Source organism: Sceloporus undulatus, chromosome 3 (assembly GCF_019175285.1).
Source record: "Sceloporus undulatus isolate JIND9_A2432 ecotype Alabama chromosome 3, SceUnd_v1.1, whole genome shotgun sequence".
Lineage (NCBI taxonomy): Eukaryota > Metazoa > Chordata > Lepidosauria > Squamata > Phrynosomatidae > Sceloporus > Sceloporus undulatus.
Window position 1 is genome coordinate 32,200,316 of NC_056524.1, and position 144,179 is coordinate 32,344,494.

A 144,179-nucleotide genomic window follows, 5' to 3' on the forward strand; every position below is an offset into this window, starting at 1 on the left:
ATGGCGGTATCAACCTAGGAAAACCGTGTACAAAACTGAAATCAAGATTGAAACAGGGAAAAAAGCAATCATGAGTAACATAGCTTATTCTGCCAAGTATGAAGCTAGATCCTAAACAGGGAATAAATACACTGAGCTGAGAAGCCTCTAGATTGAAACAGTTAATGAACCCAGAAAAGATATGGCATAGCAGACAACTATTTCAGATATGACTTTATCACACAATCAATCATTGTTGTTATTGTTGTTTTCTATGACAGTTAAAGGCACAGACCTAACCCACCCACCCATATACCCAGGGGGTTGCTTAACAGGTGGTTTCATCATGCTAATATGGAAATGTGGTGTGACAGGTGGGTGGGTACATGAAGTCACTTAATATGAGTAATCGGTCAATTTTCTGTAAAGTGACGTGAAACTTCAGCCTTTGTTATTACAGCATGGAACATGTGACATTTTCTATACATAGAAATATCAAGAAAAATGCAGCAATTGATGCTGTTTATTTTCAGATTTAGTGAACTATATATCCTTTATTTAAACATTCTACATTTGGTAGAATTGAAAAGCATGGGAATCAAGCAGGTGACAAAAGAAAGATTTCTTGACATGTATTATTTCATAAAATATTATTTAAAATCATATATGTAACTTTTTAGAAGATGTGGTCATGGCTACAAACTTGTTGAAAGGCCCATCCAAAGCAGACTGTGCTCTTTCTTTGGATTGTCTGACAATCAGGCACTAGACTGGGTTCAGGATCTTCTTTCTCTGTCCCAATATGTGACACATTTAAAATATCATTTATACTTAATATGAGTAATCGGTCTTATTGCTTTCTTCACCAGTTTGCTCCAACTTCCTCAGAATCCTGCTTTCTAAAGATTTCCTTCTTATTTCTTGCCAGTGTTGGACTATGAATCTGGAGACCAGGGTTCAAATCCCTGCTTGGCCATGGAAACCTACTGGGTGTCCTTGGGCAAGTCACACACACAGCCTCAGAAAACACAAAGATAAAGTTGCTGTAAGTCAGGAACAACTTGAAGGCACACAACAACAAACTCATCTGGATTTCTGTGTACTCTCATCCACACTGATCAATTATTTCCTGGGTACTTCCTGCTTATTTCCAGATCTTGCCAAGCTGCATCCAGAATATTCAAACACAAGTGAATTGTTTGATCAAATTTTAGAGATCTTTTGATCAATGGTGGCACACCATCTGTGGTCCAGTGAATAAACTGGAAGAAGCAGATATATAGTATTGCTGATCCCATACAGATTCAAAACTAATGAATGCTTGAAAAGGAAAATAGAGGAATTCTACGTAAGCCACCCTAAGCTTTCTAAAGATCAGGATATACATAAATAAAGTCCTCATCCCTTTCTCTGGCAATGAGATTTTTTGGGGGGCTCACATTTATTGCTGTCCATCAGAGATAGATCTAAACCTTTATGAAGTCAACTTGCAGTAGATTCAATATGTTTCTGTTTACTTAAAAATATTTATAACCAATCATGTTCAAAACAGATAAGCTTCCACAGTTCATATATATGCACAGCTTTTTAAATAAAAGATAAGAAAGATCTTTTTCTGAAATTCTTCTGAGGTTACAAAAACTGTTGTCAAACCATCTTGGCTGAACAGGCAGTCTGAAAACTAGGTGTACATACATTAAAACAATGACTGTGGTCACGACAGGCTCAAAGTACACATGCCTGCAAAAGTGAGGGTCCTAAAAACCTTTTTTTAAAAAGTTTGCAGGAATTTGGCATCCTAAATCCAAAACTAACCTCTGATTTGCTCCATGACATACAGTTTTTTCACAACTGGCCTTGATGTTTCATTGTTGTAATACGTGAATGGAATTATTCTGCAAAGAATTATCCTGCAAAGAATAAAGAAAGTGGTTAAAGTCTTCAAATAGACTTTCAAAACACTTTAATTTGCTGATATGAAACAAAAAAAAAAAATCCATTCAAGAGCACCCAAAGAAATAGCACTGGAACATCAGTGTCTGCAGTTAATAAAAGCCAAGTAACAACTGAACTTAAATTTTAAAAAATTGAGTTTGTGAAAGAATTGTATGTGGTATGGCATTTTTATTGTGGTATTTTTTAATTTAGCACCCCAAAATACATTAAAAACCTGTATAATACTTAAAAACGTTTTTTCATCAAAGGTCTGTATGATATGAACTACATTCTGCTAGAAATTCTCCTACTCTGAACAAATATTGCGAAGAAAACCCCACGTTAGGGTCACCTTAGGGTTGCAATAAGTTAGAAACAATTTGAAGGCACACAACAACAACAACAACAACAACAAATAAACATGTCAATTATTATTATTAATCTGAATCTTTATAGGAAAAGCTTTGAAATATATTAACATCATATTTTAAAGAAACCCCAAAATTATCTGTACAATGAAGCAGATAGACTGTGTCCTTTCTGAAAATACTTGTCCTAGTATCCTGCTGTACAAGGCTTCTCAAATCATAGCATACTTTATTCCAGCTGAAACTGAGGACCACCAAATATTTGATCTAGAACTTTTGTTCTCAGGGTGAGGGGATTACTCTACCAATACTTTTCTGATAAGCATAATTACAAAGCCAATTCACCCTTGTTGTCTCAACAAGGTCCTTCTTTTTGCTGATGGGTGAAGACTATTTTAAACACACGCGCGCGCGTATTTGGTGATTAAGTGGTTGTGGGAGCATGTTTTGTACATGTAAGCATTACTGCTGTGTCATGGGGGAAGGAAACATGCATCTGATGTATAAAATGGCATTGAATATAAACTGTTGTTGCTGTTGTGTGCCTTCATGGCAGCCCTAAGGCAATCTACCAGTGGTTTTTCTTTGCAAGATTTATTAGTAGGAGATTTGCCATTGCTTTCTTCTGAGACCAGGGACTTTATCACACATGAGGAATTTCTCTTGATTTTGAATGAAAAGAATTTACTTTTCAGCGAATTTACGTGAATGTGAATTGCGTTTGAACTGGCTTCCCATTGCCCAAAAATAGCATGCCATTGCCCAAATTTGCATGTGGTAGTCTATCATGCAGTAAAGTTAAACCCCATGATTGCGTTCGGATTGCTATTTGGATTATACTTCCAATTTCCGTTGTCTGATAATGTCCAGGGAGATTGTGACTTGCCCAAGGTCACTCAATGGGTTTTGATGGCTAAGTGTGGATTGGAACCAAACTTCCCAAAGCCCTAATGCAATACACTACACTGTGATGACTGTCAATATACACTGTAGTAAATGTTAATCTAGCAAGACAAAGAAACTGCTGAATGCAGTAGATCTAGCTAGAAGAGAAACTGCTAAATGTAGTAGAAAGCTACATCTTGCAAAAGACTAAGATCCAAAACACACAGCAGAAATAATCCAGTTTGAGATCGCTTTAACTGCCCTGGCTCAGTGCTAGGGAATCCAGTGAATTGTAGTTTATTGTGGCCCTAGAGCTCTCTGACAGAGAAGGCTACATATCTCACAAAAAGACAGTTCCCACAATTCCCTAGCATTGAACCAGGATACTTAAAGCGGTTTTAAACCGGATTATTTCTGCAGTGTGTTTTGGACCCAAATTAAACATAAAGGGATCAATTCCACAAGAACAAGAATCTATGAGGAACGAGAAGGGCAGATGTGATTGACTGTCTTCTGTAATCTACTCTGATTATTGCTTGAAGATACTTACTTCCTGTTCAGAATTGAAGTGTTGTTATAATAGGCATGTCTGTTGAAGTTAAACATCGTCCCTTAAAAGCATTAGCTGAGTATCTGTATAGAATTTCCATTTCCTTCTGACTATGTTAGTGAATATGGATGTGGATGGTTAAAACACTCTCTCAGCATGTCTACATTCTCCTTCATTCACACACAAACAATCCTTAAACAAAGATTAGGTCATTTAACATCTTTTCTCACATTGTGACTTTTTTTTTTAAAAGCTCAAATTAGTCAAAACAAAAACATTGACCATATGTGTTCAGGGAAATAAGCAGAGAAATAAGAATAAACAAATCTGCACTCTTGCATATCCTAGCAGTGGTTTGCCTCAGCATGCTCTTTAAGAACAGTAGGGTATCTAGCCTCAGCTTTTATGAAATAACATTTCAAAGATACCCCAAACACTCTTCTAGTAGACCTCAAAGAATCCACAGGGGACTAATAACCAGCCCTTTTATTTTATTTTATTTTTTCAAAATGTTCTGCACTGCCTTGGTAAAAGAGAGGGAGGAATAGCATTACATGGTTTTCTTTGGCTATTTTAGCATGGGAAAGAACAAAAGAGAAATGACCCATGCAAGTTGACGCATGAAAAGTAATCTTTAAACACATATATTTCTAATGAAGAAACATTTATAGCTCTGTCCTATTCCTGGTATTACGTACAGCAAAGTAAGCAGAGTTTTACAAACACTAAAAAGAGCATCCTGTCCTGCAGCAGAGCTGCCCAATCTAACACGATCTTCCTAATTTCCATGTCAATCCAAATATATATATTCTCTGACACATTTGTCACATTCCAGCCATATTAGTCTGTTTCAGGGGGAAATTATATGGCATCTTAAAAACTAAAAAGTTTAATTTGATGAAAGCCATCATGGACAGTAGCCCAATTCATCATGCATACATACCCAATGAAGTGACATGCTGTCCATAAACTCTTATGCCAAATAATACTTGCTGGGCTTTAAGGTACTGCAAGATTCTTTGTTATATCTGTCAATGTAAAATAGGGCCTTCCCTACATAATGTTCTAAGTCATAAATTAAGAGAATAGAAAAACTGCTGTTCGAACAGGATTGAGAATGCATTTCCTCGCATTTAAAAAAATGGACAGTGTTTGACCTAAGGGAGAGCCAGCATGGTGAAATGGTTTGAGTGTTAGATTAAGATTCTGAAATATCAAGGTTCGAACCTCCACTCAGTGATGGAAACCCATTTTGGACAAGTCATACTCTCCCAGCCTTAGAGAAAGGCGATGCCAAACCCACTTTGAAGAAATGTGGACAAAACCAACCAACCAACCAGGGGTTGCCAAAAGTCCAAGTCAACGTGAAGACATGTAGCAACACTTTGCTTGCAGGAATGCCTCCTCCCATATAATCCTTCCCACACACTCAGGTCCTCTGGGAAGAACTTACTACAGTCAAGAAAAACTAGATTGGTGGTGACTTCCCAGAGGACCTTCTCAGTTTGGAGAAAATTTGGAATGACCAGCCTGAGGAGACTCATCAGATAACAACCCTCAATGCTTTTTAAAAAGGTGATAAAAACGATCCTCTTCCGGCGGGCCTTCCTAGGCTGACCTCCGCCCAGAACAGAATTAATTGCCCATCTGATCTGGCCTCCTAGGTATTGCCACTACTGTTAAACTGTTTTTAATAGTTCTGTAGTTATATGGATTTTATTGTTTCATTCTGTATTGAAGGGAGGGTGGGTCGAAGGAGTGGGGAGGTTGGGGGATTGTTTTTCTTGTCATTATTTTTTGTATTTGTTTTAATTCTTACTGTTACCCACCTCGATCCTCAAAAGGGAGAGGCTTATTATTATTATTATTATTATTATTATTATTATTATTATTATTACAACAAATTTGACTTAAAGGTTTCTCCCTTCTACTCATCCACTGTCAGTTTTACCCTTTCCAGAGTTTTACCACTGGATCTTAGCTCTTTGGAAATCACAAAAAGAAACTAGAGAAATTACTAAATATACTCATTTTTTGTAGCAGTTTACAATCAAAATGATTATAAAAATATTTTTGTCAAGCAAATACGTAAATGGAATAAATTCTGATTCGAAAAATATTACATCTAAACCAGTGTGTGCATATTAATGGGATTTTACATAGAAAAGAATACACACACATATACACAAACACAAAATGGTAAGTGACAAAAATACGTAACCAAACCAAATGTAAGGCAAAGGTCTAGAGAGAACAGAAGATTATTGCACTAGCCCTTCATATTTAGCACAGTATGATCCTGGCTTGGATTAAGAAAAAGAAGGAGCCAGTGGTCTCCAAGTAATGAAGAATGAATGTCTAAAATGAACAATGAATGTCTATCTCACAAGCAGTGTGTAGTTGTCAGCATGCTTTGAAGGGGATCCAAGACTGAAAGCCAGTGTTGGCTGTGGGTATAGATTAAGAGGCATTGGCAGGGATGAATGGGAACCTGAGAAAAGACCCACCACCAAAGGAGATTTTATGTATTTTGTTTAGAACAGTATCAGATATTTAGAATTTTATACAAGTCTTAGAAAGCAATGGAAAAATTCTTAATAACATTTCCAGACATGTAGCAAATTCTGTTTCCATGTATTATGTTGTAGTAAGAGTTTCTGGATTTCAGGCATCATCCAAGCCAAGAGAATGTTTTTGTATCTCTCTTGAACATTTTTATGAATACTATTGTTGCCAATAAATGTAGTGCTTGAGTTACAGCTTAAGTACAATAGCTGAAATTTTGAAGAAGCAAAACTGAATTATTTTTATTGACAAATTATTTTTTAATTTAAAGTGATCTGAATGTAAGTACAGGACAAAAAATGTGTGCTTATTTTTACTCTTAACCTCTTCCCCATTCTTAAATATCGCAGTGACAGAGATATTTTTGACAAACAGAGTATCATTACCACATTACCACAATGGCATCTTATGTGTTTGATTGGTTGATCTGATATATAACCTGACGTTCAGGAAAATTTCATCAGAGTGTCTTGCAGAGAATTAACAATATAACAATGGCTTTCAAAACAAAATCGTGAAAATAATACAATACAAAAAAGTACAAAACCTGGGGGCTATGTAGAGAATGTATATTCATAAAATATCACTATTTGCCATGTAGAGTTCAACCAATGTAAATGGCTCTGAAACAGGACTGTATGTAGGTAGGTTAGCAAAAAAAGAAACACGGGTTTGCGCTGTTGTTGTGTGCCTTCAAGTTGTTTCTGAGTTATGGCCGCCCCCGGGAAAATCTATCATGGGGTCTTCTTGGCAAGAATTGTTCAGAAAGGGTTTGTCATTGTTTTCCTTTGAGGCTGAGAGTATGACTTGCCCAGGCTCATCCACTGGTTTTCTGTGGCTGAGGGGCAGTTCAAACCTTGGTCTCCAGAGTCATAGTTCAATGCTCAAACAACTGCACCACACTGGCTCTCATACAGAGAACTAAATCCAATCTTAGTCCCATCTAGAGCAGACTCATTGAAATCAATGGGATTTAAGTGAGTTGTATTAATACATTGCATTCATTTCAATGGCTGTATTCTGAGTGGGATTAATGTTGATTTGGCTCAAAAAGTCCAATATTTAATTCCTTGTATCTCTAATAAAAGGGTTTCAGGTGGGAGCAATGGAAAGGACCATTGCCTGAGAATCTGGCCAGAAGATAACACTGGACTAGACAAAGAAATGGTTTGACTCAGTGTACAGCAACTTTTTATGTTCACCATGCTATCCTTGCACAAATTCATTCTCTCTGCCCATGTCTTTGACACACAACAAATGGATACAGTGGCCCAATAATACATTGTGTGACTTCACAAAGGGGCACTAAAATAGCCTAGTGTGGCAAAATAACACAAAATCACCCACGAATTATCAACCTCAAATTACAGAAGTGATCACAACAGTAAAAATGTAATAGTTTGTATAAAATTATACAAACTTTTATAAAATACAAACTGCACTGGTGAAGCATTGAATTGGAAGGGACTGCAAGAGGCATCTTGTCCAACCTCCTGACATACAGAAATACAGAAGTAAAGCACTCCCAAAAGATGACTATCCAACCTTTGTTGAAAGACCTTCAAAGAAGGAACGTCCAAAGAATGGAGTTTATTCCCTTGCTGAAGAACTGTTACTCTCAGGAAGTTCTTCCTATGGAATCTCTTTTCTTGTCATTTGTATCTACTAGTTTGAGTCCTATCAGAAGAACAGCAGAAAACATGCTTGCTCCATTTTCAACATGGCATCCCTTCGAATATTTAAAGATTGCTATCGTATCATTTCTCAGTCATTTCCAAGCCAAACATACCCAGCTCCTTAAGCCATTCAATGCAAAGGTTAGCATATTTCACGTCCCTGCAGGGCCACACCAAATTTGATTTTTCACTTCCACAAAGCTTATAGGGTCAGGAAGGGGGAAAGTTATTTGGATCAAGGTTGTGGTGCAAGAGGAAGGGGTATATCAGAAAGAGCTATTTCCCTTCCTCCTGTGTTACAACCATGACCCAAATAGCAATCAACTGGTAAAAAATAGAATAGTAAAAAAAATTACCACACACTCTCCTCTCTCGGGAAGGAAATTTGGGTGAGAGTATGATGTGCTATTGGGGGGGGGGGTATAGATATTCTGGTGGAGTCTGGAGGTCTTTAAACAGATCTTTGGGAGATGCTTTGATTGAGAGTTCCTGCATGGCAGGGGGTGGACTGGATGGCTCTTGTGGTCTCTTCCAACTCTACAATTCTATGATTGTACCCCAGTCATAGTACCCAGGGTGACCAGATATCCTCCTTTTCCAGGGCATGCCCTACATTTCAACCTTCTATCCAGGAAGAATTCCAAAATATCCTCCGTTCTGAGCACAATTAAGAGGCCCATTGAATAGCCCCAGGTTTGCTGTTCCACTTCTACTGGGCTGTCCTTGCTGCAAATAGGGGGATAGGTTGGATCCTTTCAAACTTCTTTTTCCCTAGGAACAGCATATGGAAGGAATTTAATTTATATTAGTGTTTTTAGCTTTTATTTTGTAATGTTCTACATTTGTCTTGAATGTCCTACATTATACGGTGCCTTGTCCTCCTTTGCGGTTATGACATCTGGTCACCCTGCATGGCACCAATCTTAATCCATGCCCTCACAGTTCCTTTAAGCAAAAGAAAAAAGAACATTGGAAGATGTACTAATGCTTCTGCCATGTCATATTTAATTTGGCCCTAAATGCTTCCTGTACTTTTTGGTTTATATACTCTCGAATTAAATTTCTAGATCTATACCATTTTCACCTTGACGAAATATTGCTGTCATGCAGGCTCAAAAAACGAAGGACAAGTATCTAACCTGCACATAAATTATGCCGAAACAGTGCTGGCAATTCAAGCAACCATTTACTGCACCACCATTTTAGCATGCTTAGCTACTGAGCAGCCTCTAGTGATCATTTACAAATGTTACACCCTTAGGATTTTGCTTTTGCGGTAGTCAAACAGGTACCTTAGCACATTAAGCCTTCTTTATTCCTGCTCACTCTATGAGTTCTCTGGTTCTCATGGATCAATCATTTGTAGGAATTCTGTCTTAGAATGAAAACATTAATTTTGGAAACCCCTTAGATATGATTCTGGGAGGTGGAAAAACTGAATTTTTATTATCATTTAAAATACATATATTAAATGTATTGGTACACTGGCCAGAGAAAACTGATTAGCTGTGTGATCTAGATGTTTGATAAATAAAAGCAAAAAGAAAGAAAAAAACTATGCAAGTGTATACACCGTAAGGTACAAGATGTAGAATGTGGTGGAAATGCCAGAGTTGCATTTAGTGATGTTATGGGCAATATCAGTCAGTGTTAAAGAAGCGACTGAATAATCATTCATATATTGAAATATTATAGATAGCTCCTGTACAATTAGAGTTTCCAGATCTCAAGGCCTAGACTCTAGTCTCCATTTCTCAGGCAAGGGGGAAAGTATCTGAGTGACACCAGTGCCATGAAAGTAGGTGCGTGTATATATACTTAATTACTATTTATCCATGGATAAAGATTCTTTATCCATGGATTTAACCATCCACAGCTTGATAATATATATATTTTTTTTAAAATTGAAAATTCCAAAAAGCAGTCCTTGATGTTACCATTTTAATGTGTCTTGAGCATCCACGGATTTTGGTATGCATGGGAGGTCTGGAACCAAACCCCAGCAGATACCAAGGGCCCACTATACATAGTTTTGGTGGGTTTTTAAAAAAATTGACTGATGTACTGTATAACTGTGATTGATGTTTAATATCATGTTTAATGACATCACTAGGGTATGCCCTTATACTATCACCAGGGCCCACGTCCTGTAACTTCACAAAGGGTCAACCTTATGTTTCAGGTTCTGGTCGTTAAATAGCTGGACCTGGAAGAGTTCTGATCTGACAACCTTACATATAATAACTTGTTTGAATGAAACTGCTCAGGTTTCTGTTTTAGAATCACATATGTGCAGTTTATATACTGGTCTTTCTGTTTTCAAGCTTGTACAGTAGCAAAATATTTTTTAAAACAGAAGTTTGTAGAATGTTCAACTAAATCATGTTATCTCATAGTTGCCCTAGTTTCTAATCTAACTAGGACATCTTTATATTCCTCATTACACTTATTCTGTTGTTATTAGCGTATCATTGGACATTATTATTAGCAACTGTGGCATTATCAATATACTGAAAGTTGAAATAATTAGCAATAGTAACACACACAAAATCTGTTTTAGCAGTAAGTTTGCCGTAACCTTTTTCACTGCAGTCTTTAAAAAAATACTTTCACCAGTTTCAGGAAAGGGTGGGTTTGAGTAGGGGTTTCCTGAGGCTTTCAGAACACGATTTTAACGTAGCCGTGTGTTAAAAGGGGCCCCCAGAGAGTCTTGTTTTGGAACACACTGACGCCTACACATTATTATCTTTGCTACATTTTGCAGCGTTGTGTGAAATTTATTTTTATTCGTTAGCAAAACATGCCTGTGTTTATCTAAAATTCAGAAAAAACTAAATAATTTAAAACAAGATCACTTTTCAAATAATTATATGTACAATGAACACCGAAACATAAAAGTCTTGTGCACATTAACAAGAAAGAGTTGGTTAACGATCAAAGAGAATGTGTTTATTTTATTTCATGAATGCAAATAAAAAGGACTTTCGCTTTAAGAAGTTCATGAATGGCTGTTGACAAAGTCTTGGTAGAAGAAATCTTTCCCCAACAGGATAAAGCTTTTCCCCTTAGAGCTCTATATACGTGGGACAGAGTGTTCACTGACATAGCAAAGTTATCACATTAATCACAAGGAAGGTTTTATTATTCTTCTTAAGTTACAATACCATGTAGAAGATGATCTCCTTTTACTGGATTCTAACTATTCATAGGCTGAGAACTTAAATCCACTTGAGTGTTTATAGCCCTCTTGAATTCAAAATACAAAAGTGGTTTTGTAAAACCAGATTTGTTGAAAATATGCACAGTACTGAGTTTCTTAAATGACTGACTTGACTTCTACATTCCAGCACTCACTTTCCTGGGAGTAGGCTCCTTTCAGTACACACTGAAAATTCTGAATAACAGCATGATTAGACAATTTGTAGATGCAAATTCTACAAAATTCTATTCTTTAATACACCTTTGACAAATTGATCTCCTCTCATACTAAAGTACTATTAAAAACAGAATTTTTTTTGGCTAGTTGCCATTGTTTCCTTGAGACCATATTGTGATCATCAGTGGAACAGAAAAGTGGGTGGGGGAAAGGCAAGTTTTTATCCTGAGTTATAACTGAAAAAAGATTTTAAAATATACAGGTTTTGCCTACTGAAAATGCAGAAAAGTTTTCAAATTTCAAATAGTACTTTAGCTGCCACCAATTGCCTTCCCTTTGTCACTTTTCCCAACTGTTTTTCATAATCATCAGTCCTTAGAAAAGTATTCAAACCCCACACTGTGCACACACTTTAATCACATGGTTTCAACTAGCACACATGAAACATTCTAAAGAGCAAAATTGCAGGCCCTTAAATGCAGTTATTAGATGTGTTCACTGCATATGTCTATGCAGATTAGAAAGAAAATCTTCTGTTTCTGAAAAGAAAAGTTATTTTGATACCTAAAAAAGGATAACTTTCCAGAAATCAAGTGAATGTAGAGGGCATGAAGGGATTCTCCACTCTTGATTGGTGAACTGGAATTATTGTAACACACCTTCCATAAGAACTAGAAAGTGACAGTAAGAAGAAATACACCAGTAACAAGGTAGCAAATCTCTTGACAGTAACAGTCAATTAAAAGTTTTTGCTTTATTGGAATGATAGAGACAAGAAAACTTCAAAAAATTACAGAGCTTTAATGAGAACAAGGTTATTATTTTCACTGAAGATGTCGAGTCTTTATAATAGAATGAGATCATTCCTTGTTATTAAGATGACACAATCCTTTCAAATCAATACACAGTCTCTGTAACAATATTCTTGAAAAGGGCATATTTATTCTGACATCGATAAAATGAAAATTGATGATTTATAGAGTATGTCTTTTGCAACTCAGTAGTAATGGCTACGAATTTCAATATGAGTTGTTCCAAGTCAAGTGTGTGCACAACTGCAGCTCTAAAAGACTGATAACCTTCTTTTCCATCAGCAGATGTAGATGTTTTTGAAAATGTTTTTAAAAACATACAAAAATTTAAGCTGAAAAACATAAACATGGTTTAGAAGGAACAACTTTGGAATGGATAACATCCAAAAAGCCACCTATAAATAAAACGTCTATAGTATTTGGTAAATAAATATTGAAAGATTACTGAAGAATATACCAAATAAGGAACATATCTGGGTAGGATTTTCAATAATGAAGATGAATACCAAAAAACAAAAACAAAAACCATAGCCATGCACCTTGCATTTCAGTATAAGTCACCTTGAAGCAAAGATTTTTGCCTGATGCAGAGAGTTCACACTGTAGATCCTCCAAATGATGCTTATTAATAATACTAATTACAGTATTGATAGTTACAGTCCCCCCTCTGTTTTCCCAGACTTGGGATCTGCGCCCCTCTCATTATGTGTGAGCAGCAAATGGAGGGGGCCAAAAATGTGGTGCACGCCTGTGGCATGCACCCACAGGCACCAGGGTGTGCATCGCCATTCAAGCCAATGGGGCTTGAATACTGGCGATTTTCGTTTTTGCAGGAGGGGGGTCCAGAAAAGGTCCCCCGCAAAAATGGAGAGGCAACTGTAGTACTATTAATATTAATAAACACTAATATATGCTTATTTGTGACTGATAAGGAGTTTGTTTTAGTACACTAGCATTTTAGTACTTTAGCATTTTATAGTGTTATCCATTTTAAAATTATATATGTTTCATGTGCTTCCCTTTGATGGAAAGGGCGTTAGAAATAAACATTGTTGTTGTTGTTGTTCAACATTAAAAACAACTGAAAAGCATTATTATTTCCAAATGAATCAATAGGATTTACTTAAGTGTTGACTCATCATTCAACAGTTGATTCAATGGGTTAAGATTACCAAAAGGACATAGACCATAGTCTTCAAATTGTAATGTAGAGTCAACCTATTTAATGACCATAGAACAACCCAGCACACTGTTCCTAGGTCCATGTATTGCAGTCAGTTTGTCGATGTTGATGCATGTGGCTGGGAAGTCATCATCAAGGAGTCTAAACTATCTTCAAAGTAAGCAAAGGGCTCTCGTAGCACCTTTGAGACTAACTGAGCGAAGGACATTGTACCATAAACTCTCAAAGACTTTGACAACTTCCTGAGAAGAAAGTCTAAGAAAACTTATGCTACAGTGTCTTTCACTCAGTCACAAAGGTGCTACAAGATCAGTGTGACTCCTTTTCCAGGACATGTCCTACATTTCAACCTTCTGTTCAGGAGGAATTTCAAAATGTCTTCCGTTTCTGAGCATGATTAAGGAGCACGAATTTTCAATTATATTGATGTTTTTAGCTTTTATTTTGTAATGTTTTGCATTTTTTCTTGAAGGTACTTCATTTTGTGGCGCCTTGTCCGTCTTGGAGGTTAGGGCATCTAGCCAGCTTGTACAAGATTGCATACTGATATTCAAGACTAACGTGGAATTCCAGACTAACGGACTCCATCTGCATTGTACAAATAATGAAGTTTAATGTCATTTTAACTGCCATACAGAATCCTGGGATGTGTAGTTTTTTGGGGCACCAGCAATCTTTGGCAGAAAAGAGTAAAAACCTTGTAAAACTACAGAACCCAGGATGCCATAGGATGGGGCTGGAACACTGAAAGTGGTGTTGAAATGCATTTATTTCTACAGTGTAGAAGCTCTCTATGGCCTGAAACAGAGAGGCAGATGGGGATGGCTTCCGGATGCTCCAGGGATGTGGTGTGTATACATCACACACCCACAGCTGGAGCACCCAGAAGATCCACTCTTTTTGGGACTGGGGGTGCATGTTCCCATTGACTCTCTACCTCACCCGATTGATTGATTGAATGATTGTTTTTAGATTGTATATTGTATTTAGTGCTCTTGGTTTTATCTGTTTTATGATGTTTTTGTAATTGGTTTTAAACTCTATGTAAACCGCTTTGATCTTTTTGGAAAAGCGGTATATAAATAAAATGTATTATTATTATTATTATTATTATTATTATTAGGCAGCCCAAAACCTTGTTCTTCCATTGCTTCTTTCATCTTTTTTCCCTATCCTTACTGCAGGAAACCCATTCTGTATTAAATGACCAAAAAGTGGCATAGTGCCTTCTAATTGTCAGCATGAGGAGACCTCCATTTGGAAATGTCATTATTTATGTGTATTGCAGATGGAATTTAGTAGAATTTACTTTAGAAAATGTATTGGGCTCTATACACCACTTCTATGATTTCTCTCTGCTTTGTTCTTGTATGCAATCCCATATATGTTGAGTTGGAAAAGAGAGGCATAGAGTTTAGTGGGACTTACTTCCAACTGAGTATGATAGGACTGCAACTTAAATTACAAATGCAGCTGAATCAAAGGAGCAAGCTCTGGTGTTGGCGGAGGAAGAAATTTATTGTCAAAACATCTTATTCTATTTATGTCTAAAAGTTTAACGTGGAAGTCTGCCTTTAAAGGCAAACCAAATCTTTACCACAACAGTAAATTCCTTTATGTTATGCAGCCTAAACATGAAGATGACGTCAATAAATGTACGTGGAGTGGTGGTGTCCTGTCTATATCCTACAACTACAAGGATGACTTTGAAATGTAAATGTTTCATATCCTGATCAACAAACTCAAATATTTTGTAAATAAATATATTCAATCCTGATTTTTTTCTCTAGATATTGCAGCTAACAGGAACTTAGCAGTTGTTGTTTGAAAATTTATCCCATATTATTTTGCTTTTAAAGAAAAAAAAACATATATCATTGCAAACACAACAAAATACAATAGAATACAAGACAGCAAAATGTCTGTTCATATAACTACAACCATAAATGGCAAAAGATTACAAAAACATCTTAAAGCACAATTTAAATACACACTGTATCTAAAAACATAAAAGCTGAGTGATTCAATAAAGCTTTGGTGTGATCTGAGATCCAGATTTTCTTTGCTCATATTGCAAAAATTGCAGCATGGTAGGACACATACCCTACTCCTCAGATAACAGGTAGGATACTATAATTGACCATCCACTATATTGCATCACAGTATGAAATGAGAGATGAGATGCTCTCAAGAATAGGCATACAGTGGACAACACACTGAACCTTCTATGCAGGATGTGAAAGGTAGCTATCAAATCATTGCAAACTCTCAAAGGCGGGTTACAGACCGCCCGTTTGGGGCGGCGTGCACCCGCCCCTTTCCCCGCTGTATCGGGGCCTCAGCTGCCAGACCGGCAGCCTCTGAGGCCCCGATCCGCCGCTTTCCAGGCTGCGGGAAAGCTGCAAAAGGCCACTTCCCCGTGGCCTGGAAAGGGGTGTCCTTGGGGCTTCAAGCCCCAAGGACACCCGGCGACAGCAGGGAGGAGGAGAAAGGGGCCGCTTGGCCCCTTTCTCCTCTGCGTCACTGGCGCAGCCATCTGAAGGCTGCGCCCAGCGACACAAACCCAGAAGGAGCTTCGAAACGGAGCTCCTTCCGGGGTCACAAAAAGGGCGCCCTAGGCGCCCTGGTGTGGCCCCAATACGTCACAACCATGCCGCCTCGTTTGGAGGCGACACAGTCGTGACGTAGTGATGGCGGCGGCCGTGTGGAACGGCCGCTGCTATTTTCTACGCGCAGAGCGCGTACTAGGGTTAGGGGGGTGCGCCCTTTCCTAACCCTAATACGTGCTCCGCGCGTACTTTAAGGCCCGTTTGTAACGGGCCAAACTTATCTTCTCCAGGCTAAACATACTCAGATCCTCAATTCTTCCTCATGAAGCTTGGTTACTAGAGTACAAACTTGGTTGCCATCCTCTGGACATCTTGAAGTCTGGTGTCCAAAACTGGACACAATACTCCACATGAGCTCTGGGCAAAGCAAAACAGGGTACTGTACTACTACTTCTGGACATTGCCATTCTGTTGATATCACCTATGATTGCATAGGCTTCTATTTGCTGCAACATCACATTGTTGACTTATATTTAGGTTTTCATCTAAGACCCTTTGGCATAGCTATGAAGCCAGGTGTTATCCAACCTATGTTGTGAATTTAATTTTTTCCCCTGCCGAAATGGCTCACAACAAGCCACTAAAGTTTCACATGCCCCCAGAACCAGATAAACCGTACCCGAGGATATCAAAGGGACCAGCAGATGTAATTTCAGAGCATTTTGCTATAATCTTTAAGACTGCCTGGAAAAAAATGTGAGCCCCTTGCAGAATTAAGACAGGCAATCAAAGAGGAGAGGAGAGGACATTTAGAGGTACACAGACTGGTCAGCTTGATGCGAAGACCAGAAAAACACTTGGCCTTGACTGGTACCCCAACACTCCTTTTAGATACTGTCCCTTCTTTGGTGACCCCAAAGAAGAAAGAAGAGGCATGTCCCCAAATAGTCATAACAAGGTCTGTTTATTAGTTAAAAAAAAAAGGCCCAATGTGTTTAGGACCTTATCACACAAACTCAGAAACAGGATTTAAATTAGATTTAAAGTAGAACAAACCTGCAAATGCGGGAGGTTTATCACATGACATTTCTACAAATCTGAAATAATGAGAAAATAAAGTGAACGTGAAGGGGACAAAAACAACACCTTTTTACTTTCGGGAAGCCCTCATCCTTAGCCACGATTTTTTTATCCATGGATTCAAGCATCCACAGCTTGAAAATATTTTTTAAAAAGTATAAATTCCAAAGAGCAAACCTTGATTTTCCATTTTATTTAAGGGAATTTGTATAAAATGTGTGTGTGTATATATATTTTTAATAGCTGGCCTTTTTGTGAAGGAACTGAAGATATATATGTTTATGGGATGGCTATTAAAAATTAAATGAATATATATATATAATTGTATTTATAATTTTTTAAATCACTGTCCCTTTTGCTGAAGGAACTGAAGATATATAGTGTGTGGGGGGGTGGCTATTAAAATAATTATATACTGTGTGTATAAACTTTAATAGCCAGTGTTTTGCTGATGAAACTATGGAGACGCGATATATGACTGTTGTTTTTGTGAGGGAGAGAGCGCTTTTCCCCTATACAGTACATCGTGCTTCACATCTGAGAAAGAGAATGAAACTACTTCTCTCTCTCTTTTTTTTCGCCTCAGGCTCGACCGTTGCAAAATTCAAATAACCGTCCGAAGCCCCGCCCCCTTCTCGCGCCTCAAGTCAAGAGTGAGCCGGGAGGGGCTCTTTTATGCTCCCGCGAGACTTTCGTCCGCCGCGAGAAACAGACGTAACTTGCTCGCCCTTTCCGGGTCGTTCTGCGCATGCGCAAGTGGGGTCGCTGCGGGTGACGGTGCAAAGATGGTAAGCGGCGAGGCTTGAAGGGAGGAAGTCCCCCAAAAGGAGGGCGCGAAATGGCGGCTCAGGGAAGAGAAAAGGGCGGGGGAAGAGGGACGAAGGTGGGGGAGCTCTCCTTCGCTTTAGAGTCACGGCCGGCCTGGGTTCACTTCATAACGCCTTCCCCTTTGGTTGGCCTTTACGTTTCCAAAACCGAGTCCCTCTCCCCTTGGCTTCTTTCCTCTTGGCTGAGCTCAAAGATACAGCCCCGTCAGTCTGTGGAATCGGAATGGAGAGAGGCCCCGTGGCTCCTCTGAGACTGGAGGAAGTTGGCACCTGAGGAAGGAGGCTTAAGCCTAGGGAAGCTCAGGCTGCCAACTTCTCGCTTTCAGGGAGCCTCAAAGGTGCCACAAGATCTCTGTATTATTATTATCATTATCTTCATTATTATTATTACTGTATTTATTATATCCTACAGCATCTGAGGAAGTAGACTTAAATCTGGGAAAGGTCAGGCTGCCAACTTCTCTTTCAGGGAGTTTCAAAGGTGCTACAAGGGCTCTCATAGAATCATAGAGACCACTAGGGCCATCCAGTCCAACCCCCTGCCATGCAGGAAATCCAAATCAAAGCATCCCTGACAGATGGCCATCCAGCCTCTGTTTAAAGACCTCCAAGGAAGGAGACTCTATCACCCTCCGAGGGAGTGCATTCCATTGTCGAACAGCCCTTACTGTCAGGAAGTTCCTCCTAATGTCCAGGTGGAATCTCTTTTCCTTTGGAATGCATCCATTGTTCTGGATCCTGTTCTCTGGAGCAGCAGAAAACAAGCTTGCTCCCTCTTCAATATGACATCCTTTCAAATATTTAAACAGGGCTATCATATCAACTCTTAACCTTCTTCTCTGCATACTTCCTTTTGGCTGTTCAGTCATTTGAAGTCATAGGATCATAGAGTTGGAAGAGGGACATGCAGGAACTCACAATCAAAGCGCACACCCAACAGGTGGCCAGTAAGAGATGAGCATGTCCTGAGCATTTTGGACTCTGACTTGGGAGACCAGAGTTCGATTCCCAGCTCGGCCATAATAATAATAATAATAATAATAATAATAATAATAATATTTTATTTATATGCCGCCTCTCTTGTAGCATTGAGGCGGCTTACAGCATCAGGTAAACACAGTATAAAATACAACATACTGTTAAAATACATCCCATTAATTCCCTCTCCCCCTCCTTAATACAATAAAATATCTATTAAATGATCAAAGTAATTCAAAGTAAAAAGAATTACTGCTCTCATACCTTTGAGAGCAGTATAATGTACTTTGGACACATCATGAGAAGTAATGACTGTTCTCTTTGAGTCCGTCCATCTGGCGTCTGGTCTTCCTCTTTTTCTGCCACCTTCTACCTTTCCTGGCATTATTGTCTTTTCTATGGAGTCATGTCTTCTCAAAGTATAGACTTTATCACACAAGGGAAAAGCAAGGGTTTAAACGGACATTATCCCAGGAATAACAATGTCGTGATTAAAGAGGACTTCTTCTGGTAATAATCAGCAACAAATCATTCACAGGGAAATCCCATGAATGATTTGTTGCTGCTTATTACCTGGTAATTCCTGGGATAAGGCCTCTTTAATCGCGATGTGTGTGAAAATTTTCACCGCCATCACGTGATTTTCATGAGACAATGTCAGTTTAAGCCCCTGCTTTTTCCCTGATTTCCCCCCATGTGATAAATTCCTATGACAGTCTTAGCTTAGTCATCTTAGGGGCAAAACAGAAAGCAGGTAAGAGGTGGCTCTGCATCACCCCTTTGCTCCCACTGGATCAGAGTCATGGCAACCACACACCGCGGCCCCGATCCAGCATTTTTCTGGGGCAAAAAGAAGCCCAGGAAAAGGGTGCCTTTGCCACCGCCATGCGCCTCTTCCACGTTTCTTCAGCGCAGCATGTCTAAGCGCTGCGCCAAAGAAATGTCATGACTCTCTGCCATCTGGTTAGGTGAGTAGCATGACACTGCTTTGGGGGTGGAATTGGGGTGCGTGGTGGGCATTCACCACACACCCCACTCCACCCCGACACCAGCCCTTTTGGCTATTCTGTGCAGTCCCTTAGTTTCCAGGGAGAGTTCAGGCTTGATCTGTTCCAAAAATGTCTTTCTGGCTGTCCACGGTTTCCTCAGCACTCTTCTCCAGCACCACATTGCAAAAGATTTGATTTTCTTTCTGTCAGTTTTCTTCACTGCCCAACTCTCACACCCGTACTTTGTGGTGGGGAATACAGTGGCATGGACAATTCTGACTTTAATGTTCAGAGTTATGTCTTCACACTTTAGTTCTTTCGTAGCTGCCCTTCCCAATCCTGGTCTTCTTATTTCTTAGAATCATAGAATTGGAAGAGCCCACAAGGGCCATCCAGTTGAACTCTTGTGCAGTCTCCATTTTGATTATTTGATCCAAGGTTTGGGTCTGTAATAACTTGAGTATCTCAGTTTTCTTCTTATCTAGGATGAATTCTTGTAGATCTTCCATCATTATTTTTGTTTTCTTGATGTTCAGCATTAAGCCTACCTTTGCACTTTCCTCCTTGATCTTCTTCAGTAATAGCTTTAGGTCTTCTTCATTGGTTTCTTCTAGTAACATTGTGTCATCTGCATATCTTAGGTTGTTGACTTTCCTTCCTCCTATCTTCTCTCCTGTATCTGAGTTTAAGACTGCTCTTTGTACTATATATTCTGCATACAGGCTGAATAAATAGCGTGATAGAATGCAGCCTTTTGCCTCATCTTTTTGCCAATTGGAAACCATTCTGTTTCTCCATATTTCTACTTGCTGCTACAAAAATCCTTCGTTGTCATCCTTTTCAAGGAGAAGGAAGAGAACAGTGATGACACTGAAAGATTTTTGCAGCACCTGGCACCTTGTCCTCCTCCCCATCTTCTTTTCCACCTACAGTCCTGACTTGTTACTCCCTTTGCTACTTTAACATCATGACAGTGATGCCTCGCACTGAAATTGCTTCTGTCACCTCTATCGGTTTTCAAGGCTTCTGCCCTCCGTCTCCTAGGATGACAATGTTGAAGCAGATTTTTGCAGCACCTGTAGCACCTCCCTTTCTGCTGTCTGAATTCCAGGGAAGAGGTATAGAGTTGAAGGCTGGGAAACCAGCAAAGGTGATGTAGGTCCGATGGAGGCAACTTTGGAGCAGGACTGGGTCATTATGGTTCCAAAGTGTCAAAGGGCATAAAGGGCCAAGGCTGTTGGAAGGAAAGAAGGCAGAGGGGAGGAGGAGAGGGAGAAGAGTGAGGAGGACAGGTTGGTGGTCAAGCCCTATCACATTTTTCATATCAGGGCCCTATACAGATGGGCCAAAAAGCACGTACTCAGTATGTGCTAGGGTTGCCTGGGAGCGTCCTTTTCAGACGGTCCCTAACCCTAGTATGTACTCAGTACGTCAAAATGACGGTGCCCTGTCTACATGGATGCTGCCATTTTGACGTAATGGTTGCGTCCAAGCGGCGCGTCCGTTACATACTGGCACCACTGAAGGGTGCTTGTGGCGCCCTTTCAGCGGTGCTGAAAGGAGCTCCAAAACGGAGCTTCTTTCGCGCCGTGTATTGCTGGCATGGCCTTTACATGGCCGCGCCAGCAATACTGAAGAGAAAGGGGCCAAGCGGCCCCTTTCTCTGTCTCCCCGCTGCTGTCGCGGTGTCCTTGGGGCATGAAGCCCCAAGGACACCCCTTTCCAGGCAGCAGGGAAGCAGCGTTTTGCCGCTGGATCTACCTCTGGCAATGATAGCAGCTCATCCTTCTCTTTGTCCTCCAGACAGGCTGGATCAGGGCTGCCCTAACTTCTTCCTTCACCCACTGCTTGCAAAACCTTGGCACTCTCTACCCCCAGTGAAAAGAATGGAGTAACAGGAGGAGGAGAAGGGAGTCAGGTGGAGCAAGTAATCCCTGGGAGCACCTCCTGCCATCAATTCCTATCATTCCTATCACCACCACTTCTATTACTACCTGGGACACAGGAAGTGGAAGAACAAGGCCAGCACATATGTCATACCTGTCATGAAAGATGTGGTGCTAAGTACAGACTAGTTAAGCAGAAGCTACAAACTCACAGATACTCATATTTGTGGATGTTAAACCTGTAGAAGTTGATGGCCAGCTGTGTGCTCTTTTTGTACATACTGACTCTTCTAGCACTAGGCTTTTCAACAAGATGCCATGAGGAACATAAGCATAAAATGCAGAAGAAAAGCAATGATCAATGGAACTATTGGGCCAGGGAGCACACAGAAATATAGGAATGAAATTCTCCATAAATATTTAAAGCTAGCTATTTTATACACAGCTTGGATTCACCATGGGTATTGTGACTAGAAATGGTTAGTGAGAATCATGTAGAAAGCGGTGCAGGTAGAGAAAAGGGCTCTGCCTAGCTATTTATATCTAGCAGCTTCATCATACCTTTGAGAGCAGTATAACCCTTGGATAACAAATGTTATTTCCTCTGCCCCTGGGCCTGACCTTTCATCTTCCAGTTTTGCTAGGTCACCATCTACTGACCATTCCCAAGGCTTCTGCTTGGTTTACTGTACTTTGTAAACGTCTTGCTTCCACAGGGAAGCAATAGCATAGTTGTGTCAGTGTCACTGTCGGAGGGATTTCCTGTGGTTCACTCTCTTATTTACTTTATCCAATTTCAGGCCTTGTTCTGTAATAATTCAGTTTGCTTTAAATTTATGCACTCCAAATATTTGCAAAATGAAGGAGGGTGTTTGTGTAAAGGAAGCGCCTGGAGAATCCAGTCAGGATTGTGTGTGGTGCAAAAAGCTATACAAACTGGTTAGAAGGGATACAAACAATGCAACTAAAATAAACAAGAAAAGCTGATGGTGGGAAAGGAAACAGAAATGCTGCTTATAGATGTTGGAATCCTGACTCCTAGTCCAGTCTCCTGTACGTAGCCTGTATTACGTCAGCTTGCATCTATATTCATGAATTAGTCTGTTCTATATCCCCTCACCATTTTTGTGATGTTTTCTAAATTTTCATCTTCTATGTTGCTATTTATAGTAATCAGATACTTTGAGTTCTAAATGTGCCTATGTACTGTATTTGATGCCTTTCATGAAGAAAAAAGTATAGGATAGCTAAATGAATATGACGCAACTGTATTCTGAATCTGGCTCAATTATAATTTCTTTTAAAAGTTTCAAGCTCTTGTTTCTGTCCAGACTATCTAGCTCTGACATAAAATTCTAATCTAGTTCTGTTTTAAGCAAGTCCTTGAAATCAAGAATCATGGTGGGAAGACAGGTGTATTTAAGACACAGTCAACTATGACTGTTCATTTTTCTGTTTCGGATAAAGGCTAGAAGATGAAAGAATTTGATAAGTATAAGGGGTTAAAAACCATTTTCTTCTGCTGGAACATCTGAAATTTTCCAGTCCCCTGTACTGCAGAAAATTACTCTGGAGACTTAACTAGCCCTCTGGTGATGGCCTTGGGAATGCATGGGGTTGTCCGTCTTCTTGCTGTCATATAGAAGCATGATTAGAAATTAGGAAGGTTGTAATCCTCAAAGACATTTGTCATTAATGCATATGTTTAGGTAGCCATATTTATGCTTTTTATTGACTTTGCACCTCTTTGCAGGAGAGGGGAGAACCCTTGTTTATAATGTGGTAAGCAGTGAAGGCACTCGAAAACAGCAGCAGTTGACACATTCTTGACTTCTTATGAAACTATTGGCTAATGGCAAGTGGATTTGTGGAGGTTATGACCTGATTTGTATGAGTGGTAGAAGACTGTCTTCCAGTATACAGATGGTACTAAACAGGCTTCAGAAGGATCAGGAAAATGTGTATTCTGCTTAACTGTTTGTGGTTTTAAGGAAGTGGGCAGTACACATTCTGCATCACAAGAAGTCATTGAGGTCAAACTTGATAGGAAGCTTGCCTTGTTAGAACTACACTAGAGATGTTGGCTGCAGGAGTTCTTTCACAGCAGCCAAACAAGTTTTGTAACACAGAATAAAGCAATAGGTTTAGTGTGCAAGGAAGCTCCAAGACCTGGGACAATAAGGCATGTTAGGATTATCTTGGGAGAGTATAAATTTCTTGTTACCGCAAGACAGAATAAATCAGAGAAATCGTAACTTGAATTTGCTATTATAGTTCATAATTAATAAGTTATCCCCAGGGCAGCATAATTGCATTTCTTTTAAACTTTGTCTAATCTTGCTGGAAAAGAGGAAGACTGCATTACAGGTAGATACACTCAGTCATGGAAACCACAACCCTGAATTTACAGGACCTCAGGAGAGCTGATGATGCCAGAATCTTTTGGAGGTCTTCCATGAATTAATTAAAGCTAATTTGATGGCAGTTAGCAACAGGAATATTTTTAGGAGATCAAATATTATGGTAAATGTATTTGCTATATTTCTGTATTTTGTTTTACTCATCAGCCATTTAAGGAAGCCTTAACTTTGAGTAGTATGTTTTCTAAGAATGAGTTATAACAAAACCTTAAGGTCAGGAGTGACCCTCTGGATGGTTTTGAATTGCAGCTCCCCTAATCCTTTACAATTGGCTCTGCTAGCTAAAGTTAATGGGATTTGTAGGCAAAAAAGATCTGGAGGGCTATAGCTGATCACCTTTGGCCTGACGACAAACTACATAGAACTTAGTTTAACTTATTTATATGTTGGTGTGACAGTGTTCTAAGTGGTTTCATCCTAATAATAACTTTCTTTGTTGTAGAATACCAGAGGACTTGGATCCCAGCTGAAGGATAGTATTGCAGTTCCTGATTTTTCAGCGAGTGGAGCATTTGAAAGCCATGGTGTGATACACAGAGGGTAAGCAATAGAAAACCATGTAAGCATAGATGCACAGATGACAGATGGAGACTGCTCCTATTACTCTCTTTCTCTTGGAAGTCCTTTCCCCCTTTGCTTCTTGACTAATATGTGCTCATGATACAATTTTCTTCAGATCAAATCTTCAAGTGGGCAGAATACGTGTGACTTTTGATTAACTTGGAATGAGTAGAAAATGATCCCAGAGCAGGTTCATCTACACCACCTCACATCACCCTTACGCAGCATAGCCTATAATGACAACTAATATCCAGTGACAAATGGAAGACCACAAATTATCCACCCCTAGCCTGATATAAAAAACTGAGATAGTGAAGAAGCCTTTCCTTGCCCATCATCTATGACTTCAAAAGGGAAGGAACTCATCTGTTCCTCATGGGCTGGGCACTTCCCTAGTTACAAAACGTTACTTTACAGAATATTTGTGTTAAAAGGATGAGACTGTCTTTGAATGTTACACCCAGTGACTTTGTCTTGATAAATCAGATATCACTAAAAGTTTAAATATAGATATTTTCCACAGAATTATGATGCTAATATTGGATCCCTCCAAGGTTCTTTAGCGTGCTTCCTGCTTGCCTGAAGTAGAAAAGGCAGTTCAGCCTCTTGAACTGGGTGGAAGACTCTGCTTTCCTTCCACCAGCAGCAGACAGATCTGCAATTTCCCAGTAGCCTGCCTCATGGAGTGAAGGGGCTGTGCAGGTGTCAACACTTCTGCATAATAATAAATAAGTTTTATTTATGTTTTCGCCCCTCTCCCGACGGATTGAAGTGGGATTACAGTCAGAAAATACAATGCAACAATAGTTCTGATAACAATTATTTGAAATCTGTGTATAAAACAATGTACTATCTAAAAATATTTAATACAATGCGCAAATTTCATTAACATCCTGAAGTAGACTTCTGTTCTAGAGATGTAATTCTTTATAGAAAATCTGGGGGGTATGCTTGCCGGAAGGGGTGAGTTTTCGGTGCCTTCTTAAAGGCATCCAAAGTAGAAATAGTGGGAACAGGCTGGACATGGTTCGGTCTAGCTTCTCCTAAGCTTGTTTTTAAACTTGGCCATTTTTGCCTAGCCAGAATAGTGACATCATTGGCTTCATGCAGTGTTTTTTTCTTGTATGTAGTTGACAACATTACTAACTATGGATGTTGAAGAAAGAATTAGATTGTTCCGTCTCTGTGGACTTGAATTTTAAAACACCAGCTGAAGACTAGTTGAGTAAACCATAGCTGTCTCTTTGGAGTCCTTTGTCAAATAACAGCCAACAAATCTAACATTGGCTTAGGATGATAGAAACTGTAGCCAAATTCAGGTTGGGGAAGCCCAGTTCAGCTGTTGGTTGGCTGTGAAGTTGATTTTATAGTGTGACCAGCAGTATCTGCAATAATGAAAAGTTCAGCATGTTGGAATTTGCATATTTTATTTTTGAGCGCTTCTTCCATATCTTTAGTAGTAACAAATACATATCTTAGACAGTGGGAACAACTCTGCAAAAGATTTGTTTCAGTTTTATCTCATCTATGTAATAGATTATAGAATCATAGATTTGGAAGAGACCACAAGGGCCATCCAGTCCAGCCCCTGTCATTCAGGAACACAGAATCAAAGCAGTAATTTCAACCAAGGAAGGGATGTAGTAAATCAGTAAATTTAGCCTATCTACCTGCAGTAGAGTGCATTGCTTTGGAAAAGGGGACGGCAACCTATGGCCCGCGGGCCACATGCGGTCTGCCGAGCCATTGGGACCAGCCCCAGCTCGGTCCTGCCGCCGATTGCCGCCCCCAAAGGCCCCCCGGGGCCTTTGGCCTGTCTTGGAAGCGTGTGGGGCCTCTAGCGCAGGCGCGCGGGGCCATTAGCCTCTAGTGCAGGTCCGCGGGGAGGAGGAGGAGGGAGGAAGGAGCAGGAGGGGGAGGAAGGAGGAGGAGGACGAGGGAGGAGGAGGAGGAGGAGGATTTCCATGCCATTTTTACAGGTCTGCTTTGTTTTAACAACGACGACGATGATGATGATGATATGAGTCAGCTTCAGAGGCAAGGCCAATGTAAATTGCTGTGATTTTTACAAACTCATGCGCATTGAAGAAAAATCACAGTCCCTTGACCAAGTACACACTTCTGAGAAGTACACTTGGTGTAAGAACTGTGAAACCACCTGGACATGTTCAATATGCATAGCCATGTGAACCCATGTTCCGTGTGAAACTCAAAGAGTTTGGTTATGCAATAAGCCTCTGAAATATGCAAGAGGCCATCTTAAGTAAAGCCATGTTCAATGCCCAAATGTGCTGTTTGGAATGGGGGGGGGGGGGTTGGCCAGAAAGGGAAGTCCATTTCTGCCATCTGTCTAGGAATAATGCCCAAATGTCCTCCATTTTGATCATGCCTAAGAAACATGCATTTATATTAACATTTTTTAAAAATCATCAATTTTTTGGCATGTCCTCCATTTTTAAAAAAGATGTCCTACATTTGAAAATGTTATCCTATATTATTTATTTTTTGGCTTCCCCCCCCCCCCCCCGGTTGTCTAGGGGACACCAACCCGGCCCCCGGCTCAAAAAGGTTGCCTACCCTGCTCTTGAATAATTATATGAGAGCCTTATCACATTACATTACAAAAGTAGGTTGACTGACAGCAAGAGAGAAGCAGCTTTCTGCTGTCCTCTCCACATGCCTTTAAAGCACTTCCATTCTCTTTTCAGAGGGAGATGGTAATAAAAGTGTGCCTTTTGACAAATAGATTTTCCCAGTACAACAGAAGACATGCTTTTATGACTGTCTCCTGGAAGGAAAGTGGAAGTGTTTGGGGGGTATGCAGAGAGGTAAGCAGAAAGCTGCTTCTGTCTTGCTGCCTGTTGGCTTTCTTTTGTCATGTGATAAGGCTGTGAAGTTTCCAAGAAAATGAAATTGTTATATGACTCAGAGCATTTGATTTAAATATTACATTCAAACACAGTTGAAGCTTTATTGAAGTATTTGTAATTTATATTTAACAGAAATCACTGCACCTGAAAGCACCTAAAGAAAACTGTATCTGACACATTCATCAACCATTTAACTTTTTGGCTGAGGCATGGATTTACTTGCTGTACTACTTATCAATTCCATTTAATGTTGAGGAGACAAAACACTTTAGGAACTTGGTGGATGAAACAAGATCTTATGACAGTGTTTTATGTGCTATTTCTTTATGTTTATAGCTTTGCAAATGTGAAGAATGAACTGTTTCCTGTTCATCCTTTGGAACTATCAGAGAAAAATGTAAGTATAGTCTTCAGACCAATTACACTTCATCCTTTCAGACATTGCAGCTGTAGAAGAAATCTTGGTATAAACTCTAAGTTGACAAATGAAAGAAGTGAATCTAAATAACTGAAACTTATGAAACTGTTACACTGATTAATTAGCTATGCATTAGGAACAAGAGAAAAGACCTCATTCTGCAATCCTAAATCATCTTACACAGGAGTAAGCCCCTTGACAGATTAATGATTGCACTGTGATAAGACATATGTAGGATTGCACTGTGATGGTAATCCCTTACCCAGACTTTTGGATTCTCAACAGGGTGACTGGAGGGGACATGGTTTAGAAGTTGGAACATAAGTTATTAAACAGTATGTGGATGTAGCATATAAAATGAGCGACTGTGGGTTGGTGAGCTTGTAAGTGGCACACTAGTTGCAGTTCCAAAAATGCCTTGTTGATTAAGATTTGAAAGAGCTATTTGAGGAATGGAGGGGAGGGGAATTCTTTTCTTAGCATGAAGAACAGCATAGTAATAAGAACAATAGTGAGAATAGGATGTCAGGGATGATGGGAGTTGTAGCTCTTCACCTCTGGCTCTAACTCACCACCTTGTTATGCAGCGGAGCTGACCTGCTTTGGTCAGTGGTTAATGCTTTTCTTCCAAAGCAGCAGAGTTTCAGAGAATAGGCTGAAGACCCTGACAAACTCTCCAAGCCTTCTCACTCTTCTTCCTCAGAAGTCTCCAAACTTCTCCAGGATCCTGCTGGCTCTTGTATCTTCACTCAAGACACCAGACAACTCAGTAGTCTTATATAAAAGATCTACTTTATTCTATTATATGCAAAAACTAATGCCCTCACAATCTCCAATACTGTACTCCACAAAATACATTGGCAATCATAGCAATTATTATAGCCATTGTTAAACACCACCCACTTAGTCAGTTTCCACCCAGTGGGCATGTACATTCATTTGATTGGTTCACATAGTTCAACCCATACTTAAGAATTTCATCATTTCACCTTGTACACTTAATGAATCTCAGGTGTTTCCAATTGTACACTCTATAATTCTGTCCTTGGCATTCAAGACTACTAAATTACATTAGCTTTTTACACCTTTGTGGCTTCTTAATTGCTTTTGCTTAGTCACTGTGACTTTCACATACATGTTTTATTTTTTCTACTGTATATCCCATGTTGCATTTTCCTTAACATAGGAGAAAGGTGAATTGATATGGTAAACAATAAAGAATTTAGAGGATAGATACAGTAGAACAGTGAACTTTTTACTTTAAAAAACTAGAAATTTGACATGAATGCAAGATCGGGCTTTTGTGGAGATTTGGGGCCTAGTTGATTTTATCCAGGTTATGGAGATGCTATAATTTCTCTATTTTAAATTGTTGTAACCAGTTTTAAACTGTCTGGGTTTCAACTGATAATTGATTTAATGTATTTTTACTGTTTTTATCCTGAGATCTTGAGATGTAGGGTGGGGTATAAATGTTTTAATAAAAAATAATTTTAACATGGTTCTTTAGCCTAAAAGACACATGTGGCTCACAAATTGCTTCACTATAGAAGTGAGATGAGTCACCCAGCCTTAACAAAATGGCAGATCAAGTTATCTCTTCTCCTTTCCCTACTTTCCCAGTTAATCAAATGAATGTAGCTCTGTGTTGCAACTGAACAGAAAAGGTTCTCTTGATTTCCATACCAGTTATGAAATAACCAGCTGGAATGAAAAAAAAATGTGATTAACTTTACACATATGGTTCTTGGGTTTCAGTAATTATTACAACAATAATTTTTTCCGACAGTAATTATGACAACAATAATTCTTCCTTCCAGTAAGGAAGATACCATGGAGAAATTCCTCCCTTATTGCTTACCTATAAATGTCATTTATTACTGTCTCACAGGATAGTGAAGTTGAGCACATGTGTAGGTATTCTTTCAGTGCAATAATAATAATAATAATAATAATAATAATAATAATAATAATAATAATAATAATAAATGTTATTTATATTTCTCACCAAGGTGGGATTACAACAAAAAAATCAACAATACAAAATACAATATTATCTCAAAGTACAAGCAATAAAGATTAGATTAGATGTGAGAGTTGGGTTAAGTAGAGTTTGGATTGCTTGGCACACTTACTTTCACCACTAGGTGGAGTCAGATGTATTCAGCTTGCAAACAACAACAAAGCCACATGTTGTGGGATCTTGAAATAAGTATTTTAAATTCCAGAAGAGCAGTGTTGCCAATTTCGCGACTTTCACGCAAAAACGGGGACTTTTCAGAGCTTTCCGTGTGATTTTCGCGCCTGGCTCTTTTTCAGTGCCTTTTCGGCGACTTTGGCCCTTTCAGCTCCAGCCTGAGAAGGCTGCAGAGCAACCAACCCTGGGCTGGAGAAAAAACTCTCTCTCTCTCTCTCTCTCTCTGACTCCCTCTGAGAGCCAGGAGGGAGCAAGCCCAACCAACCCCAACTGTTTGGAGGAATAGTTCAGCCAATCAGAGAGAGGACAGTGATTGCCCCCCCCCCCCTCAGGCATTCTCAGGTTCCAGGGGCAAAGCACAGTGGCTGCAGTGCTGGAGAGAGGCAGAGAGTGAGGGATCTTGGCTGGCTTAATCCCAATTGCCTTGGATTTCCAAGTAAGACATAAGTTTTAAGGCACACAAAGGCAATTCCTGATAATGGTATCATGGCTTGATGTTGTGGACTTCTGTGTGTGCCTGAGAGTGACATTTGCATTTCTGAATTCCTGAGCTTGGGCAGAGTGCCCCAAGCCTACCTCTCAGGGTCGTTGTTGTACTGTGAGGAGGACCATTTGGGTTGTGTGATGTGACTGTGATGTCCCTGAGTGTGTGTGTGTGTGTGTGTTAGTGATTAAATATGCCTCTGAGCATGGGCAGAGCACCTGGTAAGTTGGCATCCCTGCCCTGTCTTCCCAGAATTTTGTTTTGTGGCTCTCTTTTTCGTTCTCTTTTCCATTGCCATCCATACTGCAGAAATAATCCAGTTTGGCACTGCTTCTAACTGCAAGGCTCCCTGCAACGATGGGATTCTGGGCACAACAAACCACCAAGCCCAGAATTTCATGCATGGAGCCCTGGCTGGTAAAAGCAGTGTCTCAACATGTCACAACAAACTACAATTCCCAGGATTCTCTGGTTTGACAAGGGAATTGCCTCCACGCTTCCAGATCACAGCCCTAGAGAATGAGTCTACAGGATATCAGTGTTGCCAGTTTAAGACCACTTCTTCAGCTGCATTTGGATTTAATAATGATAATAATAATGGTGATGATGATAGAGAGATCTTGTACCACCTTTGAGTCTCACTGAAAGAAAAGTTGGCAGCATGAGCTTTCCTAGACTTAAGCGTATTTCCTCAGATGCATGGGAATTGTAGTTCATTGTGGCACCAGAGCTCTTTCTCACAAAACTACAGTTCCCAGGGTTCCCTAGCACTGAGCCAGGGCAGTTAAAGCGGCCTCAAACTGGATTATTTCTGCAGTATGGATTGGACCTTGAGCATTTTTAATAACGAAGGTCCAAAACACTGCAGAAATAATCCAGTTTGTGACCGCTTTAACTCTCCTGGCTCAGTGCTAGGGAATCATGGGAATTGTAGTTCATTGTAGCACCAGAGCTCTTTCTCACAAAACTGCACTTCCCAGGGTTCCCTAGCACTGAGCCAGGGCAGTTAAAGCAGTCTCAAACTGGATTACTTCTGCAGGGTGTCTTGGACCCAACTCAGACTGCATCTTCACTCCAGACTCCAGAGACAATCCAGTTTCATACTGTTTTTACTGCCATGGCCCAGTGCTATGAAATCCTGGGAATTGTAGTTTGTTGTCACACCAGAGTTTGCTGAGAGAGAAGGTTAAATGTCTCCGAAAACTAGAATTCCCAGGATTCCCTAGCACTGAGCCATGGCAATTAAAAGGGTGTCAAACTGGATTTATTTCTGCAGTGCGGTTGCAGCCGAACACATTTCTGTTTGGCACAAAGCTTCCTGAACCCCCTTCATGTCAAAATAAATATCTTAAAAGGACTGAAAGATTCTTTGTTTGGTTCAATGGTGATTTTGAGGGTTGAAATAAGTTACAATTATTTTTATTCAATTATGTTTACGTTTATTTGCAAAACATCCGCCATTTTAACATTATGGGAATTTTCTGGGAATTGTGACTGAATATTTTGTGTGATCTGGGGGGATTCAGCAGGTTTTGGACAAACATTTCCGGGAATTATCTCCGAGGCTTGTTGGCAACACTGCAGAAGAGTGATATCTTGTTTTATTTTATTTCATCTTAAATAGAAAAAAACAAGCTAGAAATATCTGGAATAAGCAAGTAAAATCTTCTTATGTGGATTAGTACTGTACAACTATTTTTAACAAGGAAAAACTTATTCCCCCAATTATTTTAGAAAATAATCATATTTTTAAATAATCTTTTTAGTTTTCATTAAGTCAAGATAAAATGAATTTTTCTACCCTGAGAAATATTCAAGGACTGCATGCACCACTCAAGTTGCAAATGGAATTCAAAGCTGTGAAACAGGTATGCCTTTTCAGTTCATTTTCTCTAACTCAGCTTAATTTTTGAAAAGTATTGCTTGAATAACAGTGACTACTTAAAACTGGTTTTCAGTAATCAAGACTTAAATTTACTATGAAGAGGTTGAACACTGACTGTATCCAGGCAGAGGTAATAAAGAAAATCTTACTGTAGTATTTTATCAGAAGTAGGTCTGTCATTGACAGAAAAAATCTTGCAGTAAAATCCTATGTATGTTTACTGGTAAGTTTTCCATGAGAATTCATCTAAGGCAATGTACAAGGGATTTTTCCTAGTTAAGTGTATCAGCTTTTGTCAGTTCCACATATAAAGCAATAGTTTTAAAGAAGATAATGCTTAGTTTTTATGTGATGAATATGTGTAATATATGGTGAACCGGTGAACCTTCTAGGTGATAAGCTCCCATCAATCCTTACCATTATCATATTGGCCGGGCATGAAGGGAACTGAAATCAATCATCTGAAGAGCCAGTGTTTATCATTACAGCAGGCACCATTATAGAAAAAAATCTTTTCCACAATGGTACCTTCCTTTTTGCTTTTTAAAGTTACCGTATATACTCGTCCATATGTCTAAATCCGTCTACTTACATCCTTAGATGAGATCCGTCTACTTACATCCTTAGACAGCTTTAAAAAGGCTGCTAAGATGGATCTCTTTCAGCAGGCCTTCCCAGAATAGAGAACCCAGCCTTAGAAAAATGTCTGGGAAAGATACCGCTGCTCCCACTGATTGTTTGCTGGTGTGATGTATTGACCTTCTGGTCAGTTTTTAACTTGTATGTTTGTTTTTTTGTTGTTGTTGTTTGTTCTGTTTTTTTAAATATTGCATTGGATTTAATACTTTTTTAAGGAGGGGAGGGTACCAGGGATTTTATATGTTTTGTATTTTTAACTTTGTTAGCCGCCCCAATTGTTCTCAGAGGGGCGGGATACAAATTATTATTATTATTATTATTATTATTATTATTAAAACCTATGCCCAAAAACTGACCCCAAAATCCCAGGTCGACATTTACGAGTCAGTATGGTAATGTGATAGCAACTCTTTCAAATTTCCCCAGAGACAGAAAGAGTCCTGGGTGATTGATTACTGTTAAATAAAAAAAACAGTCCCTCTCCCGCTCATGCTGACTGCTACTGTCTAGGGAGTCAAGGGTGAAACCAGAGTTGAAACGCTGGAGCAAAAAGATTCACTTATGGTGTCTCTTGCTGTGCGCACACATGCACACACTGAAAGAGCCAAGTTTTACCTTCGACTTATCCACAAGTCATTGTAAAATCCCTAATTTTGGCCCCCAAACCTGCTCACGACTTATCCATGAGGTCGACTTATAGTCAAGTGTATACGATGATAATTACATTAACTGCACTTAATGTTTTACATTATAAAAATGTATAGACATATCTCAGGCAGGGTACAGACCGCCAAAAAGAGGCGCCTCCTTGGTGCCTCTCTCTGCTGCGCAGGAGCACCGCAGCATACAAATTGTGCAGCGCTGCTCTGCAGCAAAGGAGTTCCCAAAGGTGGCTCCTGTTTGCGGTGCCGCAAAGCGCCCAAGACGGCGTGGTTACATCACAGCTGCGCAGCGCCGTTTAGAGGCGGTGCAGCTGCAACGTAATTGTTGCACGCGCCATATGTATGGCGCTGCGCAACTGTGGCGCATGCATGACGTGCTAAGGTTGCGGGGCGTATGCATGCGCCGCCCCGAGGCAACCCTAGCATGTCATGGACACACCACAAAGGGCCCATCTGGACAGGGTCTCAGTTAACAAAATCTGTGATGATGAAACTTCTTTTTACCAAGTGTTTTTATGTCCTACTAACCTCCCTTTTCTCCTCATCCTTTGTCTAGTTGGAAGATTTTTTTAGCAGCGTTGGCAATTGGGAGTATGGTGAAAGAGGGCTGGAGAAACAAACTTTGTTAGTAAAGCTTTTACTGGGAAAGAACAGGATTTCTATTGTAGCCGATCCTACTGGAGCTGTGTCTGCTTGCCTACAACAGGCAAGATAAATAGCACCTGCCTCCAGAATCCCTTATTGAGCATACATGAGCAAAAAAAACAGAGGGAAAAGGTGAGAGCAGATAAGCCTGACTCACCAGCTACCCCCAGCATATTAAAAAATCATAGATTTGAGCATCAAAATGGAAAACAGAACAGTAGAAGCTGGTGAAAGAAAAACACAGCCCTGGATTTATTTTCATGTGATTATCTTCATGTGATTATCTTCGTGTGATCACCAAAAAATTCAGAATGTTTTTGTTTACATATGCAGTTTCATATGGGCTAGCAATTTCATTTTACATGTGCAGGTTGTTTTGAAGAAAAAGTGTCCTGAAACATGTTGAATTGGTATTCTTTTTTGTGGTGTAGAAACCTATCCCTGTTCTTTCTGTTGTTTCTGCCTCTGGCACCAAATTTAGTGCCTAAGAACACACTTTCTTTGTTAACTGAGGTATACTTGTACTATACAATAAACTGTTTAGCTATATACAAGCTTCTATCCTGTATTAATTTCTAAAAGTAAATCCCATTTAAATGAATAGGACTCATAGTATTGTAACATCATAGGGTTGGAAGAGACCACAGGGGCCATCCAGTCCAACCTCTTGCCATCAGAAACTCACAATCAAAGCACCCCGGACAGATGGTCATCCAGCCTCTGTTTAAAGATCTCCAAAGAAGGAGACTCCACCACACTCCGAGGGAGTGTCTTCCACTGCTGACAGCTCTTACTGTCAGAAGTTCAGTGATAAGCCTGATTATGCAAACAGTTATTAACTGGTTGATCAGTTTCATGTTGCAGTCTGAATAGCCTATGCAATAAAATTATCTTCAGTCTTTGTTACTCTCCATCATGTGGGATATTGTGGCAGTGCTTCTATTCTGGCTGCTGCACAAGGTTGACCGAGTGCTAATAATTTGTAAAGGGTAGCTTTGTCACATACAGTTGTACAGCTACTCAAAATATACAGTGAATATTCATGTAGAATTTGAAAAATGAAGTTCAAGCTTCATACAATGCAATTAGAAGTTCTTCTGATTGTCCTTCTAATTTATCCTTATATTAATTAAATATTAGATTTGTTAATGACAGACTTCCTGTGGTACTTTTCAGGTCCAGCGTCTCCCTTTCCTTCATAGCTCTAACCTGTCACTGGATATTTTGAAAGGCAACTATGACTGCATTGGTTTTGAGGATATTCTGAATGGTAAGAATCCTTCCAGACTTTAGAGAGAAAAATGTTTTCAAGTTGCAGGGAATATCTTACTTCCAAATACAGATGGTACTCCAAATAACTAAATGTGGGGCGCACTCACATCCTGGATCATTCAGTGCCTTTGAAAGCCATATGAAAACTGCAACTGATGTAAACAGCAAGGTTGTTCACTTGGACTTGCTGTTTTGCTCATGTCATCCCAGTGTTGTCAATTAGTTTGCAGACCTTAGTCAAAGTACTAGTGTTGAATATAAAACTCTGAGTAGCTTTACCTAAATGTTCTTGTCCAGATTGTGCTGTGGATGCCAGCATCCACAATAGTGGTGTGGTCATTGGGGACAAAGACTTTTTTGTGATGTCCTTTTCTGTGTAGAGTACCCACCTTAGAGAGGTCTGCTTGGTGTCTCCATGGTATGGACTTAGATGCCTGGCATCAACTGTATTCTGTTAGAGGTTTAATCTTAAATTTGTTACTTTTACTATTAGTTCTAATGCTTTCATTGTAGTATTTTAGAGTTTTAATAGTTAAGGCAGCCATATTATTGTTTTTGTTGTAGTGCTGATTACTTGGGTTTTGATTATTTTAAATTGATCTGAGAACCTTTGCTAATTGGACAGTAAATTTAATAAACAAATCTAGCTTTAGGGATATGAAAGCCATTTCTTCTATGTGTTGTTCATGAGTCATGCTGCCATGTTGCTGGGAACAAAAAGTGGAGTATTTCCTTCATGTTCTGCTTATGGGCTCCACATACTGTAATGTGGGGAAACAAGATGCCCCGTAGGCCAAGGAGAGCGAAGTGTTTTTTATCAGGGTACCAGATTGCCTGTCTAAAGAAATGGTCATAATTATGCAGTTTAGGTAGCAGAAGATTAACTAGTGGTCAAATCCATCAAATGACAAAACTTCTGCTACAGCCATTTCATTGTTGTTATTGTTTTTAAATTGCATTGTTTTCTCAAATTCATATTGAATTAATATAATACTTAACTTCTTTTCCAGACCCAGAACAAAGTGAAGTAATGGGAGATCCTCATTTGACGGTTGAACACAGGCTTGGTTTATTATAAATGTACACAGTCCAGCATTCTGTTCACAAGTATATTCTGTTGCCATAACATTCCCTATTCCCCTTCAGATTAAAGTAAACCATATGAAATGGTAGACATGCTTACCTGCCTTCATGAAAATGGCACATTAAATGCTTGAAGTATATGACATTTGTTCTGTGTTTACTGTCAATATAAGTGTCTTGTAATTGGATGTTTAAAAATATATCAGGAGATGCATTTCTATATTCAGGGCTATAGCTGTTTTATGTTTGCATCTGTAGAAGTCTGCACATTAAAATGTCAATAGCAACAAGATTTTTTTTTTAAAAAAATGGTTTTAAGATATTAGGTTGAATCTTTTTAAACCTTTTGCAATTGATATGCCAGGTATTTGCTGTTGAATTTTCCTCTCTTCTGCATGACACCACATGACATCTTTTAAAAAAAAACAAATAAAATTTTCTGTAAATGATGTGACTTTTCAAAATACTTAGTAATCTCTCTGAAATTACCTGCTTCAGTTACTAGGACATTCTGTTTCAGAATGCTCTACTTTGTTCACAATCTGGAATGAACATTGATATGAGTAACTAGAATTTTTTACTTCATCAGCCTGTGGCAACTGAAATGCTTTTGCATAAATATATTGTTCACAGATGGCACTTTTCCATCACATGTTAACACAATACACTGTTGAACATTCATTGTGTTGAACATTGTGAGGTGCTGTCATTGAGTCCAGGAATGAGTAGTGTCTGCACTTGGCAGTCTTAAGGCAGGGGTGTGTGTGTGTGTGGTCTTCAAGCCCACTAGGTTCTTTAAAGGTAGAGGCTTCCCCTTTGATGTGATTGTCTAGTTGTGTCCAATTGTAGGGGGCAGCGTTCATCTCCATTACCAAGCTGAGTGAGCGAGCGTTGTCAAATATAACTCCGTAGTCATGTGGCCAACATGACTAAACTCCAAGGTGCATAGGATGTTATTATATTCCCATCAAAGTGGTACCTATTTATCTACTTGCACCTTTACATGCTTTCAATCTGTGATGTGTGCTCACTCTATCACTTGGTGCTTGGGTGCCAATCTGCCAACCTTATGGTTACCAGAGTCAAAGTCTTAAGCCACTGCGTCCTCACTAGGTTCTATAGGCTGTCCATTTTCTGGCAAAAAAGATGAATTGACTCTCCTGGAGAGGCTATTCATATTTAAGTAGACTGCAGCCCCTCTTGCACTGTTTAACATTAAAGAGCTTTTTCTAACCCAATTTTTTACTGGTTTTGCCTGATTTGTTTCATTTGTTGACAGTCTATGCAACCCACCAAAGCTCCAAGGACATAAAACTCTGCTGGACTACAATTTTCCACTGCTGGTTTTATTCATTTCATTCTTTCTCCCGCACAAAATATACAACTGGTGCACAAGGCATAGACCACATTAGGTATAGCTGCTTGTTCTGAGAGTAGTGTGTAGAATGAGTAGGCACACATCTCAGCCTTGGAGAAAGTTGAAATCCTGCCTGCCAGTATAGACATGGAACTATTGAATCAACAATGGACAGCGAAGGAGCATAATAGAGGGAGAACCAGAGCCACTGCAAGACCAAGTCAAAACATATTTGGCTTATTTTTACACTACCTTATTGAGTATGCAGATCATCTAGAAGGGGAAGAGAAAGATATCGGTCACATCCTTTCCTTTGGAGATAAGTTATGAGGCCAAAGTGACAGGGTGGTTTGGCCTTCAATGCAGGTCCCCTGCTTCAGACTGCAGCTTCCTAGCCAGATAGCAAAAGTAAAAGCATTATTGCAGAACCTTTGCAGTCTCCATGCTGCTTTTTGGCACTCTTAACTCCTGTCTCCCTTTACTACCCCTTACTTTTAGTTATTGCAGTGCTGATTGCCAGGGGTAACAGTAGGAAAATCCCCTTTTGATCCAAACTTAGTCATGAAGCTCCGAGTTGTAGCCACACTACAGTTCTAGGAAAAGAGATTCCACCTCAACATTAGGAGGAACTTCCTGACAGTAAGGGCTGTTTGATAGTGGAACAAACTCCCTTGGAGCGTAGTGGAGTCTCCTTCCTTGGAGGTCTTTAAGCAGAAGCTGGATGGCCATCTGTCAGGGATGCTCTGATGTGGATTTCCTGCTGGCAGGGGGTTGGACTGGATGACCCTTGTGGTCTCTTCCAACTCTGTGATTCTATGATATGTCTCCATCGTATGGGGTTGTAGCATTTACATTTGTGATGCTTAAAAGTAGACTGAAATTTTCTAGCAGATTCCAGGATTCTGTATGATGCAGCCTCAAGAAGAACCCTCCCTCCATGGCAACTGTCATCTTCTGGCCTGGGAGGGAGTGAAAAGGCTGGCCCATCTCCATCAGGGTTAGCTCAAGAAGAAGGGTGTACTGTACTTTTATTTTTATGTATTTTATATTTATGTATTTTTATTGCTGTAACCTGCCCGGATTCCTTGTGATTGGGCGGGCTATAATTAAATTGTTTATTATTATTATTTATTATGTAGTCAAACTGCTATATAATCAGGCAGTATGGATATTCTCAAGGACTTAAGCTAGTGATTTATATAAAATGAACTCTTATAAAATCTCTTGTATTCCCAAGTTCATTGCTGAGTTTCAGTTCTGTGAGCACAGAGATGCAGTCTCATTCTATGTGGGAGTTGTGGCCTGTTACAGACAGGCCAAAATAAAGCTGCTTCGAGTCACTTTGGAGGTATGGTATTTCAATGATGCATGAGTCCTAAGAGTCTGGAAGCTGCACCAAAGCTGCACTCCAGTCCTTAGGACTGGAGCGTGGCTTTGGTGTGGCTTTTGGACTCTTAGGATGCATGCATCATTGAAATACCATACCTCCAAAGTGACTCGAAGCAGCTTTATTTTGGCCTGTCTGTAACAGGCCAGTGTTTTCTTTCTTGCATACCTGCTGGACATATGACACACTTTATTGGCTGATTTCCCACCCTCCAGGGAGGAAGAAGGCTCACATTTGATTACAGAGGAAGCACATTTAGTGATAATGCCTATTTTTGCCATGGCATGGTAGTGCTAGAGAGATTGGAACAAACCCCAAGGGATGGTTGTGAATTTTTAGCAAGATTCTCATAAAATTGCCCACTCTTCTGATTCTCCCATACCATTGCCCTTTTTATCTTATAATGCTGTAGTGCTTTAACTAATTCAATCATTTAGTGGTTTGAAGTGCATCTCTGTCATGACCTCCCTAGGTGGTATAAAGCAAATCAGTCTTCTTCCATCTGCAATCAGGTTAATGTGCTGCCTTGCATCACAGATTTGTAGCGTGTATAGCAGCAAGACAACATATGGCAAATGCTTTGAACATCTGGAAGTGGTATGTAAATGCTTTGTATTTTGGTTTCCACAAACCTGCTTGTATAGTGTGCCTGTTTCACAACAGGGGAGCACATTATCAGGATTCATGAATTACAGTTAGTGTGAGGAACAGCAGTGTGGCTGCTGATGGAAAGGCTCCTGAATATATTTTATGGGTTTCATACTGAGGAGATATCTGGTCATTTGTTCAATTTGTGTGGCTACAATAATGGTCAAATGTGTGCATATATATGGCAATCATCCATAATAACGAGGACTTATTATCTTGTTCCCTTCAAATACTCAAAAACATCATAATTTGGCCTCTTAAAATCATAGAAAGGATTTAAGACATCGTTGAATTAAATGTGTGTTATGTCACTGAGTTGTTTTTCAGTATATTGAAGATACCCAGCTTGTTGTTAGGCTTTTCTCTTAAATTTTAGTGGTTTGGGGGGGGAGGGGGAGAGTAATAAGCCAATGGAAGACTATTCAGAATAAGGTGGGGTTGTCTACAGTTTATAAATTAATCCTTGCCATAGACAGTAAAATAATATTGTTTACTAAGAAGCCATCATTTTAAGTGTTGGTGCTATATTACATGATGTGCTTCTTCCCTCTTTGTCACTGAAATAGAAATACTGGTTCCACAGAAAGAAATATTAGTCATGGAGGTGACTGTTTTATATTAGCGCTGTCATGCAGTATCTTCAAGGCAACCAATGTGTGTTTTCCCACACTGTATCTATACTCGGCACTCCCACACTCTGTAACTATAGCTTATTAAACTTCAGCTAACAATGTTTTTTAAAACAGTGGCTTCAGGCTCTTCCTTGAATTTTATAGGTGCTTCATCTCACTGGAATTCCTCTTGCTTTTTCATATATATATTTTTAATAAACCATGTTAAGAAGAAAAAAGACAAAATAAGATGCACAGTATACTCTGGTTGTTAGTGTGACACACCTTCTGTCTAGAAATGCCCAAGAATCCCTCTGGCTCTACTTCATAACTGTATAAGGAAAGCATAGAGGAGGTGGACTTAATTGCTGGAGAATAATGTTAGACCCTTATAATTTTAAGGCAAATCTTTTTGTTAGTTGCTTATTGATTACATAGAAATATGAGCTCCTGTATTCTGAAGATCTGTCCATCCAAATTTGTCCAGAATGCAATGAGAGAACTTGCTGCTGAGAAAATACTTTATAGTGCTCTGGGATACATGGTTTTTGGTTTCTCACACAGCCATTACCTCGGAAAATTCTGTATACTTTGAGTGATACTTCAGTGAATGGAAAGCATTTACAGGATCCTGACATTATGACCTCCCGCTTAATGATAAAGGGAAAACATTTTTAAAATGGTTCCAGAAGGACAACTGTGTAGCAGTAAAAATAATATTAAAAACACTAAAGGTAAAAACTAGCAATTATGACACAAGATTCCTGTACCAGGGTGAGCCCACAAAATGAGATGAACCTATAATAAAGTACCTCTCAGACAATTGGTGAAATCATTACACAGATCACCTGGGAAGTGTTTTACCATAATGTGCCAGCTAATGAAGAGTAAGGCATAAATCTAGCATTTTGCTGGTGCTAGGGTTTCTAAGTCAGGACTATCCAAGGCCCGTTACAAACAGGCACCCTAGTACATGACGAGCGCGTACTAGGGTTAGAAAGGGGCGTCTGTACAAAATGGTGGTGCCCTATACAGATGGGTGCCGCCATGACTACATCACCACTGTGCTGCCTCCAAATGTGGCATGGTTGTGATGTCGTGCTGCGTGAGGACGCCTAGAGTGCCCTTTCCGCGGCGTGAGAAGCAGCTCCGAAATGGAGCTTCTGCGGTTTGCGTCGCTGGCGCAGCCTTTAGACAGCTGCGCCAGGGACGCAAGGGAGAAAGGGGCCAAGCAGCCCCTTTCTCCTCCTCCCCAACGCCATCGGGTGTCCTTGGGGAATGAAGCCCCAAGGACACCCCTTTCCAGGCTGCGGGGAAGCGTCCTTTTGCCACTTCCCCACGGCCTGGAAAGTGGCAGATCGGGGCCTCAGAGGCTGCCATTGTGGCAGCTGAGGCCCCGATACAGCGGGGAAAAGGCCGGTTACAGGCCGCCCCAAAAGGGCGGTCTGTAACATGCCCAAGATTTCATTACCAAAACCTGTGACTTGGGGATGATGTATTTGCAATTTTTTCTCAACTTTCCTCAGAACAGCACTTCTTAATACAGAACTATTAGAATGCTTGGTTGTCATATAAATGCATCTTGGTGTACATTAGTTTTTTTTTAAATATCTGAACCAATTCAAATACAGTGCAGTTCAAAGACTTAGCATTGTGTTACCAAAGCAAGACACAACTTTTGTTCATTGAATCAGTGGGAAATCACTGAGAAATAGCACTAGAGTGGGTCGCCATAAATCAGAAACGACTTGAAGGCACACAACAACAACCAATAGTGTAGATCAACTCTTGCCAAGGACAATAAAATAACCTCAGCTGGGAAAGAAAAATAAGACAATTTAATTCTCTGTCAGTGAATTTGTACTGTTGTTATTTTTCCTAGGCAGCTTCTAGCTTTGACAAAGCAGCTTTGCTCCAAGTAATTACTGCCAAAATATATTACCTGCCTTGTCTTATGCACAACAGTCAACTCAGGCTTGGTTGAAGTATATTTCCAGCAAGCATACAGCCTTACTACTGCGGTTTGGGCGTGAGGAGTGAGTGGGTAGATCTCCCTGTTGTTTAAAACCAGAATGCCTGAAGGTTATTCTAGTCTTTTCTATGAAAGAGTTTCTTACAAGAAAAAGAACACATTTGCATTTTAGTAATGCATGGGCTAATAATTCCATGTTTTGCTTCTACTAAAAAGAAAACAGCCTTATTATGAAGAGTAACATATATTTCCACTTACAATGGTGGTTATATTTTTTAATGCTTGGCTGGTTCCAGAAATGGAGCCATTGCCAGTCCTGGGGTGAGAAGAAGGCTAAGAGGACAAGTTCAATGAATTAATGTGCATCTAATACTATGTTCATATTTACAGATAAAACAGCAGTATAAAAAGTATATACAAAAGCCACTGCCCTTTACACTCAAAGGACACACACATGCCTCTTGTAAATAGCCCTGGCTACTTAAAAGAGGATGTTTGCCCAGGGAGGGCTAGCCTCATAAAAAAAAACCAGAGAGGATGGAGGATCAGTTAACTGATCTCAACTCACTGGTGAAAATCGGGCACTGCCAGTTGCCATAACAAAGTGCAGTGGCATCACTATGGTGTCACCCAGTGTGGGAACGGTGTACATTCACCCTTCCTGCTCTCCCACCCCCAGGCTTTCTTCCTTGGGAGGAAGCCCAGGGAAGGAGCAGCTGGCAAGGGCACACATGAACCTCTCCTGCTCCACCGGCCCTGGACTTTCTCCATGGAGAGGAAGGCTAGGGATGGAGCAGCTGCCAAGGATGCAAATGCACCTCTCCTGTTCCTCTGGTCCTGGAATTTCTCCCTGGTGAGGAAGCCTAGGATGGAACAGCTGGGGAAGGAAGGTCCAGAGGACTGGTAAGGTGTGCAGCCCTCGCACTCCCCCAATGACGCCACTGACAAAGTGAAATATTTTTCTCTTTCCCTTGTTACATTGGATAAAAAATCTGAAATACGAAAAGTATACTCATCTCTTGCATTTTAAAGATGAGAGACAAGACATGATGGGCCAAGCAATAGCAGGCTATGGTCAAGATGACAAAAGGTATTAATAAACACACAAAAGCTGGGAAAATGTGCAGTGGTTTGCTTTTGCCAGAGGCTACTGGGAAGGGCAAGATTTTGTCCCTTCCACTCCTCTCCTCCTTGCTGAGCTAATCTGTGTAAACTGCTTCTGAATATTGAACTCAGTTTGCATCAGCTAGTAAGCTGAAGACTAAGGTGTCTAGAATACAAGGCACAATCACTGTAGGATAATAGCATCTTTGGCCAGTAATTATCACATAATTTGGTGTCTCTTCTACTTTGCATTTCAAGAGTTGGTGGATTGCACCTTTCATTAATGGGGGGGGGGGGGCATATCCTACCAAGCCAAGACCAGCTTTTTCATCATCTGAATTGCCTTCTTCCTCCTCCTCTCCCAATTGATCAGAAGCAGCAGCAGCAGCAGCAAGAGCACTCCTCCTGATAGCTGCTGGGGTGTGTGTGTGTGGGAGGGGGGAGGACATGAAACTGTGTGCATGTAGTGTTATGCTTATGCAGTGCGTGCATGTAGTGTTCATCATGCCAACTGCGTGTCTTCTCAAAATCTCAAGATCAAAAAAGGAAGGAACAGATAGGGTAAACATTGTTGGTTAGGTTAGACCAGTGTTAATTTCTCACCCTTCCAAAATGCCTCAAATGCTATTGAAAGAGTGGTGATTTAATTATCCAAACAATCAGCAAGCACAAAAATCCTAGAGTCAAACTGGATGTTACATAGGAGAACCAATGATTAGTCTCATTTTTTAAAAAAATATATTTATTAAATATATTAAATTTAACACAAAAGAGTTTAATTCACAGCCAAAATCATTAGCATAAAAAGGGGGGAGGGAGGAGAGAAAAGAAGAAAGAGTAAAGAGAAAAAAACCCATGACAAGCAAATTATATATAGAGAAACTTCCCATATTTCAAACAGTAAAACATTTTATACCTGACACTTATTATAGTAAAGACAAAAAGACTAATTAAAACACAAGCATAATATATATAAAAGAGGAAAAAACCAAGACAATAGATTGTTCATCTAATGCTAACTTTGCCTCATTTACATTAATCTCTAAAATCTTGTCCAGGCAAGTAAAATTTATACAAAATTATGCAGCATGAGAAAAGTTCTTGTTCCTTCTTTGTTAAATTAGAAATGGCGATATAAATACTATTCATAAATCAGTTTATTCTAGATTATGTTACATTTTCTAGCTATAAGAATATTATATATTTGTTGTTCTCATGTTTTAATGGATCATTCTTATCTGGCAAGTGTTTTTTTTTAATTCAGAAGGAATGCTTTATTCATTTTTATTTAATCTGATTTTTAATGAAAAGCAGCCATGTAAGCCATATATGGCTGCTTTTAATAAAAGAAGAATGCAGACAGACATTTACAATAAATAAGAAGAAAGAGAAAAAACCATGGATGACAGAAAAAACACTACAAGCAATAGAGAAGAAAAACAAAATGGAGACAGAAACAAACTAAGAATTATGAATGCAACAGTACAATGTCTTGTGTGTAAAGATAAAGAAAATTACTAAAATGACCAATGCAGAGAAACAGAAGACAGCAAGAAAAAGGGAAGAACAAGAGATTTATTTCACAAGGTCTGGGAAATCAAAGGAAAATTCAAACCAAGGACTGGGACAAGCTCTATGACAATAAAAATAACATAATTCAAGACCAGGAGGGAATAAAAAGACGATGGATGCAATACACAGAATAGTTATACAAAAGCAATGACAAAATGAAGGACACATGGAACGAAGAGCCACAGGAAGATGAGCCCCATATTCTAAAAAGTGAGGTGGAAACTGCAATAAGAGAAATAGCAAAAAACAAACAAACAAAACCAAATCACTAGGAACAGATGATATTTCAACTGAACTGCTGCAATCCTCATTGACAGAGTCAACTCTAGTGCTAACCAACATATGTCAACAGATATGGAAAGCAAAATGATGGCCAACAGATTGGAAGTGATCCATATATATTCCCATCCACAAAAAGGGAGACACAAGAGATTGCAGCAACTATAGGATCATAGCACTGATCTCCCATGCAAGCAAAATCATGCTAAAAAATTTGCAACAGACTCCATCCATACATGGAGAAGGAAATTGCAGAGATTCAAGGGATTCAGGAAAGGAAGAGACACTAGGGAATTTAAAAAAAAAAACCCAGCATGTGCTTTATAGGCTATTACAAAGCCTTTGATTGCATAGATCATGAAAGTCTATGGAATGCCCTTAAAGTCATGGGAGTGCCAACACATTTGATAGTCTTGATGAGGAATCTATACTCAGGAAAAGAAGCTACTGTTAGAACTGAACAGAGAGAAACAGAATGGTTCCCAACTGGCAAAGGGGTCAGACAAGGCTATATCCTTTCACCCTATCTGTTCAATTTGTATGCAGAACACAGTATAAGAAAAGCAGGCTTGGACGCTGAAGGAGGAGTGAAAATGGAAGGAATAGCAACAATCTAAGATATGCAGATGACACTACAGTACTAGCAGAAAACCTCAAAGAACACCTACTAAGTAAGATCAAAGAAGAAAGTGTAAAGGCAGGCTTAATGTTGAACATAAAGAAAACAAAAATAATGACCACCATGGACCTTTACAAGTTCAACCTAGACAATGAAGAAATAAAAATAGTAAAAGAATCCCCATAACTGGGATCAAACAGTGATAAAAATGGGGACTGCAGTCAGGGAATCAGAAGATTAAGAATGGGGAGGGTGACTATAAAAAACTAGAAAAGATTCTAAAATCCAGATATACACAACTGAGTACAAAAGTAAGACTCATACAAGCCATTGTATTCCCTATTACCATGTATGGATGTGAGAGCTGGACAGTTAAGAAAGAAGATAGGAAGAAAATCTTCATTTGAGATGTGGTGCTGGAGAAGAGTGCTGAGAATTCCAAAGACAGCCAAAAAGAGAAACAAATGCGTTCTAGTTCAGATCAAGCCAGAAACCTCCCTGGAAGCCAAGATGACCAAACTGAGGCTGTTGTATTTTGGACCCATCATGAGAAGGAAGGGCTCATTGGAAAAGACAATGATGCTGGGAAATGTGGAGGGAAGTAGGAAGAGGGGAAGGCCACATGCTAGATGGATGGACTCTATTAAGGAGGTTGTGGGTTTTATGGGGTTGCAGGAATTAAGCAGAGCAGTGAAGAACAGAGGATCATGGAGATGTCTCAGCCATAGGGTCACCATGACTTGAGAATGACTCGAAGGTAGTTACCAATTTAAGTGAAGGAAGAACCAGGGAAGGAAGGGAAAATAAACCACCTGCACAGATGAGTCCCTGTATCTTTTTCATCTTGGAGAGAGTAGCAGCAGGGAAAAGACACACCAAGCAGAAAAAACTGCAAGAAGTCAAAAGAGCCACCCTCCTTACTGAAGTTAGCTTCATTAATCAAAATGTTCCTCATCTCCTGTGAACATCTATTTTATTGTACAGAAGGTACATGAACTAGGGATACTGGGAGGCAACATGGAAATTAATCAAGGCGATCTCATAAAAACAGCTGCATGAATATATCTCAAGCCTTGTTGAGAATGCAAAGAAATATAACCAGTGTGAGAGAAAATAATTTTGTAAAAATCAGCTATGGATATGAAAATCCCATCAGGGGTTGCATGTGAACACTATTTAATGGTATCCCCTGACCTATGCTATACATGATAACATTATACAGCCTAAACTGACAGAAACCTTTTTTATAATCTCAGTACCCAAGATTAATTTGATCTATGGCTTTGGGACAAGTCAGATATTTAAGACCACTTACGTAGATGTGGAAAGTCAGTAAGCTATGAGTACCTAACTCACAGCAGCACTGAAAATTCTAATAACTTGCATATTTGAAAAGTGCCTAGACAATTAAAAGTGCAGTCTGAGTACAAAAGTTGCCCTTTGCAGCACATTAACTGTAAACTAATTAATCATAGAATCATAGAATCATAGAGTTGGAAGAGACCACTAGGGCCATCCAGTCCAACCCCCTGCCATGCATAATTAGATGCATAGCTTTGGCTTAGTCACACAGGAACAAGAGAGTTGTAAAAAAAAAATTAGGAGGATTTTCCATACCAGATTGAAAAAGTATTACAGTACATACTAAATGATTATGTAAAAGCTTAATTTTGAAAAAGTACGTAAGGGTGTTTTTTGTGGGTTTTTTTTTTTTTTGGTAAAATGTAAAATACATTTTTTCTCTTATATAAATGAAAGGGAACAATCATATGGCAATTCAATACAAAATACATTAAGAGACACCATGTATCAGAGAATGCTTCCAAAATCACTGATTGTGATCTTCTCGTGGCATGACTGTAATGGCAAACTGAATTTTCCCTTTGTCTTTATATAGCTTCCCTTCTGCATAAACTGATTTGATTAAAATATCAATTAAATATTCCTCAGTAATTTAGTTTGTAAACAAAATACACAATTTACCTAGTTCATTGTTACATTTTTATTTTATTATTATTATTTTTAAAAATCTACTTTTTGTGTTATAAGAACTACCAACTGTTCACATGACCAACTATAATGTGCCAAACATATTAAATGCAGAGTTTGAAAAAGTTACCAGGCTGGCAAGGGAGTTGAAGTCCAAAAAGTAACTTTTCCAAGCTCTGAAAATGCTACAGATTCATCACCTCATTTGGATGTATCAGGTCAACCTATCAAGCCCAAGAGAGCAATTTAAGAAGCAGCTGAATATGAATTGTATCAGTGTTGCATATAATGATTGTCAAGTGCTAATAAAACACGATGCCAAATGCCAGATGCTTCACCTGCCTGTCCTCCAGGCAAAACAGGATTAGGTTTGCTGCTCATAATTATTCTGAAAATAGTGATAGGACCCCCTCCCTTTTTTCTCCCTTAAGTCTTTTTATCATCATGATTGCTGAGACAAGCTTGGAGATAATGGTGACACAAAAATCAAAAGGAGCCTACATAGGATTTCCAGATATGAGTAAAGAGAGACATGATAGAAAATTATGCATAGTATCGTCTATAAAATTATGCATAGTATTATATATTATGTATAAAACGATGCACAGTGTGGAGAAAACTGGATGAGGGAAAGCTTTTTTCTGTCTGTTATAATACCACAAGTGGAGTCTTCAACTGAAACTTAATGGTAGGAAATCAAGTATCAATAAAAGGACATACATTTTACATAGCACTTAGTTAAACTGTGGAATTCACTGCTACAGAATAGAGCGATAGCTGTCATCTTGGATGACTTTAAAAGGGGACTAGTCAGATTCACGGAGGATAGAACTATTAGTGGTTGTAAGTCATGATGAAAAGATATTTCCCTGCAGTATCAGAGGTATATATGCTGGGAAGCATCGGCAGGAAAGTGCATTTGCTTGTGTGCTTCCTATAGCCATCTCGTTGGGTACTTTTTAAACAAAATACCAGGCTAGTTAGGCCTTTGGTCCTATATGTTATGTTCACAGCTTATTCACACAATTATCAAAAATGGTTTGTCAACTGTGCTCAGCCAATACAGTCGGTCCTCTTGTCTCTACAGATTCTTTCTCCATGGATTCAAAATATTTTCAAAACCTATATTCAAAAGACAACAAATAAACAAACCTTTTTGCCATTCTATATAAGGGACACAATTTCACTATGCCATTGTAAATGGGACTTGAGCATCCACGAATTTTTGTACCCATGGGGGATCCTAAGATTTTTTTTTCACCTTGGCAACTTACATAGAAGCAACTTTTGATTACAATGATAACACATTGTTGTGTCTAAGGCTGCCGCCACACTGCAGAAATAAAGCAGGAGTTGGTTATTTTGTTGGTGAGAGGAAAGTCTAACTACTGTTCACCACTCTAATTTTGCTTAGCAAGCTATGCAAGGAGTATGCATTTCTGAACTGTATGATACACAGAGAAAGGCTGGCGTTGTTGTTGTTAGCTGTCTCTGAGTCTACCTCAACTCATGCTGACCCTGTGAATTCAGGCCTGTGACCTCCCTGATTGAATCTAGCCATCTGTCATGCATGCTTCCTCTCTTTCTACTGCCCTTTTCCATCCCCAGCATCATTTTTTCTAATGAGTCGTGCCTTCCCATTATGTGGCCAAATTATGACAGCCTCAATTTGGTCATCTTGGCTTCCAGGGAACATTCAGGCTTGATTTGTTCTATGACCCAATTGTTTTGTCTTTTTGGCTGTCCACAGTAGCCTTAGCACTTTTCTCCAGCACCACATCTCAAATGAAATTTTTGTTCCTATTTGCTTGTTAGTGACATATGCAAACTTAAGTCCATCTATCTATGCCTATGTATGCCTTTTTTTGGTCACTGCAGGGGCTGGTATTATCTTGTATCCTCCACAATGACATCCCCCACACTCTGCCAATTCACCACTGCAGTGCTGTAACTCTCCAGAGGGAATCAGAGAAGTACCTGGCTATGTTCTGAGAGGACCCCAGCAGATCTCAGTGGAAGATGTCCTCCGACATCTTATATCCAGATGCCTCTTTGATCACATCCCCTGTTCTCCAACAACCATGGAATGGTTATGTGTGTGTGTATGTGCACAGCTATGACAGTCCTGGTGGTGGTGACAGAGTAGTCATAGCAGAGTCCTGCATGCAGAGCCCTTGCACTAAGCTTGGACAGAGACTGGGATATATAGTAGAAAATTTTAAAAAATGAAATAAAAACAAAATGGGAGAAGAGGAGGTAGGTGTTTTAAAATGTACATTAATAATAGAAAACCATATATTTCAAGTTATCTGATGTGGAAGACTGAGACTTTTTTGTAGGGTATCAGTAGTACCATATTCACGTCCATTAACTACAACTGTTTCTTGTTTTCCTGGAAGCATGCTACAGGCTGGCAACAGTATATGGGCAAGCACTTTGAGTAGTACTGCCCTAAACAATGAAATCATGGGAATGTATCCTAGAAATGCCTTTCATACATGTCTGAAACTTTGTGTACAGTCCATGAACACAACAACAACTGTAAATCATGTTCTGTGCTATGAAGGAAAAGAATTTTACAACCTATTATGCTGTTAAGTAATTTGGGTTAGGCATCCTGATCTTAGGGAATTTGAACAGAAATAGGCTGAGAGGGAATTTGAAAATTTACATGGCAATCTGCATCAAAGAATATCAGCTTCATAACTGTGAGCGTATTTGTTTTTACAAAAGAAGGTCAGCAGAAAAATCTTTCATCAGCAATAGTCTGAAATGCTTAGTCGCACAATATATTTAGTTTGGAATTATGTCACTGCAAATAGATTTTTCCCCAACAGTTTCGTAAACTGATCTTGCCAATCGTCCAAAATGTGCCCAGATTAGAACATGGAAAAATTATGGTTTGGGACTGTAAATCTCAGAATCTGGTTGACGAGGGAGGGGGGGATTCTAATTGAAAAAAGTTAACTTTTCCAAGCTTCAGTGCAGTACAGTACTTTGGAGGCAGGGGCGGGGAGAAGAACTTTCATAGAAGGGTCAGAATTAGGGATGAGCCCAATCATAATTTCAATTTGTGTCAAGCCATAAGGATACATAAGGTTACCTTGCATGGACATTATTGTGTTAAAATTATTGTGAAAATCCACACTCATTCTAAAGTGGCTATCCTTTCAAACAACAAAAACTTTTTTAAAAAAAAAAACCACTTATTTTACAAAAAAGTGTATTTTCCCTTCTTATAAAATGAGATAAATCCATCACACCACTGCATTTTCAGTTGTTAATATACAGGCTTCCATTATTCTAGTTTCAAACAGAAAGACTTAGAGACACTATCAGTTCTGTGAAACAAAGAAGGGGGGGGGTATCGTCTTTCCAAAGTTCTTTTAGATTTGTTACTTTCTTTGTCTTTTCAATCATTTGTATGTTCCAGATATATTACAACCCAACATTAATGATTACTGTCTGTGATGATTACTCTATGTGCTGCTGCAACAATACAGTTGGGATCCGATTCCAAGCTTAACATCACTGCTGTGTGGCACTGGTAACTTCCTACTATACCCAGGAAAGCACAATATAGAAGGTTTTGTGACTCTTTACTCTTCTTTTGCAAGCATCCTATATAGGCAATCTGGGACTGCCCCAAACCCAGGCAAGTTGATTCTTGTAGAGATCTAGCAATGGAGACACCACACTCCACTTTAGCTGTGGCACTACAATTAACAAGGTAAGCCATTCCAAGGAAGAGGAGGACAGCCATAATGTGAATTCTCTATTCAGCTGTCAGCATTCTCCTCAAGAGAGTCTTCTTCATTTACAAGTTGCACAAGGTCCTCTTCACGCCAGCTAGTAAACATAAGACAGCTGGGAGAGAGAGATAAGATATTTTAAAGTGGAAACAGAGAGTCCATAATATACTAAGTCAACTGAAAAATACAGAAGCCATAAAATTCTTGTACACTGCAATGGAAGGGGCATAACTAATATAGAAGGGCAGTAATACCTGCCTTATACAACTTGAAATAGATAATCTAGACACTGATATTGGGGGAGAAGGGAGCCACCATGCTAGCTTTAGTTTAAAAGCAAACAAGGTGAAGCATACTAGAAACAGCTGGGGTAGTTTGAAATCATGACAGTATCATCAGATGAAACCATTAGACAGAGAAAGGCAAGCTCAGGCAAAGGATGCTGGGCAACACCAATGACAGTTCCCCTTACTGTTTCCATGAAGTCCCATGGGCTTTTCCTTCTCTTGGAGGAATATACTATGAATGCCACATAGCCTGTCCTGTACTTCATAAGCTGGCCTGATATACCCAAGTGTAATGGAGGACCATAACCCATGAGTGCTAATCATATAGGAAAATGTCTCGGGATAGCTCTGCAAACAGACTTTTTATAAAATTATAACTTGTTTATAAAATAAAATAAAATGCTAGTTCAGCTGCCATTTATGTAAGAATAATTTGGACTCATATGCGGAGATAGAGGAGCAGGGATGATAATCAGGCAGTCTTCCTGATGTTGGGAATACTTTTTCCAGTATTCTTTACCATAGGCTATGCTGGCTACAGCTACTGTGACCTGAAACCCAATTACATCTGAAGCAATATGAAATAGCACCATACATTATGTTTACCAGAAGAATGATCTGTACTTACCTCAGAAAGCTCAGTGGCACTATACAAAAAACACCTGAAAAAAGGAAACTAAAGCCTGGAAACCAAGCTACAGTTTTTGCGTAGAGAGAATTAAAAACAATAATTGCACTCATCCCCGTCAAGATTTCTAAGCAGGCAATGCAAGCAAATATGGATCCTGTCAAAACAAGAAAAGATGCAGGTAGTCACAAAGTTCTTATACTTCAACCTTACACTCAGGTATGTTGTATGCCTGTGTTGCTGTAATACTAGGTTAACAATGGCCTCAGTCCACTTGTTAGTCCTCATTAGAATTAATGCACTGAATCACTTGCTTAGTGGTAAGTAAACACTTAGCATATATAGAATGGGGCTCATTCTCGCGGCAGTGCAGCATGCACCATTCAATGGGTTGCAGCGTGGCTTCTGCGTAAACCAGAAGCTGCATATGGCATGCCCGTGTATGGAGAGGGCATGCTGTGTTTGTGTATATAAGGTGACCTCATGTATACATCAAGAGTAAGTTTTAGGGTCAAAATGATAGATTTTGGTATCAATTGTGGATAAGTCAAGGATAAAACTTAGGGGCATGTAATAAAGGACATAAAGGATGATGCAAAGGATAACAATGCCAAAGAATTTATAAAATTCAGGCAGCCATAACTGTTTGTGCTTGCCCTAAGGGGCTGATGGATGAGGAGGCTGCTTGTAAATGGCAGCTGTGTGATGCATGTGGGAGGCGATCAGGCACAGGTGGGGCTAAGAAAACCCATATATGTCAAAAAGGATGTAAAGCTGATTTGCCCAGTGGGTTTCCATGGCTGAGCAAGGAATTGAACGCTGATCTCCAGAGTCGCAGTCCGATCAGGTTACTACTGTAAAAGCGATAATAAATCAAAATATCCCAGGTATCCATGTCCCATGGAGAAGGTTTTTAGAAAGTGAGCCTGGTGTACTGGTATTAAGTAATTGAAAGAGCCAGTACAGTATAGAGTGATTTAAGAGATCTAGGTTCAAGTCTCCATTAAGCCATGAAGCTTAGCTTGGGCAAATCATAGGGTTGGTGTAAGCATGGAATAGAAATAGCTAATTACAAACAACAGGTCAGATGTATTTAATCATAATAGAATAGCATTGGAAGGAAACACAAGGGCCATGCAGCAACTCACAACTAAACTATCTTGGGTTTTTTCAGTTATAGGGACTTTGGTTGATTTGGAACACACAACTAAAGCATCACTGAATAATGACCATCCAACTTCTGTTTAAAAACTCTCAAAGAAGAATAAATATAGCTTAGGTGGTTTCAAGCAATTCTGACAAATATCACATCTTGTAATTTGCCATGTGACAACCATGAACAATTCTGTGGCAACATGAACTCACCTTGCTCTTGAGGAAGAACTATTTTGGACAACATGGATCGAAGAACTGGAATGGGTACAAAAAGTAGCATCGACGGCACTCTGACTGTAAAACATTTGAAAAGAAAAGAGGAATGTGATAAACTACAGCTTTAGCTATAGGCAACCAAGATAATCAAACAAAACAAAACAATGACAATTCCTCTCATGTATTCAGTAAAGGAAAGAGGCGAGAGCAGGATCATTCCTGTCACCCACATTGCCAGGAACCCTCTTGGTCATAATTTCCAGGCAGCCAAATCTTCAACTGTAATTAAATGAGGCAAGTGAGGTAAGAAGCAGTGTAATACAGTGGTTAGGGTTACAGAACCACAACAGGTCTGGAGGCTAATTTTGTGCCCTGGAACTTTCCTTGCATGGAATGTCAAAAATGCCAAAGAAAAACCAAAAGCTAAAAATCTACTGGTTTGGAAAAACAGGCATTTTAAAAATATTTAATTGTGTGGGGCTTACCCAAGCCCACTGTTAAAAAGATGAACTGTGCTTCCTGAGGGTTTGTGGGAAAGAAATTACACTTTTTCCTCTCCTTTTTGGCTAGCCTCTGAAAAAGGTTAGTGTGAAGAATTTGGAGGGTTGATCTACATATGGCCTGGGACCACACTTCGTCCATCCCTGGGTAAGTGCATTGATGGGAAATCTAGATCCCCTATTTGTTGAACATGTGACTGCCTGGCCAAGGATAGGGTTTTTTAGATTGCAACTTTCAGCACTTCTCACCACTGGCTGTGTGATCTAGAACTGCTGGGACTTGCAGTCCAATAAGAGCTGGAAGGCCCATGCTAGCCTAGGAGCATGGCTAAGAGATCAAGGTCTGAACAGACACAAATTTATTGTGACATTAGACTAAGTTGATGACAACAGTGTCACCCAGTTAGGAAAGTGGCATGATGTATTATTAGTGTGCATCACTGGATTACAATATTATTTTATATTGTACTTCTTTCAGGTAATAGATAACTTGCAATATGACTGCATGTGTGTTTGAAATTTGCTGCATGCATCTACCAGACTGCAATGTTATTCTTTATGCACAGAAATATTAAAATTAGGTATTCCTAAACACAACAATTACATCCATTTTCTTGTACTTATATTTTGAAGGCAATGCTCATGGAATCATAGATTTTTACAAGAGCTTTCCTCTCTCAATTTGAACTTACTGTTAGCCTCATTAAAAACTCCCATACATGCTATAGACAGGGTGAGGTACGGCAGTAAAAGCACCACACCTTGGTACAATCTAGGTAAGGGTGCAAAATGAGCAGCTGTCTGGAAAAAATCTACAACAGTTCTTGCCTTGTGGCGGTTCTGGGGACAAGGTATGAGAACAGTAACAATGGGAACCTAAGTAGGAGAACCCAAGAACTGCATGTAGAAGATTCAGGTTCAGCCTTACCACATCTACACCCAGTAGTTGCTAATTTAAATGATTCTCTAAGAGTATAGGCATTATATGTCTTCATGTCATATCCTGTTTGCTGGACTTAGCCTACCCTCTCTCCTCCTGCATCAGTCTACGGTTAATCTGACTTTGTTCTTCCATTTTATAGGCGACAATGCTCTCTCTTCTCCATGTTTGACAAGCATGTCACAGAGCCTCTCACCCTAAGATGTTATGAAATGTTCAGTACCTGTAAATAAAGCTACCTCCTATGTAATCTTCTTCATAAAGATGACTTCGGCTGCATCTACACTACAGAATTAATGCAGTTTGACAGTGCTTTACTGCCATGCCTCAATGCTATGGAATTCTGACAGTTGAGGATAATTGAGAACCACTGTTGGTTGGAGTAGACAATACTGTTCTAGCAAGACAGATTAGGAATGTGAAGATCTCTCAATTTTATACTTGTTCTATTTCTCCCAATCCAACCTGCATTTCCCCCCCATCATTTTCCTATCATGTTGAAAACTTTCTCTTTTTATTCCTGAACAGAAATGTGTATTCTGGTACACATTTTTTTATGTATGCAATTTTTATAACATGCTTTTTGTATGCTATTTTATGTACATTTCCTTCACTGACCAAAGCCAGTTCACTCATTTTCCAAGTACTGTATATACCTTTTTAAAATGCACATATTTACTTATCTAGTTTGGGGAGAAAATAAAACAAATAAAATAATGTAATCCTCAGCTTCCTCCTAAAGGCAGGAAATTGAAAAATGAAATTAAAAGATATATATCCACTTTTGTTAATTGTCTCACAAATATATATATATATATGTGTGTGTGTGTGTGTGTGAGAGAGAGAGAGAGAGAGAGAGAGTTAACGAAAGTGGATATGTGCTCAGGATGTACAATCCTGAGTACTGTGAATATCTTTCCATCAGTATAAGATAGCTTTCTATATTGTTCTAAGGTGCAAAACTGAAACAACTCAGAAATTACTAGTTATACCAGTAGGTAATCACCTAGTTTTAAAACCATTCACATCATTAATATTTTCACCTTCTTTCTCAAATTTATCTTGGTCTGGTACTGAACTTACCTAAAAACATCAACAATGTTGTTGTGGCAAAAGCAGCCAAGACTGTTCCAACAACGTATGAAAGTATTCCACTATAAACGATATAAATATCTTTCAGGTACCGAGCAATTAAAACTAGTCCTAGAAAACCAGTCAGAGAGAATAAAGTGGATACTGCTGAGCCGTATCCAATGTAGATTGCATTCCAGCAGAGTGGAGAGTTCAGTTCATAGAGTGTATAAAGAGAAGTCCCACCAAACATTGTGAACAAATAAGTCATGAATGTACAAAGCAACAATATGATGGAAATTCGCTTCTTGCATGGAGAAGATTTAAAGAGCATGTATACTCCGGAAAAGGTTTCTTTAAGGCCTTCTTTCAGAGACTGTGGGTGGTACTCTGGTACTTGTATTGTATCACCCAAGCAACATGAAACATAGAGAATGTTTACCACCTGAAGAAGTGAAAGTGCTGCAAATGTCCAAGTAAAACCAATTCCTTTTAAAATGTAGCCTGAGGTCAATCCTCCTAGTCCTGATGTAAGTCCAAAGATTAAGTCAACGACAGCTATTCGGATCATCTTTTGCTTCTGAGTCTTACAGAGATCAACTGTATAGGAAAATGCACCTCCAAGAAAGGTTGCCATGCTTCCAAACAAACCATCCAGGAAGGTCAGCGGATATAGTAGAACAAGAGGCAGAGAGTAAGATGACATAATGCTGTAGAAGATGTTGTAAATGAGATTCCCCACCAAAGGCAGAAACAAGGATATTTTGCGTCCACAGCGTTCCCCATTAGCTACTAGGACAAAAGCCATCAAAATGCTAGGAACAGCCCCACTTAACCCCATTTTCATGGCCAAAAGAGAAGCATTTTCTTGGATTTCCTGAAAGAAGAAAACAAACATATCTGGGGAAGAAGAATCAATCAGTGAATATAGCTCTATGTGGTCCCTTCCCTCTCTCCCCATAAGATTTGTAATTCTCCTTTATGCATAGGCCTCTAGACATGTAAGAAGAAGTATACAAAAGATAACTCAACAAATTCCACAGAGACCATTTTGTTAGTTCACTGGTACTCAAATAAGAGCCTTATGGCATATTTAAGATTTAACAAATTTATTGTGGCATACATTGTGATAGATTGGAGCCCAACTCTATGAGTGGCAGTTGACATTATATCAGTGCATATATTTACATTTTGGCACAGAGAAAGATAAAAATAAAGCATGGGGCCAAAATTCCATAAAAGTGTGTAAGAGGCACACCCTGTGACATTTCCTTGCAAAGCTTAAAGTTTAAAGATAAACTACTGATAAGTAAGGTAAGCACAGAAGTTATCTTTATATGCATTAAAACTCTACAAAGGCATGCACACAGACTGCGCATCTTGTAGGCTTTCTGATTTTACTCTGTAAATTTTTTCTGCTATGTCTGTGTTTGTGAGCACTCCCCTATATGTTGAGGGAGGGATACAATACAATCTGGATATAATACCAGATACAATAACAGATTACTATATTTCAGAGGAAGGAACTGCTAAAACCACTTCTGAGCATTCCTTGCCTAAGAAAATCCTAAAAAATTCACGGGGCTACCATAAGTTGACATTTTGACCAATTTGTAGCTGGTGTGAGGCTTTTAGTCACCTGAAAGCTTTAATTCGCAAGAAAAAAGAATCTCAATTTTCTCTGGATTTTCCTGGAAATTTGGATGAACGTCTGACTGGTGGATTTAAATTGGTGATGGGGTGAGGAACTTGTGATGGTTGGGGCAAGACAGACAGGAAATGATTATTCTCAAGAGACAAGATGTTCTAGCAGCTTGTTCACAATTTTAAAAGGGTACTGGATTTGTGCATATAACCAGGCATAAGTATATCTGCTTGATAGGTATTTATACAGTGTGGTCACGTTATACGCAGCTTTGAGCATATGCTCAAAGCTGCATGGGAGCGCATGGGCCGCAAGGGTTAGTTTGTCCCATTCACATGAATGGGGCACACCCCACGTGCCGCCGCGGGCACGAGCCCCATTCGTTTGAATGGGGCTTGAGCATCCGCATATTTTCTCTTACGCTGGGGGGGTCCAGAATGGATCCCCTGCATAAGAGAAGGGCGAACTGTACAGTGAGCCCGCGTCATACACGGCTCGCTATACGTGGCTTTAACCATATGTGGGAAGCCGCGCAGGAGCGCGCGGGACAAAAGGGGCAGCGCGTCCCATTGGAATGAATGGGGTGTGCGTCCATGGCGCACGTGTGCCGCCATGCCACTGCATGCACGAACCTCATTCATTCCAATGGGGCTTGAGCATGCAAGGAATTCGGCTTACACGGGGGGCGGAACGGATCCCCCGCGTAAGCCGAGGGCGCGCTGTACCTGTATCTATGGTATAGTGGTTTGACTGTTAGTCTCTTGAATCTGGGGACCAGGGTTTGAAATGACTTCAAGACACACAACAACAATTTGTGCTTGGCTTAGCTTTAGCAATGCCCGAAGGCCAGTCCTCCCGTCTTTAAAATAATAATAATAATAATAATAATAATAATAATAATATCGTAGAATCATAGAGTGGGGAGAGACTACAAGGACCATCCAGTCCAACCTACTGTCATGCAGGAACTCTCAATCAAAGCAACTTATGGTCTATGTAGACTCCTGGATCCCTTCAAATGTAGTCTCCTTAAGCGAAGTATCCCCCATCCCATATCTATGCATTTCGTTTTTCTGCCCTAACTGCAGTATCTTACATTTTTCTGTGTTGAATATCATTTTGTTAGCTTTGGCCGTGCTTTCCAGTTTATTCAGGTCATTTTGAATTTTGATCATGTCCTCTGGGGTGTTAGCTACTCCTCCTAATTTTGTGTCATCTGCAAATTTGATATGTATGCCCTAATTCTGTCATTCAAGTCATTGATAAAGATGTTGAATAGCACTGGGCCCAGGACAGAGCCCTGTGGGACCCCACTGGTCACTTCTCTCCAGGATGAAAAGGAGGCATTGTTGAGCACCCTTTGGGTTCGGCTGGTCAACCAGTTACAAATCCATGTAACAGTTACCTTGTCTAGCGCACCTTTTACCAGCTTGTTTGCAACAATGTCACAGGAAACCTTGTCAAAGGCCTTACTAAAATCAAGATATACTATATCCACGGCATTCCTTTCATCTACCAAGCTGGTAATTTTATCAAAAAAAGAGATTAGATTTGTCTGGCATGACTTGTTTCTCTGAAACGCATGTTAACTTTTTGTGATTATGGCATTGCCTTCTAGATGTTCACAGACTCTCTGTTTAATGATCTGCTCTAGAATCTTTCCTGGTATTGATGTCAGACTAACTGGACGATAACTGTTGGGATCCTCCTTTTTCCCCTTTTTGAAGATGGGGACAACGTTTGCCCTTCTCCAGTCTGCTGGGACTTCTCTTGTTCTCCAGGACTTTTAAAAGATTATTGCCAATGGCTCGGATATTACATTTGCCAATTCTTTTAATACCCTTGGATGTAGTTCATCTGGTCCTGGAGACTTAAATTCATTTAGATTAACAAAATATTCCTGTACTCTTTACTTATTCTGTGCTGAAATTCCCCTATTCTGTCCCCTGCTCCATTATCCTCAGGTTGAGCACCCTTTTCCTTTTCTGAGAAGACTGAGGCAAAGAAGGTGTTGAGTAATTCTGCCTTTTTTCTGTCCCCTGTTAGCATTTTGCCATCTTCTCCACGCAGTGGCCCTACCATTTCCTTCTTCTTCCTTTTGCTGTGGACAGATCCAAAAAATCCCTTTTTATTGTTCTTAACCTCTCTAGCAAGCCTGAGTTCATTCTGCGCTTTAGCTTTTCTGACTTTACCCGTAGCTATTGATTGAATTCCTTTTCGGTGATTTCCCCCTTTTTCCATTTCTTATACATGTTCCGTTTAAAAGTTAGCTCAGTTGAAAGTTCCTTAGTCATCCATCCTGGTTTCTTGAGACACCTCCCATTTTTCTTCCTCACTGAAACTGTTAGAAATTATGTCTTCAGTATCTCCCTTTTGAGAAACTCCCATCCGTCCTGAACTCCCATCTCTTTTAGTATTCCTGACCACGGGATCACCCTCAGTACTTCTCTAAGTTTACTGAAATCCGCTCTCCTAAAGTCTAGAATGCGTGTCTGACTATGCCTGGCTTCTCCTTTCCATTGTATAACAACCTCCAGGAGAACATGGTCACTTCCACCTAAGGATCCCACCACTTGCACCCCATTAACTAAGTCATCCCTGTTGGTTAGGATCAGCTCTAAAATAGCTGACCCCCTTGTTGCCTCTTCCACTTTTTGGACAATGAAATTGTCTTTGAGGCAAGTGAGGAATTTGCTAGACCTTGAGGATTTGACTGAGTTTGAGTTCCAGCAAATATCAGGATAGTTGAAGTCATCCATCACTACTACAGCTCTCCTTTCTGAGTGTGTAGTCATCTATTCTAGAAAAGCATCATCCAATTCCTCCATCTGACTGGGGAGTCTGTAGTAGACTCCCACCATAATATCCTTGTTGTTTCCCACCCCTTAATTTTCATCCAGATGCTCTCCACCTGGCTGCCAGTATTGATGTCCTGGATCTCTTCACTGGTGTAAATATCTCTGACATATAGTGCTATTCCTCCTCCTTTCTTGTTTGGCCTATTTCTCTTAAAAAGGTTATACCGTCTAACTAAAAAGATTGCATGTACAGCGCTGTGTAAATTTACAGCGCTTCATAAATAAAGGTTAATAATAATAATAATATTTCTACATTCCAATTATGGGACTCATATCACCAGGCCTCAGTGATGCCTATTATATCATATTTGCTTTGTTGTACTAGGAGTTGAAGGTTATCTTGTTTATTTCCCATGCTCTGTGCATTAGTGTAGAGACATCAAAGTCCATGTGTCCCCTTTATCTGCTGCCTCTGCAAGTTTTTTTGCCTCCCACTGTTGGGTCCTTGCACTATTTGCCTTTTCCCCTCTATGTCAGTTTGGCTATTTTCTCCAGCCCTTTTGCCTTCCATAATACTGTCTCCCTGTGCCACATAACTCAGTTTAAAGCCCTCCTGATCAAATTCTTGAGACTGTTGGCAAAAACATTTCTGCCAATTATTATATAATAATTAATCATAATAAGGCAAAGGAGTCTCCTGGATCCAGGAGGAAATGTGTGTGTTTGCACGCCTGACAGATTGGATTGCGAGAGGCAGAACAACTATGGGCATGTGGCTGAGAATGATTCAGGGAAACTAGATTGTCGTGTCCCATTTTACAATGAGGGGGAAATGTGTTGCCACTTAAGCTGAATTTGTGTGATCTGCCTCAATGCCCATAGTAACAGTGTAGATGAGCTGAGGTTCACTGCAAATCTGGAAAACCCAGGGCCCACCTGGATTTTACAGTATGTATGCCTGAAGACACATACATACACTACATGTATCTTTTGGGGGAGACAGCATGCACTGATGTCATCAAAGCAGGACTTGGAGGCCCTGCTCAGTTGAATGGGCAAGAAGGTCTGTTATTATAGCAAGATGGGCTCATCACATTTCAAAGTAAATGGGGGGAGGCCCCATTTAAAGAAGAGATAGGAAACTCTTGGCCCTCCAGACGTTTTGGACTGCAATACTCATCATCACTTACTATTGGCCATGCTGGCTGGGGTTTCTTAAAACTGAAGTTCAAGACTGGAGGGCTAAAGGTTCTTCACCTTGATCTAAACAAGCACATTCTCTGGGGCCATAAATGCAGCAAGTCCAAAGTCCAAAATTACCTAACTATTATCACTGGCTGAATACCATAGATCATCTAATGCTTGTCTCCTGCTTGCTAATCCTTATCCTACAACATATCTAATCAGGAATCGTTGAATTTCAGATGGCACCTTTCCTGTGACCAGCAGCAGGCACGGGCAAGGCATTAAGCTTACCAACATAATGGAGTTTCTGCAACTTTCCTACACACTAAGGCGGGCTACAGACGGGCAGGGGAGGACGTCTTGGAGGTGTATTCAGCTGAATGCGGAGCCTCCAGATGGCCCGCCCCGGGGGCGTGCTTCAGGTGTTGGAGCTTCCACACGGGGGGCAGTGAAGACGCCTCACCTGGGTCCGTTTCGGACCCGGAGCTTCCATACGGCCGCCTCGGAGGACGCTGCAAAAAGAGAGGCAGCTTCCGCACGGGCGGCCCAAACCGCGGCTTTTTTTTTCTTTTGCCGGCAGGCGGATGCGAAGCTGCGCAGCTGCAGCGCTAAGCAGCGGCAGAAAGCCTATGTGCGCATTTAAAGCGCCCAAGCCCCTTTAAACTTTTCCCCCCGCTCTGCCCAAAAACAATGGTGGTCTCCTGCCAGCTGGTGATCAGCTGGTGTTGGCATCCTTGTCCGCTTGCACTTTGCCAGTATCAGCAGCATCATAGATGCCTCCTCTCCTTTGGTCCCCACGCTCCTGCTGAATCTGCAATGCGCAGCCACAGCTGTCTCCGCTGCCACCGCTGTCCCCCTGCCATCTCCCCTCACCTCCTTTGTACATATGTCAATATTTACAGTTTTAGCGTTTTTTATTGTTAGGTGAAAATGGCAGAGGAATGTGTGTAGGGGTGCACTTTAAAGTCCAAACTTTCCAAGCAGCGCATGCGTACATGTTGCTCTAGGGTTAGGGTTAGGGTTACGAGGCTTAAAATGCGCCGCAGCTGTGCCTCAGCTTCCACAGCTGCATGGCAGCGGACGTTGCAATTAAAGCCTGACTGCAAACTGCTCATGTTCCAAGACCCCAACTCACTATGCGACGGAGCTTTTAAATGGGCAACTTAAAGTAGCGGCGTAGCAATTCTGGTGTACCGGTGCAGCAGCTCTCATGGCTTCTTCCCCTTCTCGATATGTGTCAGCATTCAGGTAGGACTGCTCCAGTTTCTGCAGTTACTCCAGTTTCTGGGACCATATAGCTATGAGGTCAGCCGTCTCGGTATGAGACCAAGACGTCCCCCTGCCTTTTTTCGGGGTGCTGGTGGATGGCTGTGCCATCCTGCCTGGTGGCAAAGGGGAGCCGCCACACAGCTGTGCCAGGAGCAGCCGAACTGTGCCCGTTCCCAGGTGAAAATGGGGCAAGAATGTGTGTAGGGGGTCACTTTAAATCCCAAACTTTCCCTTTTCACTTTCTATAACCAAAACATCCGCCGGCAAAAGTTACAACTTCCCGCGGTTCTAGCAACGCATGCGCACCACTGGCTCTAGGGTTAGGGTTACGAGGCTTAAAATGCGCCGCTGCTGTGCCTCAGCTTCCACAGCTCCATGGCAGCGGACGTTGCAATTAAAGCTTGACTGCAAACCACGCATGTCCTGGGAACCCGACCCATTATGCGACGCAGCTGACACGGAGCTTTTAAACCGGCAACTTATATTTGCGGCGTAGCAATTCTGACGTATCGGTGCAGCAGCTTACAGACGGAGCTGCGCAGGTACGCCGCAAATCAAAAAGAAGCGGAAAAAAGCAGCACCTTTTTAAAGCCGCTTCTTCCCGCTTGAGGCGTGCAGGGGGCGTGTTCATGACGGCATTCAGGGAAAGCCCGTCTGAAGGCTCTACCTTCATGACGTCATGAGTACATCCCTTTTTGCCCGTCTGTAGCCCGCCTAAGAGAAAGAAAAAAGTCACAGGAACTGGAAGGAGAATAAGGAAGTTGGAGACAAAAAAAATGTGCCTGCACTACAATAGGAAATGTGCAACTGGGTTTAGGCCCATAATATTAAATGTCCTATTCCCATTGCGGGAGAAAGGTGGGATATCAAACTTGGAAATAAATAAATATGCAAGTAAATAAATAAATAAATAGTAGAACTCCACATTAGATTTTTCATTCAGTTCAGGGATGATGGATGTGTGGCCCTTTAGATATTGTTGGTCTAAATGTCTTATCATATCTAGCCAACATAGCCAATTCGAAGGATGACAGGAGTTGCAATAAAAAATATCCTGAATGCCACATGTTCCTCACTGATTTAGAAGTCACAGATATTTTGGCTACACTGGTTGATCGGATCTTCACCTTTGAATACTTCAGCAGAATCCTTTCAGACTCCAGTATTAACATTATGATGATGATGGAAGTAGCACTTTATCTGTATAGATGGACTTTTAGTAGAAAAACAGGATTCTTTAAAATAAAAAATTCTGCCAAAGGCACAGTTGTTCAAGATTCTACAGTGGGTAGAGTAGGGTCACCCAGCTCCTGGCAACTGCCCACCCTTAGTGTACACAAAGTTAGCTGGGACAGCAACAGGTAGGTCTGAAGCTTGTAGGATCTACTTTGTGTTTTCATCACGTTTTTAAAACCAGAACCCTAAGATTGTGAAAGGGATCTGAGAGTCCAAGTAGACCACAACCTGAACATTAGTCAACAGTGCGACGCAGCAGCTAAAAAGGCCAATGTAATGTTAGGCTGCATCAATAAAAGTGTAGTGGGTACAAGGGAAGTAATAGTGCCACTATATTCTGCTCTGGTCAGGCCCCACCTGGAATATTGTGTCCAGTTCTGGGCACCACAATTTAAAAAGGATGTGGAGAAACTGGAGTATGTCCAAAGGAGAGCGACTAAAATGGTGAAGGGTCTGGAAGCCACGCCCTACGAGGAACGACTTAGGGGGCTGAGGATGTTTAGCCTGGAGAAGAGAAGGTCAAGAGATGATATGATAGCCTTGTTTAAATATTTAAAGGGATGTCATATTGAGGAGGGAGCAAGCTTGTTTTCTGCTGCTCCAGAGACTAGGACCTGGAACAATGAATGCAAGCTACAGCAAAAGAGATTCCACCTCAACATTAGGAAGAACTTCCTGACAGTAAGGGCTGTCCGACAGTGGAACAAACTCCCTCGGAGTGTAGTGGAATCTCCCTCCTTGGAGGTCTTTAAACAGAGGCTGGATGGCCATCTGTTGGGGATGCTTTGATTTGGATTTCCTGCATGACAAGGGGTTGGACTGGATGGCCCTTGCGGTCTCTTCCAACTCTATTATTCTATGATTCTATGACTCTCTTATTCACTAGCCAGAATCACGGGCAGGTCAACTCTAAATTATAGGGCCCCTATCATAGGGTATTCTTGGCAAGATTTATTCAGAAGAGGTTTGCCACCAATTTCATCCAAGGGCTGAGGGAAGGAAGACAAGGTCACTCAGAGGGCTTCCATTTCTGAGCAGAGATTTGAACCCTGAGCTCTTAGAGCCTGACTCCAACACTCAAACCACTACACTGCACTGATTCCCATATAACAAACCCTACTACTCCAATCCCTTACACTTAAAATTAAAGCATTTTGAAGCTAGGGATTTAATGTGACATGATATTGCTTTTTAGTACCAGAACCAAGTGGCAGTTATTATTCTTTCATACAAAACTCCACTCCAGGATTCTCTTCTTTCCAAGCTTTCTTCGTTTAGGCCAGGAGTAGGCAACTGTGAGTGGCTAGGGAGCCATTTTATCCCTCTATGAGACCTTGGAGGGCTCTGAACCCACCACAAAAAAGAACCCCCCAAAATTCCCACAAATGTCTCCCTAAGGCTAGGAGACATTTTCACCATGTTTTAAAGCCTCCAAGACCATTTTTGGTCCAGCAAGTGCCTTTTTTTCCAAACCAGTGATCAGAGTTAACGTCTGGCTTGCTCCTGCACTTCCTAGGCCTAACAGGGTCTGATGGGTCTTAAAACATTATTATTATTATTATTATTATTATTATTATTATTATTATTATTACTATTATTTATATAGCGCTGTAGATGCACACACCCACCCCATGCTCCCTATTTTTTTTTTACTCCTGGTGGGTCCTGAGGGCCACAAAACGGGCCGGGGGGGGGGGGGGGGGCTACAGCTATTTACAGGCTGCCCATCCCTGTTTGAGGAATATTTGGCTGGGGGGGGGGGGGGGGTTGTTGCTGTGATTTTAAAAACCTGACAGTACCAATCATGCCAACTGTAGATAGTCCAGAGATTATGTAGATGCCAACGTGCATTTCTCCAGTCTAATGTAGGAGACTAATACTAACCAGGAGTGAGTTTCATTGGTTCTAATAAACAGGTATGTAGAATCCCCACATACCCAGACATAAATGTCACATAATTAAATAGGACAGTTTACATCTGAGGCAACACACATTGCATTACACTGTTACTTTGTCTGGATTGCATCTGATGCACAATTCGACTTTACCTTTTGCTTCAAGTAAATTGGATCACTTTGGTTCACTCCACAATGGGAAATGTTGTCACCATCTGTGAAAGTAGAGTTGGTGCTCTCTTCCCAGAGCCTCCTGTACAAATACTGTTGTGCCAAGGGTGAGCTCAGAGAATATGCAAGCGTGTAGATGAAAATAACAGGTTCCACTACCAATATTTTCTTCATGTCTAAAATTTTAATTCTGATTCAAAGACAAAAGAATGTGTTAGTTCTAGTGTATCACTAAAGGCTCACATTATAGCCAATATACTAGATTGCTCAGCATGACATAAGAGTTACATGTGTGGGAACTCAGCTATGACTCCCCTGTCCCCACTCCCAGCTCCTGAACTCACCACGGTATTGCATTATGTCCTCCAGATATTCCATTGCTAGTGAAGATCAGAAGAACTGGTGAACCATCTGGCTTTCTATCCCTAGCCAAATGAAGACTGAGGATCCACTGGAGACCCACCAGGGCTGCTAAATGAAATAAGCTAAAAATTTACAAACTCAACACTCATCAGGCTGTCTTGCATGGGCATTCCACATGTGGAAGACAACTTCCACATCAAATAAGAATGTAGAAAAGCCATCTATAGCTTAATTCAGAAAAAGTGGTTGTATGTTGATGTGTGTGGAAGGTTCATAATCATTTTGGGACAAAAATCACACTCCTGCTGAAAAGACCACAAAAAAGGACACCAGGTACATAGTCTGGTGTAACTGTAGTGTGAAAGAGCCCTAACAGTTTAGAAATCTAGGACCTAGACTCACTGTTATCTACAGAAGCACAGATGGCTACAAGTGCTTTTATCAATTTGGGTCGGTTTGCCAGCTGTGACACTGGCTAGGGATGCTGGGAGATGCAGTCCAACAACATCCGGAAGGCTGCACAATTCCCACTCCTGTAAAAAGGTAGCAGTTGTCCTTTGTCTCCAGACAACTGCTGCTGCAGATACAGTCAGCTGGATGCTTATGATGAGCAAGCATTCTGACCATATCACACCTATTTTGTGTCCAGGGCTGACCCTACTCAAGGCCCCAAGAATGGCAGTGACATGTAGGAGGACAGAGTTGTGTCTGTGTCCAGGGTGACAAGATGTCATAACTGCAAGGGAGGACAAAGCATGGCAAAACGTAGGACATTACAAAATAAAAGCTAAGAACACTAATATAAATATTAATTGATTTATTTACAACTGTATTACATATACTGCATTTCACTATGTTCTCAACCATATTTTTCTTCATTAAAATGCCTTGTTGGTTTGCAATATATTTATAGAACTCTGAGCAAGACAAATGCTTAAACTTGTTCTTTACTAAAAACAAGCCCTTATCTGAATAGACATTTAAATCATTCTTTTCATTTTTCCATTATGCTGAAATTAAGGGAAAAGCCCTTTAAACATTTGCACTGTGTCCTCAAGCACCCCATTGCCTAATACGTTTGCTGTCCTTTTCCTCTCCAAAAAACAAATATGCCCTGAGCTCTGAGGACAAGTCTTCTCTTCTGCTGCTCCTAGGAAAAAAGAACTCTAGAAGGATCCATCCTCTCTCCCTTTTTGCAGCAAAGACAGGCTGCCAAGTAAACAAATTGCTCAGAGGGGAACAGCAAAGGTTGTGTTACTCAATGAGCTTCTTAGTAATGCTCAAAATATAGAATATTTTGGAATTCCTCCTGTACAGAAAGTTGAAATGTAGGACATGTCCTGGAAAAGGAGGCCATCTGGTCACCCTACTGTGTCAGTCATATGCTTCAGCCTGCAAGCCCAAGTTAACTTTGCTGCCTTCAAGATATAGTGGAAGATGCCAGCCTGCCCCAGTCTGAGTAACATTCAGCTGCTTCTGTACGTGGAATGTGGGCAGGCACTGTCTTGTCCTTCTCTTTAGGCAGAAAAATGTCTTGTGCTGGCCCTGTCTGTGCAAGATGCACACTTTCCTTGCATCAGGCAAATACATACCACTGTCGCATTGCTGGCTTTAAAATCTATTTTGTCTCATGCAGCACGCTATTGAATGTCGACACAGATTACATTTAACTACTGGTTTCGTTAGCTTAGTTTTGCCTAGTTTTAACTGCATTTAAGTTAAGGTGGTTTCCAAATGGTAAAATCCACACAGAAGGGCTTTATGCAAGGCAGAGTATACATTTATTGATGTATGGGTATATACCACAATGTGTTTGTTGTTGTTGTTGTGTGCCTTCATGTTGTTTCTGATTTATGGCGACCCTAAGGCAAACCTATCCTAGAGTTTTTTTTGGCAAGTTTCTTCAGAGAGAGTTTGCCACTGCCACCCTCTGAGGCTCAGGGAGTGTGGCTTGCCCAAAGTGACCTACTGGGTTTACATGGCCCAACTGGGATTTGAATCCTGGTCTCCAGAGACTTGGTCCAACATTCAAATCACTAGGCCATGCTGGCTCTCTACCACAATGTGTATCACATATTTTAGTACATATACTAATAATTAAGTAAAACAAGTGCTTGCAGATAGATTGTTGTCATACAGGTTTCTGTAATAGATGGAGCAATAACAGCAGGTATACTTTCAACATAATGAAATCCAAATGATTATATGCTAACAACATAATGAAGGTGGATATTATTTTAATAATAACCTCTGTGGGGTTAACAGAAGGTTTACCAGCCTATTTGAAAGACTGCATTCTCCAATATGAATCATTCTGTGTTTTCGGATCTCTAAAAGAAGCTTTTTCTGTCATTCCAATTTCAAAGGAACATCTAGTTGTGATACAAATAAAGGGCTTTCTTGGTGGTTGTTCACAAATTCTGGAATTCCCTGTCAAAGGAGGCTAGGTTTCCTTTTCTGTTGTCCTTCCAGGCAGCTAAAAAGTTTACTCAGGTAAGTCCTGAGCCTGGTCAGTGGTTGCAGGAGCTCTGAACAGTTGGATACTGGGTATATCTTTTTATTGTGTTTTTAAAGTTGTTTTTTTTTTAATGTTAAAGCTGATCAACAGTGGAACACACTCCCTTGGAGTGTGGTGGGGTCTCCTTCCTTGTAGGTCTTTAAATAGAGGCTGGATGTCCATCTGTCAGGGATGCTTTGATTGTGATTTCCTGCATGGCAAGGGGTTGGACTGGATGGCCCTGGGGTCTCTTCCAACTCGATGATTCTATGTGTTTTATTTATTTATTAATTTTGGAAGAAATTACAAATCAAACAAATAAACAAAAAAGCCCAAACAACTAATATATAAATGTAAAAACAACAACAACAGGATTTTAAATTTGCTAAAAAAAACCAAAAACCCAAAACTAGAGAGATCGGGAAGAAGCGGCCATCCAGACATCACTGCATTACAGTCCTTGTCAGGTCTAGCCAGCATAACCAATGACGAAGGATGATAGGCGTGGAAGTCCTATAACCAGTCCTACTGATTCATATTCAGCACAATGGAGAGAAGGTACTTGATCTCTCTTGCTGTTATTTCCCATGATCTCTCTTGCTGTTCTCTCTTGCTGTTATTCTAGCTGGCATCCAATAGCAATTTTCTCTCTGAACACAGAGGCTACCCATTATGACTAGCAGCTGTTCAGACAACATACATATTTGTTTGACTCTCCTTGTCAAGTGACATAGCAGCAAAAAAAACTATGATGGGTATGTATTGTCCACATTCTAATTCCTTTCCTGTTATCGCTAAATTAGAAGATCTAATTCCTGAGTATCACAAGTATTATGGGATCCTTATTGATATGCATTAGTGATAGGTAAGAACATAAGAAAAAACCTGAATCTTCTGGGATGACATGGTGCTTGGCCATTTCAAAGGAATCAGTCTCTTAATGGCAGGGATTTGTCATTTGCTATGTCTCCAAGGCTTATTTCAGGGTGAAACACCTCAGTTGCTCTATATCAAATGCAACAGGGGGACCTTGTTCACTTGGGAGGTTAACCCTCCAACTGCTAGCTCCATTTGAAGCACACAAATTCTGAAAATGATAGAGGAGAGGCTTTATTTATTGAAAGAGACACTCACAAAATTGAAACTATGGGTCAGAAGACATGATGCCAAGGCATTTCCAAGGGGGCAGAATGTGATTTTTGACCAAAGGCTCCCCTCCATGCCAGTGCAAAATCTACTTCCTTCTCAACATGTGTTAAAGTGTGTTGCACAAATATCTAAGCAGATGTTGCATCTACCAGAGTTTGAAAAGCTTACACTTTGGACTACTGTAATCCCACACTCCCCAGAGGATTATGGGAGCTGTAGTCCAATGGAAAAGTTTCTTAAGCTCTTCTTGTTGTTGTTGTGTAGCTTCAAGTCATTTCCGATTTATGGCGACCCTAAGGTGAACCCCTCATGGAGTTTTCTTGGCCAAATTTGTTCAGAGGAGGTTTGCCATTGCCTTCCCCTAAGCTCTAACATTTTCAAAAAGTACTTTCTCAAACAGGAATGTGGCAAATGTACAGAAATACTTAAGGCCAACTTCTTTCAGTTTTAAGGCCCAGACTTCCTCCTCAGCAAACAGACAAACCAACACCAAGCCAGAGACTGTTGTTTTAAAAAAAGCTTGCTCATCTTTCTGAAGGCAACTTTGCCCAGGAAAATGGGAAGAAGAGCTATAAATATTAACTGCTTCTTAGAAACAACTGTTACACAACCACCTGTTTTAGGGCTCATAAATGTCTCTTTTTAGCCCAGGTCACAAAACATTCAGCAGCACCTGTTTACCTGGATCAACCTTGGAAATGTCCAATTGCAGCTCCAGTGACTGTTGACTAGAGAACTATTGACCAGATGTCTTGGATTGTGTCTTTCCTAAATTGCCCTTATTTAAGTTCACAGTGGGTGATCTGAAACTAAAGTCAACAAAGCCAACTATAGATAGATAGTGCAATAAGTTTGTGTATGTATTGGACTGTCGTCGTAGTCTGCTGCAAGCAAAAGCAAGGGAGAGATTGTGGAGAAGGAAACTGCGGTCCAAAACACACTGCAGAAACAATCCAGTTTGAGACTGTTTTAACTGCCTTGGATCAGTGTTAGAGAATCCTGGGAATTGTAGTTTATTGTGGAACCAGAGCTCTCTGACAGAGAAGGCTAAATGTCTCACAAAACTACAGTTCTCAGAATTCCCTAGCATTGAGCCAGGGCAGTTAATGCAGTCTTAAACCGGATTATTTTTGTAGTGTGTTTTGGACCTGCGTCCCACATCATCCCTCCACCTGAAGAACATATGAAAACTATGTTTTGACCTGGCACAAGTTTTCCTGGACTTCTGCTACAGGTCATGAAACCTTATGCCAAATACAAAGAGTGAAACTTTAAAGTGTCACAACTCTTTTTGCTCTCTCTCGCTCTACTGCAATATGTAATACAGTGGGCCCTTGGTATCTGCTAAGGTTTGGTTCCAGCATTCCCCGCCTCCTCGGATACCAAAATCTGTGGATGCTCAAGTCGCATTAAATCCAGTGGCACAGTGATGGTGTCCCTTATATAAAATAGGAATAAACAAGGTTTGCGTCTTCCCCTCTTTCTAGTTCCCTCTACCTTTCCCAGAATCATTTTATGGTCTTTTCTAATGAGTCATGCATTCTCATGATGTGGCCAAAGCATGCATCTGAGGAAGTAGGCTCAAGTCTCTGAAAGCTCATGCTATTAACGTCTCTCTTTCAGTTAAGTATCAAAGGTGCAAAAATATACCTTTGCAGACTGATACATTTATGTGTTGCCCTATGCAATTGCAGAGACAGAGTGGTGCAGTGGTTTGAATACTAGACTATGCCTCTGGAGACCAGTGTTTGAATCCTGGCTTGGCTGTGTAAACCCCCTGGGTGACCTTGGGCAAATCACACTCTCTCAGCTTCAGAGGGTGGCAATGGTAAACTCCCCTCTGAGGAAACTTGCCAAGAAAACAACATGATAGGGTTGCCATAAGTTTTTAAAAAAACAACAACCTGGAAGCACACAACAACAACAACAAAAAGATGGTGCAGTGGTTTGAAAACTGGACTCTGGAGATTTGGCAAGTCATACTCTCTCAGCCTCAGAGAAAGGTGGTCCCAAGACCCCCTCTGAAGAAAATTACCAACAAAACCCCATGACAGGTTCACCGTAAGTCTCTATCGACTTGAAGGCACACAACAAGAACATGCAATATTGCAATAGTATCTCTCTTTCTCTCTGTATAGCACATATATGAATATGTATGCTGCATTTTGAGAGCCAGTGTGTGGTGCTGAGTGTTGGACTAGGACTCAGGGGACCTGGGTTCGAATCCCATCTCGGCCATGCAAACCCCACTGAGTGACCCTGGGGCAAGTCACATTCTCTCAGCCTCAGAGGATGGCAATGGCAAAAACCCCTCTGAAGAAGCCTGCCAAGGAGACCCCATGGCAGGCTCACCATAAGTGTTTCTTTTAATACCTTTTTATTGTTATCAAGTATAATCGGCAAATCTATACATGCCTTTGTACAAATATACAATAGAAAACATCTACAAAAAATAAAATAAAACATGCATCTCCAGTTCTATTAGTTGTCATCTCATAATAGCTGACACTTCCCTTAGTCTGCTAATAGTAAATGCACTTTATTTCACTCTTATACTGCTTCCCATTTTTAATTTATACAGCAAATGCAGGCTCTTACTTTAAGTGCTGCCTTCTTAGGGGTCCCTCTTCCACTTACCTCCCAGAACAAAGCGCTGTCTCAGGTCTTAAACCTTCATTGCCTCTATTTCCTGGCCAAAGAGAAAGAGAGAGTCCCTGCAGAGGAAGGAAGAGAGCTACACTGCCTTCTACTCTAAGCTCTTGGCTCAATTTCTACCTGGTTCCTTCTCAAGCATTCCCATTGGGCGCCCGGTTGGAGAAGGAGAGTGGCGATTGCTCCGATGAGGTGTCACTCAACGCGCACAAGCCCCGCCTCTCCGTGGCCCGGCATTTTTATTGTTGTTGTTCCTCGTCGTGAAGCCTGGTTCTCTGTGCGCATGCGCTGCTGTGTCTGTGGCCCTCTTCAGCAATGGTCCCCTCAAACTGTGCCCTTTAAGGGTTTTGGACTTCAACTCCCAGAATCCCAAACTATAGGCCAACATGGCTGAGGCTTCTGGGAACTGAAGTCCAAAATTCTCTTAAAGGGCACAGTTAAGGGTTGATGATTTATTTCTATCCCCCTCTCCATTAGGATCGAGGCGGGGCTTACAACAATAATAAAATTTATACAATATTAAATGCATACAATTCATACAATATAAAATAAATTCCATTATCCCCTCCTTCCTTACACAAGCAACAATAATTTCCACATAATAATAAAAATCACTTTAAATCATTAAAGCAATTATTATTATCAAAACAATCATTATTATTAAAACAAATAATTAAAACAATAATTAAAACAATCATTTGTTGTTGTGTGCCTTCAAGTCACTTCCAACTTATGGCAACCCCGAGGAGAACCCTATTACAGGGTTTTCTTGGCCGGTTTCTTCAGAGTGAGTTTGCCATGGCCATCCTTTGAAGCTGAGAGAGTGTGACTTGTCCCAGGGTCACACAGTGGGGTTTTATAAGGCCGAGTCAGGATTCGAATCCTGGTCTCCAGAGTCCTAGTCTGATGCCCAAACCACTAGGCCATGCTGGCAGCTGTGACCAGCTATCATAACTATCAAAGAGGACAAAGACACCATAAAATGCAGGGCCTTCAATTAAAAAAAGGAGGACATGACCAAAGGAAAGCTATAAAAAGCACTCATAGAAATGCAAGTTCATTTTTCTCAATCATGCTCCAAGTGGAGGATAAGATCAAATAAAAGCTATAAAAACACTCATAGAAATGTAAATTCATTCTTCTCAGCCATGCTCCAAATGGAGGACATTTTGCAATGCCTCCTGGACAGAAAGTTTGAAATGTAGGACAGGACTTGGAAAAGGAGGCCATCTAGCCACCCTGAGGGCATTCAAAAATTTAGGACATCCCCAAATAAAAGCTAAAATCACCAATAGCAATAGGAACGCATGCTTCTTAGTCATGCCCAAAATGGGCATGACTCCTAGACAGAAAGACTGAAATGCAAGACATGTTTTGGAAAAGGAAGATGCCTTATCACCATAAGGATGATAAAATGTAGGACATTGAAGAAAAATGTATAAAAGCTATACTGGATGTAGTTTGTAGTTTGACAAGGCACTAGAACGTTATGGCTGAGAATTCTAAAATGTTCTAAATTGCCCCTCCCAGGACTCCATAGGAAGTACAGTAATTGAGGCTGTAAGTGGAACTGTAGGCTATACAGGCACATCTCTGTTAACAAAGCCTCTGACAAAGAAGCTCCTTTTTACAAAGTCTTTTTAGGGATCCCAATCCAGTCTTGCATTTTGGAATTGGAGTTGAGACTGCCTTGGAGTTGAGATTTCTACGGTCGCCTTAGTTGAGGATCTCTGTCTGGGCATCAACAGGGAAAGTGTGACCTTGTTGGTACTCTTGGACCTCTCAGCAGCCTTCAATACCATCGTCCATGGTATCCTTCTGGAATGCTTGGGGGAGTTGGGAATTGGGGGCACTGCACTGAAGTGGTTTTGTTCCTGTCTCTCAGGCAGATTCCAGATGGTGATGCTTGGGGACAGTTGCTCCTTTAAGAGGGAGCTTAAATCTGGTGTCCTGCAGAGCGCTATCCTGTCCCCAGTGCTGTTCAATATTTACATGAAGTCGCTGGGAGAGATCATCTGGAGACATGGGGTGGGGTGTTATCAGTATGCTGATGACATCAAGATATATTCCTCCATGCCTCGGACCACTGCAGTGACTAAGGATGGCATCTCTCCTCTAAATGCATGGCTTAAGGTGGCAATGGACTGGATGAGGAAAAACAGACTAAAACTGAATCCAGATAAAACAGATGTACTCGCTATAGGGACTCCTAATCCAGTTATGGAGACATGTCAACCAGTCCTAGATGGGGTCACATTTCCCCTAAAGGACTGTTGTGTTTGCAGCTTGGGAGTGCTCTTGGACTCATCCCTTCAGATGTCAGCCCAGATAGATGCGAAGGCCAGGAGTGCCATATTTGAAAGTAAAGAGAAATATATTGTGCATGATGTTGAAACAAAGACTGCTTTGTGGCAGCTCTTAGGCAGTTTCTCTAATAGGATCCATTCTATATCCAATCAACCCATTTCCAGAACATGATCCAAGAACGTTATAGAATAAAAATCATTGTAGTAGGCTCAAGCTTTTGATAACACTGGTCTGCTGATTTTGGAATGTGATCTCTCCTGATTTGATTCATTTTATATCATGCTTTTCTCCCAATATGAGACCTAAGGTGGCTCACAATATAAGTTAAAACAAAATATAATTAATACATTTGATAACACATTATTTAAAAAAAAGTTTAAAATGTTGATATAAAACAGTTTTATGGCTGTTAAAATGATATAAATGCAACAGTTAAAAGATCTCCTTAATCAAAGGCCTGAATAAACAAAAAGCTCTTCGCCTGCTGGCAGAGAGGGAGCCACCCTATTTTTCTGTGGGATGGAATTCTAGTTTGGGAAAAGCCCCAAGAAGGCTCTGTCTTGTGTCCTCACCAAAAGTGCATGTGATAGAGGTACCAAAATAAAGCCCTCCTGTGAGGATCTTAAAATTCAGGCAGACCCATATTGACAGGAGATATTTCAGATAGTCTAGATCCATTCTTTTAAAAAGATTCCTTACTCCCATACACAAGATTTTGATGCTTTCTTTTGCAGGTAAAAAATAGCAACACAGGCCTGCTATATTCTTTTACATTTAAGTAAAACAAAGCAAGGGTTTGGGGCTGCTAAAGTCTACCCAGATACTGTTTCCTTAACCACTGCTGCAAAGTCAGCCCATGTTGTCACATTCACAGTCCCCACACAGCCAAGGGACATGATCCTCAGAGAGGAAGAAATGGCCATGGTGGCAATACTTTCCCCTTCCACTATAATCTGACTCCTCTGTTTTTCTCCATCTTTCCCGCCGACTCTCCCAGCTTTGCTTCTGCCAGAGCAGCACTGCTATGCCACCAACTCTCCCACCAGGTCCAGAACCACTGCTGTAATCTCCTCCAGCCTGTTTGGTGGCCATGCAGGGGATTGGTGCCACTCTCTTGGCCTGAGACAGTGGCCAGTGTAGCCAGCCCCAGACTCCACAAAATAATTTATATGGTCATTTTGATGTCAGCCCATCTGATGGTGTCATCCAGTGTGGCAAGCATCCCCTGCAGCCCCTAATGATGTCACTGTCTGTAACTGCAGTCTGTCATTCTTGTAATTTAATATGGCAGTGGTGACTAGTGGCTTCCATATCAGAGCAGTGGTTTATTGCCTCCAGATTTCAATCTGGTCCTTAAAGGAGCTATCCAAGGTGCTGGACCTATTTGGGGGCCATGGTTTTGCATTTTGAATAGCTCCTTTTAAGTTGAGACTAACACTTGATATGGATTCATTGCTCCACTGAAATGGAAGCTGTCAGTTGCTAGTGCTTCACAAGAGCCTGAACGAGATTTGATATGAAAACCTTTGAATCTCAGCTTGGCCATGTAAACCCTCTGGGTGACCTTGGGCAGGTCATACTCTCTCAGCCTCAGAGCATGGCAATGGCAAAAGATAACCCCTCTGAAGAAACTTGCCAAGAAAACCCCACAATAGGTTTGCCTTAGAGTTGCCATGTGCCATAAATTGGAAACAACTTGAAGACACACACCAACAGCAACAAGAATAATGAAAACCATCTGTGGATTTGGGAGGAACTGAAAGATTTACATTCAGTATAATCCTTTACATGTGTCTTCAAAATTAAGTCTTATTAGGCTTGCTCCCACTATGAAATAGAGTGAATTGCCGATCAGTGTAAATGACCGTCATTCCCACTAGAAATCGGTTCCTGTCGCAATGTGATCGACTCCTGTCATGATAAAACGAGGCAAAGGCAAAAAAAACCGGGTTTTTTCCAGAGAGTACTTTCAAAGTTGTTATTTTTAGACGAATCGATCCTGAAGCGAGTTCAATAAGTGGGAACGACAGATCAGAATCGATTCATTCTAGAGGGGAGGGACTATGGCAGAGGGGTGTTTACCATCCCTCTTCAGTTTTTGATAGCTCCACCATTTCCCCCTTCTCAGTGCTGCTTTTGTATTTGTGGTTTGTTTGTTTTTTAAATAAAAAAGATAGTTCTTAAAAAAACACACCATTGTCCTTCCATTCGTCCTCCTGCCTCATTCCCCGGCACTGTCCGACTTCCCTGGCCTGCCTGCTCCGTCCTCCCTGGATTCCTCCAACCTCCCCAGCCTGCCTCCTCTGTCCTCCTCAGCTTGCTCTGTCCCCAGCTTGAAGTGGCGCAAAATAATGGGGGTGATAAATATGCCCCAAAAAATCTCATTACACTGGCATAACAAAAAAAGTCCTATTTTGTAGAGGGAATGAGGGACCTTTTGGAATCAATTACAGACAAGGAGTGAAGTGCTATACTGCCAGTGGGAATGAGCCCCTAGAGTTCATCTGATCTCATTTTTAAAAGTTTTTCCAAGCTACACAATGTTCAAAGGGCACATTGGTTCAAGAAATTGTGGCTGATTATGTGTGGGCAAACCTAGTGGCATGTTTAGTCTTGTTTTTGCTAGTAGAAGGAGATAGTAATAGATCCAGTATTTGGATTTTCATTGCAGTAGCCATTATAATGTCTTTATTTTATTTGCACTTCTTGTTCTACTAGTGCTTGTGCAAATTGCTAACTAAACAAAACTGCCCCCTTATGCCAACTAGCTCTTTACATTAGCTTAAGGTTAAATGTAGTTCATTTGATCATTAGGTTTTTTGTGGGTTTTTTGGGCTATGTGGCCATGTTCTGGAAGAGTTTATATGTTCCAGAACATGGCCACATAGCTTTAAAAAACCACAAAAAACTATGGATGCTGGGTATGAAAGCCTTCGACTTCACATTTGATCGCTCTTTGTGACACAAGACAAAGCAGCAAAATACATATTTATGTTCACAATGAATCTTCTCGCTGGTTTTATACCCTTTAATTGCATCTATATGAATACCTTTTCATGACTTGAAGTAAAAAATTTATTTGAGTTTCTCAAAATAGCTGCCAAACTTCAAAGATTTTAGTAGGTGTTCAGTAGGTTTGTTTATTGTAAGTAGAAGCAAAGGTTATAGAAAGAGAGCAAGCAGAAAAGCAACATTTGAATGGCAGAGTGCAGAGCAACTGTATGTCTTCACTGCACATGAAAGAAAAGCATTAGGGATGTAATCTAGAACAATGTTTTGTTTTCCGGAATTATTTGTAGAATTAGAAATGGTCAGCTCAATTTTATGCGTATTTACTCAAGAATAAATCCCATTGTGCTAAGGGTGAAATCTCGTTGTTGATAAACTTAAAGTCACATTTAGCACAATGGGATCTTGAGCATATCAACAATGAGATTTCATCCATGGACTTTGCTGAATATCTAGTGGAAGCATGAGATAAACTGGTGGTTGTTTATCAATTAAATATTAGCAAGGTTAGCGATAAAGGCATGCCAGATCTCTTTGCCAAACTTCCTCCTCCTTTGATACTTTTCAAATTAATCTAAAAGTGTGTTGGGGTGTGTGTGTGTGGTGGAATCCGTACAGTTGCCTTGGTGAGTCCCACTTCACTTGCCTCTGAGGTCTCTTTTATTTCATTTTTTATTAAGTTTTGAGATTTCAAGGCAGTTGCTTTATTACAATTGCTTATTATTCTGCTGCTAAAGCTTTTCCTCTGTCATCTGAAATTGGTTATTTGTATGTCCCCCCCCCCCCCACTGCAAACCATGTAATGTCTGTGTTTACTTTAAACTACAGCAGTCTTCAGATTGTCCTCAATGGGGGTGTTCCCACTTAGGATTTGATACGAATTAAAATAAAACGTTTTTAATAAAATCGAATTAAAATAACACTGTTGTTATCCCGCTTTCAGAATCGCTTTATTCATCGTTCCCATCTGCTTATTTAAATCGAATTTTTTACTTGCAAGCGTTCATTAAGCGTTCTCACTTGGCATGAAATCGGTGTTAAAATAAAGCGACTCTTCTCCTCCATACCTTATTTGGAGTTGTCAATCAATAGTACGTCAGAATGACGTAACGTTAACCCGGATTATTTGGAAGCGATTTATCTATCGACATCGTTTCCATTTCATTGACCCTTTGTGAAATGATGTATTTTTGGCGGTTTTTTTTTTAAATGAACCAATCAAGGCGCTTAAACAATCAAACGTCATAAGCGCTGTCAGCCTTATATACATTTTCCCTCCGAATTTAGTAGGAAACCCAAGCTCTTTCCAGAGGAACTATGGGATAGGTTTTGCATGACAGCATCCTATGTCTCCCAAGACAGCCAGGCAGAATCCCTTCACAGAGCCCAGAGATCAATGGGGGAAGCTTCTGGCAAAGCGAATTTATTAGTAGGAAACCCAAGCTCTTGCCAGAGGAACTATGGGATAGGTTTTCTTCATGTCTCCCAAGACAGCCAGGGAGAATCCCTTGACAGAGCCCAGAGATCAATGGGGGAATCTTCTGGCAAAGCGAATTTATTAGTAGGAAACCCAAGCTCTTGCCAGAGGAACTATGGGATAGGTTTTCTTCATGTCTCCCAAGACAGCCAGGGAGAATCCCTTGACAGAGCCCAGAGATCAATGGGGGAAGCTTCTGGCAAAGCAGGGAGGGAGCACTCTTCCCAAAGATTCTCTTTCCAGGGTTGGAGGAGAAGGCAGATTCCGTTTGAGAAAGAGAGGGAGAAAGGCTCTATCCTCCCCCCCCATTGATCAGAGCCCTTCCCTGTCTGGGCGAGATCAGATGCCTCCTCGCGAGGAGCCTTCCCTTCCCTGCCTGGGCGAGATCAGAGCCCAAGCGGGCAGGGAATGTCTCTTTGAGAGGAGCCTTCCCTTCCTGCCTCTCCTCCGTTAGAAATGGGCTCTCCCCACACAGAGGGGAGGTTGCAATCCACCGGGAAAAGCCTTGTAGTCCTTTGCAGATGCAGGCGCTTGAGCAGCCGAGACTTCAGGCGCTTAAATCGCTGAAGAGATTAAGCGCCTGTAAACCATTAAAATAAAAAATAAAAATAATCCTTATCTCTTATTGAAAGACCACAGCGGACAAAGGGGTGAGGGAAGCAAAAATGGCGACAGCCACGACGGAAGGGGACAGAAAGGGCAACTCCCCCAATGACAGCCCCCATCGCAGTCAGCTCCTCCCATCCTTCTAGCCTGATTCAAATGATATCGTTCTCATCTAAATACTCCGGTTCCTAACTCGAATCATGGGAAAATCGTAGGACGGACCCTAGTGTTTTTTTAACACGCGTTAAATGAGGAAAACACGGATTTAATTTTTATCCCGTTTCAGGATTCGATTTCTAGTGGGAACGATTCCGGGGTGCTCTAGAACCGTTCTAGATTTAAACCGGATCCTAATGGGAACGCTACCTAAAGGATTCGATTCAGAACGCGGGGTTTCCCCTAGTGGGAACACCCTCAGTGTAACATAAATTACAAGTAGTACAAACCATAATCCAGAACTCTAATACTGTATTATTGCTCTATACACAACAAGGTATTTATTTGTGATTGTTGTTGTTTTTCCAAAAGGTAGGCTTCTTCCCATTTTCCCACGGCTCTGAAAAAAAATCTACTAAAATTCAGTAGAATGACTGCTAGCACACAGAGAAATTTCCTGGCATACACTAAGGCATATCAAAAGCAGTCCTTTTTGAGTATCCAAGGATGTTTTATTGTCCTGTATATTTTTGCACCTTAGTTGTTTTTTTTTAAAATACTGCTGAATTCCAAAGTTGTCTACAAACAAGGTATGTTGGTCTCCATATGTGCAAGCATCACAGCTCACAGATTTTACAAACATTCCTAATTTGGATGACAAGGCAGGTTTTGAGGAGTATTTCAGAGGGTACCCCTTGACAGGGATCTGTGGGCAGTGGCATCACTAGGGTTGGTGTCACCCAGTGTGGCAACTTATGCCGTCACACACCCCCCCCATTGCCCTCCTCCCATACCACGCCATACCAAATCTTTATGTTACCGAGTATGGATTTATATTAAATTTTGGGTGCTATGCAGTCTGAAGCCATGACCCCTGACTCACCCCATTGCCAGCCGCCATTAACCGAAAGGTGAGCAGACCATGTGGAGTGGAGCTTCTGTGAGTCACATCTGTGAGTCACAAGGGGGCGGAGCTAGCAGACTAGCTTTATATACCAACTTCCAGAGCCTTTCAGAGCAGTCCGGCCAGAGAGAGGAGAAGGAGAGGAGCTGCTTGGCAGCCATTTTGAGACCGTGTGCTTGAGACCGTGTGCTCATTGCTGAAGGGGTTTTAGTTTTAGTTTTCTTTAACTCAACAACTCTACTCAAGTGGCATCAGGTTAGAATCAGATATTGAAATAGAACCTTGCCTTTAAGTATCAGATAGCAGCCAGTACATTCCTTTAAAGAAGTATTCCCAGTAGATTGACTGTTATAGTCATTACTAAAGACTTTGCAGTATGGACAACGAGGGATCTGCTGCAGTCACCTGCAACTCTTGTGGGATGTTTCTCTTCTTGCCCACAGAAGTCGAGAACTTCACATGCACCAAGTGCAAGTTGGTAGCACTCTTGGAGGAGAAAGTGCAGCAGCTGGAGTCAAGAGTAGCTACACTTCAGCATATTAGGGAACAAGAGGATTTCCTGGACACAATAGAACTAACCATCTTGGATGAGTACCATGCAGAGGAAGATGCTAGGGTGGAAGAGGTCACTTGCCATACACAGGAGGCAGACAGCTGGAGGAATGTCACAAAGAGAAGTAAGCCAAGAAGGAATTGTTCTGGGAGCTTGCAGCTAGAGAATCAATTCGAAGCTCTTTCCCTTATCAAGGAGGATGAAGAAGATCAGCATGGACAGACTTCAGGGACAGAGCAGGGGAGCCTGAGAGTCCCACCCGAGGGAACAGTCGCTGCTAAGCCTCGGAGGAGGCGTGTGGTCGTAGTGGGGGACTCCTTGCTGAGGGGTACAGAAGCAGTGATATGTAGGCCTGACAAGATGTCTCGAGAGGTGTGTTGTCTTCCAGGTGCAAAGATCCGTGATGTGACAGAGAGGCTGACAAGACTGGTCAAGCCTACTGACAAATACCCCTTCCTTTTGGTCCACGTGGGAACGAATGATACTGCAAGACACAGCCTTCAGAACATCAAAAGGGATTACGAGGCGCTTGGTAGGAAGCTGAAAGGAATGGATGTACAGGTTGTCATCTCGTCTCTTCTGCCAGTTGAAGGGCATGGTCCAGGAAGGGAGAGGAAAATAGCGGATGTGAACAACTGGCTTCACAGATGGTGCCGCCGAGAAGGATTTGGATTCTTCGATCATGGGCTGCGGTTCCACGAGGAGGGACTTCTTGCAACAGACGGGTTGCATCTCACGCCAGTTGGAAGAAATGTTTTTGCCAACAGTCTCAAGAACTTGATCAGGAGGGCTTTAAACTGAGTTCCGAGGGGAAGGGAGGCAATATTAAGGAAGGGGAAAGGGATGGCGAAAATAGTCAAACTGACATAGAGGAAACAAGAAAAAAACTGCAAGGACCCAACAGTGGGAGGCAAAAAAACTTGCGCAGGCAGCAAGTAAAAGGGAACTATGGTCTGCGATGTCTCTACACTAATGCACAGTGCATGGGAAATAAGCAAGATGAACTCGAACTCCTAGTACAACAAAGCAAATATGATATAATAGGCATCACTGAAACCTGGTGGGATGAGTCTCATGATTGGAATGTGGAAATAGAGGGGTATAACCTTTTAAAGAGAAATAGGCCAAACAAGAAAGGAGGAGGAATAGCACTATATGTCAGAGATATTTACAACAGTGAAGAGATCCAGGACATCAATCATGGAAGCCAGGTGGAGAGCATCTGGGTAAAAATTAAAGGGGAGGGAAACAACAAGGATGTTACGGTGGGAGTCTACTACAGACCCCCAAGTCACACTGAGGAATTGGATGATATCTTTCTAGAACAGATGACCATACGGTCAGAAAAGAGAGATGTAGTAGTGATGGGCGACTTCAACTATCCTGATATTTGTTGGAAGTCAAACTCAGCAAAATCCTCAAGGCCTAGCAAATTCCTCACTTGCCTGGAAGACAATTTCATGGTCCAAAAGGTGGAAGAGGCAACAAGGGAGTCAGCTATTTTAGATCTGATCCTAACCAACAAGGATGACTTGGTTAATGGGGTGCAAGTGGTGAGATCATTAGGTGGAAGTGACCATGTTCTCCTGGAGTTTGTAATACAGTGGAAAGGAGAAGCCAGGCCTAGTCAGACACGCATCCTAGACTTTAGGAGAGCGGATTTCAGTAAACTTAGAGAAGTATTGAGGGCAATTCCATGGTCAGAAATACTAAAAGATAAAGGAGTTCAGGACGGATGGGACTTTCTCAAAAGGGAGATACTGAAGGCACAATTTCAAACAGTTCCAGTGAGAAAGAAAAACGGGAGGTGTCTCAAGAAACCAGGATGGATGACTAAGGAACTTTCAACCGAGCTAAGTTTGAAACGGAACATGTATAAGAAATGGAAAAAGGGGGAAATCACAAAAAAGGAATTCAAAGAAATAGCAGGCATGTGTAGGGGTAAAGTCAGAAAAGCTAAGGCACAGAATGAACTCAGGCTTGCTAGAGAGGTTAAGAACAACAAAAAGGGATTTTTTGGATATGTCCACAGCAAAAGGAAGAAGAAGGAAACAGTAGGGCCACTTCGTGGAGAAGATGGCAAAATGCTAACAGAAGACAGAGAAAAGGCAGAATTACTCAACACCTTCTTTGCCTCAGTCTTCTCAGAAAAGGCAAAGGGTGCTCAACCTGAGGATAATGGAGCAGAGGACAGGATAGGGGCATTTCAGTACAGAATAAGTAAAGAGGTAGTAGAGGAACACCTTATTAATCTAAATGAATTTAAGTCTCCGGGACCAGATGAACTCCATCCAAGGGTATTAAAAGAACTGGCAAATGTAATATCGGAGCCATTGGCAATAATCTTTGAAAACTCCTGGAAAACAGGAGAGATCCCAGCAGACTGGAGGAGGGCAAACGTTGCCCCCATCTTCAAAAAGGGGAAAAAAGAGGATCCCAACAAGTCTGACATCAGTACTAGGAAAGATTCTGGAGCAGATCATTAAACAGAGAGTCTGTGAACATCTAGAAGGCAATGCCATAATCACAAAAACTCAACATGGGTTTCAGAGAAACAAGTCATGCCAGACAAACCTGATCTCTTTCTTTGATAAAATTACCAGCTTGGTAGATGAAGGGAATGCTGTGGATAGAGTATATCTTGATTTCAGTAAGGCCTTTGACAAAGTTTCCCATGACATTCTTGCAAACAAGCTTGTAAAATGTGGGCTAGACAAAGGAACTGTTAAATGGATTTGTAATTGGTTGACAGGCCGAACCCAAAGGGTGCTCAACAATGGCTCCTTTTCATCCTGGAGAAAAGTGACCAGTGGGGTCCCACAGGGCTCCGTCCTGGGCCCAGTGTTATTCAACATCTTTATCAATGACCTGGATGACAGAATTGGAAGCATACTTATCAAATTTGCAGATGATACCAAATTAGGGGGGATAGCTAATACCCCAGAGGACAGGATCAAGATTCAAAATGACCTGAATAGACTAGAAAGCTGGGCCAAAGCTAACAAAATGAAATTCAACACGGAGAAATGTAAGGTATTGCACTTAGGGCGGAAAAATAAAATGCACAGATATAGGATGGGTGACACCTGGCTGAATGAAACTACGTGTGAATGGGATCTAGGAGTCCAAGTAGACCACAAGTTGAACATGAGTGAACAGTGTGATGCGGCAGCTAAAAAGGCCAATGCTATTTTAGGCTGCATCAATAGAAGTATAGTGTCTAGATCAAGGGAAGTAATAGTGCCACTATATTCTGCTCTGGTCAGGCCCCACCTGGAATATTGTGTCCAGTTCTGGGTGCCACAATTCAGAAAGGACATTGAGAAACTGGAGCGTGTCCAAAGGAGGGCGACAAAAATGGTGAAAGGTCTGGAAACCATGCCCTATGAGGAATGACTTAGGGAGCTGGGGATGTTTAGCCTGGAGAAAAGAAGGTTAAGAGGTGATATGATCGCCCTGTTTAAATATTTGAAGGGATGTCATATTGAAGAGAGAGAAAGCTTGTTTTCTGCTGCTCCAGAGAACAGGACCCGGAACAATGGATGCAAGCTGCAGGAAAAGAGATTCCACCTGAACATTAGGAGGAACTTCCTGACAGTTAGGGCTGTTCAACAATGGAATGCACTCCCTCAGAGGGTGATAGAGTCTCCTTCCTTGGAGGTCTTTAAACAGAGGCTGGATGGCCATCTGTCAGGGATGCTTTGATTTGGATTTCCTGCATGGCAGGGGGTTGGACTGGATGGCCCTAGTGGTCTCTTCCAACTCTATGATTCTATGATTCTATGTAGCCAGCTGCCTGGCCGAGGCATGGTCTCAGGAATAAGATAGAATTAAAACCTTTCAGAGGAAGTCTTTGGAAGTTGCAAAACTAGACTCGCAGAAACCTACATACGAAGACAATAGATGTGGCTCCCTTCTTAAATGAGCCAGTGATTAACTTAACGGCTTAGCCATCAAGGTATCAGCTCTCCTGAAAAGTGTCAGACCTCTTGCATTGTACAGCCATTGTTTAACTTTAGGCTTAGACAAAGATAAGTCATCAAAGCCTTTGTCCAGCCGGCAGCCATTGCCTGAGGATACGTTTAGCAGTATATAAGGACCCCACTTTCACCCTTCAGTGGGCTTGTTGAGCAGTTGTTCCTTGCCTGAGTTCCTTGCTTGTAGAGCATTTCGCTCCGAGCTTGCGTGCCTTGAGCTACACTGAAATCACTCGAGCTAAGCCAAAGCTCACTGTCTCTCGGGCCTCTAGTTAGCTTTGCCCGCTGGAACTCTGCTCATAGCCACCGTGGTCGCCGCTTTCTCTCCTGTTCCACGGCTGTGTTTCACCATCCACCACCCCTCACATCCGTCGCTTTGGAGAAGACTCCTAAGGTAAATATCCCAACGGTGCCTCTGTCCTTTTCTTTACTCCCGAACTCACCCCTCCCTTGTTATAGTATTGAATGTGTGTGTGTGTGTGTGTGTGTGTGTGTGTGTATGTGTGTGTGTGTGTGTGTGTGATCCCTATTGTTGTGTGGCTTTAATAAATGTTCATATTTTAATTGCATCTCATTGGCATCCAAGTCTCTGTCTCTTGGGGTTGGACTAGATGACCTCTGGTATATACATAGGGACCTGACCCTGCTGTGTGCGTTGTTAGGACACGCCTCTCGTAATATTTGAGCTAATTAAATTCCCCTGATTTGGTCCTTCCTAATATTTGGTAATGTTTTTGTACTAATGTTGCTTGTAAATCATAATTCCCATGTCACTGAATGTAATTGTAATAGTTGTGACATAAACAACTAGCAAAATGAAAATCATACCTTTAAATTACAATGTCACATGTACAGATACATAGTCTCCTGTGGTTATAGTGAAAATTTGGTAAAATGTAATGTTTTAAAAGAAAATAAACAAGTAAACATTAAATATTTACATTTTAAGGCGGAGGCTGAGAGTATGTGGCTTGCCCAGGGTCACCCAATGGGTTTCACGGCCAAGTGGGGATTTGAACCCTATTGTTCAGAGTCATAGTCCAATGCCCAAACCACTACACCATGCTGTCTCTCAGAATAATATGTATATGCCTATATATACATGTGCAAATAGACAAAACAGTTTTCTCTCTCTGCCTTCTTTTTCTAGAGTAATTTGCCTGAGAGTCTTTTTACTTTGAAAGCATAGTTTTCTCTGTTATGAGCATGGTTTCATTTCTCTTTTTCAGTCACTTGTTTTCCTACTACATTTTCTGACATGTCAGTTTCTTGTGGTGCAGAGGAATGTTTTGCAGAATAGCAATGTGTTTCTCAATGTAAGTTTTGGTCCCTTTACCTAACGTGGTCTGTTCTCATTTGGATGAGTAGGTGGAGGAAAATTGTAGAGAAAAGTTGTGCAGTCTAGTGAGGCTTTATTCACTCTGATTTAGCATTTATCCTGGGCTAGGAAGGTCACTTTTAATTAGCTACAATACTTAGTTTCTCTTATGTGTGCCATATTAAAGTGGTTCTTTACTTTGTCTTTACTTAAAAGGAATTAAATGCTAATGTGATCACATAGAAAATGCTGCTGGTGTGTTAGAGTCCATAGTTTCGTGAAGCAGTAGAGCTCTCTGCTAGAGTATTCAAACTACACCTCCCTAAACTGCAAATTTCAAGATTTCATAGGAAGGAACCATGGCAGTTAAAGTGGAATCACAGAGCTATAAGTGTGTAATGTGAATGGGCTCCAATGCATATTTGCATATACTCAGTAGCCCTGCATGCCCACCTCTGGTTGCACAATGCACAACTTTTAACTGAATGTAAACATTCCACATTGGACATTTTTGTTCAAAGAGTTCCATAGAGAAACTTATGCAAAGATAACATACCAATGTGAGGAATGGATGGTTGTATCAGTGAAAAGTGGCACTAGAAGATTGAACAAAATGGAGATTCGCAATGCATGATATGGGAATTACCTGGCAAGCGAAGCGAGGATTTCTGAACCTGCTGGTGAGGTGATGGCACATCTATGAAAACCAAGATGTAGCTGCCAAGTGTTATCTATAAGGAAAGGACATTCCATCCAAGGGTTGGTATGAATTGCAAGGAGTTACAGAATGTTTGGACATGGACTGATATGTAGAGAACTCATCAATCAAGGAAATTTCTGTCCGAAGTGTTGTGGCTCGTGTGCTGCGCCCATAACCCTTGTTGGGACCTATGGAAATGACGTGCAGTGTCCACCACGACCACCTGCAGAGTTCAGCCACGTCAACATGACGTCAAGAAAAAGGAATCTGTGAAGATGTCTTCAACTAATAATGACTCTTACAAGTCTTCACTCTAAACGAGGGCTTTAATCTTCCTTTGCAGTATTTACAACATAGATATACACAGTGTATTGGACATTCGTCTCTAATACACACTATTTACACCAACCAACAATAACACAACCTCTGAGGCAGCCACATTAACACACAACCATCTCACTGCCTCTCAGTAACAGACACAGCCCACTCATAGGCACCAACTGTCTCTCAGTTGAGAACTGACAGTTGACAGTTGCATCAACATTCCGATGATGCCCTGTTTGAATGCTGACACATTAGCTGCCACTGGAGCTGTAAATTATCTGCACAACAGCTCCCCCTAGTGGCCACATCAATATCATTTCCTGACACGAAGGCCAAAGGGCGGTGGACATTAGAAGTGGAGAAGCAGAAAGCCTTAAAAGAGAGAGCTTTCCAAACCAGAGGTGTGCTCCTGAATCCACGGCAACAGGACTCCCACGGTCTTCATGAAGGGCGACTGATCAACAACTTCAGTGAAGTGCCACCGTGTGAGTATTGTATGACTGGTGTGTGTGAGAGTTGTCTTGGTACTTGTATTTGTTATGTCTATGTATCTCAATAAATGTTACATGCATAGTGTCTACAACCAAATTTGGTGTCTCTTTGTCTATATCAGCCCTACTCTGAATAAGTCCACTGGGAGGGAGATTTCCACTACACGCTCTCAGGTTAAACAGGTCACCCTTAAGATCTGGGCATAACACCAACAGGATTCTAACCAATGTAAGCTTTGTTGTCAACCTTTGTTACTGGAAAGAGAGTTACAAGTTAACTAGCATTGATATTAAATGCTTGCAAATTTTGCATAAATGTTAAGGACAGCATTCACATGAGGAAGAGTTGATTTAGGAAACATTTCCGCCTGTTTTATTGCAGAAGCAGACAAACACTTCCCCTCTATGAACACATTTCTGCAGTAGACCAAAACTGCTAGCTGCTTTTGCATTAACCAATGCTCCATGCAAAAAGAGACAAAGACAACAGAATAAAATATATTATCCTGTGGATGAGACAATGGGGAACTGATATCATCATCATCATCATCATCATCATCATCATCATCATCATCATCATCATCATCATCATCATCGCTAAATATTTACTACATACAAAGGTTGAAATATACCTGTAATTAAACTACCAACTGTAGTTTTAAACTACCATTTAAAAGTTTTTGGTGGGTTTTTCGGGCTATGTGGCCATGTTCTAGCAGAACATGGCCACATAGCCCGAAAAACCCACAAAAAACTATGGATGCTGGCCATGAAAGCTTTCGAACTTACCATTTAAAATCTCTTGAATACATAAACCATTATAAAGAATGCAGCAAACAGAAAATCCAGTACATTATGCAATGCCTTTTCTCCTTGAGCAATCAGACTTTGAAAGCCTGCCAAAACAAAAAAAGTCTTTACCTACCTATGGACCTTTAGCAAGAAAGGTACATTCTAACCTCTCTTTCATAATTAGAATAATTAAAAATTGCAAAGCAGATGACTGGGTTTAGACTGCCACTCAAGACAGTCTGGTTTTGGAAGAACATGATCTTTTAAATATGATCTCTATGGTCTCTTGATGGACTCATGTAGACTATGCATTGGGGATGGATAGTCCTATCGCTGGAGCAGATGTGGTATCTCCAACCTAACTTCCTGCATTCCTTCCAACAGCAGAGAAGTACAAGAGGTATTTAAATCTTGCAATGGTATAAGTTGGATAGTGAACACATTTGGCACCATCTCTTGACTTTGCTTTTGGGGAGCTGATTATCCATCTTCACAACTCCTGGTTGTACACTGTGTGCCATAAAACCTACAGGCATGCATTGAATGAATCAGTGACCTACAAAATTAATGTCGATTTTAACCTGGAATTAGCATCAGGAAAATTTTTTGCAAAGAATTCCAAAGAAAAAGAAAAACCTGTTAGTCTTTAAGGTGCTGTAGGGATTATACAGGGAATTTGATCCAAGGATGTTCATCCCTGAATAACTTGAGCAGCAGCTCATGATGTGCATGTGTGAGAATTAATGTGACATGTAAAGCTTTATCACAAAGGTGGGAATCCTTATGTTCTGCCTTATGTCCTAGTATCTTAAGGATGCTTAAGGATTAATTTAAACAGTTCAAAACAATTTTAAAGAATAAGAGTACTTTTAAACAATATTAAACAATTAAAAAACTTTTTAAAAGATAGGTTAAATAGTCAAGACAATTTAAAGCATGTATATGTGCAGATATAGATAAAATCAGACCATAGAGGCTTTATTATTATTATTATTATTAGCTTTATTTATAAAGCGCCGTAAATGTACACGGCGCTCTACAAAGCCAGGTAAAATAAAAAATATATAAAAGCCTGCCTATGGCGTACAATCTAGAAGTTAAAACAACAAATTAAAAACATCATAAGAAACAAGTAAAACAACAAATATCCAGTATTGAATCAAGCATCAGAACAACCAGGGCACAATCACAGACTCCCTGGGAACGCTTCTCTAAACAATATGGTCTTTAACTCGGCTTTAAAGCTGGTTAGAGACGTGTTGAGTCATGTTTGTAAGGGGAGGAGGTTCCAGGAGTGAGAGGCAGCAAGCAAGAAGGGACAAATCCGGGATGGGGCCATGGAAATCCTGGGCTGGGACAGGAGACCTTGGCTACCAGAACGGAGGGAATGAGTGCGGATGTAGGGAGAAAGAAGTTCAGAGAGATAGGGAGGGGCCAGCCCATGCAGGGCTTTAAAGGTAAGCAGGAGAAGCTTATTCCGAATGCAGAAGGGAAAGGGGAGCCAGTGAAGGGATGACAACAGAGGGGAGACATGGTCATACCGACGAGCGAGTGAGATAATAAGAGCAGCTGAATGCTGAACAGAAATCAATGGGTGGAGGTGAGAGAGAGGAAGCCCTGCCAAGAGAAGGTTGCAGTAGTCAAGTCGAGAGACCACTAGGGCATGGACCAAAGTCTTTGCAGTAGGAGCAGAGAGATATGGACAGATTTTGGAAATATTATAGAGAAAAAAATCTACAGACCTTGGCTGTGGCCTGAATCTGAGGGATAAATGACAGAGAGGAGTCGAAAATGAAACCAAGACTGCGGGCTTCCTGAACCGGCTGAATACAGATGTTGTCGACAGAGATAGAAAAGGAATATTGAAGAGTGGGCTTAGGAGGGAAAACAAGAAGCTCCGTCTTGGACATGTTGAGCTTCAAGCGCCGATGGCACATCCAGTGGGAGACAGCTGTCAGACAAGATGAAACTTGCTGCTCAAGTCCTGGCGAAAGGTCAGGGGTGGACAGATACAGCTGGGTATCATTGGCGTACAGGTGATAAGAGAAACCGAAGGAACTGATAAGTTTACCAAGAGACAGTGTGTAGAGAGAGAACAAGAGGGGACCCAAAACAGAACCCCGAGGAACTCCAACAGGCAGGGGAACATAGGATGAAGTCTGGCCACCCGAGATCACTGCAAAAGATCTATCTGACAGATAAGATGTAAACCAATTGAGAACGGAGCCCGAGAAGTCGAGGTCAGAAAGTAAGTCAACTAAAAGACAGTGGTCCATGGTATCAAAAGCCGCAGAGAGATCAAGGAGGACAAGGATAAAGGCCGTTCGCCTTTGTCCGCAGGAGATCATTTGAGATCTTGGTGAGGGTCGTCTCTGTGAAGTGCCGTGGGCGGAAGCCAGACTGGAAGGGGTCCAAAATGGAGTTGGTTTCGAGAAACTCAAGACAGCGAGAATAGATGACTTGTTCCAGAACCTTAGAAAGAAAAGGAAGAAGAGAAATCGGGCGATAGCTAGACAAGGGTCGAGAGAAGGTTTTTTCAGAATGGGGGAGACTAGCGCGTGTTTAAAGACCGAGGGGAAGAAGCCAGTAGAAAGAGAGAGGTTAAAGATGTAGAGGAGGGAGGGCAAAAAAGAAGGTGCTATGGAGGTTAGAAGACGAGAAGGAATTGGGTCAAGAGAGCAGGTTGTGGGTTTGGAAGAGTTCAGCAGCGTAGAAAATTCATCCAGAGAAATGGGAGAAAATGAGGAGAATTTGTTAGTAGGAGGAGTCAGGAGATTAATGGTGGGAACACAATCAGAAAGAGTCAACTCTGACCGAATGGTAGTGATCTTTGTAATGAAGTAATTGGCAAAATCGGAAGGAGAAAATAAAGAAGAAACAGGGGGAGCAGAAGGAGGCTAAAGTGAAAAGCTGTGTTTTTACTTGGTGCTGGAATGACATCAATCTTTTTGTCAATCTTGCCTCTGAAAGAAGACTATTCCACAACAGGACTGCCGCAACAGAAGGCCTTCTCTCACAGCCCTTCCTCACCGTGTTGCCACTGTCTCTATGGGACAGAGAGAAAGGCTCCTTTAGCATCAGGGGAAAAAATTGCAAAGAATTCCAAACAAAAAGTAAAACCTGTTAGTCTTTAAGGTGCCATAGGGATTATACAGGGAATTTGATACAAGGATGTTCATCCCTGAATAACTTGAGCAGCAGCTCATGATGTGCATGGACAGGTGTGGGCGGGGCTGGCGTGGCAGGCTGCATTTTATGTTAATGAAAAGGGAAGTCCTGGTCCACGTGAGAAACAAACTTGCCGGACTCACGTTTTGCTGCAACAGTGTTTAATCCAACAACAAAACTATATATTCTTCCCTTCTTCCCCAGTACTCAACAAAACAAGGCCAACGGGCCAAACAGTTTCGGTTTAAGTCCCAAGGTTTAAGTTTTTAGCTTCTGGACTCCTCAGCCGTGGTGCTTCCCACGGAGCCGCTTCTCTGCCCACCGGAGTCCTTCTCCAATGGCTCCCTGTCAGGATGAGGGCCAAACTCCCACCTTTCCCCTTTAGGGTCCCACCACTCGTCCTCTAGGTCTCTCCGGGGCGGCCCTCCCCACTCCTCCTCATCGGAGTAAGCAAAATCTCCTTCCGTTCGAGGGTTTCTTAACTCCACCTCCTGGTGCGGTCCCCGCTTTCGGAAACCAGGTCGGACTTTTAAGGATACTGGGACCCCGTCTCTCCCAGGGCTCCTCTTTACCTGCACTGCCCCTTTCTCGTCTGCAACTCCCCGACCTCCTCTTCCACGGCGTCTCCCTCCTCCCGAGCGCCACTCTCCCTTCTCTTTTATCTCTCCCCATGGGACCCTTGGCTCCTCCTTTTCTAGCCCCACCTCTTGGTTGGTTCCTCCCTCCTTCCCCACCTGGCTCACTTCCGCCCTCTCAGCTCTCCCTGTCTCAGGGCTCCCCTCACTACAACAGGTGTATACAAGAAGATGCACTCCTTCAAGTATTGAGGTGCTAATCAGTTTAGGACTTTAAATAGTAGCACCAGCACCTTGAATTCAGATGGGAAGCAGCTTAAGTATGTAACCATCAGCCACCAGTGGTGGCTTGTGCTTCCCATACTAGTGTCACTGGAAATCCATTCTGGATTTTAGTCTAAACTTTAAAGGAGCTACCCAATGTGCTTATCCCCTCAAATAGGTTCAGCAACTTGGATCACTTCTTTAAAATCTGGACTAAATAAAACACAGAGCAGATCCACTGCCCACTGACAGCAGCTACCAGTACAAACACAGTAAAATAAACTGAATACAGTACACTTCATGTAGAAACCATGATGCAGAGAACTGAAATGTGCACCCAGTTGTGATGGACAGAATATGTTATCAGAAAACAAAACAACTGAGTGGTGCCAAAGGAGTTGACTTAGCTCACAACCCATTACACATTCTCTTTTAATGTAGAAAGCATTTTTGGCTCCCAGCAGGGAGTATAGGTTGCTGCTGGAGAGAGAAACCCCTTGTTTCAGCAAGGTGAAGACTAATGGATGCTTTAAAATCCCCCAGGAGCGCATCAAGTACCAATTAGGTAATGCATGTGACAACAATATTGTCTCCATTCTAGTTTCAATTTACTTGTCACAAGTTCTCTCAACAGCTGCTGTCTATTAGGGAGCTACCCCTGTATCCTCAAAAGAGGTGGAAGGTGGGGAATCACAGTGATATATTTGTTGGAGATTGTCAGCAGATGAGTGCCAGCTTGTGTCAGCAGTTTCGATCCTGCTGTTGAGCAATCAAGAAAAAGCAAGCAACCAAATCAATGCATGAAGAGACGCCTCAGCCACTAAACTCCTCTGTTATGTGCATTTCTGCTTTTTTCAGTATTGCCTCATAAGCACAGCCATATTTTTTTTAAAAAAAGAAAAGAAACTAGATCCTATAATTTCTTTAAAATTAATATGTTTACTCCAAATTGCACATTTTAAAATTGGGTGCATACTAAAATGTTCCTATCCTAGCTATGTTAATAGCAAACCCATTATATGAAAATCATTCTAAAGGGAGATCCTATCTGATCTTGGAAGCTAAGCAGTGTCAACCCTAGTTAGTACTTGGATGGGAGATGGCCAACAAATACCAGGTGATGTAGGTTATATTTCAGAGGAAGGAACTGACAAAACCACCTCTGAGTATTTCTTACGCAAGAAAACCTTATGAAATTCATGGCATTTGTAAAGTGGCTTTTGCACTTTCTTCCTTGATTTTCTTCAGTAATCATTCCGTGCCTTTGCTTGGAATCTACTAGTAGTATGGTGTCATCTGCATATATTAAATTGTAGATGTTCCTTCTAATTTGCATGCTTCTTTCTTCCAAGTCTAATCTTTCTTTATGTATGATTCACACTACAGTATAAGAGATTCCACCTAAACATTAGGAAGAACATCCTGACATTAAGAGCTGTTTGACAGTGGAATAAGCTGCCTCCGAGGGTGGTGGAGCCTCCTTCAGAGGTTTTTAAGCAGAGGCTGGATGGCCTTCTGTCGGAGGTGCTTTGATTGTGTGTTCCTGCATAGCAGCGGGTTGGAATGGAAGGTCCTTGAGGTCTCTTCCAACTCTGTGATTCTATGACTCTTACCATGAGTCAAAGGTGATGTGAAGGTAAGCTCTCACGCGTGCACACACTCACTCACACACACACACACACACACACACACACACACACACAGAGAGAGAGAGAACAGCACAACCTACACACAAAGGAAAGGCAGCAGAAAGCTTGCAAAAATAAAAAAAGAATATTTGTAGGGTTGGGGACAAGAACTCCCCCCTCTTCATGCTGACGTACTGTTGAGAAAGGACTGGGAAAATGGGATTGAGTAATCTGGAGGAAGACATAGTAATACACATATGGTTCCTGCTAATTTGGAGTAATAGCTAACTTATATGGTGTGGTAAACATAGTATCTGCTTTCAAATCAAGGAAATGAATCTCTAGCCATATCAGATACACATATTTTAAAAACTAGCTTACACTTCTGACTAAACATACTTTAACTTGTTTTCTTTGATCTATATCTGGTTACCCACTGATTAACAATTAAGGGCAGGTTACATATTACTCTTTTAATATGCAAAATCTACAAGACCTGTCTCTTTAATTCTGGGTGGAAACCGTGTATACCTCCAGATAGTATTGGATGACACTAGCTAGCCACTAGTCCAAAAACATTGAGGGGGTGGCAAGATTACTCAGGCACTATAAAGCCAAAAAGGAAAGAAAAAGAAAGGGGGAGATACCCTAAAAACACTAGAACCCATCTTATTTTAGAATCTAAGCAGGTTCTAGGCATGTTTAGTACTTGGATGGGAAATTACAGGTGCTATAGGCTATGGGCCCGAACAGACAGGCTAAAATAAAGCTGCTTTGAGTCACTTTGGAGTATGCTGTTTAAATGACACACACATCTTAAGAGGCCAGAAGCTGTGCCAAAGCTGCACTCCAGTCCTTAGGACTGCGTGGCTTTGGCACAGCTTCCAGGCTCTTAGGATGCATGCATCATTTAAACAACATACCTTCAAAGTGACCCAAAGCAGCTTTATTTTGGCCTGTCTGTTCAGGCCCTATGTTTTAGAGGTAGGAACTGGCAAAACAACTTCTGACTATGCCTTGCCTAAAAAAAACCTATGAGATTCATGGGGTCACTATAAGTTGACAGACAACTGGAAGGTGCACGTGCGCGTGCGCGTGCACGCGCACACACACACACACACGCAATGAAGAATATATTACAGGGGTTGAGAAATATATTGTTTCACTACTATGCTTATTTGTAAATTCTTCAAAAGTGATATGGTGATAAATGCTTACACATTATGTGTGCTATGACCACATTAGGACCATTGTATTGTCAAACCATATAGAACAGTCCTATATATTTACTTAGAAGTAAGTCCCACTGCATTCATTGAGACATTTTTCAGAAAATGTGCATATCATGAAAACCTGAAGAGTTTTTACCCATCTCTCTTTGATTTTTCCTTCATATCTTTAGGCTTTCTTGTTTAACCAAGGGAAGAACATGTACATGTTTTGATTTGAATGTCATCTGTTTTCCTGCAGTGATCTGAACAGAACCAATGGAACTGTGAGCATTTGAAGCATGGCTAAGTAGCTGAATTAGATTTCTATTAAATGCACTCTTTCCCCCACCTCGCCCTTCAAGCACAGATGGGATGCTGCATCGAATCTCACGGCATGTGGAACTGTCATTTGGGATGCAACGGTTATCATTAATGGCCATGCCACTTGAACATCTTTAGTTTTTTTAAAAAAGGGAACCGGGAACATTGATTTATATATAATGCCTCACACATCACCTTCTCCTTTCAAGGTGATTATACCTTTCTCCAGTAATCTGCAGGCAAACCTGGGCAGGAAGGAAATGTTTCTCACAATCCCCTGCCTGCTCTTGCTTTGAAGTTTTTGCTCATAATAGCTCTACTTTTATGCCAACTCTTCTTGGTGCTGTTGTCAGCTGTCACTTGCACACACAATCTTGACAGGCCAGTGGGATTCACTCCCCCACTCTCCATTTCTTTTCAAAAAGAATGATCTGTCAGACTGCCCCCTTAGCAACAGATTCCTATTAGGATGTCATTATAATCACTTATGTCTTTCTTGTGTGTGTATGCTGTGTGCCTTCAGGTTGTTTCCAACTTATGGCAACCCTAAGGTGAGCTTATCATGGGGTTTTCCTCTGTTTGTTCAGAAGAAGTTTGCCATTGCCTTCTACTGAGGCTGATAGCATGTGACTTGCCCAAGGTCATCCAGTGGTTTTCATGGCTGAGTGGGAATCGAACTCTGATCTCCAGAGTCGTAGTCCAACATACAAACCACATGCCATTTTTGTACTACATTATCTGCCTAAAGAGGACCAGTCATAGGGTCAACTACAGACTTCAGTAGGTCTCCCCACTATAATGTGGTTGCACCTTGTTAGTATACCCTACACCACCCATGTTGAATATGGGTGTTTATATTTTTGTGTTTGATATCTTATCTCAGGCATGTTTTTAAGATATCATGATGACCTTTGGAGCACTAAGAAGTTTCACTTGGGAAAGGCATCCTAACCTGAAGACATAAATAAATAAATGACATTTGAGAAATAGAAAAAGCAAGATTTGTTTTTATTTATCACTATAACAGTGGCTATATTTATATTTATTTGTATCCCACTCTTTTCTTAGAACTGGGACTCAGAGCAGCTTCACAACATTAAAAACAGTACAGTGGTACCCCGGGTTACGAATTTAATTCGTTCCGCTGCGCCGTTCGTAACCCGAAAGATTTCGCAACCCGAAACCGCTAGCGCTGGAAAGCCGTGGCTTTTAAATTTCGTGCCAAAAAGCGCCGAAACACACCGAAAAAAATTTCGTAACCCGAAAAAACCTTCGTATCCCGGAACAGTTTTTTCCAATGGAACTTTTTCGTATCCCGGAAATTTCGTAACGCGATCAATTCGTATCCCGGGGTACCACTGTACAGTACAGTACAATTAAAAACATAGAAACAATACATTAAAAAAGAATTAATGTACTTAGTCTTTGAGTTACTTTTTAAAATAATTTTTTATTTTTATTTTTATTAACTTTGTTTATATGTCACTTTTCTCTCAGAGTGGGATCTAAGGTTGCTGAATTCTACAAGTTGCTGACCTCTCATACAAAACACACTATTTTCTTTTCAGTAGTATGAGGCAGCATCACAAGGCAACATTTGAACCATTTGATATTCCTCCTGCACCATTTAGTATGGCTGCCCCCACAAACTATAAAACTAACTGAAATGTTAGAGTTACGCTGGATTGAGATAGTGTCTAATTTATAATCTTTGTGCAATTTAGTTATATCTTTACTGTGAAAAGAACAAAACTAGAAATATTTTTTTCAAGTAATGCCTTGAGCATAATTAATTTTCAATTCAATATAATAATAAGAAGAATAAGAATAAAAATAAGAATAAATTTTATTTCTTTCCCACCTCTCCTCAAGGCTCAAGGCTTTTGAGTTTTTAATATGTTTTTAAATTACAAAAATAGCCAAAACTTCAAAAAAAAAAAATGACACCCTGTAAATAGTGATTACATGTTGCACCCAAAAAGTAGCAACATCCTTAGTCACTGCATTGCATAACTACTTGTTACTTGTTACATCTTACTTCAAAGTTAAAAAAAAAGTATTCATTACAAAGTATCATGTTGTTTGCTGTGGATTAGTTTCAGGCTTTAAGCCCAGAATCAGGCTGGTATTCATGATTACCTCTTTCATGCTGCCCTGTCTGCAGCTCCCCAGTCTCAATCACTCACCAAAGGAATATAGTTCTTCCAGTCTACGGATTTTTTTATCCACTGATTCAATCATCCATGGCTTGAAAATATTAGAAAAATATATTAATTTCAAAAAGCAAACACTGATTTTGTCATTTTATATGAGGGACACCAGTTTATTATGCCATTGCATATAATGGAACTTGAGCATCCATGGATTTTGATATCCATGAGGGGATCTGGAACAACACTACAACATGAGTGAGCAATCTCTCTTGCTCCTGGCACAACTGAAAATGACATCATGGATAGCCTCCAACATTTTAAAGATGAAAGCCAGGACACATGTGGTCAAGCATCATCAGAGTATGGTCAAGATGAGAAATGTTATTAATGAGGAAGCCCTCATGGCGCAGTGATTAAATGGTGTACTGCAATTCAGAACAAGCCAGAGTTCTGGGATCCTTCTGTGGCGGGGTACAGACCGCCGCTTTGCGGCGGTCTGCTGCCGCCGCCAGTAGGTCCGCGGGGGAGCCGGAGCCTTCAGACGGCCCGACTCCCGCGCGGACCGAAAAAAGAAGCTCCAAAATGGAGCTTCTTTTTTCGTCGCGTTTGCGACGTAGCGAGGCGCCAGGGGCGCGCTCGCTACGTCAGCAGCAGCGCGACGCGTACGGACGCTAAGCGTCCGATACGCAAAGATGGTGCCGGCCGTGTAGAAGGGCCGGCGCCATCTTGTACGGACGGAGTCCGTACTAGGCCATGGGGCGTCTAAAAGAGACACCCCTTTTTTAAAATGGGACGTCCTCCGGACGTCCCAAAGGGCTGTTTAGAAAGCCCCTGTAGGTCTCTAACATGAGTACCCACTTTGTTGGGGGCAATTAGCTTACACATTGTAAACTGCTTAGGGAGTGTTTAAGTGCACTGATAAACAGTATAGAAATATACTTGCTATAAGCTAAGAAAAGTTGCAGCAATTTGCTTTTGTGTGGGTCAACTGGGAAGGCAAATTTTTTGCCTCTCCTCTCCTCTTCTTTTCTCATCCTCTGCTGAATAAACTAAGTGTAAACTAATTTTTTACTCTGAACACAATTTGAAGCAATTGAAGTAAGATATGGATAAAATAGGAAAGTGAGAATAGGAGTAGGAAGTGGACATTTCAAAAGCAGCTGAAAAAGCCTATGGCAAATGCTTAATTGGGACTTTCTTGTTGTTGTGTGCCTTCAAGCCCTTTCTGATTTATGGCCCTAAGGTGAACCTTTCAAGGGGTTTTCTTGGCAACACTGGTTCAGAGAAGGTTTGCCATTGCTGTCTCTTGAAGCTGAGAGCATGTAACTTGCCCAAGATTTCATGGCTGAACTGAGACTTGAACCATAGTCTCCAGTGTCGTTATCTAACACTCAAACTACTATGCCACACTGGCTCTCTAAGCAGGGCAGTGGGAGAGTACACACATCCTGCCACTTCCAGTAATTTACCCAAATATAACCTATTTTCACTGTTTTGGGGTGTGTATCTGTGTGGAGTTGTGGGGTAATGAATGTAAAGGGGTCTTAAACTGCCAAGTTCCCCCCCGCCCCCGGCTATTTTTCAGCCATGGGACATTTCACAGCTTTTAAAACAATCTTTTTGAGTGGAATTTGGAGACTTCACAGGTCTCTAGAGGTCTGCAAAACTGAACCTTACTGTTCCCCTGTAGTCTTAGAGCCACATTTCCAGATCCCCGGACTAGAAGAATAAAAACTACTGTGACTTTAATTCAAAACACACTGCAGAAATAATCCAGTTTGAGACCACTTTAACTGCCCTGGCTCAGTGCTAGGGAATCCTGGGAACTGTAGTTTATTGTGGCACCACAGCTCTCTGACAGAGAAGGCTAAATGTCTCACAAAACTACAGCTCCTAAAATTCCTAGCACTGAGCCAGGGCTGTTAAAGTGGTCTCAAACTGGATTATTTCTGCAGTGTGGCTTGGATCTTTGTCTCATACTTTGGACTTAGCTTGGTGACATACAGTTGTCATAGGGGTTAGCCATTCGTGAATCAGAACAGGCTCTGAGAGGTCAGTCGGTCAGTCAGTCACCACCCTTCTCTCTTGGAATTGCCATGTCATGCTATCTGTTAATGTCATCGATTTTGTAGCTCATGTGACAATGGCTTTGCAGCAGTGATTAACCTTCACTTAAAGACTCAAAACAAGGCATTGTTTACAGTCACATGATATTGTATGAGATTATATTTTGTCATTAAGGGAATCAAGGCCAAATCTGCAAGTCAGACAAAGGGAACTTAACAACAAAAAGAAAGAAAGAAAGAAAGAAAAAGAAAAAGCATTTGTCGAGTCTATGATTGTGGCCTGTACTAGAGCCCAAGTGGTTAAATGCCTGTACTGCAGCCACACACTCATAAACCACAAGGTTGTGACTTCAAGACCAGCAAGGAGCTCCAGGCCTGTAATCCTTCTGTAAGTCACTAAAATGAGTACCCAGCTTTTTGGGAGCAATTGGTTTACACTTGGTAAACCACTTAGTACATCAGTAAGCAATATAGAAATTTACTTGCTATTTCTATTGCCTTAAAGTTTTCCAGAGGGCTAAAAAGAGAGAAATGTCTTGAAAGTGAGTAAATGTTTTTTTCAGTACTATTTTGAGGTGTTCATCTCTACATATGGCAGCTCGAACACATTGCTTACTGACTAGGAAATGACAAGACCAGACAACAGAGTCACTTTGTGAACTACAGTATTTACATCTTTAGCTGTGAATGTTAATAATGTGAAGGGAGGAGGAGCCTAAAGTGGGTTCAGATGATACTGGGGGTCCCAACATGACCTCATCAGTCACCCCTAGGTGAAGCTATGAGTGCCAGACACCATTTTGGCTGGGCACCCACCCAGACATCAACATGGGAGACCTTCCAAACCCTCCTCCCAGATGTCTCATGACATAAACAGAAAACCTGGCCCAGATTGGCCCTGAGGTAGTCTACTTTCCCACCCTGTAGGTCCCACAACTCACAGGAACAAGGCTGAAGACATCCATTATCCAAATTGGTGTAGTCAGGGGCTGTTCAGACAAAACAGCCAGATCGAGGCTGTGGCAAATGCATGTTGCAGCCTTGATCTGGCCATTCCAGGGTGCAAAAAGGAACTGCAAAAAGTGGCTCCTTTTTGCATCCTGGAAAGGACGCCATAGCTGTGTCTTCAGCCTTGTCCTTCAGAAGTGCATTGTATAGACGCAGCGCTGGAGGAGCACCATGATGCCATGTACCATGTGGAACAGCGTGCAACATCATGGCTCCCTGGGGGCAGAATCAGGGCATGTGTCATGTGGACACGACACCCCGACCCCACCCCCAGGCTGGCCTTAATGGTCGGTCTGAACAGGGCTTTCAGTTCTCCCCATCTACTTGCCATTGACAAGAGATACAAGCATCCACATAGTGCTCCTCACCCAACAAGGTCCTCATCTTTTCCTGAATATCAGACAAGAACAAAGCATTGCTTTCTTATGAAAGATGAACCCATTGGCCCTATATAGGTGAGGGTTTTCAAATAATATCCCTGTGTGAGGAATAAAGTGTTCCTGCTAAGCTGCCAGGGCATTCTATACCTCGCTATCAAGGCACCTCAGATACCCTTCATCTCTCCCAAATATGCAGTGAAATGGAATAAATGGAATTTTGGTAAATGCGTAATTTACACACCACTGTCTCTCTTTTCAGGACTCGCTTATTGCCCCTCTAATTCCCAATTTCTTGCTATCCAACCTTTCACACCTTTCTTTTCTGTTATTCCTGTATGGTTCTTAAGACTGCATTGGTTTTATGTGTTTGCATGCACCTTTGCACATTCTAAATAAAACTCTCTTATCCATTAAAACCAGAGTCTCTGTGCAGTTAGTACTGGCATACACAGGAGGAAAAGATCCATGAAGTTACCCACCTCTTTCAGGCCTCCTTTTGAGCTAATAATTTCCTCAAAATACCAAGGAGATTATGACACTGTTGGTGGGAACCCCAAGTCACACACACCCCACACTTAACTGGTAGCAATGTGCAGGACCAGGTGGCTGGGAACAGCCATTTTATCTTCCCACTAAAACTTTGGCCTAGAGCCTCATTGAGACATTGTGTCTCGCTGCCCTGAGGCATTATGGAAACTCAAAATGGCAGCTCACAGCTGTCCAGGGTGGCCTGCTGCTACTGGCAACATTTTTTTTAAAAGAGAAGATGTCAGTTGTGGAACCTTTAGCACTAGGAATTTAGCAGCAACAACAACAGAGAATAATACCTGGTATTACACAATGATGATCTGCTTTTAATACAATACAACCTTTCCTAGTGGTAGCTGGTGGATTCCATTTATTTTTATATAGGAGCCATCCTACCTTAGGTAGATCCTTTAAAGTCTGCACTACAACTCAGAGTAGATTCAGGGTTTGTCTACATAGGCCAAATAAAATGGTCTCACCCCGTTTCATGGTGATCTGTCTTCATGATGCAAGGCCAAATCCCTGATTTGAGTGCAGATTTTCTTCATGAGGGAAGACCAGTTTTGCATTGAATCCACCCTATCTCTCCCTTAAAACAGTTTTCAAAAATGTACCTTTTGCTGCAGATTTTGCAAGAAAACCCAGAGCACTCCATAGCCACACTGGGGGGCTGCCTACACAGACATCACCACTGTGTTGCTTGGTGCCATGCTACTGACTTGAGTCACTCGTCAAGGTCACAACAAGATGCCCAGCCATGTGATCAATACTGGGTGTCTAGTTTCAGATCTTGGAGCAACTGGCTGGGCAACACAGCGACGAACAAAGTGGAGACAAGTGCCTGGCATAGCTACAGGGTGCAGAGGTAATGGGAAGGACTCCAGAGAGCTGCAGGGACAGAACACTCTGTGAGCAGCCTGGAGTATTCTGGCTGGTGTAGACAGGCCCATACCGCTCCAATCACATGAAAACTATATCCTTTATCAAGAAGGTACAAACATGATAACTTCCAGATGTTTTGAATTGCAGCTTCCATCATCTTAGCCATGTTGGTTTGGAACTGCACCACGGTTGGAAAAATGTGCTCCAATAAATGCATTTGAACCACTGTTGTAGTTTTGGTAAATGCCTGCTCTCTCAAGCTCTGTGTTTTGAAGAGAAAATAGTTGTGTATGAATAGGGCAGCATCAGACATCCACACTATGAAACTACTAGCTTCATATTTTTCTTTGTATTCCTAGAACATCAAAACCTTGCCTTTTTTCAAATGTATTCCCAGACTGATATGGCGGAGTGCAAATTTCATGATGAGATTTTTTTTTTAATTGCTCTTTTTACCAGATTATACTTAGGGTGTATATTTTCAAAAAATAAATTTTGAATATTTTGACTACATTATTTGGAAGTTCTCTCATTGTTTTTTGTTCTTTCCCTATAAAAGCCAATATTAAATTCAATAAATATATAAAGAATGAAAATACACATTTTACAGTTACACAGGATGCTTCATTGGGCAGAATTTTTTAGCAGGATTGCTAATAAGATTCATCCTGGATAGTGTGTAAATTATTCATAGGCATTATTCCTCAGCTGCCTCATAAACATTTTAGGGCTCCACTTCAGGCTTTCTTCACATCCACATTTGCATTGAAGATTCCACTGGAGAAAAACTGGAATCTGGGTCGAGAAAGCCATTAAAAGCTACACTGCAAAATATGTCCACCAGGGTGAGGGTTTTGGACCTATTTCTTTTTAAAATATGCTTTTAATATCTGTTTTGGGATAGTGAAAACATTACTAGCTGTGCCAATGTAAATGTAAATGAGCTAATGTACAGTGTGTGATGCAATTCTTTTTTCTAGCTGAACTGAGATTCCTGTGTGTGCAAAGAAAAAAAAAAGCGAAGAAAGGCATGAATCATATCCCAGCAGGGGCTACAGCTGGGAAAAGTATTCCTTACAGAATGTTTCTGTAATTTAGGCTTCATAATGAATGAGATCTACTCATTCTGTAGGAAACTGATAATGGGTTGTTTAGAATCATAGAATCATAGAATCGTAGAGTTGGAAGAGACCACAAGGGCCATCCAGTCCAACCCCCTGTCATGCAGGAAATCACAATCAAAGCATCTCTGACAGATGGCCATCCAGCCTCTGTTTGAAGACCTCTAAGGAAGGAGACTCCACTACACTCCGAGGGAGTTTGTTCCACTGTCGAACAGCCCTTACTGTCAGGAAGTTCCTCCTAATGATGAGGTGAAATCTCTTTTCCTTGAGCATTGTTTAATTTTGACCTCACTGCAAAATGGAAAAAGAAAAATGGGGGGAAAAACAGAAGGGAAGAAGAAAGAAAGTTTGATCCCAACCATTTTCTTCACGGAAAATATTGCAGCTCTTTTGGCTGCATTTTTAATCCTGCACTTGTATATGCCCCCAATGCCTCCAGATCCCAGATAAAATAAAACTGAGAACTTTCGTTTTTACTGATTTTCATTGCTTGTGTTAAGATCAGAACACCAATATGCAGTTGCTTTAAGAACCAGATTTGGGCGTGCAGGGATCGGGGGGGGACAGAGCTTGGAAATGAAAAGAAACAGGAGTGTACTGCAATAGAAACAATCTGGTTCACTTCAGAGATCATACAGGAGATTTTAAAAACAATTCAGACTGTGTATGAAACTGTAGTGGTCCCAGGCATTTCAAGTAATAAAGCAATAGCAAGTACATTTCTATACCACTTACTAGTGCACTTAAGCACTCCCTAAGCAGTTTACAAAGTGTAAACTAATTGCCTCCAACAATCTGGGTACTCAATTTAGCAGCCTTGGAAGCATTCAAGGCGGAGTTGAGCTTGAGCCCTTTTGCTGGTACTGAACTCGCAACCTTATGGTTTGTGAGAGAATGACTGCAGTACAGGCATTTAACCACTGCACCACCAGGGCTCCTCATCACCCATCCTTGGAGGGAATTTTCAAGGAGTGGTATGGTACCTTTAAGACCAAGAGATTTACTACAAGAAAAACATGAGCTCAAGCTATGTATCCTGCCTTTTCTCAGTTTGGTATTCAAGGTAGCTTATAACAGATTTTTAAAAAATGGTTAAAATGAACAAAATAAAAAAGTCAAAAGATAATTAAACGATCAAAATATTAAAACCAGTGAAAAACATAAACCATTAAAAAAGCAGCATAACAGAATAACAGATAGCGCAGTACACTGTTTAGGTGAAATGGGCCTTGTGCATTCAGTTCTCAAAGGCTTGTTGAAATAGGAAAGTCTTCACTCTGTGGAATGAGAGTAGGGAGGATGCCAGTTTAACATGGCTGGGAAGAGAGATCCAGAGCCTGGGGCATTTACCAAGAAGGCCCTTTCCTGTGTTCCCACTAGATGCACCTGTGAGTGTAGTGGGATGGAGAGAAGGGCCTTCCCAGTAGAAGTCAAAACGTAGGCATGTTTGTAATGGAGAATATGGTCCTTCAGATAACCAGGACCTGAGAGATTGGTCAACTCTACCACTTTAAATTGTGCTCTGAAGCACAGTGGCAGCCAATGGTCTTTCCAGCCCCTGTTAGCAATCTGATGTGGATCAGATGAAGTTTCTAAACACTCTTCAAAGGAAGACCCACATACAGCACATTACAGTAATCCAGTAGGATATAACTCAGGCATGTTTCTTGTGCTCTTGGATATCTCTGCAGCCTTCGATACCATTGACCATGGTATCCTTCTGGATCGCCTGGGGGAGTTGGGTATCGGGGGCACTGCTCTGCAGTGGTTCCATTCCTACCTCTCAGGCAGATTCCAGATGGTGGAGCTGGGGGACTGTCGCTCCGATAAGAGGCCCCTTACATCTGGGGTCCCTCAGGGAGCGATTTTGTCCCCTATGCTATTCAACATTTACATGAAGCCGCTGGGAGAGATCATCTGGAGACATGGGGCGCGGTGTTATCTGTACGCTGATGACACCCAAATAGTCTTCTCTCTGTCTCCAACTGATGCAGTGACTAGGGATGGCATCTCTCCGCTCAATGCCTGTCTGGAGTCGGTAATGGGCTGGATGAGGGAAAATAGACTCAGCCTAAATCCAGAGAAAACAGAAATACTTGTGATAGGCTCCCCCGGTCCCGGGAAGGAAATTTGTCCACCCATCCTGAACGGGGTCACGCTCCCCGTGAAGGACACAGTTTGCAGTCTGGGGGTGCTTCTGGACTCATCGCTTCACCTGACTCCTCAGGTGGATGCGACAGTTAGAAGTGCCGGTTATCAGCTTTGGCTGATATGCCAGCTGTGACCCTTCCTGGGTCGGGGGGACCTTGAAACAGTGGTACATGCACTGGTAACCTCTCGACTTGATTTCTGTAATGCGCTCTACATGGGGCAACCCTTGTACCAAACTCGGAAGCTACAGTTGGTTCAGAATATGGCAGCAAGACTGGTCACTGGCAGCTCCAGGGCCAGCCACATAACATCTATATTGAAAGATCTGCATTGGCTGCCAATCCGCTTCCGGGCACAATACAAGGTGTTGGTTGTTACCTATAAAGCCCTAAACTTGGGCCCAGAGTACTTGGAGGACCGCCTCTCCCCATATAATCCGCCCCACACTCTCAGGTCGGGTGGGAGACAACTTTTGAGAGTTCCTAAGGTGAAATATACAGCGTCTGCGCATAGGGCTTTTTCTGTTTTGGGCCCGCATATTTGGAACTCTCTCCCTGATGAGCTCCACTCGGCCCCCTCCCTCGAGTCTTTTAAGAAAAATCTCAAGGCTTACCTCTTCCGCCAAGCTTTCCCCCACATGTCCTAATCACTATTTTTCTCCTGTGTATTGTGTGTATTGTATTGATTGAATTGTCTGATTGTTTTTTAACTGGTTTTAATGATTGAATGATGCATTTTAATTGATGTATTGTACTGTTTAATATGGGGGACTTTTGCTAATGTGACTTGTATTTTATTATTCTGTAAACCGCTGTGATCGAATGAACGGCGGTATATAAATAAAGACTCATTCATTCATTCATTCATTCATGTTTCACCATTGCCAGATCCGACTTCTCAAGGAATGGATGCATCTGGATGCCAGATGCATCCATTCCTTGAGAAGTCGGATCTGACAATGGTGACATGTGCCTTAGTTATATCGTACAGCCAAAATAAGCGTCCTATCCCCAATGGGATAAAGTTGTCTTACGGGTTGCTATCTGGTGTTATCACACACCAAAATGCCACTGATGCCACCAGGCAACTACAACCCGTCCCCCAGTCATGCTTAGCCTGCCGATTTTGAAGAACGGGTAATCAGTGGGCTAAGTGTGGCTGGGGGACGGGTTGTAGTCAGATGGCGACATCAGTAGTGTTTTGGTGTGTGATAACACCAGATAGCAACCCATAAGGTGACCTTATAGGCCACATATTTTTGCTCTAGGATAATCTCCTTTATCCCAATATGGGATCCAAGGCAGCTTGTAATAATTTCAAAATAGATCCAACTAAAATATTAAACGCAGTCATGGCCACTGCTGAGACATGACCTTCCAGGCTCTAAGTTGAATCCAGAGGCCCACCCAAGCTGCAAACTTGCATCTCCAGGTGGAGTCTAACTTCATACAGCACAGGCTGAAACCCTATTCCTGATCTGATTTTTGACTGACCAAGAGCACCTCCATCTTTTCTGGATTACATTTAAATTTGTTCGCCCTGAAAGTATTCCTACATTGAAATTCTTAGTACCCAACAAAAGATACATATTGTTTCTGCATCTTGTGCTGTTCTTCCATACACAGTATAAAATGTTGTGCCACACATTTCACATTAGCTTCTTTTCTTCCCACTTTTTTGTGCCTGAATTGTAGCAGTTCAACATTTTGCTTTGGGGTTGCCTTTTGTGTCTTCCATTTTCCTTGAATTTCTGAGTAAGCTTCCAAAGGCAGCCAAACTTTAATCCCCTGTGCCTAGACTTCCTTTGATAAAGCTCTTTCTTTGATTTGGTAGGATGTGTTGTTTTTCCTGGCTGTCAACAATGCAACACTCAGAAATTCATTTTGAAAACGTGCCAATCCAGTTTCTGAGAAGTTTCTCAACAAACAAACTTTGGGAAGACATTTAAAAAACAACAACAAAAAACATATCAGCAACTGCTATTCCTTCTTGCAAAAAACGTCACCATTGGAATTTGTACATTTTCCTCCACTTGCATCCATTGCTGCAAAAATATCTTATCTCTAGCTCTCACATATTATAAAAATCTAGATTGTTTGAATAAAGTCTTTGGATTGTTATGTGAGGTGTAGTACATACCAGGTGGGAATTGCTACCTGCTGTTTTGCATGTTACGCGCCTGCTGTGCTGGAGGGAAAAAAAGACTATAGGAAGTCCTTCCTCCCGACTCCAAGCATCAGAACACTGCTGGATTCCTTTTCAGTATTTCTCTGAACACGAATACTCTGCCTCTTTGCACATATAGTAACACTGTCCCAGTGGTGGACAGCACGTATTTTCCCTGAAGTACAGGCACAGGATGCTTCAGCCCAGCCAAGGGAATGTTTATTCTGTAAACCAAGCAGGGGGTGGGGTACAGAAAACAGTAGTATTGACTGTGTGTTTTCATAGGGCATCCTGACTTATGGCCTTTAGAAACTGCATCTCAGGACTACATGCCCTAGCTGTGCAAACCCCTCTGACTCTTAGAGGTTTCCCCTCAAGGAATATTTCTGGTGCTTCCTTCTGCAGCACGTAGTACAGAAATGAGATAGCTGTGACCCTTCAAATGTTGTTGGACTCCCATCACCATCGGACTTGTGACAATGGTTGAGTATGAAGGGAGTTGCAGTCCAATAATATCTGGAGAGCCTATCTGGATATACTCTGACCTATGAATATATCACTGCCCAAACCAATAAGATTGTATTCCCCTGAACAACAACAAAAATAGGTTCTGAGAAAATAGGTTTTCCCATGAAATTCTGACAAGTTTCAATGATAGGTTGTTAGCTTTTATGCTAAATCAAGCTGTTATTGTTATTATTTCATTTGATAACCCATAAGGAATGTCGAATGTCTCCAAAATGTATATCAAATTTTCATTGGAAAATCACCCTGTGGGAACAGGCTAGCTTCTTACAAACTCTGCCAGCATATTTCACCTACAACCTCTACTTCTACAAGGGCTAGAAATTTGTTTTGAAAATACATAAAGTGTGAAATTCATACCAATTAATGGTATAAATGGGGACTGGAGGGCATGTTTATAATGTGGGTAAAACCTGGCCAACTGGGCAATATGGCAGCATTGGAGCTAGGTGAATATCTCTGGAGAAGGCATTGCAAAAGTAGATGTTACCCATAAAGAGGTCCTGTCACTAGTAGCCAGCTAGTGCACATGTCATGGTGGAGACACCCAGAGAAGGTCTCCAGCTAAGATCTCAAGGAACACCATCAGGTAGAATAACAGAAACCACAAGGTTCTTCACATTTTACAAGAAAGATAGCTGTACAAAATACATGATTTTTTTGCACAGAAAATGTGTTTTCTGCACAGGGAATGGGGGGGGGGATATAAAATGTATTTTCTGCCCCTAAATTCCACATGTGTTTGTGAGTGCCAAAAGTGTGAATATCAATAGTAAGTGTGGGAGAGGGTTTTCTCAGTTGTAGCACCCCCATTGTAGAATGCTCTTCCTTTGGAGGCCTGATTGATGCCAAGTAAAAATATTTCTTTTTACTAAAGTCTTTGGGCCTTGCTGATTTACCTCAAAATGCAAATACACATGGGTTTTTAAAATCAGTTTTAATCTCTGAAACCTGTTTTTATCTTATTAATAATGTTTTAGTCTATTTAAATTATTTTTATTGTTTTAAATTATTTTAACTTGTTTTCATTTATTTATTTATTGCACACAGCCCTGAAATCTTTTGATATAAAGTGAGACAGAAATATTTAGATATTTAAATAGATAGATAGAATAATAGCACTGTAAAAATATTTTAATTTTTTCACAGCATGGAGAAAAAAGAAAATTATTTGTTTTTTCTTATGAGAATAAGGAATGCAAAAGTTTATAGTCCTAGTTCCCTGTTTTACAGACTGAGCCCTATTTGGATTGTATTTTGCCAAATTTAAGCCCCTGTAGCCTGAACAACAATGCAACAAGAGTGTTTGTAAAGTATAAAGCAAGAGAAATGTTGGCACAATCTGTAAGATTCTTAATCAGTTCTCTAAAATTCTTATCAGAAACAATGTAAAACAAAGCAAAAAATAGGAGGGAAGAAGCAGATATTAAAAGAATGGAATCTGCATTAGTTACCGTGCAAATATGGAACAGGAGAGGATGCAGCAGTTCCAGTTTACATATGTAGGTACATTTTATCATAGTGGTGGAAAATGGCAGCTCTCTAGATATCAGGATTACAACTCCCTGCATTCTTCACCTTTGGCCACGCTGGCCAGGGTTGTTGGGAATTCTGTCTAATAACATTTGGAGGGCTGCATAATATTCTCTCCTTTGTCAGGTGTGGAGTTAATTTCAGGTTGATAAACTGTACTGTTTTTCATGATTTTGTAAACCTTGGCCTCAGCTTTTTCCCTTCTTTCATCGTGTGTGTGTGTGTGTGTGTGTGTGTGTGTTTATTTGCTGGCTCAAAATGATACTCTTGGTCTAATAAAATCAATTCTAATCTGTCAATGTTTATGTTTTAATCAATCTGTTAGCCTTTAAAGCTAATGCAAAATTCCTTTTTATTTAGAAGAGTATCTTGTTCTTAAGTGCCATCTCCTGACAAACATATGGAAGTGCAACTCTATTCTCTAGAGCCTATTTTTAACCCCTGCCAATACTAAGAGCAAATCTCAGAAACAAAAGAAGGAAGCTTTTGTTTTCTCTTCACTTGGTCTTTTTATTATTGCCTGCAAAATGTTCTTTGCCATACTCCCATATGATGCACTCAGGAAATCCTTCTCCCTAAAGAAAGAGCACAAGTTAAAACCAATGATGTTAATTCCATATGGAATTGTTTGTAAACCAAGATTGGTTAATAATATTGTGTTTCTGAAATCATCTTCATTTTAAAAGATTTATCAATGGTTTCAGCCCCTTCTGTATTTCAGGGGTAACAGATTCCATGATGCAACAGTGCAGTATGGTTCACATTGGCATAAAGCTCTATGGTCAGAAAATACCTTACCACTTACAGCCAGTTGTCCTCTTCTTGGGCAACAAATGCCCTCCATAAAGAGCAAACACACAGAACAGGAGATGAAGTCAGTTTGCAGCTGAGCATGAGAAGTCACAAGAGGTTAGCCTTTAAAAGGAGCAGGAAGCAAGATTGTTCAAGAAGTTGGGTACAATGAGTTGTTCTACTGACCTCTGAATCCACCGAGGATCAAGTCAGAGACATATCTAAAGAGCATGCTAAGGTCAAGTAACCAAGAAATTTCAACTGTCTGGAATACAAGAGAGCTGAAAACAGGGAGAATGGTAGGTTAAGGGAGGTACTGAATCCAATAGTTCCATATTGGGTAAGCTTTTCCACTGATGACTTAGCTCTCTTGAGGTCAACCCTTCCTTTACAACTGATTCCTAGCTATCACTTAGGTCAGCATCCCTCTCTTCAGTGGAGAGGTTCAGTGTCAGAGCCATCTTTCTGATCCTGAAGGAGAGAGTCCTTTTTTTTGAGGCCTCCACTTGCCCCAGATGAGACCTTTCAGCCAGAGTTCTCCACTCCCTTTCTGCTCTGTCTTGCTGGGTCAAACCTCTTGATTTTCCTCCTTTGAGAATGAGGACTCCTCCAGGTAATGCATCAGACTAGCTGACAAAACCAACACCTCACAGGTTAAACTACGCCTTAACAACTTTTACACGGACTTTTACAAGTAGCTGCTTCTATGCTAGGATCCATTTGTACTATGATTACTTAAAACAGAACTTAAGTGATGTTTCTTCTAGGAGCGAGACAAGAAATTGCATGTTGTTGAAATACGGAAAAAGAGTCAAGTGTTAACAAGATGGCTAAGTTGAATCTGGCACATTGCCTTGCCTTAATTGAAAAGTTAACATGTACTTGTAAATCAGTCAGGAAAAAAAATAGGAGGAATGATACTTTTTGGTGACTATGATATCCATATATATATATATATATATATATATATATATATTCAGCAAGTAGATACAAACATAGAAACAATAGGACCACAAAATTAAGTCTCTCATAGTTGGCAAGATTTTTTTTAATAATATATATATATATATATATATAGAGAGAGAGAGAGAGAGAGAGAGAGGCAGTGTTGCATAGTAGTTTGAGTGCTGGACTACGACTCTGGAGACCAGGGTTTGAGTTGCAGCTCAACCATGAAACCCACTGGGTGACCTTGGGCAAGTCACATTCTGTCAGCCTAAAGGAAGGCAATGGCAAACCTCCTCTGAGCAAATCTTGCCAAGAAAACCCCATGATAAGTTCACCTTAGGGTTGCCATAAATCTGAAAAAACCTGAAAGCACATCACAACAACAACAGTTGTAATGAGCACAAGGTCTAGAAAAGACATATGAACTGGAAAAGAAGAGGATTGGTAAACTATATTGAATGGTATACTTGATACAGATATAGAGAAGTAATGCCACAATGTTTTTGTTTTGTTGTGCTTTTTATGATTTTTTTTATTTTTGCTTCTGCCTTTGTTATTTAATTTAGTTTGGAACGTGATGTTGTTTATTGTTTGTTGGATTAAAATGAAATTTTAAAAAAATAATTTAAAATAGTGTTGCTTCTGAAGCACAACTTCACAGTGCTTAAGCTTCTAATATGTTGACTTGGAGGTAAGCCCCATTCAGCAAAATCTGTTCAGCTTCTTCACCTCATTAGCCCTTTCTTGTTTTCTCCAGCCATTGTCTACTTTTGAAGTATCCTGATTGCAAGCTTTGAAATAAAACATTAGTCACTGCACTAATGGCATTAAAAAACAAGATAGAGCTCTAGCTAGGATTTTAAAATGGTTTATGTACACAGAACAGACTGTCTTCCTCTATGACTCCACAATGCAAAACATGATTATGCAACGGTGGGGTGGGTATAGTAAGGATACCACAGCTTTGTCTTAGTATCTGAAAGGGAATGTCCAAAGAGGGCTGGTATGAGCCATTGTTTGTGTAGACTAGCCCACTGCTCAGTGTTCAACTGTGGGTGGATACTATGGAAACACCACAGAAACTCAAATGTGTGCAGATACAGTCAATCAGCATTCCACATACAGAGTATACAATCAAATTTCATTCAGTTTCTTTTAATAGGAAGAAAAGAGTTCTTTGAATGTCACACTGCATGAGGAGATGTGAGTCATTTTCAGAAACTTGAAGCAATTTTCATTTAAAAATTTCATTAGGAAAAGGCAATTAAATATGATGTCTTGATTGTTATTCTCTCATCAAAAGTTAATATTCAGAATAGACCAGATTTCTTCTCTGAATATGACTAATACTAATTAAATAGATGAAGTTGGGAACAATTGTATCATTATATCTGCACAATAAAGCCTGGAGGGCTGACATATTATCAGTGATCACTTATCATGTATCGAGCAGGTGTCACTAATCATGAACCACATAGAGGGCTAATATAACCTAGAACTGGTGATTGTCTTGTGTTGTTTATTGCTTGGAGATTTCTTAAAACCTCTAAGGGATGTCTGAGACACAGCTAGCTCCCAGTAGCTTCATAATGTCGTTTGTTGTGCTCATTATCCTTTGAGACATTTAAGTGTTTGAGGCAGAAAATTCAAATTATATTTCTCTGCCCACTGCCTGCAGTGATAAAAATGTGCTAATAAAAGGAATATTTGATAACAGGCCTTTTGATAGGCCCAAATGTACCAGATGAGGTAGGACACCTTCAGTGGCGTCTGTCCTTGCATTCACTTTATAATATCTCCAAAGAATGGGAGCAGATGGATTTTTTTCCCTTCAAAAATCAGTCCAAAGACCAGCTTTTAGACTGGGATCATGGCACAGAAAATGGTGTCCAAATCTGTCTTTGAGAAGAAACTTAATAATCAGTGGTGATTGAGGGGATATCATGTCAGTAATGGTAAATCCATTCCGAGTTTTAGTCCAAATTAATTAACACATTTATGTGTCTAGGAATGAATAATTCTCCATAAAATTCAAAGACATGGCCATATTAGTCTAGAAATTCAGTATGAAATGAATCTTGTAGCATCTTTAAAACTAGCTGAAAAAAAGAAGCTGGTAGCATTTCCACCGAGAGGAAAGTATGCTTCTGAGGAAGTAGGGTCAAGTCTATGAAAGCTCATGCTACCAGCTTCTTTGTTTCAGTTAGTCTCAAAGGTGATACAAGATCGCTTTGCATTCTGATTCTCTGTGGTCTTGAACCTTATCTCCAGGGCAGGTTCAGCACTCTGGATAGTTCTCATTGAATGTCTACTTCGTTCATAAGTCAAGAAATGGAAGCACATACAGTATTGTTTTCTTTTAATGCCTTGATTTTGTAGCAAAGCTGTCACCAAATCTTCACACACAGAGCATCTGTTGTGAGACATACCATGCCCCACACTGCAAAAAAAGTGATGTATGCCATGATTGCTCCTCTGCCCCCACTCCCTGTGTTCCAGGCTGCCATATGCACATTCACACCACAGACTCACATGACTGGAGCTTCCAACCACCTCTCAAAGCTGGCTACTATGTGAATGTGCACCCAACACCTGGCTTTGGGAAGGTGATGGCCACCACAATCACTGTGAAGGGGAGGGAGAGAGGAGCAGAAACATGCCCACTCACACCATGTGCCTGTCTGAAAAGCAAAACTACAAGGACCTTTTGCATGAAAGCAGTAATGGAATAACAATGAGATTGAGAGCCTGTTGATGGATTTTGTCCATCAATTAAAAAGTGCAGCAATGAGTGGAATGCAAGGCAACAACAGGGCAGACATGATGTTGTGTGATAAGCCAAAGATGCTTTGGTAGCTTGAGATATATATTAATCAGAAGGGTTTCCTCTTTTATCTACAGCTGGAAGTGACTAAAGATAATGCTCATGAGCATTATTAGCTTATCTGACACCAGCAACTCTTCCTTCAAGTGTCTTGTGAAACAGCTGTTCCCTACGCCTGCTGCTTTGGTAGCAAAGCAGGTGGGATGCAGAAGAATGGCTCAGTGTTGGCATCACTGGATGTGGAACAGAATTATGCTCCAAAAGTGGCCAAAAAGGGCTGCTGAGGATCAGCTGAATTGCCATGAGATCCAAGGGATGAAAGCAAAGAGGGCATTTGGCCAAACTGTCAAGAGCAGTGGCTTATCAAATGCACACAAAACAGCTGCCAGTAGACATGGGAAATTTGTGGAGCTGGACGGCCCTGCTATGCTGAAGTGTTCTTAATTTTAAGCTAGCTTCCCCCTTCCCCCGTTTTTCCTTGGCAATGCTAATAAGAGGCTTATTACTCTTACAGAGTGTCTGCAAATGGTTCTTTCAAGTACCAGAAATGAAACTCATTATAAATAAGGGTATCTGCAATGAAGGTCTAAAATAATTTCTTAATATGCTTCTTAATTTTTTTTTATAAGTGCAAAATTACAATTGTCAGATTTTATTCTATTTTGGCCAATTGGCTTTTGTATTTTAGTCCATACGACCACTATGGTTTTTTTAAAAAAAAACCTTTGGAAGAACTGTAGTGCAGATGTAGGAAATTGTTAAAAAGTATCCCTTATTAAGAATGGAACAAGTGGATGTGGAGGCAAGCCTAGCAAAACTCAAGGAGTGATGTTTGCAAGAACTCTCACTTCTTTAAACCAATCTGGAAGAGACCATTATCACCTGAACATCAAGTGGTTGTTTATGTTAGGAGTGGGAAGACAATAAAACTTCTGTTTTTTCTCCTGGTACATCTCTGAATGATTCACAGTATATTGTTTTGTTTTACTTGTTGTTCAGCATTTTTTGAAGTCTTAAACAACACCTAGGGGCTCAGGTCCCTAGACCTGCCCATTTCTGGTGTGAAAGGTCAGTGTATTCTGTAAATTTCTGAAACTAATTGCTGAGCTCTGAATTCTTTAATTCCAGCTGTATGTCTTTCCCACCAGCCTTGAGATAAGCAAAATAATTCAAGATCATGAAAAGTTACGGTTTTTGGACTCCAACGCTGGAATTGGAAATATTTATTACAGGAAGTGGACTGTGGTAGAGTTACAAGGGTGACATTACAAGGGGAACCCCTGGTGTTGTCATGGTAGTGGTGGTGTCATTAAATATGATATCATTCAAATAATAAAACACTAACAGATTAGGAATGCACTCCCCACACACTTTCAAGGTGGCATTTTCACCTTGAGATTTCGCTCTCTTGCCTTGTGGACTGAAGAAGAGGACCCAAGCCCCAAGTTCCAGCAACCCTATCTAAGACAAAGATGTGTAGTAGGCAGGATTCTTCGAAAAGTTACTCTTTTGGACTACAACTCTGAGTCCTTCAGCCTGCAGGGGAAATTCTGGGAACCATCGTAAAAAAAAAAAGGAGTTTTCCCAAGGTCTGACTGGGATCCACTGCCGCCTCCCTAAAATCCTTGGATCTGCCTGATGCAACACACACACACACACACACACACACACACACACAAGAATCAAAGCATTCTGAGCTCAGGGATGTTAGTACACCCCCCACACATCCCCACACTCCCCACTGTGGGAGGCTAAGATGATGGCTTCTTCCCTGCTGTCTTTCCCCTGGCAGGCAAATATCCTTTTTTTACAGGCAGGCCTTTGACAAGTGATTGTGCTTATTGCGAAAGGGGCTTTCACCAAGGTTCTTGTTATTATTATTATTATTAAACTTTATTTCTAAAGCGCTGTAATTATACACAGCGATGTACAAAGTCGGTAAAATTAAAGAGCATATAAAAGCCTGCCCAAGGCGTACACTCTAAGATAACAACAATTAAAAAGAGGAATAGATAAAATTACCATATAGAAAAGAAAAAACAAATTAAAAACATCAAATATAAAAACAAATCACATCACATCAAATATTATCAGACAGCCAGATGACAATCACAAATTCCCTGAGAACGCTTCCCTAAACAATATGGTTTTCAGCTCAGCCTTAAAGCTGGTTAGGGAAGTGATGAGCCATGCATGCAGAGGAAGAAGGTTCCAGGAATGAGGGGCAGCAAGAGAGAAGGGACGGATCCGGGACAGGGCAGAGAAGATCCTGGGTTGAGAGAGGAGACTTTGGCTACCAGAGCGGAGAGTGCAAGTAGGGATGTAGGGAGAGAGAAGATCGGTTAAATAAAGAGGGGCCAGCCCATACAGGGCTTTAAAGGTGAGTAGCAAAAGTTTGTACCTGATGCAGAAAGGAAAAGGGAGCCAGTGAAGGGAGGATAACAGAGGGGAGACATGATCATAACGGCGAGCGAGTGAAATAATGCGTACAGCTGAATGCTGAACAGAAATTAATGGGTGGAGGTGAGAGAGAGGAAGCCCTGCCAGGAGGAGGTTACAGTAGTCTAGTCGTGAGACCACTAGGGCATGGACCAGTGTTTTTGCAGTAGAAGCTGAGAGGTATGGACGGATTTTGGCGATATTATAGAGAAAAAATCTACAGACTTTGGCTGTAGTCTGGATCTGAGAGATAAATGACAAAGAGGAGTCAAAGATGAAACCAAGACTGCGGGCTTCCTGGACCGGCTGGATAGAGATGTTATTGACGGAAATAGAAAAGGAATAGTGAAGGATGGGCTTAGGAGGGAAAACAAGAAGCTCAGTCTTGGACATATTGAGCTGCAGATGCCAATGGTGCATCCAGTGGGAGACAGCTGTTAAACAGGATGACACTTGCTGCTCTAGCTCTAGCGAAAGATTAGGGGTGGAAAGGTACAGCTGGGTATCATCGGCGTAAAGATGGTAGGAGAAACCAATAGAACTCATAAGTTTGCCAAGGGAGAGTGTGTATAAAGAGAACAGAAGGGGACCCAAAACAGAGCCCTGAGGAACTCCAGTACTTTGGTACTTTTACTGCTGTGTTTTAATTTTTAGGCTTTCATTGATGCTAGGTTTGAATTGTACTTGTTTTTCTCCACTTACAAGCCTCTCTGAGTCTCAGTTGTGAAAGAAAGGCAAGATATTAATTTAATTAGTTAATTAAATTTATATCCTGTATTTAATTAACATAAGAGCTATCCATCCACCAAACAAACAAACCTAATTCTGTTCCCAGATTTTTTTTCATTTCACCAGCATAATTTATCATCCCATGTGTGTTTATTTTATTGCTATAATTTTTACAAATATTGGGAGTTGATATCCATCCCGATCTACTGAAGATCATTCATGTCCAAAACACACTGCAGAAATAATCCAGTTTGAGACTGCTATAACTGCCCTGGATCAATACTAGAGAATTCTGGAAACTGTAGTTTTGTGAGACATTTAGGCTTCACTGTCAGAGAGCTCTAGTGCCACAATAAAGTACAATTCCCAGAATTTCCTAACACTGAGCCAGGGCAGTTAAAGCAGTCTCAAACTGGATTATTTCTGCAGTGTGTTTTGAAACTTTGGCCTCATTCCCACTTACAAATAAATCACTTTTCAATCCAAATCGATGGATTGGTTCAGCAGCGGAGCATGGTTCACATTACATTTGCCCAGATTGCATTTTCTTGCAGTAAAATAAAATAAAACAATTCACTTGTGGTTCACATTGATGAATAAATCGATCCAATTTAAACTGTTTCTTGCAGGAGTCTCTCAAAATAACCCACTTGTAGTTCACTTTAGCAAATGACTTGGTTCAATTTGAAGTGTTTTGAGTGGGATTTTTTTTTTCTCTGTCCATCACTGCAATCACATTTACATTCTTCCATATGAGTGTCGCAGGGTGGGAGAACACATGTTGTTAATTTCTTCTTCCCCACCCGGTGACCCCTTATCACCTCATAGTAAATTGATTCCAATCCGCATCTCGTTCACACTGACACTAAATCAATTCATTAATTTGATTACTGAAATCAATTCTTGAAGTTGATTCCAATTAGTATCTGGTTCACACTTGTGCGGAATTGATTTATTCAAAAAGACATGGAAAAAATCAGCCTCAAAAAGACACAGGTTAAATGGGTCTAGTGCATGGTCCCCCTCTCCGAATCACTTCAGCGATTTGGTTCAAGTGCGAACCAGGGTCATTTAAACCGCTTCAAGCCGATTTGCAAACTGGTTTAAAATGTAGTGGGAATGAGGCCTTTGATATCTATCAGCAGATCCCATCTACCATCGGCTTGCTCCTAAGCCTTTATCAGGGCTCTTCCATTACCCTCCTCATTTAAATGTGCTATAACAGATTTGCTAAAGGTGGGAAAGGAGGGAATAAATATAAACTGCAGAGGAAGGAACAGAATTTATTTTCTCTTTGCTTCTTGTCTCCAGGCACACAAAGCTGCCACTGAAACTGCCCACTCTAAACTTGCGTGCAATGTTCTGCTGTATATTTTTTTCCTGAACATATTCTCCAGGAGAAGAAGCCTCCATCTGAATTCTCGTTGACATTGATTTTCAGGGATGGGGGTGTTGCACATACAGTGCAGCATTATAAAACAGAGGAACAAAGCCTTCTTTTCCCCATTTACATAGTGTTTGATTAGGTGCGATGAGAGTGCTAATTGCCCTCTGGAGTGCAACGCCTGTGCTAGGTGATCAAAAGCATTAATATTGTAAGTAGATGATAATCGGCAGCTAAACTGCTGTGCTGAAGAAATAACTCTGTAGTCAAAGGCAAGTCAGGGTTGTCTTTCAGAAATTGGGTGGGCTTGGAGAAATTTTAGATCAGTCTGAGAAAAAGCCAGTCTCTTTATTATAATTTGGCTAAATAAGGGATTTCTGCTCTGGATCCTTTGTAGCCAGAAGACTGTGAGCAATTGCTTTCCCTGTAAAGCTTCATCATTAAAAATTCAGTGATGCTTTTAGGGGTGACTGGTGCTCCTGCCACCGGCTAAAGATTAATGACTTGTATGCAGGATGGCTTAAACAGATGCTTTTGTTACCTAGGCAATATCCCAGCCGGATGGAACATATCTGCAAGCTCTGCTAGGATGAATTTTTGAGAGCCAAGGCTGGGTCCTGAGATAATGCACCTTTCCATTTGTGTAGTTGACCCTGGTAGTTCCAGGATTTCAGATTGAAACGCAAAGGTGGGACTCTTCCTGACAAATTCATTGTTAGTGGATAAAAGCTTCTTCCATAATGATAATTTCTCAGGGCGACTGGTAACAAAGCAAGATTCTGTGGTGGGCAAAAGCAATGAAATTACAAACAAGGTTTTGGAATATATTCCAAATTGCTTTTGCCCACCACAGAATCTTGCTTTGTTACCACACTCTGTAAAAAAAAAAAGCACAGAATTTCACATCAGATGCAATGAGTTTCTAGAGAATTTGAAAATTTCTTTATGTTTCTAAGCCCTATGGCTACAATATGCTAAAGCTATGTTGGAAAAGCCACTGCAATCTTAGAATACCAGAGGAATGATAAATAAAATTCCAGTGTATCAAGGCAAGGCATCAGAGCTTTTTATAGCTTTTCCATAGCCCCTGTAAAACCAGCATAAATTATATATAATTAAAATTGCAGAATAAATTATGCAAAGCAGGAGAAATTATGTAAATAACTTCACATTCCCTGACATATATCAGTCAAAGAATACAGCTTTTCTCAGCAGTTCTTTAGGTGATACTTAATGGTTTTAATAGTCTAATAGACTGTGATGAATAGTCTTGTTAGCACTGCATTTATTTCTGTATGAGTTGTTTTGCTTTCTTTTTAAGAAAAAGGGAGCCCAGCCTTAAGCAACAAACAAACAAACAAACCACTACATTTGAGTCATGTGTACACAGAGTTACATATTTTTGGTTTTAGTCCACTGTACACTCTATATGAGATGATCTAACATTTATAGAAGATTTTGCAAGCTAGAATTTCTGTTTCTATTGGGCAATTTCACATGTACTGAAGCACTGCCTCTCCATTTACCAGAGTCCCCTTCATGGTTGTTACGTGATGGGAGAAAAAGGGAATATAATGGCATCTCCTTTAATATACTTTTGGCTGCATGTATGATGCCTTGCTCCCTGATCAGGTTGTGTCCACACTGTAGAAATAATGTCATCTGACACTACTTTAACTGCAGAGACTCAATGCTATGTAATTCTGGGATTTGTAGATTTGTGAGATATTTAGTCTTCCATGTAAGAGAGCTCTGGTGCCACAACAAACTATAAACCCCAGATTTTCATAGCATTGAACCATGGAAGTTAAAGTGGTGTCATACTGCTAGTGATGTAGACTTGAGTCGATTGATGTGGACTCAAGTTACTTCAGTGAATGGATTTAGACTCGACTCAGCAATAAAAGACTCACTGACACAACTCAGCTCAAAACTCCTATATTTTTACTGACTGATTTGCTGGCCTAGATTCATCCAGAAACAGAAAACATATTACTCAATGGGCTTCCATGTCTATTCAGCTCTCTGTCACTGCTGCACACTGCAGGAGCTTTTAAAAGCTTTTCAAAACTTTAGAGGGATCCTTCCACCTTAAGCCCATTGCCCACACAAATGATGTTACTCTCTGAGATCTCTTTTACCTAACTTTGTGCAAGCCTTTGTAATTTTCTAGGTATTGAGACCACACACACACACCTCCATTTTTAAAATTGATGTTGACTCCTAGATATGAGACTTGACCTGAGACTTGACTTCAAAGTATCTTGAAAGGCCTCAATTTGAGACCTGAAGGTAGAGACTTGAGACTTTATTTGAGACTTGGACTAAAAGACTTGAATACATCACAGCTAACTACATTAAGTCCCATTGATCTCAGTGGGACATCAGATAGGATTAGCAATTAGATTTAGCCCAGAGGTTAGAATCATGCAGACTTCCAGATATGTTGTTGGACTATAGATTCCATCAGTCCTAGCCAGCACAGCCAACAATAAGGAACACCAGTAATTGCAGCCCAACAACATCTGAAGGGTCACACAATTCCAGCTCTTAATTTAGATCTGAGTAAGCTGTGCAAAGAGATACAACTCAACACAAAAGTCAGAATCATACAAGCCATTGTATTCCCTATTACAGTACAATGTATGGATGTGAGAGCTGGACAGCCAAGAAAGAAGATAGGAGGAAAATCAACTCACCTGAGATGTGGTGCTGGAAAAGAGTGCTGAGAATTCCATGGACAGCCAAAAGGACAACAAATGGGTCCTAGAACAGATCAAGACAGAAATATCCCTAGAAGCCAAAATGACAGGACTTACACTGTCATACTCTGGATGCATCATGAGAAGGCATGAATCGTTGGAAAAGACAATAATGTTAGGAAAGGTGGAAGGAAGTAGAAAGAATAATTGCCCATGCTAGATGGGTGACTTTATTAAAAAGACCCCGAATATGAGTTTGCAGGTAGCTGGGCAGAGCAGGAGAGGACGGGGGGGGGGGGGGGCTGGAGATGTCTCATCCATAGGGTCGCCATGAGTCGAGATTGCCTCAAAGGCAGTATAACAACAACAACACTATTTCAGAGCTAACAAAAACTGCTATTTGTGGGCACACAGAAACCTAAGCTACAAAAAGATATTGGAAAATGTTACTTTTTTTTTGGACTACAACTCCCAGAATCACTCTGCCAGCTTCACTGCTTTAAAAACTTCTCAATATTTGTTCTTTACTGCAGAAAATGCTCAGTGCCATCTTTGTTCTTCAGCTTGAGTGAATATTAAAAGCACAGTATTTGATTTCTTTCAGTTTGACCTGTTAGTAGTACTTCAATGCACAACTGCCCTTAAAATAATGAGAAGGGCTGCCCCCAATTTAATCACTATATGAGTGGGCACACCACTTGCTATAGGAGAACAACCATCCTGCAAATAGAAGTGTATCTTGGATCCACATAGCTTTTGTGTTTTTCTTGTGTTAGATTAAATTTCTGCTGTGATAAGATGCTCAAGAATACAGAACTGCTGTTCCATAGGTTTTTGCTCCAGTTACATAAATAACATCTTCTGAGTACAAAACTTGATATTTTCCATTTTATCTGAACTTATTGCTTTCTCCCTGGTTAAGCATCCCAAAAGGCAAGGCTGCAATCTAAAGTTTGAAAGAAAAGTCCCTTGTTTGAGATCTGGATACACATGGTTTCACTGAAATTGTGCTGGTGGTTTCTTTATCAGTGGAGGAATGAAATCTGGGCTTTACGTAGTTATAAAATTTAAAGGCACTCTCCATGGTGCTGAACCTATTTTTCGGCCAGGGTTGAGGACCCTGAATAACTCCTTTAAGATGGAGCAGATTCATTGCTACTCGAACATGAAAGCTAAGCACTGCCAGCAATTCTTTGTTCCAGAAAAAAAATGTTCTTTTAGGATGCCATGGACAGAACTTAGAAGTAACTACTTATAAATAAACTCTTTTTGATGGCTGTGTGCCTTCAAGTCGTTTCTAACTTATGGTGATCCTAAGGTGACCCTATCATGGGATTTTCTGGGGCTGAGAGTGTGTGACTTGCCCAAAATCACCCAGTGGATTTCTAAGGCTGAGCAAGGGATCAAACCCTGATTTCCAGAGTCATAGCCCAATCCTCAAACCACTATGCTATGCTGGGGTCCTATAAATAACTACTTGGGTACTTGATTTATTTCCATAATAACAAAAGTTTCAAATGTAAAGGGATATTGTAGCAGCTTTGAAACTAACTCTGTAAAAGAAATTATAGCATGAGATTTTGGAGACTTGGGTCCAAAACACACTGCAGAAATAATCCAGTTTGAGACCACTTTAATTGCCCCGGCTCAGTACTAGGGAATCCTGGGAATTGTAGTTTATTGTGGCACCAGAGTTCTCTGACAGGGAAAGTTAAATGCCTCACAAAACTACAGTTCCCAGAATTCCCTTGCATTGAGCCAGGGCAGTTAAAGTGGTCTCAAACTGGATTATTTCTGCAGTGTGTTTTGGACCTTGGTCTACTTCCTAAGATGCAAATGGTAGCCCAAGTCTATGACAGCTTATGCTACAATGTCTTTAACACAGTCTCAGAGATGCCAAAAGATGTCTTTACATACTGATACTCCAAACTAACAAGGCTATGTCTCTAAAGTTTCAAATGACAATTCCAGTTTGATGAAACCTCATCCCTTTTACAAAGGAACTGTTTGTTTTAAGGTTGTTTTTTGTTATGGTGTGTGATCTTACTAAATGGTGGTGAAGGCATACCACATAATTCCACTCGATCATCAGCATCCCTGATCAGGTCTTGTAGATTCAAGTCTGTGGCTTCCTTGGTTGAGTCTATCCATCTGAAAGGTGATCTTTCTTTTTTCATACTGCTTTTCACTTTATCAAGCATTATGTTCTTTTCCAATGAGTCATGTCATCTCAACAAATGTCCAAAGTATGCTTTTGTAATATTAACTGCCATCTAATCAACTTCAACTCATGGTGAATCCATGAATGAGAAACTTCCCCAAATGACCCTATTATCAACAGCCCTGCCCAAGTCTTGCAGATGCAGGGTTGTGGATTCCTTAAATCTTCCTTTTTTCGTACTGCCTTCTACCTTACCAATCATTATAGCCTTTTCTAGTAAGTCTAGTGAGACATGACTTACTAATAAAAACAATAATGCTTGGTAAGGTAGAAGGCAGCAGGAAAAGTACAATGTCCAAAGTACAATAGGCTCAATTTACTAATGTTAGCTTCTAGGGAGAGTTCAAGCTTGATCTGCTGTAGGTCTGAATTATTTGCCTTTTTAGCAGTCAACTTAACCTAGCTATAAAACAACCCCCCTACACCGCTCCAAAAACATATCTTGGCTGGATTGTGGTGCACATATATTTGCGATTACTCTACAAACATCATATGATATAACTCAGGGGTAGGCAACCCTTTTGAGCCGGGGGCCGGGTTGCTGGCCCTCAGACAACTGGGGGTCCAAAGCCAAAAAATAAATAATTAAATAATTTTTAAATAAATAAATAAATAAATAGGGACAAATGTAGGACAAAATTTTCAAATGCAGGGCACTTTTAAATAAAAAAATGGAGGACACACGAAAAATTTTGCTGATTTTTTAAAAAAATGTTAAGATAAATGCATGTTTCTGAGGCTTTTATAGACAACTGCCCCACCATGCCCTTTGTGCGAGATGCCAAAGGCCCCGGCGGCAATCGGTGGCAGGACTGGGCTGGGGCCGGTCCCAAGGCCTCGCCGGGCCACATCCGGCCCGCGGGCCGCAGGTTGCCTACCCCTGATATAACTGAATGGAATGTTTTTAATGTTGTGCTATATACATTTTCATGGGTTGGATTTTTAACGTGTTGTATTTGATGACTGTTTTAGCTCTGTTGAATTGGTTTTTAAATTTTAAATTTATACATTTTAATATTGGTGTACTGTACTGCTTTTAAACTATATTGTTTTATACTTGTTGTTTGCCATCTTGAGTCCTATATTGGGAGGAAGTCATCCTATATTGGGAGAAGGATGAGATACAAGAAAATAAAATAATGTGAAGTCAAAATGTTTGAAAAGGAAACATAGTTTATTCATTCCTCAATAAACTCTTCTAGAACATGGCTGCATAGCCCATCCACCCCCCAAAAAACGGTAAATAATAATAATAATAATAATAATGATGATGTTCTTTTACTGTTCTGCTTATCTGTTCTTGCTCCTCTATATCAGAGGTAGTCACTCAGTTAAACTGGGTTTGAATTTAAGGGTTTCCCAAATCTTTCAAACTAGGATCCATCATGGTTTGGGTTATGGGTCTGTGAATGTGCCTTTGAGTCCATTTATGAGGAATGCAGGGAGGGTTTTCTTAGGGAAGGAATACTCACAGCTGGTTTGGAAAGCTCCCTCTTCTGAAATATAAAAGCCACTTTTTTTTGTGGATTACAGCTCCCAGAATCCCCTACCCAGCATGTTCCCAAGCCATGCTGCGATGGTGGAGGTGGGATCTGGCAAGTTGGGGTCCAAATTCCTTTGATTCCGAGAAGGCAGGAACTGCTTCCAAGTACAGTACATCATCCCAGTCCCCATCTAGCTAGCATTCTGGGAAGAGAAAAATTCTCCATTTCCCCAAGGTACTGCACACCCTTCTCTTTCACAGATCAGAAAGGCTCCGAAAAAAGCTCCAAGGCTGAGCTGCCATGGCAACTAACCCAGCACAGATCGCGCTTGAACCATATTTGGGTTCCCATCTGTCTATGGAGGGAGGCTTCCTGGCACATTCCTGTCGAATTGTTGCCTCCTTTCAAATCATTTCCAATTTATGGCAGCCCTACCACAGGGTGTTTTTTTTTGGGGGGGGGGTTGCCATTGCCATCCTCTGAGGCTGAGAGAGTGTGACTTGCCCAAGGTCACCCCATTGGGTTTCCATGGCTGAGCACAAACTACAGTTCCCAGAATCCCCTAGCATGGAACCATGGCAATTTAAAATGGTATCAAACCGGATTAGTTCTGCAATGCAGATGCAACCGGAGTAGGGGGAATCCTGTTTACTAAGGTCCAAAACATGTTTCAGAAATAATCTACTCTGAGACTGCTTTAACTGCCCTGGCTCAATGCTAGGAAATCTTGGGAACTGTAGTTTATTGTGGCCCCAGAGCTCTCTGACCAAGAAGGCTTATCAATGTCTCACTGAACAACAGCTCCTAGGATTCCCTAGCATTGAGCCATGGCAGTTGGAGGTCCAACATAACTCTGTAGAAATAATCCAGTCTGAGACCATTTTCACTGCCCTGGCTCAGAGCTTTATTTATGCTTGACTGTTAGTAGTATTTAATTTATATATTAACTTTTGCACGCAGTGTTTTAGCTTTGCCTTTTTCATATATTGCAACCCACCTTGAACCCCACTGTGAAAGAAAGGCGGGCTATAAATCTTGGAAATAGATAAATAACATTAAAAATAATAAAAATAAAAAATGCTAGGGAATTCTGGGAACTGGAGTTTTGTGAGACCTTTTAGCCTTCTCTGTTCTGTACATCCCCCCAGGATCCCCTCGCCCTGAGCCAGGGCAGTTAAAGCGATCTGAAACCGGATGATTTCTGCAGATTCAAGAGGCTTTCCCCTTTTCTGCCGGGAGAGGGCGCTGCGGCTCCCCTGTTCGGCCTCCGCAGTGGGGCGGGGGGAACCCACCAGCTGAAGGGGCTGAGCGATTTGTGTGTATTGTGTATGTATGTGTGTGTGTGTGGTGTGTGTATGGGGGCGTATATAGCTCTCTCCATCCTTTTGCAGGCTGATCCGCTCGTGCGGATGTAAAGCTGTCACGCCAGAGGGAGGGACCCACATCTGGGAGTGTGTGTGTGTGTGTCCCTGTGTTGTTGTTGTTGTTGTGGTTGTGGTCCCTTTGTCCTGCGGAGGGAGGACCGGCCCGGAAGCAGCTCCATCGCAGAGCCAGGTAAGTGGTCCTTTTCCTGAGCATCCTTTCCTGGCACTTGGGTACCACTCTGCCTGTAACGCCTGCATCCAAAGGATGCTCAGCAGCATCGTCCACCGCGCGCCGGACTTGGATGGTGATCTACTTCGGAGGTCTTTTCTGGTTCCCACTTTGAGAGTAAGATGAGAGAAGCCAATCTGAGGAGGGTTATTTTTTTTTTGGGGTGGGACTGCCACCTTTTTTAGGAACCCCTCCCCACCTCCTCACCCTTTGGATACGGATATGGATCCCTCCTGCGCAAGTTTTCTAAAGCCTTGTTGTTGGGTTGGGTGTCAGCTGGTTTCAGGACGTCTCAGGACTTAGGCAACCTCTTCCTCCCCACCTCTGCCAACATAAGATTTATTCATTCTGGCTTCTAGGGAGGGTTGGGGCTTGCTCTTCAGTAGATCTGAATGATTTGCCCTTTTTAGTAGTCCGCTCAACTTTGTATGCTTTCAATTTTATGTTTGTCATTTTTAAATATTTTTTACGATTTTAATTGTAAGATTTTAATGGTTGTTTTAATGTGTGTGTGTGTGTGTGTGTGTGTGTGTGTGTGTATGTATATATATATATAATGTTGTTGGCCGCCTCAGGTCCCACTTTGGGAGAAAGGTGGGATAAAAATAAATAAATAAAATGAATTGAGCTATAAAACAACCTCCCCTCTCCCCCCAAAACTGATCTTAAGCAAACATATCTTGGTGGCTGGGTTGTGCTGCACATGTATTTGTGGTGATGGTACAAATATCATATGATATAACTGAATCTAGAGGAGTCCTTGTTGATATGCAAACAGACTTTAAAATTTCCTGGACTTTGCCCAATTGCCCCATGGCCAGAGGAGGAGGGGGCCTGGCCTGCTAAAGATACTCTCCCCATACCATCTTAGCTAAGCACAGAAACAAGAAAATGCAGGCATCGTACTAACATCTCTAATTTTCCTCCTGTTTGGTATGCAACATCTTGCCTGATGAAGGAGCCAGTGGAGCTTCGAAAGCTTGCAAGAAGTATATTGTGCATTTCGGTTGGCCAGTAAAGGTGTCACTGTGTGGCAGATTTTTGTTTGAATATAACTGAATGGTTGTTGTTGTTGTTGTTGCGTGCCTTCAACTTGTTTCCGACTTACAGCGACCCTATCATGGGGTTTGCATGACAAGAGGACCATCCCCTGAGGCTGAGAGAGTGTGACTTGCCCAAGGTCACCCAGCAGGGTTCCATGGTCAAGCTGGGATTTGAACCCTGCTCTCTAGAGTCCTTAGTCCAACGCTCAAACCACTACATGCTGGCTCTCACCTAAGATGCTCCTGGGAGCCAAAGGGGAAATTAGCCCAGTAGACATCTAAAGACAATAACAAGTGCAGCAGCAGCAAAACAACCCCACGCCTGTCTGGCCCCCCTTCTTTGGGCACATTGTCTCTTGCAATCATGGACCTCATCCTCAGCTCTCCTCCCTCTTTTCTGAACAGCAGCTGTTCAGATGGGACAAGAAGGCTGTGGATGCTTCAATGGTAGCTTGTTATCTCTTCTTCCAACCATGCATCATCCACAACCTAACTGCCACCCCCACCCCCCTGCAATGTTTTCTTGCCACCAGCACCACAAAAATGATAGGCGTTCCCCTGTGTGGCTAGTCTTTCTATTGCAGGGGAACAAAACCGAGGAGCAAGTTTGTGCATCAAAGGTGCTGCTTTTAGTTTCTTCTTGGATTGGACAATCCAGGTGTTGAGGAATGATAAAGAGGCTGATAAAACTGCTGTATATGTTGGCTCTGTCTGTAAGGGGCACTTACTCCAAATGTTTCCCCACAGGGTTATGTATGTGTTGAGTTTACCCATCCAGATTGTTTACAGATGGTACATGTCACTGGATTGTGGTCTTTAGTGTAGACTCTTCTTCTTCTTCTTTAATAAAATTAGGAGATAAGCCATAATAATAATACTTATGGCTCATCTCCCAATTGTATTAAATAATAATAATAACAGCCTGCACTAAAGTCCACAAGCCAGTGACACATGTCATCTGTAAACAATCAGGATAGGTAAACTCAACATATACACAACCCTGCGGGGAAACATTTAGAGTTGTTGTTGTTGTTGTTGAGATGGTTCATCTCCCAGTTTTGAAATAAAGTTATGAGGGGGAGAGTGGAAGTGATTTGAAACCCCTTTACAAAAGTGACTTTCCTGTGCCTTTCTCCAGCGTTGCAGGGATAATCTCTGATAGGATGAAACGTATGCATTGATGTTGTAGTCTAGAGCATGGTGGGGTCAGAATGGAGATTGGGATCAAGTGGTAGATTTCTGGATGATCTGTATTGGATTGCTAAGGGTTTCCAGTGCCTGATGATTTAACAATAGCAGGGATGAAAAGACTTCCAAATTTGCCTGCTGAGATGGAAGAAAGCTTGGGCAGGGATCCAGGATTTTCACATGACATGCTTGCATGAGCTCAGTTCTGGTATTGAAAACAAATGTCAGGGCAGTGCATGTGCCCAGAGGCACTCTTGCCTCTTCATTCTAATCACAGAATCATAATGTTTGTTCCCTAATTCTGTTTTCTCCCCTGGTCATCCACAAACTCCAGAGCCATTGTTTTGTACCTGCCTCATTTGGTAGCTCTAACCGAGCCTTGATTCTGGTAGATCAAGCATGGCAACAAAGTAGATTCTTCAGCTCTGAAGTCTGTGCATCCCTGACATAGATTTCCAGTTTCAAATTTCGCCACAGCCATGCAAAGCTAGCTTTAGGCAAGTGCTATTTCACAGCTCTAGTGCTCACTCCCACGTCCCACCTGCCATATGGGAATAATAATAATACGCCGTGATCTACCTTAAAGGGTTGTTGAAAGGATTATTGAAGGAATATACATAAAGGTCAACATACATGGCCATCACCTCCCCCTCTTCTTTATCATCCTCTCTATTGTTGTTGCTGTTGTTATTTGAAAATACACAATTAACTGCCTGCACATATTTTCCCCATTATGACAGCATACATTGGAGCAGCTGCTTCATACACCAGCTATCTAATGGGTTCTACTTGTGCTGTACTGTACTTATAGTTGTGCTGTACTTCCACATCTTTTATACAAATCTTTTTTTCTTTCTGTCTGAAAATAGACAAACAAACACACCAAAAGCAATTATCTCTGTGCAGAGAAGCATCTAATCTATGACACAGCCCCTGAAATACAGGTCCAAAACACACTGCAGAAATAATCCAGTTTGAAACTGCTTTAACAGCCCTGGCTCAGTGCTGGGGGAAGAATCCTGGGAATTGTAGTTTATTGTGGCACTAGAGTTCTCTGGCAGAGAAGGCTAATTGTCTCAGAAAACAATAGTTTCCAGAATACCCTAGCACTGAGCCAGGGCAGTTAAAGCAGTCTCTAACTGGATTATTTCTGCAGAGTGTTTTGGACTACATATGACCTGAGTTTAAATAGAACCCATTTTAAGGCTTGTAAATACTTACTAGACAGTAAATCCCATTGAACTGAATAGGATTTTCATCTTATATGCATGGATTGAACTATAATTCTCTTCTAGACTATGCCACCTTTAGGAGTGAGAATGCTAATAATAAGAATGCTAGGAGTGAGAACTTTCTTAGAGTATAATAAAAATAATAAATAAAAAGTTTATTTCTATCCTGCTTTTCCAACCTTTGATCAATGCGACGTACAGATTTAGATGAAAAATACATCAAGATAAAACAATTAAAACAGCATTTAAAAACAATCACAATAACAACAACAGGGCCAGCTGAGTGGGGGAATCCATAAACATTGCAAGGTTGTCAACAGAGGGGGTAAAATATAAAATGACATCTCATGGGGGGAAGGCTTGGGAGAAGAAAAAGGTCTTAAGATTCTTCTTAAAAAGATCTAAAGATGTGGTGGAGCGGAGCTCGTCCGGGAGATTGTTCCATATTCTAGGGGCCGAGATAGAGAAGGCCCGTTGCGAGGTCCTTACATAACGTGTAGTCGGGACCTCCAGCAAGTTCTTCCCTGCTGATCTGAGTGTGCGGGATGGATTATATAGGGATAGGTGGTCCTCCAAATACCCTGGGCCCAAGCCATTTAGGGCTTTATAGGTCATTACCAACACCTTGTATTGAGCCCGGAAACAGATAGGCAGCCAATGAAGATCTTTCAAGATAGGTGTTGTGGTCTGACCTGGAACACCCAGCGACCAGTCTTGCTGCCATATTTTGCACTAGCTGTAGCTTCTGGGTTTGGTACAAGGGTTGCTTGTCTGAATCCAGAGAAAACAGAAGTACGGGTGGTGAGATTTGCCATCCTGTCCTGAACGGGGTCACGCTCCTCTTGAAGGACTCGGTTCACAGCTTGGGAGTGCTGAGAGGATAGACTGTATTACCTTAGTAAAATTGTTGCCACCCTTTAGTATTTAACCTTTGGGCTGATGCTCATGTTTTGATTTCACTTGAGGCAGTGGGAGGTATGCGCCAGCCATGTATTGGCTCCAGGATAGTTTGGATGGGATCTGTTGCTTAGGGACTCCCAGCCCACCATCTACTGCAAAGGGGTTCTGACCCTCTGTCAGCTAAAACCATTCTTCTTAAGCTGTTTTTGTTCTTCAGTGTGCAAGCGATCAGTACCATGTTTATGCCATATTGGCATAGTTTCCTGGAAACTTACCAAGGACTGAGAGTCACTGTCCAGAGAATGACACTGGTTTGTGGACTACAACTTTGAACAGCACTGAATGAAAGGACTGTAGCTGTTTTTTCTCTTTCCCTTACTATGAAAGACTTGCGGTATCAGATTTCCTGGATTTGTCTCAATCTGATCACCCACAAATTTGTTCTAATGTGGTGGGCCTAATCAGTGCCATCACTAGTGGAGTTCAGGGAGTGCAGCCCACACAGAGTGACACCCCAGAAGAAAGGTGACACCTTGTTGGGCTGTCTTCCTGCTGTGCCCCTCCTGGCTTTGCTGTGGTGGCAGAGGCCTTCTCACAAGGAGGGCTCCATTTTGAAAGCAGCCTGAGAGAGCATCTCCTGGCTTTGCCTCAGCAGTGGAGGCCTCTTCACAAGGCGACCTCCACCACAGCAGTGAAGGGGAGGGCCAAGTATGCCCTTTTGGTAGCCACCGCTCACCTAGTACATCTTCCTTGGCCATGTTGATTTTGAAGGAAATTGCTGCCCCCCCCCCCCGCAAATACAACTTAAAAGGAAAATGCAATTTATGGATTCTGCTATATCACCCAAATTTGGTGGCATGGTACCAGTATGCTAAAGCCGCTTTTGACCTAGGGATGTTAGAAGTTTTAAAGAATTTACGTGGTGAAAAACTTTGTGCCAGATTTGTGGTTGCATCCCTGGGCAAAGGACATCTGGGTAGCTCATAATTGCTTCCTCCCTTGCCGTATTCCTTTTCCAAGCCCACAAAGCAGTTCTGCCTGAATATTACTCTGTTGTGATTACTCTGTGATCAGATGTCACAAAATTTCTGAGCTCAGCTAGCTGGAGAAGGTTCTTTTGTGGAGCATTTCTGCTGGCAGATTTATAACCTTCATACCCTCTACACCCAGCACATTTTTCATTTAGTATTGTTGTCCCATGTAGAGGGCAATATAATAGTTGTGTGAAGTCGAAGGCTTTCATGGCCGGCATCCATAGTTTTTTGAGGGTTTTTCAGGCTATGTGGCCATGTTCTAGAAGATTTTCTTGTTGACGTTTTGCCAGCATCTGTGGCTGTCATCGCAGATGCCAGCCACAGATGCTGGCGAAACATCAGGAAGAAAATTTTCTAGAACATTGACACATAGCCAGAAAAACTCACAAAAAAAGATGTTGTTGTGTGACTTCATATTTTTTTCCAATTTATGGCAACCCTAAGGTGAACCTATTATAGGGTTTTCTTGGCAAGATTTGTTCAGAGGGGGTTTGCCTTTGCCTTCCTCTGAGGCTGAGAGATCTTGGGTGAAAGATCACCTGGTGGGTTTCCATGGCCAAGTAGAGATTTGAATCCTGGTCTCTGGAGTTGAAGTCTAACATGCAAACCATTACACCATGCTAGTTCTCATTAGTACTGTGCTCCAAGTTTGTTATAGTTAACTGCCTTCAAGTTGAACTTGATTCATGGCAACTTGTGAATGAGGCATCTTTGAGACACCCAAGTTAATTTATCCTAAAAACCAAGGTTATGCTGCATTAGCATGTTCCCTAAGCTGTAAATTCTGTTGAAATCAATGGGACTGAGACATGTGTTTGGAACCATGACTAAAGTAGCTACATATTTTAAGGGTAAAACAATTTAGAAAAAAAGATTATTTCAATGTACTTTGTATTAAACTGAACAAGTTATATTCTTTGATCCCTTGAGTTTTATTTTATTTTTAATCATTTCCTTTTAATGATGCAAGCTTTCCAGCATAATGTCATTCTCCTTTCCCTCCAGCTCTATCAATATGAGCAATAAAATTTCTTCTCTGTTCTGACATATCATACATCCCACTCACAGGTCATACTTGTCATTGGAAAAGTAATTGATTTCTAAGCATTATGCATAGCATTAACTGGATAATTCCGGTGAGATGACTGAGAAAGACTAGTGCGTTACAACACATTTGAATGGTATGGAAGACGGCATTTTTTTGATGTCATGGTATAATTATCATAGGATAAGATGCTGGAATCTCTGGAATAGATTTTAATTTATATTATGCAGGAAGCACAGTAAATGAAGAGCTCTCTGTGTGTGCGCACACACATTCATAGCAAAGTTAAATGAATTCAGGGCAGCACATTATATGTCTGCCTTATGTGATATGCAAATGTTTGGAGTGCTACAACTTAATTATCTATCACTCGGGGATCATACAGATGGTTTGTGAATCAGTGATTGGAGGCCTACCTTTTAAAGTGTTACACGTAATGGCTCACTGTGGGAGTGGGGTGTGGCAATCCCCAGACCATGCCACCACAAACAGCCCCTGAAAGAGAAAGACTAGAGGGGAACTGAAAAAACCCACCAGATGCAAATAGTTTTCTTCACACTGAGCAATTTAATCCACCCTCCTTGTGGAGGTCATAATGTTCTAACTAGCCTTTCACCCACTGTGTCAGTGAAACTGCACTTTATTTAGACTGTTTCTGTTCTCCTTTTATTCCCTCTGTTTATTCCCACTCTACACATTCTGCTCAACCCCAATTTATTCCTAGTCCAGCAATCCCTCCAGTGTACCAAACTGGCAGAGGATAGTTATTTACTGGTAATAATTTCAAAGCTTTGGAGCAGTGTGTTCATTCATCACGGGTAGGCTTGCCATAACCCGGCTGCAACCGGGAACTTCCCGATTTTGGGGCCCCGGGGCCCCTCCCGGCATGGGTGCAGCCCCAAAACCGGGAGCCCCCCGGTTGTAGCCTGGGTTGCTGCGCCCCTGGCAGGCCTCACTGCCCTCCTCCTCTTCCTCGGGGAGGCGGGGAGGAAGAGGAGGGCAGCAAGGCCTGCCTGGGGGCGAAGCTGGAGGCGGTGCCTCCCCACGCTCCCGCGCCACCCTCCTCCTCCGCCCCCTCTCCCCCAGGCCCTGCGGAGGAGGCAAAGGTGGAAGGAGGCAGCATCTCCTCCGCGCAGGGAGGAGGAGAGGAGGCGGGGGAAGGTGGCGCGGGCGCGGGGGAGGCGGGGGATTCCCCCGGGATTCCCCCCCCCCAGGGGCCCGGGCTGGGGCTCCGCGATTGCGGAGTCCTCCAAGGCCTCGCTGGGGCTTGGGAGGCGCTGTCTCCCAGACCCCAGCGAGGCCTTGGACAAGGTTTAAAAATGTAGGACTTTTTTTTTTAAATTTCCTGGCCAGGAAACAAAACAAAACAAAAAAGTCCTACATTTTAAAACCATGTCCTACATTTCTCCCGTTTTGGAGGTCCCCAGGGATGGCAACCCTAATCACGGGCGGGGGAAAGATGTGAGTTTATATAACCAGCCACCCACATGCTTTAGCATGCATTTTAAAGTAAAGTTGCTCTGGACTCTTTTGCAACAGAATTTGGGGAAGGGATGAAGGAAGAGCACTAGAGTGTGCTCAAGTGTGCTCATTTAGCTGGTGATTGTACAAGAGGAAGTAACTTCTTTTAGTGGCATGTTATGCATACAGAAGGTCCCTGGTTCATTCTCTGGCACCATTAGTAAAAGGATCAAGGATCAGGAAATTAAAAAGTCCATTCTGCCCAAAGCCCTGGCAAGCTGCTGTCAGTCATGGTTGACAGTACTGCACTAGATGCAAACATTGGGAAAGTGACTTTTGGGGAACAGCTCTAGAATCTTGGAACCAACTGGTAGCTGGGGAATTTTTGGAGCCCCAAAGGTTACTTCAGTACTGCAGTTACGGTCGTCCTGGTGGGGAGATGCTGGAAGTTATAGCAATAGCAAGTACAGTACATTTCTATACCACTTATCAGTGCACTTAAGCACTCCCTAAGCAGTTTACAAAGTGTAAGCTAACTGCCCCCAACAATCTGGGTACTCATTTTAGCGACCTGGGAAGGATGCAAGCCTGAGTCGAGCTTGAGCCCTTTAGCTGGTATTGAACTCGCAGCCTTATGGTTTGTGAGTGAGTGGCTGCAGTACAGGTATTTAACCACTGTGCCAGTAATACACCCCCCCACCCCCAAGAATGCAAAATAGTTTGTGATTTGCAATAGTCAGATCATAAAATAATGAAGTCATAGCCCACTGTCTATTTATCCATGTTATTAATGTTGTTAATTGCTGTCAGGTCAGCTTCTCATCATTAACATTTTGTTCAACTCCTCCAAGTTCAGATCTGCAACTTCCTTGATTGAGTCTAAGTAATGTAGCCTTCCTCCCCCCCCCACTGCCCCCCCCCCCCACTGCCTCCCACTTTATTAATCAATACTGTCTTTTCTAATGAGTCATGTTTTTCATTATATGTCTAAAGCATAGTAGCCTCAGTTTGGTCATTTTGGTTTATAGGTAGATTTCAGGTTTGATTTGTTCTACAACTGAACTTTTGCAGTCCATGGTATCAGCAGATCCCTCCTCCAGCACCACGTTTAAAACAAATTAATTTCCATGTCAGCTTTCCTCATGTCCATCTTTCACAACCATACATAGAATAGATACATACTTGTTCTTTTAAATTTATGATGTGCATTTTTAACTGATTTTGTGTGTTTTTAACTGATGTATATTGTATGTATATTAATCTGTTATTGTTCCCTGCCTTGAACCATGGAAGGTGGGGGGAGGAAGAAATCATCATCATCATCATCATCATTCTTCTATTTAATTTATACATGGATAGTTTTATTTAGCTTTATTCTAATTTTTAATATCAGCAGTTCATGATCTGTGTCACAATCTCCTCCTCATCTTGTTCTGCAGAGAGAATGGAGCTTCTTTATCTTCTGCTTCCAGGTGATTACACAGTTGATTTCGTATCTATATTGTCCATCAGGTGACATCCACATATACAGCTGCCTCTTTTGTTGCCTGAAGAATGTGTTTGCAATGAACTTCACAAAGTTTGATAAATCACTCTTCTAGGCAGATTCTCTAGCAATGATTTTTTCTGCTTTGTTTCCTACTTTTTCATCTACAATTATCAATATGCCATGCTTTGGTGTGATCAATTTTCTTTTAGATGCCAGCATAGAATCAGTTGTGTATGCCTCTGTAGCTGGAACAGAGGCATACACATGAATCTGTAGTTGAGTTATCCCTGAAATCTTAATGATATGTTTTGATCAGGTTTTGCATTAAATTCAGACTGCTTTTGCTACATCTCTCTTCACTATTAATGCCACCTCATTTCTTTTTAGATATTCATTTTCTCCTGAGTAAAACTTTGTATGACTGGTTATGTCCCATTGCTGTTCACTTTAGCATGTTCATAGCAAATATGGCTATGTCTAGAAGTTCCATTTCTTCTTTTACAATGGCTAGCTTCCCACGATTGATTTTTCTCACATTCCATGTCCCTATTATATATGTGGATGTAGCATATCTTGATTTCACTAAGGCTTTTGACACAGTTTTCCATAATATTCTTGCAAAGAAACTAGTCAAATGTATCCTAGACAGTGCTACTGTTAGGGGGATTTGTAATTGGCTGATAGACATTGGCTGACATTGGTGAGGGTCCTCCACCAGTGGCTTCTCTTAATCCTGGAGAGAGGTGACTAGTGGAGTGCCACTACTGTGCTGGTAACTTGGATGAAGGAATAGTGAGCATGCTGATTAAATTTGTGGATGATATCAAACTGGGAGGGGTTGCTATTATCTCAAATGACAGAATTAAAATTCAAAATGGCATTGACAGGTTAGAGGGCTGGGCTAAAGCTAACATGATGAATTTTAACTGGGATAAATATAAGGTACTACACTTGGGCAGAAAAATATGAATGCACAGATACTGGATGGGAGACACCTGGCTAGGCAACAATTCATGTGAAAGGGATCTAGGAGCCTTTGTAGACCACAAGCTGAACATGAGTCAGCAGTGTGATGCAGCAGTCAAGAAAGCCAACACAATTCTTGTTTGTATTAAAAGAAGTATATGCCTAGGTCAAGAGAAATGATAGTATCACTGTGTTCTGCTTTGGACAGGCCTCACCTGGAACACTGTGTCCAGTTTTGGACATCTCAAGTCAAGAAGGATGTGGCCAAGCTGGAAAGTGTCCAGAGGAGGGTGACCAAAATGGTGAGAAGTCTGGAAGCCATGTCCTATGAGGAGCAGCTTATGGAGCTGGGAATGTTTAGTCTGATGAAAAGAAGGTTACGAGGGGATGTGGCAGTCATGTTTAAATATCCGAAGGGATGCCATATTAAAGAGAAAACAGGCATGTTTTCTATGGCTCCAGAGACTAGGACATGTAGCAATGGATTCAAACTTTAGGAAAGAAGATTCCACCTAAATCTCAGGAGGAATTTCTTGACAGTCAGAGCTGTTCAACATGGAATATGCTGCCTTGGAGTGTGGTGAAATCTCCTTCTTCTGAGGTTTTAAAAAGAGGTTGGCTGGTCATCTGCTGGGGGTACTTTGATTGGTGTTCCTGCTTGGCAGGAGGTTGGACTGGATAGCCCTTGGGGTCTCTTCCAACTCTATGATTCTATGTTGTGCTGCTTTGGTCTTTCCTTTCACCTCTGACGACATCAGCACCTGAATTTTTCTTCGTCTTGAGTTCAGTGGCATCATTAGCCACAGCACTACTTTTAGTCATTCTCTACTCTTCCCCAGTAGCTTGTGGAATACCTTCCAACTTTGGAGTATCATCTACCTCTTGCTTCATTTTGGATTGTCTCATCACAGTGTTTCATGGTAAAAGACATTCAGAAATGCATTACCAGTTCATTAATCTGTGCTGTATTAACAAAATTAGCTATAGAGCCACTGCCATTGTCTATGACAAATCTTCTGCCAGTTTTTCACCTTCTACTGTTGCTGCCAAGTACCAGCATGGCACATTTGGTCCAGCTCCTCAGGAAATGTCTGTCTGAGACCCAACCAGCACTGCTACTGTCAGTATAGCCTCTTGCCTCACAAGAGTATGCACTCACACTAAAATGAAAAGGTTGTGGCATGGGGGGAGGGGGCTCAATGCATTGGTCTGTATCTAATATCTTAAATGGGTCCATGGAACCCATATTTTCCCACTTTGCCACCCTTTACCTTAGTAATTTTACCAGCAGTCATTCAGAGACTTTTCTCATTTTCATACACCTTTTAAAACATTACTTCTGCTTCCTCCTGTTTTTCCATCTTCTTTTCCTGTTTCAGGAATCTCCTCAACACTACCCTCATACTCCGGTCTAAATTCAATATCAGAGTCATTTGTGGGGGCCAGTCTGACATAATATGAATATCAAAAATGCCATTTAGAAAAGGCTTGTGTTTATGGACAGAGATTACTGTGATTTTAAAATGTGTGTTTGCTTGTGTAGATCTAAAAAGAATTATAGCAAAAATTATTGAGCCTTTGCTGCTACATGCACTCAGTGCAAGGGCTTCTGACCTGGACTGACATTGGTTTTGATCTGAATTCAATATCACTCAGTTGAAATAGCTTCATTGCTTTCCCCTGGGGAAATGTAAAAACACACAGAGAGAGAGACGAAAAGAAAGAAAAAAGAAAAAGAGAAATGTGTGCTGGATTCACATTAGGCAGGATGAGGCAGCTGACTCAGGTATTTGGAGTATTGTGAAATAAGAGCAAATTGTTATGCATGTACTTTATTATTTTTGCATTTTTATATAGGCAAGGAGAGGTCCTTGTGTGGGTTTTCTGCCTCAGGTGGTGAACTAAACTGATTGGCTTTGGTTGCATAAAATTGACAGGATCCATAATACTATGAATCTTGATGTGAGGGGGTAGGGAGATGTAGCAATTGCTGCTCCATTTCATGCCACAACAGCTATCTTGGACCTGCTGTACTTGATGGTTCTTTGTTCTGATCTAGCAGAATGGCTCTTCCTATGTTCACAAATTACTGCTATTTTAAGTTGTATATTTTAAAGCTTTAGACAGAAACGACCTATAGTGAACTCCTTGCATGTTATGGTCCTTTGGCCCAACTGTTTTACATTTTGTTCCTCATTGGGCATCTCAAAATGTAGAGTACTGTTGACAAAAGTATATGCCACAACCAACTTTTAGTCCTTAAGATGTCATGACATGCTGTTCTCAAAATGTAAAAACATTTCTTCCTTTGGACTACAACACTCAGAGCCATTAGCCAAGAGGTCTGGGAGATGCTGACAGCTGTAGTCCAAAATATCTCATTCCTAGCTCCTTCCCCCAACCCCTCCTGTGTCAGGTTAACACAATTTCAACACTCTCATTTGCTCACTAAGGGAAATTCATAGCTTCTACTACTTTAGAATTTCTTTGCACTTCTAGTCCTGGAAAGGTAACATCAGGTCCATTTCCATCCTAAAATGGTGTCTTGGCTATGGGGTGAAAAACAAGATGGCATCCCCTCTCTTTACATGTTCAAAAGCCCATTGGACTGGCAGCTGGATCTTGCTTCAGCACTGATGGTGCTAATAGTGTTTTCCTCCAGTATACATAGAATCATAGAATAATAGAGTTGGAAGAGACCACAAGGGCCATCCAGTCCAACCCCCTGCCATGCAGGAACTCAAAATCAAAGCATTACTGACAGATGTCCATCCAGCCTCTGTTTAAAGACTTCCAAGGAAGGAGACTCCACTACACTCCGAGGGAGTTTGTTCCACTGTCGAACAGCCCTTACTGTCAGGAAGTTTTTCCTAATGTTGAGGTGGAATCTCTTTTCCTATAGCTTGCATCCATTGTTCCTGGTCCTGTTCTCTGGAGCAGCAGAAAACAAGCTTGCTTCCTCCTCAATATGACATTCCTTCAAATATTTAAATAGGGCTATCATACCACCTCTTAATCCTCTCTTCTCCAGGCTAAACATCCCCAGCTCCTTGAGTAGTTCCTCATAGGGCATATTTTCCAGACTCTTCACCATTTTAGTCACTCTCCTTTGGACATGCTCCAGTTTCTCCACATCCTTTTTAAATTGTGGTGTCCAGAACTGGACACAATATTCCAGGTGGGGCCTAACCAGAGCAGAATATAGTGGCGCTATTACTTCCCTTGATCTAGACACTATACTTCTATTGATCCAGCCTAAAATTGCATTGGCCTTTTTAGCTGCTGCGTCGCACGGTTGACTCATATTCTATTTGTGGTCTACTTGGACTCCCAGATCCCTTTCACATGTAGTCTCATTCAGCCAGGTGTCCCCCATCCTATATCTGTGCATTTCATTTTTCTGCCCTAAGTGCAGTACCTGACATTTCTCCCTGTTGAAATTCATTTTGTTAGCTTTGGCCCAGCTTTCTAATCTATTAAGATCATTTTGATCCTGTCCTCTGGGGTATTAGCTACTCCTCCTAGTTTGGTGTCATCTGCAAATTTGATAAGCATGCCCCCAATTCTTTCATCCAAGTCATTGATAAAGATGTTGAATAGCACTGGGCCCAGGACAGAACCCTGTGGGACCCCACTGGTCACTTCTCTCCAGGATGAAAAGGAGCCATTGTTGAGCACTTGAAGGCAGCAGGTTAGATTAAGGCAGGGGTGGAAATTGTGCCACTCTCCAGAGGTTGTTGGGCTGCAGCTTTCAGAATTTGTCACCACTGGCTATGCTGCTAGGAGTTGCAATGCAACAACATATGGAGGGCTGGATGCTTCTCATCTCTACTTAAAGAGTGCAGAGCTCTCTTCTACAGCACTTGCTGTTAATTCCAATATGTGCTGCCTGAGGTAGCTGCCTCCCTCTGTCTAATGACTGGGATGGCCTGCATGATATAAAAATAAATGTTTTAATAGAGTACAGTTCCATTACCAGTTTATTTACAGGACAAACATCCTTTCACATAAGATGGTGCACATGACTTCTAGGATGGCTTGACCCTCAACCCCTGTCTTCCCAGAAATGGCATGCTGTTTGACTTTTCCCCAGTTTTCTTGATGGAAGCTATAGCACTCTTATCAACTGAAGATACCATGTCTGTGAGTGATTGAACAAGTCTAGCACAGTGTTACAGTAATGTTTTTATCACACAGAAGATAATTAACAGGAGAAATATTGCAAGCGGAAACTTAGATCATGCATTGATCAAAGTAGCCGCGTATTAAACTGGAGCAGTGCAAACTCACAGACTGCCAACTACATGGCAGTAGAGTTTAAAGGACTCGTGTAAGCAGTTCCCTTTGAAGCTGGGGAAAGGAACCTCATACTGAAGTAACAAAAGCCTGAGGATTCTGCCTCTTGAGTCTGCCTGAGCTGGATTCTGGATGCATAGATAATGTGAGGACAAAGGTATTCCTGTGATGCCCTCTTAATGAATCCCTAGTTATTAGGATGCTGGCCAAGAGCTGGGTCATCTCCAGTACAAATTAGAACAGGCCTTTAAGTTATATTTTCTGCCTTGGTAGTTTTAACAAAAGATCCTGACAAGCTCAAGAACGGAAGCATTTATTAGCACATCCCTCCTCCTCCTCCTCCAATGTATTAGTAGTAGAACAAATATATGCCCCTCTCTATTTGTTATGC

General features: G+C 41.1%; 3 protein-coding genes across 8 annotated transcripts in view; 2 read left to right on the top strand and 1 right to left on the bottom strand.

Annotated features, from left to right (window-relative positions):
• Nucleotides 1-15,427: 15,427 nt before the first annotated feature.
• On the top strand, nucleotides 15,428-37,223 carry LOC121926024 (proteasome maturation protein). 4 transcript variants are annotated; one of them, XM_042458592.1, is made up of 7 exons: nucleotides 15,428-15,451; nucleotides 17,545-17,746; nucleotides 24,501-24,598; nucleotides 27,826-27,886; nucleotides 32,355-32,456; nucleotides 35,596-35,689; nucleotides 36,702-37,223. In XM_042458592.1, the coding sequence occupies exons 2-7, from the start codon at nucleotides 17,744-17,746 to the stop codon at nucleotides 36,767-36,769; spliced, it is 426 nt and encodes a 141-aa protein (XP_042314526.1). In that variant the 5' UTR covers nucleotides 15,428-15,451; nucleotides 17,545-17,743; the 3' UTR covers nucleotides 36,770-37,223. The 4 variants fall into 4 exon arrangements, with proteins under 4 accessions (XP_042314526.1, XP_042314524.1, XP_042314525.1 ...); XM_042458590.1 differs by lacking the exon at nucleotides 15,428-15,451 and adding an exon at nucleotides 16,705-16,836; XM_042458591.1 differs by lacking the exons at nucleotides 15,428-15,451; nucleotides 17,545-17,746 and adding an exon at nucleotides 17,782-17,841.
• Nucleotides 37,224-51,507: 14,284 nt separating this feature from the next.
• On the bottom strand, nucleotides 51,508-73,837 carry SLC46A3 (solute carrier family 46 member 3). Of its 3 annotated transcripts, XM_042459763.1 has the most exons (7): nucleotides 73,707-73,825; nucleotides 70,806-71,007; nucleotides 67,043-67,250; nucleotides 56,874-57,738; nucleotides 54,345-54,428; nucleotides 52,980-53,136; nucleotides 51,508-52,179 (listed from the first exon to the last, which is right to left on the bottom strand). In XM_042459763.1, the coding sequence occupies exons 3-7, from the start codon at nucleotides 67,232-67,234 to the stop codon at nucleotides 52,092-52,094; spliced, it is 1,386 nt and encodes a 461-aa protein (XP_042315697.1). In that variant the 5' UTR covers nucleotides 67,235-67,250; nucleotides 70,806-71,007; nucleotides 73,707-73,825; the 3' UTR covers nucleotides 51,508-52,091. The 3 variants fall into 3 exon arrangements, with proteins under 3 accessions (XP_042315697.1, XP_042315698.1, XP_042315699.1); XM_042459764.1 differs by lacking the exon at nucleotides 70,806-71,007 and having other exon boundaries at nucleotides 73,707-73,837; XM_042459765.1 differs by lacking the exon at nucleotides 70,806-71,007 and having other exon boundaries at nucleotides 73,668-73,805.
• A 55,066-nt stretch (nucleotides 73,838-128,903) lies between these two features.
• The window catches only part of MTUS2 (microtubule associated scaffold protein 2), a 464,127-nt gene continuing 448,851 nt past the window's right edge, over nucleotides 128,904-144,179 (top strand). The window contains exon 1 of the mRNA XM_042460986.1: nucleotides 128,904-129,095. The gene's annotated coding sequence lies outside the window, so the exon portion shown is untranslated. The remainder of the gene's footprint in view (nucleotides 129,096-144,179) is intronic.

What these genes read in the sequence shown, in the direction of transcription:
- LOC121926024 (XM_042458590.1), top strand. Translation starts at nt 16,715, where the DNA reads ATGCGAAGACCAGAAAAACACTTGGCCTTGACTGGTACCCCAACACTC. An exon ending in CATGGTGTGATACACAGAGG is followed by an intron (nt 24,599 to 27,825) that starts GTAAGCAATAGA and finishes TTATGTTTATAG; the next exon opens with CTTTGCAAATGTGAAGAATG. An exon ending in TGGAACTATCAGAGAAAAAT is followed by an intron (nt 27,887 to 32,354) that starts GTAAGTATAGTC and finishes TAATCTTTTTAG; the next exon opens with TTTTCATTAAGTCAAGATAA.
- SLC46A3 (XM_042459764.1), bottom strand. Translation starts at nt 67,234, where the DNA reads ATGAAGAAAATATTGGTAGTGGAACCTGTTATTTTCATCTACACGCTT. An exon ending in CAATTTACTTGAAGCAAAAG is followed by an intron (nt 57,739 to 67,042) that starts GTAAAGTCGAAT and finishes TTCTTCTTTCAG; the next exon opens with GAAATCCAAGAAAATGCTTC. An exon ending in AACATTGTTGATGTTTTTAG is followed by an intron (nt 54,429 to 56,873) that starts GTAAGTTCAGTA and finishes AATGTTTTACAG; the next exon opens with TCAGAGTGCCGTCGATGCTA.